The following is a 129,539-nucleotide window of genomic DNA, read 5'->3' as shown; positions in this document are numbered from 1 at the left end:
AATAATCACAGAAAGGAGAAATCGCATCAGCCCATCCAAGCTGAGGCTATTATTAATTTTTTTCCAGTTTTATTGAAATATTAAATAATACAAAATCATAAAAATAAGCCTTTTATGAAAAATAAAAAATTGGTTACCAACACACAAATCATTCCCAATTGCTAAATTAGGCTAAAATAGAAGTCCAAGTGATACTAAATGAAGAGCCATTGGGAGCCGTAAGAGCCTGCTCTTCTAAGGGAGCCGAGCCAAAAGAGCCGAATATTTGAAAAGAGCCGGACTTCCCATTACTACCCAAGTGGGCAACATGCATAAGACCCATCTCGGTCCCAGCTTGGGTTGAAAATCGACGAAGTTTGATAAGTCTGATAACCACACTGAAAATCAGTTGCATTCTGAATTTTTGTACAGATGTGTTTCAAATGTTATGAAAGTCTGGATGCTTTAAGAACTTTCCAAATGGTTTGGTAAAGAGGAATATATGACTTCAAATAGATTTTGACAGCAGAGAGATAAATTGAAGAGATTAATGATGAAATCCTGTACTGCACACAAGCTTAAAAAGTTGGACTTTACAGGTCCAACAGGGATTAACATACATAATCCATATTCTTTTTACCCCTTTGAAAATCTTGCAATTAAAATGACAAAATCAGCAGAGATGGAAAGTGGGTATCACTTGTGCCACATAGGGTGAATTCAGGTAGAGTGGGGGACATCAGGTTGAGTGGGACACTTTTGGGTACTGTAAATGGTTAATTTTGTAAGCCAATCACAACAATTGTTACTGTGTTGTAGCTGAATGTCTATTGGATATGAAATAAAGGTTGTGATTGGTTTGACATCACAGATGTGGTCCGGTTGTTATTTTTCAAATTGCTTGACTCCTGGGACCTCACGGTAAGCCACCCGGCAAGTGTAAATCTATTTTAGAATAATAAGGTTGATAATTCTGTCACTTATGATGTAGGCCTAACAATAAAACTTTTGCTTTTACATACATTTATACTGTCTGTGTATTAGAGATTAATAACAATGAGCAATCTAACTGTATAAAATATTTGTGAAAATTAGATTCACAGCACTGTCCCACTCAACCTGACAGTGTTAGGTTGAGTGGGACAGTGCATTTCAGGTTGAGTGGGACAGTGCTGTGAACCTAATTTTCACAAATATTTTATACAGTTAGATGCTCATTGTGATTAATCTCTAATACACAGACAGTATAAATGTATGTAAAAGCAAAAGTTTTATTGTTACATCATAAGTGACAGAATTATCAACCTTATTATCCTGAATTACCCTGAATTCAGCCCCCCATGCCTCCACCCTCACAACTGGGCCAGCCCCCCATGCCTCCACCCTCACAACTAGGCCAGCCCCCCATGCCTCCATCACCCTCACAACTGGGCCAGCCCCCCATGCCTCCACCCTCACAACTGGGCCAGCCCCCCATGCCTCCACCCTCACTTATGGATGACGATGACTTCATCTGTCTTGGATGTGTTCACTGAAGTTGTTAAAAGGTGGTAAAAGGATGTAGGCTTAATGAAAGTTCCATTCATTGAATGTAGAGTGAAGTTTACAATGTTACAATTTTTGCATTAGTTCCAGAAATGCATTTTAAAAAAATCCTTCCAAGTATTAATTAATTGAAGGTCTCCGTTGTTGTATTTTGCGCTTCATAATGCGCCACACATTTTCAATGCATGTATTCTGGTTTTATTTATGTTTTACAAAATGTCCCAACTTCATTGGATTTGGGGTTGTATTTCTCATGTTCATTTTAACCATAAAATAGTGTCCCACTTTCTAAAGAACATTGCATGTCAAGTGAATAATAAATAACGTTACATTTTACTACAGGTTTGTGTGTGTGTGTGTGTGTGTGTGTGTGTGTGTGTGTGTGTGTGTGTGTGTGTGTGTGTGTGTGTGTGTGTGTGTGTGTGTGTGTGTGTGTGTGTGAAAATAAAAAGCACAGTTAATTTACACAGTTATCATAATTCTATTTTTCCAACAGCATGAAAATACATTTTGCTGGACTTTACTTAGCCTATATCACAGATGTTTAAACGGTTATGAGAACAGAACATTATTTGATCCTCTAAAAGAGTTATTTCAAACAGAAAAAAACACCCTAGCCAAATACATGACGTATTTCAGAGGAATTCAATAAAATTAAAGTTGTTTAGAACAGAGGACATAAAACAATTTCATGAAAACTTGCAATACATGGTAGTGTCCACTAGGTGGTGACCTTAAAACACCAATGAGCAAATATAACTGTGTCTTATGCCTCAAAATATTAAAACTGCTGATAAATATAAGTAATCACAAAATATTTAAATAAATGAACATTAAAAAAAGTATATGTAGAAATATACACACACAGAAAAAAAGATAAAACAGAGATCCATATTTCCCATGACAACACAATAAAAGTTAGATCATGCTGCTGTGTTCCCACAGGCTGATATTGTATATCAGAAAGATTGATTGACACAGTGATGATGATCGTACAGGTGAGGGCAGACCTAAAGGAGAAAGCTGTCATGTAGATTGAGCTGGCAAGAGGAGATAGGGTCGATTTAGGTGGACAGGAGGCCAGACAAATCCAGTTTTCACCTCGGTGCACATGACATATGAACTGGAAGAGCAAAATCAACAGGCAAAAAGTTGAATCCATGCGAGATAGATGGATAGACAGACAGACAGACAGACTGATAGATAGATAGATAGATAGATAGATAGATAGATAGATAGATAGATAGATAGATAGATAGATTTTAATAAAACATTATTAAATTAATTAAACAACACCTCTACACAAAAGATTCAAAAAGGATTTTACAACCTTGATTTGATAGGAGAACCTTTTTAATTTCCTATGATGCTGAGAGCTCCATTAAGTTTCTCAAACTACAAAAATAACATTGTATCGCACATTGATCCTTTGATTCAATACCTTAATAAGTTGTTCGTTCAGTCAAGCTTAGAAGCCTCTTTATCATGCAAGTCTGAATGAAGACACCACACCTCACTTGGCAGCCCAAGACTGTCGATATGTTCTGCCAGTAGTGTGTATTTCCTTCTCCAGGGGCCTTCACAGTCTCCTATTAAAAACATAACTGAATTGTCTGACAACTGCAGCTGCAGAGAAGAGCTATCATACATATCATAACTCTAATATCTCTTACATAATTCTTATACCTTAAAATAAAACCCTTCTGCCTAAAAATGACACATTATGATGTTATCAGCCTATAGGCTAGGCAAAACGGACTGCATTTTTTAATAATTTTTTTGTAGCATTATTTTATAGAAAAGTGGAAAGTAAGGGTGAGAAAGAGAGCAAGGGATCTATTGGGATGCGAATATGGTCCACATGCCAGTAGTTTTTTTTTCTGCGCGTGAGCACTGCACCAAAGCTCTGATATGGACCTTGTTTCAAAAAGGATATAATATTTCAAATAGCTTTTTACAGTATTCCAAGTAAATTGTGCTTTCTTATTGCGAAAGATGGCAATCGATTACACTAACATGCTAATTGTAAATGACAATGCTACACTTATACTGGCAACTTGGCTTTAAGTGTATTTTCCAAGCGAGTGCACCATATCACACACACACACACACACACACACACACAAAAGACAGCTGGCAAATGAAGCTGCCTAAGAGTAAAAGAGAAATGGCACATCACTTATGTCAACAATTCTGAAATATACAATAATAAACCACAGTTATGTCTACTCTATCATACACACTACTCGCGTTTCCATGACAAAAGGAGTTAATCAGGAAATGGCTTATTTCAGTAATGCTGAGCTGCTTCTTTGTTGGCTGATGAAAATATATCACGCTTTCCTTCTCTATATCCAATGTATAAATGAAAGGATCAACAGATGAGTCTTACAATTGTTTTATGCAAGTTACTTAATTAATATCAATTTCATAAAAATGTGTTGACAATTGTTTTGTTTTTTAATGGAATATTGCAGTATTATAAATTTATCCATGCACATCATTTTTAAAAATATATGTGCCCTCAAAATCTTTTTTATCTAAATAACTTCTCTGATGATGTGTTTACTGGTGTGAGGGCGGGACAAACTGTCACTCACATGACATCACAGCAATAGCAAACCACAACGATCCAATCAAATCCTGATGGAAACAAATCCCGCCCTACATTATTTTCTTGTTTGAGAAGCCGTTTCTCTTGGATATACTTCACAATAGGGAAGAAAAGGCTATCACAACTTCCATTTTATGTCGACGTAAAGAATATTGGTTCTAAACAGGTAAGTTTGTAACAACAGAAGAACCAAATCCGAAAAGGATGCTGAATAGATTACTAAATTTCCATAAAGAACCTTTGAAAGTGCTAGAGAGAACCTTAATGGTGTTATGAAGAACCTTTTTTAAACACACACACACACACACACACACACACACACACACACACACACAGTATATATATTTGGCATTAAATGTGAAATAAAACACAAAATAGAAACACTAAACAGATGTAATGAAGACCAAGTTCCTGTGAAATATCTTCATGATCCTCTATGCCTATACTGTACGTCCATCATTATGAGTGTATTGTGATGTAATTGAGTGTCAGTTTCTCTCTGTAGACGATGAGGTTGTGAGGTGTGACAGGATCTGTCTGGCTAGAAATAGACAAGTTTACAGTTACATTTTGTCCACTTGTTTATGAAGGTAGCCATTGTGAATGGACAGTATGTGAGCTCTTCAAAATGTAACAAGGAAAAAGTAATGTCATGGGATAGCTTTAATGTTTTTGTGACTGGACGTGTTTATGCATAAACCCAAATAATAATTGAAAACTATAACAAAATGGATCGGAAATGTAATTTCTCTTTTACTTGCTAAACGGAGACTGACCAGAGCTGGTCACAATTACATGTTCTGTTTAAAAACTAAAAAGAAAAAAAGGACAGTGTGATTAGGAAACCATGTTACAAAGTTGAAATTTATAAACAATTTAAGAAGGATATCTAGTACATGTTAAAAGTATGTTGACCCTCTGTGTGGATGGATGGTTGAGCTCCAGAAAATCAATAAAGAAGTGGCTTTGAATTTTTTGACACTTACAGATTTAAACAACAAAAGGGCGGGAATTAAGAACCCTAAACTCTAACACAAACCATTCTATCATAAAAGGGTTATTTAGTGTGATATTGTTCTAAATAGAACTAAAAGGAACCTTTAAAGAACCATCTTTTTCAACGTTGTTCATTTTTATTTTTACCAAAGTAAAAAAAAAAAGAAATCTTATATTTGAGTTCCTGATACATTCACTTCAATTGCAGTTATGTCATATTATGGAGTCAGGCTTATTTTCTGAAGATAATGGGTCACATTATGTCAGAGGTGGCTGTGAACAATCCCTGTGGGGCAGTGCACAAAATGCAGATGAAAAGCTTGATGAGAAGGTGAAAGGCTTGTGCTCTTCTGAATGTATTGAGTTATCAGCAGCTTCTCTGTGTGTAAGTGTGCTAAGAATGGATTGCTCTCTCACGAAGGGCTTAAAGCAGCGGGAGGACAGTACTTCAGTATGATGATGCTTTTTTTATGAGAGCAGTAAAGCTAATGACAAGATCCTGCCTGAATGACTTCACGAGGCCTACGGCATGACTTCCCAGACAGCAACACAGCGTCGGCCCAGATCCGGCCCACATCTGGTACGCGTGGAATCCACATGTACCAGATGTGGCCCGGATCTGGGCCGACACTGTGTTGCTGTCTGGGTTAGCATCTCACGATCGCTTGCTTATTTAATGACTGAGAGAAAGCCTTGTTAGCTCATCAGGCGAATCCTCATTTGCTTTGAGCAGAGATTATTGGGAGAATAAAAGCATCAAAACTTGTTTGTTTATCAGGAAAATGATCATTAATCATTTTTTCCCCCAAGAAATCCATGATATATTGCATTTTTATACTGCGTTGAGGTGCAGGAATTACAAAAGGTCATTTGAGTACTTATGGTTGTTAATGTCATACTTATGGGTTAATTAAAAAATGTATAATTGTATTAGGAAATCATGTGTTAGAAAATCATATTACTCTTGATATAACATTACATTTAATACACAATATATACATAAAGTATTCATTATACAATATACACATATGAGGTGTAAAGCGGTGAAGAGCGTGAATTAAATAAAAAGTAAAGGCTAATAAAATGGATTTATTTACTTACACACGCATTTACCTAGCCATCTAAATGAGATAACAGAGATAACATATTGGTTTTAAAAAAACAAATTAAAATTAAGTTGCTAAAAGGTTTTGGGGGGTTTTTTGCCACAAAAGAACAATTTTTGGTTCTCCAAAGAACGTTTCAGTGAAACATTTTTTTTCTTAGAGTGAAGGACATTTTAAAAATCTGTAGTGTAGGCAAAAGGGAGAAAAAAGTACATACAAACAGTAAAAAAACTTAAATTTGATATGTTGATGATGGTATGATGGTTATGAATGCCTATGATTTCCATAGTATCAAAAGTAAGAAAGAAGTCTGATGCTTATCATCATTCAGGTAGATTAGTGCAAAAGACACGAACTAATGAATAACATGCTGCAACAACAAGCAACAGCTGGTTCTGGACTTCATCCTTGTGTTGACACGATAAAGCAGCTGTCAGTCTGCCGTTCAGCAGCACTCTGCTTACGGCCTTGTGTGATCCAAGTAGACATTCACTGATGGGCAGCAAGGCATGTTGAGGGAGTCCCTGTCAGCCTGATGTTCTTTTAACCGCACACATAAACTCCCCCTGACAGCAGCACCCAGCGAACTTGCCTAGGCTTCATCGTAGGGGGTCTGTTACGCTCCAGGACTGAGCTGCCCTTTTAACCTGATCTCAGCTCCCTGTTCCTACATTTTACCCTTAGTAATCACAGTAGAAACATCTAAACTATTCCTGAAACATATGAAAGGTTGAGTGTTATGTCACATTTGACATCAAAGCATGTGTGAATATATTGTGAATATATCAGCTTATGCTTGGCAAGAATCAACCTTGACTGTAAGAAGTATCAGGGTCAGTTCAGGTTCTGATGATCCATAATACTTTAAATCATCGCTTTGATGTTCCTCTAACACAGCAGCAAGAGATCAATTCATATATTAAACATGACTTCATCTGAATGACTTTGGAGTAAGTACTTATATATTGACTATGAATAAATCTTAGCAAACTGGCAAGCCACCCTAAAGGTTCTGGTTTATTTTTGCTATGGGAGATGTAGTTTGCACTGTAAAAGCCCCTGTACAGTGCCAAAATAACTTCCTATTACATTGGCCTAATGCACTTAGCTACCTTTTAGCAGATACTTTTTACCCAAAGCAGCTTCAATCACGCAATCCATTACTTGTAGAATGCAGCTTTCAGGTATTGTTTCATTTTGAACATGACCCAATAAGAACTCAAATGATCCATGCTTGGTTTATAAGTCATGTTTATCCATTACACAACTAGGCCAAGACCTACAATGAATAAACTCAATCGGTTGAAAAATCTTGCATGTATAGGTTGCAGATATGTGCCTTGTGTAAATAATATATAAAAAGGAGTGGTCTTGGTTTAAGGAGGGGCATCAGTACCGGGCAATGACATATAAGGCTTTAAATAGCAAAGCAAGGATGAAAATAATGCCATTGTCGGATTTTGTTACAGAACTGCAGACAAATAGGGTCTTTTTTTCCAATGACAAGTTCAAGTTACAGTTAAATAACCTCTCAGGTGTGAGAAGATATTTAATTGTCAAAGATTACAGGAAATGGTTTCAAACTAGTTCCTGTATAAGAATTATTCTAGAACTAAAAGCTGTAGTTAATTGTGAGTTTGCTTTCATATTAGGTGGTAATGGTGTCTTAATGTAAATTTAAATTATATAAATATAAAAATGACTGGGTGATTGTATTTCATCCCTCTTATTACACAGCTACTCAACATTTTAAACTTCCTCTAATAAAAAATAGTCGGTTACAATGTACAAAACAATGTGCAAGATGAACACAGCTGCAGTATTACAGTAATAATACTGTAGTCGACATTTGAAGTGGATCAAAACCTTTCATCAAAGTTATACATGAATTTTGAACAATACCCGTTCTTGTCTTAGGACAACTTTGATGAACTTTTCTGATCCACTTCACATGTTGACTACTGTACATTAATACTGAAGTCGCCTGAGGTCATTTTCACTACAAACTGAGACGCAAGATTAAAAACCTATACAGACATGATTATTTCTCCTGCAAGTGTACATTTTTTAAATCAAGTGATTCCTCCATATTTGCAGGATGGCTGTGTTACAGAGGCGAACCAAGGGGAATGCCGAACCACTTATATCCCAGAAATCAACATGTGCCTACAATAATGCATCACTACATTTAAAGTAGGTATTAATTATTTTCTGCTGTTACAACTTATGAAGCTGCAATTAATTGCAGTATATTTGCAATATATATGTTATATATTACCATTAATATATGGTAGTCAGAATGAATAGCAATAAATGTGCATATGCAGTCGCACATGTCTTATGAATCTATGTGGACTTCGTCTTTTTCACTTGATCCAAGCCTCATGGAGGCTTCAATTTTGAGAGTCTAACTTTATTTGCTGCACTCTCTGGCCACTGGCCTACACGATTACTGCAGTCTCTATATTTAGTTAGGATTTTTTTCGATTAGCCCGTGCTAAAAGCTGTGGATTTGATTTCAAACTCTTTTTATTAGGTTTACCTAACGAGGACAGTTAGACCACAGAGCAGATACACTCTCCTGGATCTCCTGTAAATAATATTACATATGTCTGCTCAGGAAGCCAGAGAAACTCAAAATGTTATTCACACTGCTCTGCTGTCAAAATAACATGGGTCTGAAGCATTACAATCCATTCTTCATCCAATACAGTGGCCTAATGCAAGGTACCGGTATACGATAGGTGAAGACAATAAACAACTTGAGTAAACAAAAACAATCTCCAGTTTTTAACACTAAAAAACACCCTGAAATTAGAATATCATATATTTTTTTACTTTGCTTGTCAGGCACCTGATTTCGATTAAAGTAACAATCTACCAAGTATCACTTGTTAGATTAAAAAAATATATATATTTTTACTTTAAACTGAAAAAAACTACCCGCTATGTAAAGGAGACTTATTTCCCAAATATTAATGTCTATTTCCCATACATAAATGTGTATTATTGATTGTACTGTGGGTGCTTTAATTAGGCTTTATTTTATTTTATTTTATTTGTTCCTAGCCCTTTTGGTTATTGTCATTTATATGCCGCATGTAATTTTATTTTGTGACTGTTTGATTCTGTAACCAAATCATGACACAGGTTCAGTCAAAATTAATAAACAGAATAAAGGTTCTGTTGGAAAATTCATCTTTGTTTAACTTTCTAATAATTTCTGTCAATTGTACTTGATAAGTTATTATAGTTTTCTTCATCAGTAATTAAATTAAAACTTAAATGCAGGCTATTTACAGTGCATACTAGCTGGTTTCTGACTAATATTGTAATCATTAACTGGTTTTAGATGGTAAAAATCTATCTGGTTGAGCACATCTACTATGATCATCTTTATAATCTTAAGTACAGTACCTGGTTTTTTAGAGACCTATCAGCTTTAATTCCAGCAGGGGTCATTGCAGTTTTTCTCAGTCACTTTGGTGCATTTCTCACATCACTATTTACATTTGCACAACAGTTAATGCAGTTCTCAAAACAATTAGTACAAACTGCAAAACCTAGTTGATAACCTGCAAAAGCGTGTCACTTGCTCAAAATGGATAGCTCATTCCTCAAAAGCAAGTATTCATGCTGTCAATGAAAGTGTCAGTGTCATCAAGATGAAAAGTCCTGACACCATTGTTTGATGTCAAGATAGTCAAATGGCTTTGTCATGTTTTCATTATGACAGTTTACTCTGTAAATGTTTTCCAATGCAAAAAAGTCAGATCTTGGTGACACTACCTGAAAATGCTCAAGACAGCACTATTTGCACAGCCATTTGAAAAATACAGTAAAGTTACACATTACTGTATTTAGTGAGGTAACTGAGTACAAGACACTGAATATGTATGTTTCACATTTTTACTGCATATGCTCTTTGCAATTCTAATTTGTTCACAGCATTGTGCAAAAGAAAAAATACACCCTTATTAACAAACATAAACTCCCTTTGGGTAGAGCTGTGCACAACTGTAAACAATATTGCAGTACATATTGGAACTGAACATATAACATAGTACTGTAATCATTCATGCACATCCAGACGTTCCTCATCAGTGAAAGCTGAGATTCACCTGAGAGAAAAAAGATTTTAAAAATGTGTAAAATTTGCTTGACAGATTTTGACAACTAGTTCAACATTTTTGTATGTAATGACTCAAGCAATGAAATGAGGACTATTAGTTTTATATGGAATGACTATTCAGCATTCACAAGTATAGTTAATTTTGACTGACATGACATAAGCAAATGATAATGTTATAAAACAGCAGAGAGTTGTATGAAAGCAATTGATGCATGCATGTCCAAAAGCATTTGCAATTCGTTGGAAGGAATGAGAAACTGCTACTATGATGTGCACAAATGACTAAATGTTGTGGAGGTTGAACTAACTGTTGTGCAAATGTAAATAGTGATGTGAGAAATGCACCAAAGCAACTGAGAAAAACTGTAAGAAAGTATTAGGCTAAATTAATTCATTTATAAAACATAAATGGTATTTCCATTAAAATTACACAGTGGCCATACTTTTATTTCATCTTCTTCATAATATTGTCATTATTACGTTGACAAATAGAGCAATATTTGTTTATAATATTTGTTGAGGACTCAAGCGCGCTCTTGGAAAAGTCCACTTGAATGATATCAGTGCTGTGCGCGCGGGATGTCAGGGGTGAGTGATGGTGTCGCGCGCAGCTCCCGTGTGTAATCTCATTCGATCACAGCTCTCGCGCTCAGGTGGGGACTCTTGGTTAATCCTGAAGCTCTTACTCCCACCAGCAGGGAAATCAACCACAGCAGCATGCTGCGGTCCCCCGCACACACTCTTTTGACCGCACGTCGAGCATAATAATAAAAAAACACTATTCTTACTACTTTTTACCTTTGGAAAAACTCGCAAAAGCCATTTCTTACTTAGTCTATTAGTACTTCTGCAGTTTGCCAAGTCACCGGATCACCGAAGATGCCGCACCAAGAGCAAGTAATCGCTCACGGGAACCTCTGCGCCCCGGGTCCTCCAAACAACGCCGGGTACAACAGCAACCCGGTGCCCGTTATCATTCAGACAGAATCCCGCGATAAATGGAGCAAAAAAATGGATTTTCTTTTATCGGTAATTGGGTTTGCGGTAGACCTCGGAAATGTTTGGAGATTTCCATATATCTGTTATCAAAACGGCGGAGGTAAGGTTTTTACTTTTATGAAAAGTTTGTATTTATACTTTAATTAAATGTCAGTTACATTATGCAGTAGGCTACTAATCAGTCACAAAAACATTAAATTGTGTCTTATGACAAGTAAAATATTGATTAAGTGCAGGTGTCAGTCTTATTGGGCGAGTGAACTGTCCACGGTGCTGAAATAGATTTTTTTTTGTGTTCATTTTAAGCATTTTACAAAACCTCTTAGCTTCCAAATAAGCAACATAAACTGTTTTCTGAACATTTATTACACTAAACATTTTCAGCCTACTAAAATTGCAAAGTTAGGTGTCTAAAATTTAAGCAAAATCAAAGTGATGCCAACGCCACAACCTGCAGCCACAGCCTCTCATTCACTTTGAAAACCCCCCTCATTAAAATCGAGTAGAAATTAAATTTGTTAAAAGTGTTGTTTCCACCCATCATCATCATGACATTTATTTTACAGTGTAGGGGAAAACAAACCCAATATTTTTATAAGCTATCTGAAATCAAGATATAATATTTGATCTAATAGCCTTTATGTGTAATAAAAATTATGTAACAAAAAGTAGAAAGTTACTAAAATCTGTGGGGTAATGTTATTGTTTTTTATTCACACATGGTTTCCAAACCCTGTTTCTACCAGATATCCATTCATACAGACTGACCAGATTCAATAAAGATGTTTTTTTAGTTTCTATTCTCAATATATGAAGCAGTGCTTATTATAATTCTGTTTATTTAAACTTCTACCTCAGTACACCTGTGAAGCAGATATACTGCCAGCTGCAGTCATCAATCATGCAAAAGTTATTCATGATTTAATCTGTGCAGAAACTGAGATCAATAAGTGTCAGACCACAAATGTACCGGTATAAACATATATTTCCTCTACCCATTTTTCTTTTTAAAAGTAGCCTATTATATGAAATGGAACAGGCTTTATCGACATACAGATCAACATTTAGTTAAAGGAATGTTTTAAGTATACTTGTTTTTAATACGCTTATTTAAAGTCTGCAAATTCCCCCTTGTTGATCTCACTTATTGTTGTGAAGGAAAAAAGACCTGTTCTAATTCTGTTCTTCAGGTGCATTTCTCATTCCTTATGTCCTGATGGCTATATTCGGTGGGGTGCCACTTTTCTACATGGAGTTAGCTCTGGGACAGTTCCACAGAACAGGTGCCATATCCATATGGAAACATATTTGCCCTATTTTTAAAGGTAAGATAAATATCTTATACGATATTGCAATTTTTTGCAAGTCTGGATGGATATGAAATTAAATGGCGAATGGAAAGAGGCAAAAAACGAGTATATGAGACTGAGAGATTTCATTAACAAAACACTAAGATCATTTCCCCTTCCTTGTCAGGTATTGGTTTCGCCATCTGCATCATTGCACTGTATGTGTCCTTCTACTATAACACCATCATCGCCTGGGCTCTGTTCTACTTCTACTCCTCCTTCAGCAGCACTCTGCCCTGGACCAGCTGTGATAATGAATGGAACACAGAAAACTGCACTAACTACTTTGGAAAAGACAATGTGACCTGGACAAACTATTCACGCTCACCTGCCGAGGAGTTTTACACGTAAGTGCACGTAAGTGTCTGCACTGAAAGGGAGCAAAAATGACAGAGAAAGAAAAACAGAAGCAGGAGAGGGAAAGAAAATGAGGGATAGATATAGCAAAAAGAAATGACAAAGGGGGGGGGGGGGGAGAACAGCATTATAGATGAATGTTGCAAATGTGGACTACTACATACAAATCATAGTTTAAAAGGTGGAACAGCATATATATATATATATATAAAGAGTTAAGATGCAAAAGCCTAGAATTATCATTTTTATCAAGCTCGTATATTTAAGTTCAGTAATTTCACGTAAATGGCAATGAAAATTACCTATGAATTGTCATTTAAGTGAAATTACTGAACTTAAATATACAAGCTTGATAAAAATGATCATTCTAGAAGAAAAATTCAGATGGCACTTAGAGGCTTTTGCATCTGAACTCTTCACACACACACACACACACACACACACACACACACACACACACACACACACACACACACACACACACACACACACACAGTGCTGAGTAGATTACTTACAAATCGAAGCCCATTACTGAATACAAATTACATGATGAAAATTGAAGTTAGTAACGTAATCTACTACATTACACATTTTAGGTAATATAATCGGACTTTGATTACTTTTAGATTACTTTCGGCCTTAACTTGTTTATTACATAGATTTTGATTGGATCATCTTGTACTATAGTGATATAAAATACAAAGAGAACAAAAAAGTATGTTGAACATTGTCATCAACAAAAGTGCATTAAACATTACATTATGTCATGGTTTCCCAAACTAGGGTTTGTGAAAGAACTGTAGGGGGGTTGCAAGTTGCTGAAAAGGTAATCATTAATTAAACCATAAAAATGTAAACTTTAAAGATAAAAACAATCAAAATAAAACACAAAAAGATTAAATATTGTATTTGTTATGCTGTGTGGACTGCCTGAATATACATCCAGATTACATATTATCAGTTACTACCCAGCACTGTCACTAGAGTGAATCTCATAAGAGTTTTGCAACATTTTTTTCATCTTTTCCTCATTTGGTTTAACATGTCCGCTGCTCTGCAAACATAGAGTCGAGTGTATAAGGGTTGATTTAGCATAATGAACTCAGTTAAATCTTTACAGTTTAAGTGCCACAAAAAAACAAACCTACAAAAATAATTGTATTTGTGGAGAACTGCTTTCATGTTTTATATTGTGCCAACATTTCTTTCTTATATTTCAGAACCTTTTTTATAGTGCAGTGTATATTTTAGTAAACTTGTGTACACTGAAGTATTGTATGTGTCTGCTTTGTGGTCCAGGTCACTGAGAGCATAATAATGAATATTTTCAGACTGCACCTTTGTAAATCCATCTTAAAACAGGAGGAATGTCCTGGCAGTTCATGAATCATCTGGGATTGGGAATGTGGGATACATTCGCTGGCAGCTCATGCTCTGCCTCTTCCTCATCTTCACCATTGTCTACTTCAGCCTGTGGAAAGGAGTCAAGACTTCAGGAAAGGTCCTTCCGGAGTCCTTAAAAATTAAATGAATCGTGTTTTATTGCACATTCCACATCCTCTCATCCATGTCTCTCTCAGGTTGTATGGGTGACTGCCACCCTCCCGTATGTAGTGCTGTTGATTCTTATGATCCGTGGTGCCACTTTGCCCGGAGCGTGGAAAGGAGTGGTGTTCTACCTCAATCCCAAATGGGAGAAACTGCAGGAGACCAGCGTGAGTGCTTTCTCTCTTTTCCCTTTGTGTCTAACACTGATTTATTGTTATATTCGTTTGTGTTGTTTCTAGACATCCTTCACTTATATGTTCCCTTTTAAATCTGCTGCTATAATCTTTTGAAGGCAAAATTGATGTTTTTATGTAATGCAGTAATAAAAAAGGACCTCAGGCATTTGGTCATGAAACTCATGAATCACTAGCAGCTGAGCTGACTTCATAAAGGGCATATTTCTTCATAAATTTCATAAAGTCAATAAATAAAATAAATGATAGATAAATTAATATTTTATATATACATAAAGTGTCAATGGAGGAAATATGTAAACTGCATCTCCATATTTCTATCCCTGTGATGTTTGCTGTATAAGCCCAGTACTCTTTGCAAGGTGATGCAGCGCTGCAGAGAACCGTGATGAGAAGCAAAAATAAAGCACTAGGGGCTAATGAGATGCGTAATTGGTTTAGAATTTTTTTCCATCATGAAAGGCTCTCATACTCATTGAGACACGTTCATGCACACACACACATTTCTCTTCACACAAATCTTCAGATGTGAGCAAGCACCGCCTATTCCCTATATACTGTTATGTCAATGTCCTAAATTGCATCCTAAATTGAAACATAGGGAATTTTCTAAATTATTAGTATAAGATGATTCAAATTTTTACTCACATACTGTGATCAATTTATTGAGCTGTTTTCTTGTTTTTGTTTCTACGGTAGCCACACTTCATTTACAGTATCTAATGTTTTGTAGGTATGGGTGGATGCAGCTGCGCAGATCTTCTTCTCTCTTGGTCCTGGTTTTGGCGTGCTGCTTGCCCTGTCCAGCTACAATCCCTTCAACAATAACTGCTACAGGTACAGACAAAACCTTCATTCTCATTACGTTGATCTACTGGAATTTTCAACCTCTTCTATTCATCAGCATTTGCAACGAGTTCTTAATGTTTGTTTTCAAGATATTACGAATAATATCTACTCTTTGTTTGAGTTAATACATGAATCGTGAATTAATTCTTTGTAATTCTTAAAACACACACTGTCGTTCTCAAGTGTGGTGAGATTTCTTTTATGTTTTTGAAAGAATGATGCTAATTGCTCACCAAGACTGTTTATTTGATCAAAAATACTGTTTACAAAAGTGATTATTACATTTTAAATGAACTTTTGTTTATATTTTAATATATTTTAAAATGTCATTTATTTCTGTGATGGCAAAGCTACATTTTCAGCACTCCATCAGAGTCACATGATCTTTCAGAAATCATTCTAATATGCTGATTCGGTGCATTTCTTCTTATTATTATCAATGTTGAAAACATTTGTGCAGCTTAATATTTTGGGGAAACAGTGATACTTTTTTTCAAAGTTATTTGATGAATAGAAAGTTCAAAAGAACAGCATTAATTTGAAACAGAAATCTTTTGTAACATTATAAATCTTTACTGTCACTTTTGATCAGTTTAATGCATCATTGATGAATAAAAGTATAAATTTCTTTAAAAACATTGGCAGCCTGTCCTTGTTACACATGTTACATGTTACTGTAGTAATAACTATAAATTATGCATAATTTCATGCAACTAACCCTAAACCAAACCCCAATCATAACCCTAGTAAGTAGTAAGTACAGTGTAAGTAATGTAAGTTAATAGTAAGTACATGTAGTTAAATATTATTACACAGTACTTAAATGCATAATACAAAAAAATTGTACTGACCCCAGACATTTGGTTCAGTGATACAGTTGTGTATTAGTAACAAAACAGACCTGCCAATTCTGGCCAATGTGATTCCCACTCACTCTTAATTCTGATTCTATCTATAGCTTAACCATTCATTTGCATTTGGCTCTGTGTCCACTAACTGAGGAGAAATGCCATCAAAATGAACTGGGCTCTGATGAATCACATGATGAACTGAAACAAATACCTTGCCTCATGGCTAAATGATATAAAAACAAGATTAGACCTGAGAATTAAGGCCAGTTTGAAGAGATGAATGGGCAGCATAGTTGAGTCAGGGGAAATTGAATTGTGTACTACTGTAAGACTATGAGGAGGCAGGTGGGCAATCTAAAGGGACCAAGTCATATAACGACAAGAATATCACGTAGACTTGGGCCAATAAGCAACCACCCAGAGCAACTGCATAGCAACTCCATAGAAACCACCCATAATGAGTTTTGCACAGTCAAGCAAGAAAATGTAAAAATCTAGTTTGTAAGTTATTTTTTGTATGTGTTTTGTACAGAGATGCTATTGTAACCAGTCTGGTGAACTGCCTGACAAGTTTTGTGTCAGGATTTGTTATTTTCACTGTCCTGGGATATATGGCTGAACAGAGAAATGTAAACGTTGAGGACGTAGCCAGGGACAAAGGTGAGCTTCCCCTTTGGCTTATCATAATAGTGTAGTTAAATTATTGTGGCTTTCAAATATGTAAGTGGCTTTCAGCCCTACAAATAAAGCTTCTCTACTTTTACTTCAAATCTATCTTTCGAATTTCTCCACCTCCTCTAGGACCGAGTCTCCTCTTCATTACATATCCAGAAGCCATTGCAAACATGGTTGGATCGACTTTCTTTGCCATCATCTTCTTTGTGATGATGATTACTCTTGGATTAGACAGCACTGTATGTATATACACCTATACCTGTAAATGTGCACAAAATATGCATGTGCAGTCAGCAGAAGTATATAATTGATAAATTATATAGATAAATATAGATATAAAAAAAAGAAATACAGACAGAAATACCAGTGCTTCCGAGGTCGCAACAGAATAGCGTTAAAGTTTTAGGTAAAACGCTCAATTTAATATGCAATTACTACATTAGCCGCGTCCCTATTCAGAGGCTGCATCCTTCGAAGGCCGATTGCGTCACACGAAGGCTGTCCCAATTCAAAGGCTCCTTCACACGCGGCCTCCAAATGCGGCCATCGTTTCCCATGAAATGAAGGATAAAACAGATGGATCCTTCGCAGCCTTGCCTACACCAGAATTCATTGTGCGCCAGTGACGACAAGATTTTTATTTTAATTTCTTTAACTTCAACTTACTCAACTTACTCAAATACAGAATGATACAAATGTAAAAATAAATAAAAAGCGGTTCAAATGTTGACTTTTATCTTACTAATATGAGATTATATATAGTTTATACTATTTATTATATACAGAAATGGACCATGGTGTACATATTTAGACAGTTTGTGAACCCTGTCCAGTCCAGTACAAACGTTACTGTTCCTCATCAACGGCAGCTGTCACAGTTGACTACAAGAACAGTCCTCCATTGGCTAGACCGTCCCATTTCACAACACCTGGTCCGACCTTTGAAGGCTGCAGCCTCTGAATTTGGACACAACTAGTGACATCATTGCTGATGTAAGCCAGTGTGAGAATTTCAATTTGTATAGTTTTTATAAAACAATAGTAAATGGCACATCAAAGTCTGAAATGATCTACAAAACTGTTTGAATGGTGTCTGTACAACAATTCCAGCTGAACTGAACATTGTGAAGAAGTAGAATAAAAATTCCGCCTTGTAAGCTGTAAACATAAATGTAAATATATGGTTGTGTTTTTGTTTTTTCTTCTTCTGTCTATTTATGTATTCTACCTCAGTTTGGTGGGCTAGAGGCCATAATCACAGCTGTAATGGATGAGTACCCAGATGTCCTGTCCAATCGGAGAGAGCTGTTTGTTCTTGGACTGGTGGTTGTTTGCTTTCTGGGCTCACTCAGCACCCTTACTAAAGTGAGTTTCAATGAACCTCTGGATTTCGGTTTGCCTACGTTCAGTGAAGTTTACCAATACAATAAGTATATTTCAGCATCTTAACACAAAATGATAATAATAGAGTATAGAATATATCATTTGATTACATAGCTTGCAGGACAGATGAGATTTAATAAACATCTATATGTTTTCACCAAAAAAATATACTTAAAAATTGCTCCTTGTGATTTCTAATTGGGGTGTGCTGAGTTTGAATCAGCAATATACAGTATTTATTAATTTATTATGTAACTTTTTTTTTTCTTGCAAGGGTGGTGCATATGTGGTAAAGTTACTGGAAGAATTTGGAGTTGGTTCTTCAATTATAGCTGTAGTTTTTCTGGAGGCCACGGCAGTATCCTGGTTTTATGGTAAGATTTATTATTTTAAAAACTCTCTTTTAAATAAATGCTGTTCTTTTGAATTTTCTATTCATCAAAGAAAAGTATGTTAGTTTCCTAAAAAATATTACATTAAGCTGCTTTCAAACAAATTACATTTTAAAACTGTAATAATTTTTTACAATGTGTATATATACCTAGCTAACAAAAAATATGTTCTGAGAAACTTTTGCTAACATTCCTATTATGTTCTAAAAGTTCTCTGTACGTTCAAAACATCCATTTTTTTAAATGTTATAAAAATGTTTTTTCTTGGTTATGCGAATGTTAAGGCAACAATCTATTTTGGAAACATTATGGGAACATTCTGTAAAAATATTCTTTGAAAAAAGTAGTAACATTTAAAAAAATGTAAGATATGTATGTAGAAATGTACCAAAGAAGAAATGTACCAAAATGTTTCTGAGAAACTTTCCATGAATGACATATAGATAATGTTTTTGTGCTAAAGTTTTAAGAACATTATTAAAGACCAGATAACTCTGAACGAACGTCATATTAACATTACGTTTGTTCATAACTTTGAAAGAACCTTGCCAGAATGTTAGGAAAGTTCTGAGAATGTTTAATGTTAGCTGGGTATATAAACATCATGTCTAAGTGTGCATGAACAAAATGTTCAATATATAAAATAAACAAACTCATTTATTTAATTTTCTCCAGGTATTAACAGATTCAGCAATGATATCAAGTCAATGTTGGGATATACTCCAGGATTGTTCTGGAAAGTATGTTGGGTTGCCATCAGCCCAGCATTTCTTGCTGTAAGTTTAAACAAAGATGTTCTGATTTATCATTCAGTACAGTATGTGCAAAGTGTCACCGCTGTTTAGAGTGCGACGACCGGTGAAATGTTAAAGTCATCTTTCATGCGCTCAAAACTATTTAAGCACCCACAACCTCCTTTCCACCCTTATTACCTTTATAATCTCATCCTCTCACCTGTCCACACGCTCACAATTCCCAGTCTGCAAATGTCAGACTGCATGCACTCTTACAGCCTAGTATTCTTTAGATACTTCTGCATGCATTATAGCTAATCCCAACAGGCCTGAGCTGGCACACACGGCTGACATTTCCACAATCGTAGTTTTCCTGTTTTGCTTTTTTCATTCTTTAAAAAAAACATGATAAACGGCTGCCTGTCTCATCTTCTGAGACATTATTTGAAATGCTGGAGAGAAGACATTTGTCTCTGTTCCTGCAAGACACAAAGGCCACCACTCTACAATTTTCTAGTCTCCATAGACCACATAGGAATGTGTATAATATGGACCTTTTGAAAATAAAATAATCAGATTAGAGCCTTCTCAAACATATCAATCCACCTGAACTCACACAGAGACTGCAGTGACCTATAGAGTATTCTGAATTCTGAATTCATTGTTAAAGACTCTTAAAATAATATATGACATATTTCGAAGAAACACTTTAAAATACTTTAAAGTCAGCGTGAAATAGAAGCAGCGATAGTCTTTTCTTCTCTATTGTGAACTACAGTCAAACCAAAATGTATTCAGACACCTTCAAAATTTCTCACATTATCACAGTTTATTCGCTATAGTTTAGAAAATGGTAATACAATATGACAGGAACTCCGAGTTATAAAATCAGTTGGTATTTCACTGGTTTTGGCCATCCTTCTGTTAGACTGTCTCACAAATTAATTGGGTTGAATAGCCGTCAGCTGTTAAATTAAAGTACACAATTAGATAATAGCTATTTAGGTCAACCAATTACCAAGCAATGCTTAATTTTGTTCAGTCAAAATGTCTGAATCATTTTTGGTCCCAAAGTTTTATACATTTTACTGGTAGTCCACTGTATGAAAATGTTTTGGGTATAAAATGTCACAGTTTACTTAATTTTGCTATCCTCACTTACATAAATTAACTATAGTGTCCTGCACCCACTAGCAAAAAAATATAAAAAATGATATATGGTGTCTGAATAATTTTTGGTTTGACTGTATATCCGAGGGAAACAGCTTCACAGACAAGAAAAAATGTAGGGACTTGATTTTTTCCGTCAGGAATTGATTGGATCGTTGTGGTTTGGTATTGATGTGATGTCATGTGAGTGACAGGTTGTCCAGCCCTCACGCCAGTAAACACATCATCAGAGAAGAGATGTCGCTGCAAGAGGAAGGGGAAATTATTTTAATTAAAGATTATGAGGGCAAAAACATAATGGTGTGCATGGATAAATAATTTATAACCAATACTGCAATATTCCATAAAAATAAGAATTGTCCATTTTGATTTCATGGTGACTTTTTCCTGTTCATTTCTTCAGTACATTATTATCAGCTCACTGCTGAACCCTCAACCCCTCACGCTATTCGACTACAAGTTCCCAGACTGGAGCATCACGGTTGGTTTTGTCATCGGAGCTTCCTCCTTCATATGGATCCCCGTATACATGGTGTACAAGCTCGTGTGGACCCCGGGCTCTCTTAAACAGGTGAGACATGGATTACACCCACTCCACTTGAAAAACATTCTTATAGATCTCAGGAGGAGTCTATTTAATTGATAAAATGGATAAAAGTTGTTCACGTGTTGTTTTCAATCCAATTTCAGCGCCTTGCTGTATGTCTGCGACCGGAGAGAACCCTGCCAGATATCCATGCTGACAGTATGGGGTTGAGTCCGGTACGTTAGACCACTGAGAGAAAAACACAACTCACATAAAAAGGCCTCATATATTGGGTGACGTGTCCACAGCAAACTAAGAATTTATTATAAGGGTAAAGAGCAACTTTTGCATAGTTTCAGGGATTTGTCCATTTGAAATTACCATCAAAGATGATCTATTTGAAAGTGATGTACAATTCGATTTAATACGGAAAATGAAAACTGACGTTCAATTTAAAGTCCCTCATTTTAACATGCTGTGCAATTTATAAAGGTTGATGTTTTGTCTTTAATTTAAGGATTACCTATAAAATGAAGAGTTCAGTTTTTTTACATTGTAAGTCATACACGTACGTTTTCTGAGATACATGCAAGTGAGATTACCTCATTGCTAGAAATTCAGCCAATGAGAAAATGAGAACAGAAAACTTCATACACATTTTTTTTTCCAGAAATAACTGTTGTCAAGATTTAATCATTATGGTGTTTTCTGCCTTAACTCTGCCTAAATATTGTAGCTACTTCATGTCAAAACTTTGTTAAACCTGTATTGATATTGTGCCTCACCAAGAAAAGGAAAAATGACAAAAATAAGGGTTTCTTCTGTTCCTCATCTGGAACTAAGACTACATGACTGTTTGAAATTTTCATTCTCTAACAGAACTTGAGCCCAAATCCTAGCTATGTGTAACGTGTTCATTTTCTTCCCACGTTTTTTTCCAAATAAAGAACTGAGGATGTTACTGAACTCTGGATGTGACCAAATACTAAATTGCTATGAATGTCTTATTATGGATAGTTGAAAATGTGGTTCATATACTATGTCTGCACTGTAGGTTGTGGCAGAGAGTTTTGCTTATATGTCTGGAAAATTAATAAAGCTGTACTGAATATTCGTATCTATCCATCCATCCATCCATCCATCCATCCAGTGCTATGGATTTGTATGTGATTCCCACCTTCGTTCTCTTAGTGTGAACAGCCTTGCACTGTTGCGCCTTAATTAACATGTTGATTTGCATTGAGCTGCAGTATCCAGCATCTGCAAACACACAAGGGGTAAGAGAACAGCATTGTGTCAGGCATTTAAATGAGATGTTTTATTAAAGACTAGATCTTCAATCGCCACCAATCGCAGCTCTGGGAAACGCGGCTCAGTTGTGCCAGTTTCAGGTATGGGGTGAGAGAATAGAGAAAAGATAATGCTATTCCACATTCAGCCACTTCTAGCAGAGGCCGCAGAATGGATCAAAGGCTTCAGTGCAGGCGACTGGAGTAGAGGTGGACCTCAGATTCAACTACAGAGGAACCTAACAAAAGGCCTGCAGGCTCTGTGCTCTTCTGTTAATTACCCAAATGAAAGACCAAGAGTTGCATGGAAAAGGCTAGTGAGTGACAAACTGTATGTGACCTGCAATAACAGCGTTTCATGAGGTGAAGTTGAGGTGATATCTAAAGCAGGATTTATCAAACTAAAGTTCATGAACAGTTGTTGAAAAGGTAAAAAAAAAAAAAAAAAAAAATGTATAGCCTATAGGCCTACACTCACTGGCCACTTTATTAGGTACGCCTGTTCAACTGCTCTTTGACATATGGCTATTTGCAAATATCTAATCAGCCAATGCATTTATGTGCTGAAGTTTAAACTGAGCATCAGAATGGGGAAGAAAGCTGATTTAAGTGACTTAAATCACTTAACCAAACGGGCTGGTCTGAGTATTTCAGAAACTGCTGATGTACTGGGATTTTCACACACAACCCTCACTATAGTGTTCACTGAGAATGGCCCAAAAAAGAGAAAATATCCAGTGAGGGCAGTTCTGTGGGAGAAAATATCTTGTTGGTGCCTGGTGCATGGATCCATCCTGCCAGGGTGCTGCTGGTGGTGTAATGGTGTGGGGAGTATTTTCTTGGCACACTTAGTACCAATTGAGCATCATTTAAACAATACAGCCTACCTGAGTATTGTTGCTGACCAAGTCCATCTGTAGATGACCACTAGCAGTGTTTTATTATGACTATTCTGTTTCATACTTTTATTTCATGTGACTTTTATTTTGACATCATGCTATCTGCAGGGGGGACTAATTTCTCCACGCTCACGCTCACGCTCGTTCAATAAAAACACAAGAAGTCACGAGAAGGCACGTTACAAGACGATGCATGTTTAGAGTCAGAGATTGGAAAATATTACTGTAACCTTCAACTAAAGTGTTCTTTGAAGTGTTATACTACTCTGTGCTTGATTTGTTTGGCAGTAATAATTTGAGAATAATTTATGAAGTTGAAGGGCTGCTACAGTGAAAACTCGTCGCTCGATGTGGAGTGAAACTCAACTCGACGTTAGGACTGCCATCCGCCATTCTGTGTACAAGACTGCCACCTTCTGTTCAAACGCCCTCACTTCAACCGGCACCCAGGCAAGATCGGTCTATTTCGTTTATGCTGATTGCTGCATAAAATCACAGGGACTCTGATTGCGAACAGTGATATTTATGTAATGGACTGAAGTCACCTTTATAAACAGTATACTGTACATGTTTGATGCTCTGATTTAATCATACATTTGAAAGGTGAATTTAAAGATACAGAAGGGTAATTTAATAATAAAAAATAAAAAAAACGAAAAAAAAAAAAAACTATTGAACTAATTGAACCTGTTAAATGTAAATTCATTCATGGGTAGATCCATATGATAGCGTTCATTGCTAAGCTGTTTGTGTGTTAGCCTACATTTTTTGTTGATGATAATCGCCCAGTGCATGTTGATATTAAGTATTTGTTGAGTTATTAAGCTATATTTCAGTAATTAAACTATAGTTCAGTAGTTCAATATAACCCAACAGCAACACAACTTCAACAAAATGTCACTTAATGGAGAAGAAGTAGCTAGCACACACGACCCACCCATGAAAACAGATAACCCACAGCCAGTCAGGTCTAGTTCACGCGAAAGAACATTTACAGAAAAGGGATTAGAGATGCACAAACAGGAAGCCATTAAACACAAGAAAGAATTCATGAGAGCTTATGGCTCTTGGAAAGAAGTGGCAGGAAAGGTTAGGACCGCACTAAAATCATTCTGTTCTCAAGATGAACTAAATAAAATCAGAGAAGAAATCCAAATTCGACACAGTGCAGTAAGTGAATGTTATGAGCCCATTCAACGCAACCACAATGCCACCCCAGACATTGTTCCGAAAATGGATGCTTGTATAGCACTCACTGCAGAGATCAGCGAAATAATAGAGATGCGGCTAGAAACTGTAGATGAGGTCTTCAATCCAGAACTTGAGAAACTACGAGTGAGGATGGCACTTAAGAAGGATGAGTATGGATCTATCTTCGGACACACAAGGACAGATACTGTACTCTCTCTAGCAGAAAATTCAACCCACTCTCAGGGCTCAAGCAAACATGTAGATGCGGGAGCAGAACTCGCAGCTCAACAAGAAAAGGTTAAGGCAGTATATCAAATACAAGCTCAAGAAGAAGTTCTTAGCAAGTTAGAAGAAGAGAAGCAGCTAGTTCTTAAAAGGTTGGAAGAAGAAAAGCAAGTAGCTCTTAAAAGGATAGAGGCAAACATGCGTCAGGAAAAGAAAAGACTACAGCAAATTCAAGCAGAGTCAGACGTAAGAATAGCAGAGGCGAGAGTAAACGCATACGAGAGCCTTGAACATGACTCCAGAGACTGGCTAAAAGAGACTAATCTCACAGTTGAATTCAAAGGCCAGCTTAATCCAAAGGCCGAAGCATACCAGCCTCCACAAGCACACGCCAATGCGCTAGCATCTCCTGAGAAAGATGGCCTTACCCAAGCACTCATTAACTCACTCAGTATGAATCGCCTGCCTGCTCCTGAGCCACCAAAGTTCTCTGGCGAAGCCCTAAAGTATGTAGACTGGAAGATGTCCTTCATGGCCCTCATAGACCACCAGCCTCTCCCAGCTCATGAAAAAATGTTCTATTTAAAAAACTATCTGAGTGGAGAAGCACGTAAAGCTGTAGAGGGATTCTTCTATAGAAACTCAGAAGAAGCATATCAAGGGGCCTTAAGGGTCCTGGAAGAAAGGTACGGAAACCACTTCATTCTGCAAAAGGCCTTTAGAGACAAGCTCATGAAATGGCCCAAGGTTGGTACCAGTGATCCTGCTGCACTTCGAGAGTTTGCTGACTTCCTGCAAGGATGCGTTGAAGCGATGCCTCATGTGAAAGGATTGGCCATCTTGGACGACTGTGAAGAGAACCACAAGTTGCTGAAGAAATTACCAGACTGGATCACACGAAGATGGTGCAGAGTCGTCACAGAAAGGTTGGACGAATCCGGGGATTACCCGAGCTTTTCCTGTTTCACAAGGTTCATCCAGAAGGAGGCTCGGATAGCCTGTAACCCTGTCGCCTCTCCACTTCTGATCAAGGCCACAGATGACAGGCAGCCCAAGAGAGCTAGAGCACTTCACACAAACACTAAAAGGAACAATCCCACGGAAAAGGTAGAGAAAGTGTTCAGCACCAAGTCAAAGCCACCTTGTCCTATCTGCAAAGATGAGATGCACGGCGTCGTAAAGTGCCCTACCTTTGCAGCAAAATCTCTGGAAGATAAGAAGGCCTTCATAAGGGAAAACAATTTGTGCTACGGATGTTTGAGAAAGGGACATAACAGTAAGGATTGCAAAACGCGACACTCTTGTGGCATATGCAGCAGACGTCACCCCACCTGTCTACATGAAGAGAGAGAGAACCGATCTGTGGAAGCAAAAGAGAAACAGTCCACTTCCACAGACAAAGGCACTAGTCAGGAGGAGATCAAAGTGACGTCCCATGCAGTGACGCGGCACGTCTTTGCCACATCAAGCATCGTCCCTGTTTTCATGTCATCTGCAAATGAACCACAGAAAGAAGTTATAACATATGCTCTTCTGGATACGCAGAGTGATTCGACATTCGTCTTGGAAGACCTACTCGAAGAGCTGAACGTGGAGACTAAACCAGTACAGCTCAAACTGAGCACCATGACATCTGTTGACACACCCATAGCAAGCAAAAGTGTCTACGGTCTACAAGTTCGAGGACTACAGTCTCAAAAACAGATTCAGCTACGCCAAGCCTACACTCGTGGTTTCATCCCGGTCGACAAGTCCTACATCCCGACTTCCAAAACAGCGCTGCTCTGGCCTCATTTAAAGCATCTAGCAAACAAACTTCCGCTGCTGAAGGACTGTGAGGTGGGACTGCTAATTGGAAGTGATTGCCCGTTGGCGTTAGCCCCCCAGGAAGTCGTCACAGGAGGCGAAAATGATCCATTTGCCCAGAGAACGGAACTCGGCTGGAGCATCGTAGGCTCATCCAATCCACATCTGGATCGCCAGGGAAACCAGAGGTTCGTCCATCGAGTGACAGTGAAGGAAATACCAGCGCCATCAACCACTGACGTGCTGAAGGTCTTGGAATCAGACTTCAATGAAAGGAAGTATGCAGACAAAGACAAGTATGTGTCACAAGACGATGTTCGCTTCATTCAGCTCCTGAGTGACAACATAACTCAAAGGAAAGATGGACACTATGAAATGCCCCTCCCGTTCAAGAACACAGAGCCTCCTCTGCTACCAGACAACAAGAAGCTGGCAACAGTTCGACTGCAGCACCTAAAGAAAAGATTGAAAAATAACGAGCGGTATAAAGAACAGTACAAGGCCTTCATGAAAGATATGATAAAGAAAGGTGACGCAGAGCCAGCCTCTCCTGTGACAGGACAGCAGACTACGTGGTACATACCACACCATGGGGTGTTCCACCCCAAGAAGCCAGAGAAGCTAAGGGTCGTCTTTGACTGTTCAGCGAAGTTCCGTGGTGTCTCACTAAATGATACACTGCTAACAGGTCCTGACCTGATCAACTCTCTCCTTGGAGTGCTCTGTCGTTTCAGGAAAGAGGCTGTAGCCATCATATGCGACATCGAGAAAATGTTCCATCAGTTTTACGTTTCTCCTGAACTACGGAACTACTTACGGTTTCTCTGGTGGGAGGATGGAGACCTCGAAGCAGAGCCTCAAGAGTATCAAATGGCTGTCCATCTATTCGGCGCCGCCTCGTCACCGGGATGTGCCAACTTTGGTCTGAAGTACTTGGCACGTCAACACAAGGAAGAGTATCCATCAGCGTCAGCCTTTGTTGAAAAGAACTTCTACGTCGATGATGGGCTTATCAGCGTCCCCTCCGTAGAAGAAGCAAAGAAGTTGATCGCTGAAGCACGAGAGTTGTGCAAGAGAGGAGGTTTGCGTCTACACAAGTTCAATTCAAACGAAAGGTCAGTTCTGGACTCTGTGGACCCAACTGAGAGAGCAGTCACATCTGAACCCCTCAATCTGGACCTAAATGCAGCTCCAGCAGAACGTGCTCTCGGTATCCAGTGGTCCCTTGAACATGACACCTTCAGCTTCAATGTAAACCCACAGACCAGGCCCTCTACACGTCGCGGCATCCTATCCATCATTGCTTCTTTGTACGATCCAGTCGGATTCGTGGCTCCATTTATCTTAACTGGAAAGTGCATCCTCCAGGAGCTGTGCCGTCGAGGCATTGGATGGGATGACCCACTTCCCGAAGACTTAAGTCCACGGTGGGAGAGATGGAAGAGCGACCTACAAAGGCTGAAGGAAGTCTCAATACCGAGATGCTACCAACCACAAGGCTTCTGCAAAACTGTCATGAGGGAACTACACCACTTCTCGGATGCCAGCAATATAGGATATGGCTCGTGTTCCTATCTGAGAAGCAAGAATGAAGATGGTGAAGTTCACTGCAGCCTCGTGATGGCAAAGGCTAGAGTTGCGCCTACAAAACTCACAAGCATTCCAAGATTGGAACTTTCAGCAGCAGTGGTCGCTGCAAGATCAAGTGTCATGCTGAGAAACGAGCTTGAAATGCCGATCCATGCAGAATTTTTCTGGACTGACTCCCAAGTTGTCCTGGCTTATATTAACAATGAAGCAAGAAGGTTCCATGTCTTCGTTGCCAATCGTGTGCAAATGATCAGAGAACACACCAGCCCCAGCCAGTGGCACTACATAGACACAACAGAAAACCCTGCTGACCATGCGTCGAGAGGTCTCAATGCAGTAGACATCTCCTCAACAAACTGGCTACCAGGACCCAAATTCCTGTGGGAACAAGAAATACATCCAGAGTCTCACCTCACTCCTGATTTGCTTGTTGGTGATCCTGAGGTCAGGTCAATGCAGGCGTTTACAACTAAAGTTGAACCTTCCAAGTCAGACTTTCTTACCCGTCTAAATCGGTTCTCCTCCTGGTCAAAACTCCTGAAAGTCATCGCAAGAATCAAGAGGCTGAATTCAAAGCAAACCCATCCTGGCAAACCTGTGAGTGTGGAAGAACGCGAGAGAGCTGCCGAATCAGTAATGAGGCTTGCACAAGAAGAAGCATTCCCCCAAGAGATGAAGATACTTCAAAAGGGAAAAAGTCTTCAAAACTCCAGCCCTCTGTTTCGCTTGGATCCCATCTTAGAAGGAGGAGCACTTCGTGTCGGTGGGAGACTAGATCAGTCATCCTTAAGCCTAGAAGTCAAACACCCTTTGATTCTACCCAAAGGAGGACATATTACCAAGCTGATCATGACCCACTGCCACGAGAGGATCTGTCACCAAGGCCGGAATCAAACTCTAACAGAACTTCGAGCCAATGGGTTTTGGGTCATCGGTGGAAGTAAGTCAGTTGCTAAGCTGATACACAGATGTGTGAAGTGCAGAAGACTCAGACGGCCTGCAGAAGAACAACGCATGGCAGAGCTTCCTAAGGAGCGTGTAGAAGTCTCTGCTCCCTTCACATACTGCGGCATCGATTGCTTCGGCCCATTCATCACTAAGAAAGCCCGCAAAGAGCAAAAGCGCTATGGCTTAATCTTCACTTGCCTTGCCTCTCGATCTGTTCACATTGAGATGCTTGAGGACTTATCCACAGATGCATTTATCAATGCCTTAAGATGCTTCATCAGTCTCAGAGGAGCCGTTCGTCAACTCCATTGCGATCAAGGAACCAATTTTGTGGGAGCTAAAAATGAGTTCAAAGAAGCACTGAAGCAATGTGACACTAAAACAATCGAGAGCTTCCTCGCAGAAAGGCAATGTGAGTTCATCTTCAATGCTCCTTCAGCAAGTCACGCTGGCGGCGTCTGGGAGCGCCAGATTCGGACTGTCCGTAATGTCCTAAATGCCACACTCTGTCAATACTCAGGCAGACTCGACGACTCTTCCCTTCGAACTCTGTTCTATGAAGCAATGGCCATTGTGAACAGCCGTCCATTAACCGTAAACGGGGTAAATGATCCTACCTCGCTCGAGCCATTAACTCCAAACCATCTCATACTGATGAAGTCCAAGATTGCCCTTCCACCGCCTGGCAAATTTGAGAAGGAAGATGTCTATGCAACTAAAAGGTGGCGAAGAGTCCAGTACCTCGTCGAACAGTTCTGGTGCCGGTGGAAGAGAGAATATCTCATGAACATCTCCACACGCCAAAAGTGGCATACGACTCGACGCAACCTTAAGGTAGATGACTTAGTCATTATAAAGGAAGACACCCCTAGAAATCAGTGGCACCTGGGCCGAGTGGTTGAAACCACAAAGGAGAGCGATGGACTAGTGCGTCGCGTCAAGGTGTTAGTAGGAGAAAGGACGTCAGTTAAACGAGATCGCCCCACCAAACCTTTGATTATAGAAAGGCCCATTCAGAAACTAGTTCTTCTCCTCGAGAGTGAGTGATCAGTCTAGTTGTCTACACCTTTATCCCCTTATGACATAGGCTACTCTCTCTCAGTTATTAAGTAGTACTCACCTGCACATATCTAGAAACACTGATACAGACATAGGACTCAAGTATGAGCCGTTCAGCCAGGTTGATCCTTGTCTTCACTCTTCATAACATGAGTGGTGGGAGTGTAGATGACCACTAGCAGTGTTTTATTATGACTATTCTGTTTCATACTTTTATTTCATGTGACTTTTATTTTGACATCATGCTATCTGCAGGGGGGACTAATTTCTCCACGCTCACGCTCACGCTCGTTCAATAAAAACACAAGAAGTCACGAGAAGGCACGTTACAAGACGATGCATGTTTAGAGTCAGAGATTGGAAAATATTACTGTAACCTTCAACTAAAGTGTTCTTTGAAGTGTTATACTACTCTGTGCTTGATTTGTTTGGCAGTAATAATTTGAGAATAATTTATGAAGTTGAAGGGCTGCTACACCATCCCTTCATGACCCGTCTTCTGATGGCTACTTCCAGCAGGATAATATGCCATGTTACAAATCATGGTTTCTTGAACATGACAATGAGTTGACTGTACTCAGATTGCTTCCACAGTCACCAGGTCTCAATCCAATAGAGTTTGGGATGTGATGGAATTGGAGATCTGCATCATGGATGTGCAGCCGACAAATCTACAGCAACTGCTATCATGTCAATATGGACCAAAATCTCTGAGGAATGTTTGCAGCACCTTGTTGAATCTATGCCATGAAGAATTAAGGCAGTTCTGAAGGCAAAAGGGGGTCCAATCTAGTACTAGCAAGGTGTACCTAATAAAGTGGCCAGTGAGTGTGTGCACAGTATATAATGGAAATATTTTATTTGTTTTTTCCCCTGCATGTCTGTGATTATTAACCGACATCAGCTAACCGTGAAAATGCAAATACGTTATTAAATGATTTCAATATTTACTTAAATTTCTAAAGGGGTAGGCTACTTCAAATAAATAATTTAGGTCAAAAGGTTTTTGCTGACAAAAAAAATTGGGGAATCTCTGTTCTAAAGCATGGAGCATTTCACTATGGGTCTATCATTCATAATTTGTTTTATTATTTAACAAATATACAGATTTAACATGAATGTAATTCTAAAAGTAAACTATTTCTATGGTAAAAAAAATAATAACCATGTATACAATGCCTCTTGCAAAACAATCTTTGCACACTTACAGAAAAAAAAGAAGAAAAGTTTGGACTTGGTTAAGGGATTAATTTTGTGATTAAGGCCACACTCTACGATAGCAGAGTAATATGACAGACATAGTAGCACCAGCATGTTGCAACAAGGAAAGTTAATTATATAAAAATACTGACTAAACAGAATCAAGCATTGCAGAGTGACCTGCATTGGGTGCAAAAAAATATTCTCCTGAGCATCATCATTCGGATTTATAGTAAAAATGTAAAAAGTCTGCCTCAAAAACATATATGGACAAGTTTTTTAAATGCATAGAATATCAGTTGAAACCAAAGGGCCTCCACTGGGATGTTGATGTTGGTTTAAACTTTAAACCCGACGGCGTTAGGACCTTACAGCAGCGTCGAGCTGAGTGGATTGGGTTCGGTTGCATCCTTCACACTGTTTCGCGATAATGTCAGCACGCCTGGTCTCTCTCATCGCTTGCTGCGTAACGTTTTTCCAATCTGGAAATGCTCAACTGGGAGAGTCTAAAGTAAATGACAGACCTTACGAAGTTCTGCTGAGGCAAAATTTGGGTAAGACAAGAATACACACGCGACTGAACCTGTGTCAGGCCTTTCACATTCACAATGAGTGAACCTGTCAGTGTCATTATACATTATACATGACATCACAATTCATCACTGATTCAGTTTTAAAATGCTGACGTTTGTACATTGCTAAATTGGACTCTCGGTTAAAAGCTTAAAATCATGTGGATTTCACCATAGTATTTTGCACTAGATATCAGCAGATTTATTTGTTTATTTTATCTTTTCCTGCAGTTCTTCTTTTAAGTGTTCTGTCCACACTGTTGGTGATCATGATTGGAATGGCAGTTTGTGTCTACAAACCTCTGCGACGCAGGTGACAATCCCTGAGGATGAAAGAGAAAGACGCCATGAACTGAACACTACTATGGCGATGGCTTGCTTCTGAATATTAATTAGCCAATTCTTCGCCATTGGCCAAGAACACCGCAACGTCAGCACTAACGAACTTAGTATGACCAAATTAATTTGGATGAAACCTTTTGCGTCTTCCCTAAAAACTTTATGTCAGTGTAATCGAGGTTAAATCTCCATGTGGATTGTATAAGAAAAAATGTAAGCTGTTAAAATTGACAACCACATATGTTTTCCTCAATGTGCACAGTTTGTAAGCTGCTGAATTGTTTACTGTCTGGATTTATACGTATTTATTTTTTTATTTAATATTTATTTTGGTGTATTTATTATAATATGTTCATTTGACAGCTTTGGCATGTCAGACCTCTTTACATAGGCCTTCTGAAATGAAATAAATTTCAAAACCTGAATCTGTATGAATGTGTTCAAAATAAAGAACTGAATGCAACAATGCCTAATCAACTTGTTAAAATGTTATAGTTTAAATTATGTTTAACTACACTTCTGTAAAGTTAATTAGCATTTAAAAGTACTATGGTTGTTTTTGGTATCAGATCGTAATACCATGATACTGAATATTTAGCATATTTACATCGCATTTGCTCTAAACATTGCAATATTTCTCTCTCTATCTTGTCTGCTTAAGTGTTGTCTCCTCAATCCCACCAGCCACTGTGTGAATTTCTTCTCATTAGGGAATAGAGAGCTCATCCTCCTAATCCTGGCGCATGCATCAAGATCAGCAGGTTATCTCTCCCTTGCACAGGTTAAATGACAGATGGATTCTTATGTATATATTTGCATAATGGTTTTTCATCACATTTTTAGCAGGTGGTCCACAAGCCAAACACCTGCTGAGCTGAAGTCACGAAGAAAGTTGCTTCGGGTAATTTGCCATCATAGCACAAGACACTTGAGATGATTAAGTCAAACAATCCAAATGAGTGAAGAAAACAATTTCCTGTGAAAATAATTAAAGGCTTTTAAAGTCAAAAATGAATACAAGCTGTAGCATTCAGGATCCTTCTTTTGCATCACGTAGCACAAGATTTATCTATATAGTAAACAGGACTGATATGAATTCTGACTTGATGCATAAAAAATTATTTTAGCAGTTAGACTGAAATTGTTACAATAGGTTTGGGAAGTAAACAAGTCGATCAACTTGCACCTACACTGGAGGACAATTAGCCTATCATTTATATAAAATTACATGAATGCCAACCAAGCTGCTGGTCTACATTCACTTTGTACTAAATCAATCCCACTTTCCATATTTAAAGGGATAGTTCACCCAAAAATTAAAATTCTGTCATCATTTACTCACCCTCAAGTTGTTCCAAACCTGTATGAGTTTCTTTCTTCTGCTGAACACAAAAGAAGATATTTAGAAGAATATGGGTAACCAAACAGGCCAAGGCCCCAATGACTACCATATGAAAAAAAATTACTATGGAAGTCAATGGGGCCCATCAATTCTTTATTTATATAGTGCTTTTTAATACAGATTGTTTCAAAGCAGCTTTACAACGATGAAAATAATGCAACAAAGTTTGTTTCGGCTGCACAGCAGATCTAGAAGAAAATAGTGTCATAGTCCAGCTTAAGTAAGTTCTGTGATGGTTCATTTAATTTATCTATACAGCCGCTCTGGAGAAAAACAGTGATGTCATCGTCCAGCTCAGTTCAGTTCTCATATGATGGTGTCAATGCAGGCAGATCAGTAATATTGTTGAATATTAAGTGTCCCCAACTAAGAAAGCCAAAAGCCAAAGGCAACAGTGGCAAGGAACCAAAAGACCGTCAGGTGACAGAATGGAGAAACAATCTCCATTATTCTCCATTCACATGGTTACCCATATTCATCTAAATATCTTCTTTTGTGTTCAGCAGAAGAAAGAAATTCATACAGGTTTGGAACAACTTGAGGGTGAGTAAATGATGACAGTCCTTTAAGAAAATATGTGCTGTGTCCATAACTGTACAAAAAACGTTTATATATCATTATGTAAAACCCTATCATCTATCAGTAATCAGCCTTAATGTAAAGTTGGATGCATTTGACACTCCATAAAATTCCTCCAAGGCAGCTTCTTTAAAACGGCTTCCTTCACTTTCACATGTGATCTCAATGAAATCATGATTTCATTCCCAGAGACTGCACACTGCCTCAAACCACTGCTGACATACAGCTTTCCTCTGCCAACACATGGCACTCGAAGCTCTGTTGAGATGAGGTGCCAAGACAACCGTTCACATCTAACGCACAGACCTATTCAGAAAATGTCATATTACACAATTTCTCACAAAACCTGAGTGATGTAGGGGAGAGCAGGGCACAACCTAACGCTTTTTGACTTTCTCAGTTTGTGTAAATCTACTTATTTTTTTCCCACATTAATTTCACACGTCTACAATGTGGTTTTGTTTTTTTAATACAGTGTATAATGTTTTCTTGACATTACCCGAAAGAATGGAAGTGAAATGTGACAACATCCCCCATAGGTGGGGTACACTGTAACATGTGAGGGGCACATTGTATGACAGCTTAAAATGCTATCTGATCTAATAAAAAAAATATATATATACAAGACAAACTAAAATATTTTCTCAATAAAATACAATTATTAACTTTTCCATATAAAATAATGGCATTTTTTTATAATTAAAAATGAAATAGTTTTTGAGTTTGAAAACGAACATACCGGAAAACACAGCTATACAAACAGGGATGGGCAGTATTTCAGATACATGTATTTAAAATACGTATTTGAAATACAAAATACTATTTTGTATTTTAAAGCCTTTGGAAAAAATCAAATGTAATTTGTATTTAAATACATTTAAGATGAGTATTTTTGTATTTTCAAAATACTTTTTGCCAGTCAACCTCTTTATCAGGGTACTGATTTTGTGCATCAACTAGTTCAGACATTCACTAGCTCAACGTTGGATCAGCGATTTTATCTTTTCTTTTTTTCTTTTCTTTTTTTATAAGGTGAGAATGTCATGATCAATTCTACTTGTTGATTAAAGTTAAAATAGTGCATTATTCACTTCAGTTAACATGAAAGAATAAAAGAAAGAATAGTTGATTTTTATCAACTTGTCAAATGTGTTTAAAGCATTACTGCATGTTAGGGCTGGGTGATATGACACTACATATCATAGCGATGATATAAAGTTTGAATTGATGGAACTTTTTCTAAATCGTTTGCATATGGGCCTATTTGTGGGGTAAGCAAATATCCGTGCAGCTTTTAGTGGACAGGAATTATTGGAACATTGGAGTGGAAAAAGAAGCACTGATGAATGATACTCCACAAAAATCTTCAGCTTTTAGTTTTATTGTACATAAAAAAATAATAATCAAAAAGGGGTAAATAGTGTCAAATGAATCTAAATTAATTCTAATTTTAAATTTTAGATACACTTTCTAATTTTAATAAACTTATGGAAACAAATAAACTTTACATAAAATAAACATAAAATTACTTAAAAAGCATTGGACTACCTGCAAAAAAAAAACAAAAAAAACTCAAAAGAGTTTGAAATTCAGTTTATGCTGTGGAATCAAAACTGATATTGAGAATTGTGAAACCATGATATTGTTACTGTGAAGTAAAATTGAGATTTTGGTCATATCGCCCATCCATATTCTTTGCTAGATAGCAGAAAAGGTTCCCACAGTTTTACATACAGCATGATTTTTAATAGTGTTCACCACAAGTAAAAGACTACATTGTAACCAGAAATAAGTATATAAATGGCTGCTATTTTGCATAAATGTATTTGTAATTGCCAGAAAGAAAGAAAGAAAGAAAGAAAGAAAGAAAGAAAGAAAGAAAGAAAGAAAGAAAGAAAGAAAGAAAGAAAGAAAGAAAGAGATGTGGTTAGGAATGAAAAGTCAGTAGGCTTATGTAGTTTCTTCATTCACTGTGACCTATACCTGCACTGGATGGCCAATTTCACATGTATTTTGTGTATTTTCAAAATACAAAATACTGTATTTGTATTTAAATACATTTTTTTTTCACACAGTATTTTGTATTTGTATTTAAATACATTTTTTCACACAGTATTTTGTATTGCATATAATACATGTAACAGAGCTCATGCTGCTCTGATTGACTTACTGATATCAAGTGTTGTTTACATTTAAATGATCCTAAACATCAATGTCAGTCCAGTAGATTGTGTTGATTTTTGAAATCAACACAACTGTTTCTGAAGCCTTGAAGCCTGAACGCACTTGCTGCAAGCTCTTCAAAACTCTACAATTTGGTAAGTCTTAGTGATTTGTCCAGTCTTTGTAGTTCTTCTTGATTCATTATCATGGAGCAGCGTCGGTCACGAAGAACCAGGGCTCTTCCCACACGCCTGAGGGGACTCTTGGTGGAGGGCGTCTCTTCCAGTCCGGACCCCAGTGAGCTTCCACAGCTGGCAGCTGTAACGTTGGTCAGGTTAGATCACACTTACAGTTGCATCTCTGGCAAAGCTCGAAGACCCACAGGTTTGGAAGAACGCTACTTGAAGAACGCTGCTGTCCTTCCTGACATCCGTCCAACAGTCTCAGTCTCTTCAGTGGACGTGCGTCAGCAGGATGAGCCTGTCTCCATCCATGGCTACAGCGCAGAGGCCTACCAGGACATCTACCGCTCTGTGGTGGAGCCCATGCTGAAGACGCCCAGTGGTCGGCAGCGTCCCATACAGCCTTAAACTAGGACTGAAGATCAAGCAGCGACTGTGGGAGGCTCTCAACCGCCCTTCACTGGAGGAGACGGAGCATCCTGATGGACGTGTCCGGATCACTGAGAGCTTCTCCACAACCAGCAGAGGCTTCGCTCCTCGAATCCACGTGGACATCAGTGAAGAGCCCCTGCCTGAGGAACCCCGAAGAAAGAAGCCCAGACACTGAGTCATCACAGTGTCACATGGAGCCCGGAGCATCACACAGCGGGGCCTGTATGTAAATACTGTATATAGTTACAGAGTAAGTTTATAGTTTTATGAGTAAGTTTTATTTTGTAGAGTAAGTTTAGAGTTTTATGAGTAACGTTAAGTTTTATTTTCTAGAGGTGTTTTGCACATTGTTGTGAGGTTGTCAGGATGTTTTTGGTGATTGTCAAAGCATTGATATGCTGTGCATAGGTTGTTCTAAGTGGTTTTTAGCGTTTTGCTACACGGTTGTTGGGATGTTTTGGATGGTTTCCTGTGTGTTGACATGCGTTTGCCAAGTTTTTTTGCGCGGTTGTTAGCGTGTTGCTTTGCGGTTGCTGGACTCTTCTGAGTGGTTTTTCATGCATTGGGTTTGTGGTTGTCAGGATGTTTAGAGTAGCTTAGTTGGTTGATATGCGGTTGCTTTTAAGCAGTTACTGCAGGTTAGGAAAGGTTAGGGTCCCTCACACGGTTTGCAGCTTGACGTGCTGTGAGGGCTTGTGTGCATCAGTGATGCTGAGAGCTACGCCACTGGTACTTCACAACTACTGCTAGGGTCACCCATAGTGGACAGGTCTCAGCTGAGATGCCAGACGAAGACAAACCACCTGATTCTGGACAGCAGAAGATTGACCTGATGTTCCTGGCAGAAGATCACTGTCTTGTTACAACGACAACAACATCAGAGGTACCTGAATGGAAGAAAATTCATGATTCAAGAAAAACTGATTATTTGTGGAAGTCATCAATGGAAGCAACCGATCGAACAGAACAAGGTAAAACAGTTTAATATTAGCAAAGGCTGCATTCGGCCAATTAAATCAGAGGAATGCCAATATTATACTTTCTTACATTCTTGTATATGTATGATAAATATGAAATAATTCTCTTCTAAATTCAGGCACACGATCATGTAAATACAGGCAAGCAGAGAAAATGATTAAAATACAACAATTACTATTCACAGGTAAACACTATCACAGTAATCTGAACTTCATAAACAGACACTGTTCTTCTTCTACTGTTCTTCTGTTTTGTCCTTGAAATTTTTTTTGTCATGCCTTAAAATAGCTTGAATGTAACTCTACACCCTTGCCTCATTTAGTATACCGGTTCTATATGCAAATTAACCAGCTCAGAGATCCACTCATTGACAATCACATGTTGATCTGATTGGTTACAAGGTAGTTTGTGACATCATAAACACCAGCGATTTCAAACCGCGTCTTTGGTTCACTGCAGTTCACTGCAGGGGGGGTCACACAGAGATATGCTTTCACCAGCACTGCCACTTGACTGGAGGAACTGGGACGGACTCAGCAGAACAGGCTGTGGAGGTGCAGGGCTGGACAGCTCTGGGGCTTCTGGTGGTGGTGGGGGTGTAGGTTGGGCAGTGTCTTCAACTGGACACAAGGCAGGCTGTATCTGGATGGCCTGTCAGACAAGAGGAGAGCACTCTTAAAGGATAAGTTTGCCAACCAGCTTTGTCCCAGGCAACAGGGAACATTCTCACAAATGAAGCCAGGCAAGTTTTTTTATGAACAAACATTCTTCCATTAACGTTAATAGAACATTTGTTCAAAGTTATATGTTTTTAAATAATGTTCTCAAAACTTTAGCACAAGTTTTTTCTGAAATATTTCAGTTGGATGTTTATCTAACATTTTTTTAAATGTTACAACTTGTTTCAGAATGTTCAGAGAACATTCAAAAGTAACCTTCACATAATGTTTGCAAAACTATAAAATTGAATGTTCCCTTAACGTTCACAACAAAAGTTTTTAAAATGTTTAAAACTAGAGGTTTTGAAAGCCATGAAATAATGTTTTCATAAGTTAATGGGAACATTAACAAAAAGTTCAAAACAAAAATGTATAAAAAATTATTACATAATCAGGTTTTCAAGCATTTAATTTTAATGGGTTTTTTGTTTCTTCAATTATACTATCAGAACAGTTGATCACCCTGAAACTTTTTACATTTATTCAGAAATTAAAAACTTAAAAAAAATAATGCATTAATTTAATAAATGAATAGATCCATATAAAAAAATGATTATTTCAGGACAGGGTCACCTGGAGATGTGCAAAGATCTTGGGCTTCAGTGAGGTGAGAGAGCTGAAGAGCTGCACAGCCTCTGGAGGAAGAGTGTCACTCTCTTCCAAGAGTCCTTCCTTCTGAGAGGACACTGTCAATATAACAGCAGTACACTAGATTCTGTGGCAGGGTAAACAATGCTTATACTTGGACTACAGGTATGTGCTTTCTTTTTGAGGCAGGACCTTTCCTCTACTCTCTAAATTGTATTGAATTATTCCAAGATTATTGTTTTAATAATGTATGTCGGATTTCAAACAATATTTCAACAGTATTTTACCATCCACACAGTAGCAGGAGTCAGGGTCAAAGTCTCTGGAAGCAGGTTATTAGCCTCTGCTTTCCACTGCAACAACAACAAAAACAGAAAAATAAATGCTTACTACAGAAAATGGTTGGCATATTTGTGCTCACCAATCTAATGCTTTACAAACATGTTTTCTGTTCACACCTCTGTATCTGAGGTAGCCAGTGGTCCCGCTGTCAGCTGAAGAGCTTTCTGAGCCTCATGAATGTGGTTCTTGATGTCACTGACAGTGGGAAAGTAACACAGACTGTGTCTCTCAGGCACTCCCTCTGACTTGAACATCTCATGTTCCACAAACCTCTTGCCAGGGCGTTCACAAAGCAACGGTAAATATTTTTCCAGCAAATAAAACAAAGGAGATTTGAAACCATCTGAGTCATACCTGAGCTGCTTGCGGACAGTGTAAACTTGGTTATGACCTTGTGCTACCAACTCACAGATCTTCTCTGCCACGAGCGGGTGTAGTCGAGAGGGTAGGCTGACTTTTTTTCTCAGAACTGTGTGATATAAACTCGCAGTTGCAAAATATAATGTCAGAAATGTAAAATAAAAGTTTTCTCAGAATCCCCCCCATTTTCTACTGGACAAACCTCACACCCACGCAGTCTTAGAGCCCAGTTTGGTGCCCATGATGGTAATGGCTTCACTGGGGGCTCAAATACATCAAGAGAACTGAAAGAAATGAGAAGACATTTCAATAAAACTGTCAATAATTTAAGGTACACTTAAACTCCAGGAATAGGGCATGGCCTGAAGCAGTTTTCTCGTTGTTCAAGCAAGGGATAAACTGAGCCAGAACAGGAGTTTAATTGGGTAGTTTGTTTGTCAATGCAGTAACCCTCACCACACCAGCGCTTACAGCTAGTATTTCAGTTATGTGCAGTTTTCTCTAATAGGTGAACAATCTGCCACATGTGGAAATCTGCTGGATTGCTCTCATCATTTCAGATGTCATATGACTTATATCAGCACTTTTGAATTGCGCCTGCTCAAACTGGATTTTTCTTAATTTCTGTCTGAAAATGTAGTCCTAGCCCTATGCATACCCCTAAACATAACCCTGCCCATAATTATCCCTAAAATCAGAGGGAATTGATAACGTTAGGTGAATAACATGTAGAAGCACCTAACCCTGGTTGTAAGCTTACACTTCAATCCTTTTGGTTGATGGGAATGTTGTTCCAGGATCCAGGAACATGTTGCACTTGGTGAAATCAGTCATAGAAGGAAGTAGTTGTAGAAGTTGAGAGAGCCACTGGCATTGAGTGAGCAGCGCCCTCTACTGTTTGTCTATGATATTAGTGGATGCAGACAATGAATATGTATTGATTTGCAAGTTAGCAAACATAACACAGTAAACAAAGCATATACTTGCACGCCTTAAAATAAATCAAAATTATTCGTTCATTTTCTTTTGTTATAGGAGAAAAGTCAAATGGCAGTAAAGATTGACGATCACTACATAAATCTTAGTGTAACCTACAATGCGTCTTTGCTTTCTTCTTTTCAGCTGCTCGATGTTTCTAGAAAGAAACTTTAAGTTTCTTTTCACCCTTGGTGTCTGCAATTACAAAATCAAGACACAGGTTAAAAACAGAATTAATTTTATAATTTGAGCAGATATTTAGTTTTATTTGGTCAGCTACTGGACATTTACCAGACTAGGAAAAGCAAAAATAAGACACTTTAGTGAACAAAAGAAATGAGTCAATGCAAGAATGGTATGTTCACTTTAAAAATGAATTTCAACACACAGATTCATTCATGAACCCAGTTCCTAACAGTGATGCTGGCCTTAACAAACACCACTACATACACACAAAGATGAGTAATATATATATATATATATATATATATATATATATATATATATATATATATACACATACATGTGTATATATACATACACAGGGATGGGCAGTATTTCAGATACATGTATTTAAAATACGTATTTGAAATACAAAATACTATTTTGTATTTTAAAGCCTTTGGAAAAAATCAAATGTAATTTGTATTTAAATACATTTAAGATGAGTATTTTTGTATTTTCAAAATACTTTTTGCCAGTCAACCTCTTTATCAGGGTATTGATTTTGTGCATCAACTAGTTCAGACATTCACTAGCTCAACGTTGGATCAGTGATTTTTTCTTTTTTTTATAAGATGAGAATGTCATGATCAATTCTACTTGTTGATTAAAGTTAAAATAGTGCATTATTCACTTCAGTTAACATGAAAGAATAAAAGAAAGAATAGTTGGTTTTTATCAACTTGTCAAATGTGTTTAAAGCATTACTGCATGTTAGGGCTGGGTGATATGACACTACATATCATAGCGATGATATAAAGTTTGAATTGATGGAACTTTTTCTAAATCGTTTGCATATGGGCCTATTTGTGGGGTAAGCAAATATCCGTGCAGCTTTTAGTGGACAGGAATTATTGGAACATTGGAGTGGAAAAAGAAGCACTGATGAACAGAGGTGTAAAGTCCAGGTTCAGAAAGTAAAAGTCCTCCTCAGATTTTGTTCCAGTCACCTGAATTAGCCTAATTACACCACCTAATTAGCAGTTTTTCAGCCAGTAGGTAGAACAAATTAGTGAAATCAGGTTCATAAGTGGAATAAACATATGGCAGGACTTTTACTTTCTGACCCCTGGACTATACACCTCTGCTGATGAATGATACTCCACAAAAATCTTCAGCTTTTAGTTTTATTGTACATAAAAATTAATAATCAAAAATGGTAAATAGTGTCAAATGAATCTAAATTAATTCTAAATTTTAGATACACTTTCTAATTTTAATAAACTTATAGAAACAAATAAACTTTACATAAAATAAACATAAAATTACTTAAAAAGCATTGGACTACCTGCAAAAAAAAAAAAAAAAAAAAAATTGGTCATATCGCCCATCCATCTTTGCTAGATAGCAGAAAAGGTTCCCACAGTTTTACATACAGCATGATTTTTTTAATAGTGTTCACCACAAGTAATAGCCTACATTGTAACCAGAAATAAGTAGCCTATATAAATGGCTGCTATTTTGCATAAATGTATTTGTAATTGCCAGAAAGAAAGAAAGAAAGAAAGAAAGAAAGAAAGAAAGAAAGAAAGAAAGAAAGAAAGAAAGAGATGTGGTTAGGAATGAAAAGTCAGTAGGCCTATAGTTTCTTCATTCACTGTGACCTATACCTGCAATGGATGGCCAATTTCACATGTATTTTGTGTATTTTCAAAATACAAAATACTGTATTTGTATTTAAATACTTTTTTTTCACACAGTATTTTGTATTTGTATTTTAAATACATTTCCATGTATTTATGCCCATCTCTGTATACAACATAGTTCAAAACATAATAATAATTAATAATTTCTGAACATTGACTCTCAGTCTTTATTCACCTTTTACTTATGTTTTCTCAATAGAATTAATAAAAGTATAGAATAGAATAGCATAATTCTAATAGGAACACATTGTAACGCAGTGTTACACAACATGCCTCACCTGCACAACTGGGATTTACACCCATACTGTCTTCTGCTAGTTAGCGAAGCATTGAATAACCATATCAACTGTTAAATAACATATTGGAGATTAAAATAATATCAAATGTCTAATTTAAAATAAACACCAAACATAAAAATTAACAAAAGTAAATAAATGTTCAGTGATATCTTCAAAAGATTTCTGAATTTTGGCGCAGTTTTTTCTCTGTATACACTGTAAAAAAAAAAAAACGTAAAAAACCCGGCAATTTTCTGGCAGCAGGGGCGCCAGAAAATTTCTGTTAAAAAACGGAAAAATACTGTAAAAAAAAAATGGTAATTTAAAAAAACTGTATATTTAACATTGGATTTCAGTAATATGATATAATGTTAATTTACCGTCCTATTGAAATATTAATATCTGTTTTGTATACTGATAACCACCAATCACAGCAGTGATGAGAGTCACATGATCAATCAAAGCTCAACACAAGCAGTTCTTCCACAAGAAAGTTAATACTAATATATATAGAAGCTGCACAGTGTCATTCACACAAACATTAAACACCATCATGGTAACACATGAAATTTTAAAAATGCAATAAACATTAATTTAACAACATTAAATGTAACATAAACCCCTAATGTACATAACTGATTAGAAAAAACGAAGAAAACTATGAAGAAACAAACATAGTTATTTCAACAAAAATACATCAAATGTGAAGTGTCACAGGGAATTGTGGGAATGTCAATTTACGGTTTTTCACTGTAAATTATACAATGAGTTGTTTTTTCACTTTCAAAAACTGTAAATTTAACGGTATGTTACAGTAAAATTACATTAAATGTACCGTTAGATCTATCACAGTTATTTACCGTAAATAGTACGGAAACTTTCTGTTAACCAATTAACAGTTTTTCACTGTAGCATTTTTACAGTCTTTTACCGTTAAAATTACGATCATTTTTTACAGTGTAGTGTTGATATGGCAACTAGTAAATACACAAAGTTTCGTCATGCTACCATGTGTGAAAATATTTAAAACGTGTGTTACAACTGTCCCCGCGTTAGGTTGTGGCCCGCTCTCCCCTACCCTCGTGTATGAGGCTAATAAACCTCACTGTGCAACAAGGAGAATGCTCTTTTTAGAATAATGTTACTGTAATTGTCACAGATCTAATTGGTTGACTGTGGGAAGGAAAACAGAACCAGAAATACCATTAACTTTCCCTTTAAGAATATTCGTGATGGATAACAATTTTCAAAAAAGATATTAAAAAGCATTCAAGAAAAAAAAAGACAGTTTGTTACACATCAGAACAGTGCCATTTGTTGGTTTGTTTAATAAAATTCATGAGGCACAGGAGATAGATTTTCCTGAAATAAGTGTTAAATAAATTGATAGATTTGAAATGATCGTATTAAAAAACAGAGCAGCATGAATCTTAAGACAAACGTGTCAATAAATAAAGTATAAAAAAGAACCATTTCATTCATTTCACCATTTCATTCGTGCTACACCACGCCTATCAAGTAAGGGTACTGTTGGCAGTGGAAACGCAAGCCGATTCATGGTTTGCCGACCCGAACCGTACCATACCACTCAGTGGAAACGAGCCATATATGTTGCCATCAAAACTATACGTTCAAAGTTTGACATTTTTCACTCATAACCAAAGTAAAAATTACTTAGTAAAAAATAAGTAAAAAAACACTTGGTTTTTATGAAAATGTATTAAAATGGATCTGATCAACTTAATAGCTTTTATGCCTTTATTATTTGATTTTCCATGTCCATGCAGCTGTCATAGTTAATGAAGCGCCATAAAGTCAATAAAGTGCTTTTATTAAAGTAAAAACAATTTTTTTTGTGTGTGTCAAACATACATCACAGTTTACAAATGCCTTCAGGATTTCTTCAACATGCTCAAACAGGATACTTTAAACTTGCATTTTGCAGCAATGACAATTAACCGAGAATCAAACCAACACTAACCCTGATCTGGTAAAGACCATTAAACATTTTGGCAATTAGTTAGTTAAGACTTATACCCAAATACCAAAAGTTAAATTAGGTTTTAAATAAAGAATGAAAATAGATTCTGTCGAGGAATAACGATGTGTGGATAATCGTAGCCAGAACATTTGATTTATTCTAGGCTGTTGTTAATATAGAATAAGAATATAATCAGGAAACTAAAATCAATGTCTTGTTATTACAACATCCCTATTATAAATGCAAGATTGTGGCCTCAGATCCTTGTTTGCTACAGGAAGAATAAAGCAATATAAATGTAAAAAAAAAAAAATGAGGAGGTGACAGATATAGTTAAAATCGGTTCAAACACACTGGTTCATACAAAAAGTAGTGAGAGAGATACTGCAAGCTGTAAGTCAATGTCTTTCGAGCCTCACAAGGCTTTAAAAACACTTACAGGAAGGAGTCAACAAAAGAACAATAAAGACATAAAAAAAAAAAAAAAAAATGCAACAAAATAAATAGCACTGTCAGCTACAAGAGGAAGGAACAGCATGAGATTCCCTAAAGATTCCCAAACAGAGCAGGGCAGGTTCTTCCACGTTTATCAATCATCACATTTCTCAGAACCTCAGTCAGCAAACAATGCTGTCCAACCGCACACATTTCCACGTCACCTTCCGAAACAAAAACAGCTGGTTTTCTCGTCACACATTCCCCTAGTCCTTTAGTCCTTTAGTGTAGCATGAGGTTTGGTTGGTGCCAGAAAAAGTGACCCAGGACTGCCACATTCATGCTTTGCATTACAACATACGTTTGGCGATCCAAGCGGTTTTATTGTATCGTATTACAAATTAGGCAGACTAAAAGCTTGAGGCGTATTGGCTTACATCGGACAGCCCCTTTCGGGAATATTCCGGTCTGTATGAGTGCCTCTTACTCCAGCGAGGCACAGTGGTGTGGATTTATTGCCTTTACAGTACAGATGCTTCAGTCAGAAGTGGTCTAATGACAAAAGCACACGGGGGGGGGTTAAGAATGGTACTGTCCTACTGCTTTGTGTAAAACATTCATTTCTTTCACTTTCCTTGGCTGTGTATAAAATGGTTTTAAAGGAACCAATGACTGGTGATCAGTTTAACCCTGAGATATAGTATTAATATAAACCTAAATCTAATGTTAATGCAAAAAAAACCTTCCTTTCTATCAAAACAAACACAAAACGTATCTAGTCATTACTGTCAAGATGTACAAACTCACATAGGTTCATATTTGGACTGTCAAGGACATCACAACCTTTCTACCACATAATATTAAAAAAAGCAGCACTGATTTCTTATAAAATACATGCGTGATCGCCTCTTTAAACGAGGGAAAGAAAGCGGAAAGCATGAAAAAAATTTGCGTATTTTTTGGCTAAGGAAGCAGAACCTTAAGGATGTCGGCTCCAAACTGAATAACTAAGTGTAGTCGTATGTCAGTGGCAACAGAGAGCTGCGTGAATCTGAAGAAAGGTATAAATAAAAAGGTTTTAATGGTTATGGCAATAACAGGGACTCCCTTTGTCTTTCCTTCCCTCATCTTACTCCGTCACTTTTCCATTAAGGAGAGTTGTAAAATCCTCTCTAATTCCTCTTCTTCTTCTTTCCTTCTCCTTTCTTCCTCCTCCTGTGCCCGGGCCGAAAGCTCCATGGCCAATCGCAGGTCAGTGTCGGGGCTGGAGGTGGAGACAGAGCTGGAGGTTGTGGTATCACTGAGGTCTACTAAGACTCCCTCAGACTCAGACCTGTGGTTATGTAACAGAACATAACAACACAATTTAATAAAATGTACACAGGAATGAAAAAATAAATAAAATAAATCACCCTACCTATACTTTTCTTCTGCTAACTAGACTACTGATCAAAAGGCTGGGGTCAAAGAGATTCTTTACAGTTAAACAGCTATATTGTGAAATATTATTACAATTTAAAATAACTGTTTTCTACTTTAATATATTTTAAAATGCAATTTATTCCTGTGATGGCAAAGCTGAGTTTTCAGCATCATTACTCCAGTCTTCAGAGTCACATGATCATTTAGAAAGCATTCTAATATGATGATTTGGTGCTCAAGAAACATTACTTATTATCAATGTTGAAAACAGTTGTGCCGCTTAATGTTATTGTGGAAAGTGTGACGTTTCATGATGTTTTGATGAATTGAAAATTCAAAAGAACAGCATTTTTTTTTTAGATAGAAAATATTTGTAACATCATAAAAGTATTGATTTATGCATTTCTTAAAAAATACCCACCAACCTCTAAACTCTTGATCAGGGGTGCGTTTCCCGTACAACGACGTAACTCGCTGCTTGACTACCATAGTACAAAGCATCGTTGAAGAAATCAACTAAGTAGTCACGACTCACGACTGTTTCCTGAAACCGTATTGTAGCAAATTGGTCGTTCAACCACGCTGGTTTATGATGTCACGCAGGTGTAGGAGTTGAACTACTTTTAATGAATATGTTTAATATCGAATTAATGCTAGATATTTTGCTATAAATTACGGACATGACACCTGAGGACTATTTCTCATATTTCTCAGTTATTTTGCTTTATTTCCAGATTCAATCATAGGCTCGTTCTTAAGTACTAGTGCACATACACACTCTTCAAAAACGGTGCTTTAAATCTCTTGACAAACTAAAACACATAGGCTAAATTACATTTGTATGTATTCTAAATAAAAGAATAATAGATTGTACTGAATGTTAGCTTGCTTATTTTGCTCAAGATAAGGATTTATTGAGTCCACATGTCATGCAAACAAGAAACTATGCTTCTAACCTCAGGTCAAGAGCTGTCGTTCCAACCACACAACTTTGCGATGCTGTTTGTGAATGTTCGTTGGAACCATGGTTTCGAGAAACACAGACTCGTTGAACTATGCCGATAACGGCAGAACTTGCGACCATATTTGGCTAACGCACCCCAGAATGTGTAACCGTATTTGCCCCAGAACAAAAGACTGGACATATAATGTAGAAATTACCCATCACTCAACCGGTTCATCATGGATTGTGTCGCCTGTCCATCAGAATCACTCAAAGTTTCCTACAAAAAAGACCCACCAGACTGCATATTAGAGACAGACAACATCAAGAATTGCACAAAATACAGTCACAGGAAGCTTCCTGACCTGTGAATTAAGTGCACTGGACTCAAGCAGGCTCTGGTGAATGGCGTACTGGAGCAGCTCTTCATCATGGTGCACTGGGTTGTAATGGCGTGTGTTGGTGTGGCGGTAGCCTCCTCGGTGGTGATAGTGTGAAGGTGCCATGAACACAGACGGACACACCTCGAATTGAGCAGGTTCTGCAAGAGCAACTAAACAACATTTAGTGAAAAATACAACATGTTAGAACATGTTATTTCCCTGCTGGATCAATCCAGATAACTCATTCTTAATATGAGGTGAAGTGCTTGAGATGGTTTGTGATTGGTACAGTTTAAGGGATAGTTCACCCAAAAAATGTAAATTCCATCATCATTTACTCACCCTCAAGTTCTTCCAAACCTGAATGAATTTCATTCTTTTGTTGAACACAAAAGATGATAAGAATGTCAGTGACCAAACAGCTGATGTACCCCATTGACTTCCATAGTCATTTTTTCATAGTCAATGGGGCCCATCAACTGTTAGGCTAAACATATTCTTCAAAATATCTTCTTTTGTGTTCAGCAGAAGAAAGAAATTCATATAGGTTTGGAACAACTTGAGGGTGAGTAAATGATGACTGAATGTTTGGTTGAACTATCCCTTTAAAAGTTATTCAAACAGACGAGGAATAAATCAATCTATTTCCAAACCTGAAGCCTGGTTGTCACACTTCTCTTCTGTAGGTGTGGGTGTAGAAGCTGATTGGTTGGTGTCCAGAGGCTCATCTGTACTGCACTTGTTGACGTTTCCAAATGTGATGCGGGCATTCAACACATGGAACAGTGGGATTTCTGTAGGAAAACAATAGAAATAGATTTGCCATTCACACAAGCAATATACAAAATTGATATCTGTATTCTCTGTCTGACTACCAAAGTTTAGGCAGAAATGTTTTACAAAATTTTCTTTAAAGACAACACCTACGTTCAGGCTTGAAACGTTAAAGCAGTCTTGAAAAACAGTTAGATTAGTTAATACTAAACCATCTTCCATACATAATTTGCAAACGTTTAGTTGACTTTAAGTGTACTTGCAGTTTTGTTGCAAGTTAGATAAGTTAATATTCAAGCTGAAGCATAACATTACAAATGCAAATTTTATGCTGGACAGGGTTTAATTTCAGAACTGAGGAGTAGGGCTTTGTTCCTCTTTTCATTCTTCCACTCACCGATCTTCACAGGAAAGCCAGGGGGAAACCTGAGGTTGATGAAGTCCTTGAGTCGGGCAAAGTGAGTGCTGGTGCGAGCCATCAGGTCAATGATGGGAGTGACCTGCTCCACCAGAGACAGAGGATGCTCCTCGCTCATCCACAGGGTGCCTTTAAACCTGAGAAGGGGTCACAAAAACTCAAACCATTGCTTCAATTCTTCAACACACACACACAAACTCAAAAGATTGAGGTCAGCAAAACTGTAATTTCACAATGTAACTTTTTCCATCAAATAAATGCAGCCTTGGTGAGCATTAGAGACTTTTTCTAAAATCATACAGCAGAGTGTACATATATAATTTATTTATTTTGTGTGTCAGCATACGTGCTAAATAAATAAATATGCTTAAGAGTCAATAATTGGATCATAATTGCAGTGATTACCATGTTTCTAGCATGTTATATGTTTGGTAACAGTTCTTCTAACCCTGATTGATGGAGTGTACAGAGTGCTGGACTCTTGCATTGTCATTACAAGATCTTGACCAAAAATAGATGCACCTGGATCGTTATTTCAGTGATTATTATGATTCTAGCATGTTTTATGTTTGGCAACAGTTCTTCTAACCCTAATTGATGGTGTGTGTAGCTTTTCATTTCTTAAAGAGGTACATCGAATTTTGGTCAAGATCTTGTATTGACAATGCAAGAGTCCAGCACTCTGTAAAGACTCCTCCAGAACATCCCAAAGACTTTCAATGAAATTAAGGTCTGGATTGGTGCCAATTCATGTGTGAAAATGTCTTGTTTAAGAAATGAAAAGCTACACACTCCATCAATTAGGGTCAGAAGAACTGTTGCCTAGAATCATAATAATCACTGAAATAACAATCCAATCATTGACTCTTAAGCATTTGCCTATTTAAATCCAAACCGCAACCTTATATTTGGCTGGGCAGAGTATATGTATGTATATACATTTACATACACACACATTTTATTTATTTGAATTTTTTGTGAGGTTGAGTGAATGTCTTCTCTTACTTCTGTGTTCTGATGGTGAGCTCAAAGGGTCGACCAATATCTCTACCCTGCAGGTCGAAGTTGGGGTTAAAGTACTCCTCTGGAGTAATAGCTGTGGGGTTTGTGGCAGTGGCAAACTCCATAGTCATGTCCTGTAATCATACATGGAAATATAAAATACAGAATCCTTCCAGCTTTGTAAAATACAGTGGTCGCAAAAAACACTGGGAGATGCTTAAAGTCACCATGAAATCAAAACTGACAATTCTTATTTCTTAATGAAATATTGCAGTATTTATTATCAATGTTTTCAAATGCACATCCTGTGTCCCCATCATCTTTAATCAAAATAACTCCTCTCTTGCAGCAATATCTCTTCTCTGATGCCACGTTTAATGTCGCGAGGGTGGGATAACCTGTCACTCACATGAGATCTTAGCAATAGCAAACCACAACCATCCAATCAATTTCCGATTGACAAAATCAAGTCTCGCTCTACATTTCGTCGTAACCATGTTGTTTACTCGGACATACATCACAAAAGGGAAGAAAAGACTATCGGACCTTCTGTTTCATGTTGACTTTAAGCCACATGGAAATATGAATGTCACTGAATTAGAAAAAGTATCAAACCAAGATATATTTTTTAAAAGAAAGATGGCACAAGCACACATTGGGCCCTATCTTGCACCCAGCGCAACTGACTTTGTACACCGACGCATGTATCATTCCTATTTTGCACCCGACGCACAGCGGACTTTTCCCTCCACAGACGCACATCAGTAAATTAGGGAATGAACTTGCGCTCCCGGCTCCCAGCTATAATGTAGCCTGGCAAATCCGCCGTTATAATAGCAACCCGCCATGGAACAGGCGCGCCTGCTTTTAAAGGGAATGTGAGATGACGCTGACTGGTTTATTTCACGTTACGCCCAAACCACACCTATGAGTAATGTAGCTACTTCAGACCAACCCATTTTAGATTTGAGATCCACCCACAAAGTTACTTGCGTTTCGCGTTTGATACTTGCGTTTCAGATTGTTAAAATAGGGCCCATTAAGCATTACAATCCACAAAAGGAAGTTTGTTAGGTTTCAAATTACAAATCAATAGATACTGATCAAAATATACAAAAAGTATTTGGAACATGTTCATAGTTAATGTGATGAACTAGAGAAGATTCATAGACCCACTAAAAATCACCTTGAGACCTGTTGGTTAAAACTCAGTTATTTCGGAGAAAATGCCGCTTGGTTTGATATTCTGCATCCAATTTAATGACAGACATACATTCTTAAGTGTGGCTGAAGAGTCCAAACAGTTAAAGGTAGGGTAGGTAGGAATTTTATAAAAAACTTTTTTCCAAATTTGTTTAAACTTTCTATATATATCAATACATAATTAAAATGTAAGTACTCTGAAAAAAAAGAGTATAAAAATCGAGTGACTCTAGACCGTTTAATCTGCATTAAACCAGCTCATTATTTCCATTCGGGACGAAACAAAGGATTGGCTTAGGCGACTGTCACTCTCTCGCAACCATGGCAACCACCCTTTTGCCACACAGGATCTGCCCATATGCGCGCGCACCCGTTTGATTTGAGGAATTCAAGAGGCACGGAACCTAGGAATAGCAAAACAATGGCAGAGAAAGAGCAATCAAAAATTCACATTACCGGCATATGCAGTTAGCGAAGGCAAACAAGGCAAAAAAGGAAGACAGTACTAGAAAAGGTAATGAACAAAAAGTCTTTGAATAAAACGCGTGTCAATATCCTCGGACCCTAGTTGCACGGCCTCTTGCACGACCTCCTCTGCTTCGCCCTCGACCCCGGACCTGTCCTCGAGCTGACGATGCGGTACTTGTCTCTGGAGTGTAGTCCTCATCAGAGTCAACAATGCTTTCATCATGGAAACTCTTACATGCAGAACACCGTATATGTTATGAATCTTACATGAAATTCATCTTCATCACAGTGTAACTGATGGTAATGGAAAAACGTGTATGCAATGCAACCTGTTTTTAGCTTTGCCTTATAGATATAACTAGCTCGTTAGCGAATCAAAAAATATATATTTTAAACTTTACCAATATCAATATGCTAGCTTGATAGTGAGTACTAAAATACATCTTATTTGTTTATATTCATAATGATAAAGTTAGATTTTTTTTATTACATGTGATTCTGACATGATGTCACTACATGCACTGTGCTCCTTCCTCTCCGCTCGTCTCAGGTAAATAATGCGTCTTCCAGTTCAGCGGTCGGAGTCGCGCGTTCATGTGTTTTGGGGGCGTGGCTTTGGAAGGAGCCCAGAAGGGAGGGGGTGGAGTGAATGGAAATAATGAGCTGTCTTTAAAACAGTCGTGAGAGGTCTACAGACACTCGATTTTTATACTTTCTTTTTCAGAGTACTTACATTTTAATTATGTATTGATATATAAATAAAGTTTAAACAAATTTGGAAAATAAGTTTTTTAGACAATTCCTACCTACCCTGCCTTTAAGAAGAAAATAAATTCAGTGTCTGTTTCGTGTGCTCGTCTTACCCCTTGAGCACCGATCTGTTGTTCTACGGTGCCGAGCAAAGATTCCAGAACATTCCTTTCACCTGTAGAGATCAAAAGCATCAGAAATTGATATTAATCAGTTAACATAACAGAGAACTGCAGGGAACAGCCTATTGACTCTTTACCACCGACAGGGTGCTGGATCCCAATGTGGAACAATTCCATGTGCTTTCATTGGCGGAAAAGCAATTACGGGCTTCAAACTGATCCCTACAACCTGAAACTGATAATGTCAGAGGCCAGGGGACTACATCACATTAGACTGCTCCTCAAATCTGTTTACAGCGGAAACACAAATGCGGTGATAGTCGCATGTTCAAATGACAGACATTTTGTTAAATGTTTGTCACTCCGCACAGCTGCTCCACTTAATTTTCTCTGTCCATCTATTCAATATGTGTAAATTGATTGTTAAAACTTCAGCCCATTCCATCAAAAGCAGCTTGTGATTGCATAAACACGCTGAATCAAAATACTTTGTTACACTGGTTAAACAAAGACTGTGGTGTGCTAGATTGTTTGTGTGCTGGTTATGTACTGTAATAACATCATTAAGTCACAGTTCATCCCTCAAGTAAATGGAAACATAGGTCGGTTTTGAGAGAGATTAGCAGTTTCCCAGTCGAGCATCAACACCATTTTGGTGGAAAAGGGGTATGATATATATAGTGTAAATCTTAAAGTGGGTTAATTACTTTTTATCCTGGCCTTCTCCTCGTCTGTGAGGTGCTCCGTCCTGGTGCGAATCACAACGTTCACATTGTTCACTGAAAAAACCTGCCAAAAGCAGCATCATCACCCACAGGACAAAGACTGCCTTATTCTTAAACTCACTACTCTAAAAAGAGAGTCTGATGTTTCTGAAGATTAACACTTTGGAGTATCTGTAATTCTAAAAGAGCAAATTTTCTCCTTCCAATGATTCTTAATGGTATTATAGTTCAAAAACAGCTGGTTGATGGCTCACCTTGGCTTCAAATCCATTTACTACTTCTGTTCTGTCTGACCTCCAACCCCAGATACCGGATTTAGACCTGAGCACAGAATGAACGTTTTAATAGCATCTTTGATTTAAACTTCAGCAACAAAAATGGTGTTAAGAGTTAAATTTCAATTAAGTCAGTTTGAGTCAATGTTCAAAAATATTCAATCCATATATTTTCATATACACTATTGTTCAAAAGTTTGGGGTCGGTAAGATTTTTATTGAATTAATTTTTTCCAGCAAGGATGCATTAAACTGATAAATAATGACAGTAAAGACACTAACAATGTTACAAGAAAATGATATTTCAAATATAAGCTGTTCTTCTGAACATCTGATTCATCAAATAATCGTGAAAAACATTAACCAGGGGTTCCACAAAAATATTAAGCAGCACAACTGTTTTCAACATTGATATTAATAAAGAAATGTTTCCTGAGCACTAAATCAGCATATTAGATTGATTTCTGAAGGATCATGTGACACTAAAGACTTGAGTATTCAGCTTTGCCTTCACAGGAAAGTAGAAAACAGTTACATAAAAAATAGAGAGCAGTTATTTTACAATGTAATAATATTTCACAATATTACTTTTTTCTTACTGTATTTCAAATAAATGCAGCCTTGGTGAGCAGAAGAGACTTCTTTCAAAAACATTAAAAAGTCTAACTAACCCTAATCTTTTGAACAGTAGTATATTTATTAAAAGTAAATAGTATATACGTGGCCATACCTCTCAAATGCAATGTCCCTTGTGTCCAGATATGTGTTAACAATAGGTGTTGTCAGCCTCTTGGCAACTTCCTGTTCAGCGGGCTGCATGGAGTCCAGAGTGACATCCTCGATCTCGCGGGAGAGATCAAAGCGCTCGGTGTCCACCACCTCGTCCTCGTGATTAACTTCCATCAGCTCAGTGCAGTTGTCTGTGAGAACACACGTTACTGATCAATCACAAATAAACATCAGGCATATTATTCATCCTCATGCAAAGTGCACTGGTGAACATACAAATGTGAACTTAGTGTAGGCTTCAGATGAATTCACAGCACATTTGCTAGAGCCCCACCACCAAATGAATGTGTAAACTACAGATGGGTGAACTAGACTAGACAGTCAGAGAGAATAACTAACTCTCTTCTCTGAAGATATAGCTTCTTCTTCCTCTGATCCAGGTCATGTTGTCAAAGCCCAGCAGGGTGGTGTCCACTCTCAGACAGGCCCCACTCTTCCAGATTCTGCACACGTCGCTGGGACACACGCGGGATACCAGAGGAACTGGAGTGAGAAAGAAGCACAAGTTGAGGATCATTCAACGTCCTAGAAAAAAAGTCATAAGGATTCATGAGAGGAGAAAAAAAAAATAGAAAAGAACACTTACTCCAGCTTGTAAACTCCCACTTCATCTCCATGTAGAAATCTGGAGACTGGGATAAAAAGAGGTTCATTACACTTCAGGCCCTTTCACATGACTTGCATCAGGGCTTTTTTAAATTTACTAAATTTAGGACTAAATTTAGGTAGGGCGGATTCTGGGTCTTAGCTCTAGTTTATGATAGACATTTTGTAAGATTTATATTCTCATTGCCGAACATGCATAACACTCTTGGCAGAGGCGTTATTCAGCCTTAGGGTGGAGCTCTAATGTTGATTGACAAGCTTCAAGTACACGTGACACACGTATAGAATGCTATCTTAGTATTGACTCAACGTATATTTATTGCCTCGGAATGTTGTTTTAGAATATTACAAATGGAGGAATTCCAGTGAGGAAAACAAAGTCATGTCTATTCTCAGAACAAACCTTAAACAAACACAGCATGTTTAAACTAAAGGATTTATACTTTCATTAATTTGACATGCTACTCCACATAGGACGAACAGAAAAGCCAACTAGTTACTGACCTGATGCAGACTAATATACATATAGCTAAAGCTGATTGATGTCGTCTTGGTCTGGAGCGAGGTTACGTAAGGGGCCGCCAATGGCTCTCTATTAGAGCACACCACAGTTCCATTTTTCAGCACAGATTTACATTGGAAAATTGTGGGGCGCTGTAGAGCTGTGCAGAGGTCAGGCACTCTCTGCCCAGCTTAGTATCATAATACATTACTGCTGAAGCTATACGTTCAAATTTAATACATCCTGCTCACTTTATGACTAAAAATAGTCTTGAAAATCCCAAAAATATTTGTTGCAGAATGCAAAACATATTTACAATTTATTATTGAGTCAGTTTCTATGTCCTTACAGACGAGCCGCGGCTGGCTTCAACACAAGCGTCATGTGTCACTGCCATATAAAAAGTGTTGCAAATAGCACCACAGAAGGGGAATTTATGAGGTTGTTCGGTAGCATGAAAGCATATGCAGTGCACAGTGAAAAGTGAAAGCAAAAGCTACAATATTTGAGCTTAGGAAATGCCTGTGCCAAATGAAAAAAGTCTGATTGCTGAAAGAATAAAACAATATGCCTTTGATGTTAACACACAGAAAGGGTTTTGTAATGGCCATGTAGCTAAATCAATGGCAAAAGCATAATATCATTTACACACTACCATTCAAAAACTTGGGGTCAGAGTCAGTAAGATTTGTTTTAGAAAAATTGCATTAAATTGATAAAACTTGACCGCTTATATTAAAGGGATGGTTCGGAGTAAAATCAACCTAGGGTCCTTTGCACCATGACCTCGAGCCAAACACCCCCCCAGAAGCCTTGGTCGAACATTATTAAAGTTAGAGCTTATTTAGAGATATCAGCCGGATGGCTTAGTGCAGGCGCTAATGGATCCTATGATGTATCTCGTAAATTGCCCCACTAATAATGCCCAGAATGGAACCAAACTTCTACAGTAGTACAAATGGGTTCTGTACTCATAAAACGAGGCACTGGAAAGTTAAGTACATCAGGAGTTTATTTAAAAAACACTTGCCTGACGGCTCATGCTACTGCTAACCCGGACGTCGACGAAAAGTCCTGGCAGAAAGCGATGCATAAGGATGTAGTGTAACGACGCCCAGTTCCAGAAATGCACTAATATTTTGTTGGTAGTACCAGTTTGCAACAATTATTAGTTAACACTAAGTTGTTAACACTTCGGAAAAAATAATAATTCGTCGTTACACTACATCCTTATGCATCGCTTTCTAATTCATTAAATTCACAAAAATAATAAACAGGATCAAATGACAGACGCACCTCTCGGATCTTGCACAGTAGCTCTGGAACGCCACCCAGCGCAGTGGAGGCTTTGACATAATCTCGCCGCTGGAGCACCAGCTGCACCATCTCAGGATCTCCTGTGCTAACCGCTTCCTGCAGCACTGTACAGACAACAAGATAGATGACCTATTTATGCTTACCCAAGGATATAGACTTATAATGGAAAGGTAAACATACTAGTCTAGCACTACTATACAGTGCACTATAAATCACATATGACAAAAATGACTAATGACCAGTAAGGAGGGGATTATTAGAGTATATCTAATGCTCGCAGCATCTCGGAAAAGCTGAAACAGAGGTACTAAACACTTTCACTGGCTGGAAAAACCACTGATGACACAAGCCGAGGAAGTGGTGGTGGTAATAGTTCTAATGGCATTCTTGTGAGAGCCAATGCTGTTTTTCTTTGAAGACTGCTATGTCTTCATTCCCACCTGTCCAATGTTTGGCGTTTTCTTTGGAAACATCTGCGCCGTGTCTGAGCAGCACTCTCACGGACTCCAAGTGCCCAAGTGAGACGGCCAGGTGCAGAGGGGTCCGGCCCCGGGGATCCACCTCTTCAATGTAACTCTGAAAGGAGTGTAAACACAGACGGTTCATATCTTATGGAGGAGACTGAAAAGGGGCAAAAATAATAAGCATTGCTGCATGGCTTGTGGGTGGGGAGAACGCAACTGTAATTAACCAGAATATTAGACCCTCTTCCTGTGAAACGATGTCATGATGTCGGATTTATCTGTCACCTATTTTCAATCTTTTAGATGCCACATACAGTGGGGAAAATAATTATTTGATCCCCTGCTGATTTTGTGCGTTTGCCCACTTACAAAGAAATGAAGGGTCTATAATTTTTATGGTAGGTTTATTTTAACAGATAGAGACAGAATATCAAACAAAAAATCCAGAAAAAACACATTATATAAAGGTCTACAATCTGGTCCCTGACGTTTGACAGCTCTTTGGTCTCGCCCATGGTGGTGGAGGAGAGGTTGGAATTGAAGATACAGATTCTGTGGACAGGTGTCCACTGACATTAGGACATTAGGGGTACTTTCTTAAAGTGACACTGTGACAGGGCTAATCTGTGTTCCACATGGGCACATAACCAATCTGTGGGAGGCAGGATTCTTGCTGGTTGGTAGGGGACAAAATACTTATTTCACTCGATCAAATGCTAATCAACCTTTATATAATGTGTTTTTCTGGATTTTTTGGTTGATATTCTGTCTCTATCTGTTAAAATAAACCTACAATAAAAATTATAGACCCTTCATTTCTTTGTAAGTGGGTAAACTTACAAAATCAGCAGGGGATCAAATAATTATTTTCCCCACTGTACCCACAAATATGATCATCCTCACGTGAGGTATCACCCATCCTAAAATGTAAAAGGCATCTATGTATTTAAATGTATAAAGACCCCATTTATACTGTGAAAAATTAATGTTATAAATATGTGTAAAATATTATTTAATTTCGTTTACGTTTTTTTCTACCAACTGCAGTACTGTTGGAGTTATTATTTATTATCATATTGTATTTATTTTTTTACATTGAATTTCTCTAAAGTTTTCCACGGAACTCAATTTAAAAAGCACAACTATAGGATGGTGCAGTGAAATGAATCTCTACTGTTATTAAGATGAGCTCACCAGTGCAATGCAAAACAGCAGGGCTGTGGCTAACAAGTGGATTGCAAGCTGATGAAGCATTTTGCAGTAAGATCCAATAATGCACCAAGTCCAATTTCATTAGATTATTAAATACATGACAAGTATGTCATGACATCCACAGGAGGAAGAAATCTCTCAGCGGTCAAATCATTGATTCATTTTACCATTAGCTTCGTAGAGTGTACAGACATCAGCAGCATTTACGGATATCTCACACATACCGTCTGTAGCTCTTTTTCCAGCTTCCTGTAATCATTCTCCCACACCAGGATATGCAGTGGAAACCTGAGGCTGAAATCCTCGACGCTGGCAGCGGTGGCGGATAACATTCTGGCTCGAACAAACTCTCCGTGTCTCAGCCTCCGAAATCAAGAGCCAGCCTTCGAGCTAGCTACTGTCATGAACCATCAAATCTCTTCATGCGTTTAATCCATTTATGATAAATATACAGAGACTCTGGTTATTAAACAGATGAAGACGCCTAAGCAAAGGAGACGCCGAAACGCAACCAACTTTTTTCAAAATAAACTTTTGAAAAACAAGGAAGTGGCAGGTTGGAACTATTTGGGTAGGGGTGTATCCAGTCATTTGAAAAACTGTTCCCCCAAACCTTTTTGCATTTAGTTGTATTTATAAATAATATTCTCAACATAAAATGGTCGATAAGAGCCTAATTAGCTATATATACTCTATCACAAAATCGTAAAGGATAAATTATTATTTTTTCTAAATAAAATTGACAAGCCCAACGCCAGACTAAACCATTCCATATGAAGGAGGGGTGGTCGTGTTATAAAATATGGCTAAATTCTGTTAAGTCAGTGAGTGAACTTTGCGTAATCTTAGTTCGATTAAATAAGGTAAAACAAAAATGTTTTCAAAAGAAACATCAGTAAATAATCGTAATAATTAATCTCACTGGTACTGTCTGAAATTCGTTCGCCTGTGAGGGTAAGCGCGACGCCGCCTCTGAGTTTTAAATGATCTTTAGCTCATCAGGAGCGGCTCGCGACCTCAACCGCTCCTGCGCATGCGCGGAAACGAACGCAGTATGTTATGAAGATCGCGTCCTAGATGCCTTACATTTCATTTTCCGACACTGTTTGGCTCATTTGTGTTTGTAGGTATATTCCAAACATAAAGAGGATTTATTTGTTTTCAGACTTACTTACTCAATATAATCGTCTCACGGCCTGTAAATAAATGGATAAATGAATAAAATATCTCACGCGTTGCAGTGACGCGACTGTCCACTGTGTGTCAGGCCAGGCAGCGCTAGAAAGCTGATTTATCGTCACTATAAACTCTAATGTGTGGTCTGGTCTGGAAGGGCAGATGGCACTCTACTGCGGTCTGATGGGTTAACGTACTGGCAAGCATTTCCGTAGTGTAGTTTTTAATGTATAATGACAGAGGCTCCACTGCCTGACTCGTCTGTCCTAATTTCAAGCTAGACAGTACGACATATTATTTCACATAAAGCGTTCGCACCGATTCGCACCCATCTATCTCCTCCGTATGCGCGTCCTCTTCTTCGGGTATGAGATCCTCTTTCAGTGATACAATACTTTTAAACGGATCCCGTCATTATGTCAAAGCGGTGCATGCTTTAAATTTATCCGTAGACGATTCTAAGTCGATAATAGATGGTAATACCCGCGTTACCGGAGACAAGGATGTCGAAACGGCTGCGAAATAGCGAAGTTTGTGCGGACTGCAGCAGTTCGGGTGAGTATATTCTGCTACTATAGAATTTTTAGTAAAAGACTCAACTTGCACTGGACAACCAGGTGATATTACCGAATTAAGTGACCGAATGATAACATTTAGCTATACAAATATATGATTTAGATCATAAATCAACCTTCTGTACAACCAGATTCAGATTTGGAAATGAACGGATGGTAAATGTGTGCTTTTTGGAGCATGATGATGTATTGCCATTGGCCGTGGCTCAAAACCTAGTGAGGTGTCTACCTAGACAGCATTTTAGGCTTCATTTGCGCGTGCCCAAAGATTCTGCTCTTTTCCAGCTAACGTTAGTGGGTTTTGTGACCGAGACATCGCATGCAGTGTTGACTAAATTTTACGGGTTTTTCTTCAGCTTCCTATGATGCTATGAAGGCTTGTGATCAATCATTGTATTTCACTTCACTTCACTTCACTGTCTGTGGAGAAATGGGTAAACATACTTGACCCTCAAGGGGAATTCCAAGTGAAAACATCTACAACATCCAAGTTTGCTCGATGTGGCCTTATTCATTACTAACAACTGACCCTAACCAACACATGCTGACTTTTGAGAGATAGAAAAAATAAATAAAATGTCACATAGCATTGTTTTCGTAACTACACCGTGTTCATGTGTAATAATTTGTCTTTGTGATAAATGCATTGACCACGAATAACTACAATTCATGAGAAATCTGACCTCCTAAGACTATAAATGACATGAACAACATTAATTTTATTTGATAAATGTGTAGAGAACAGTTTCATTGGCTTTCATTTATGTAGTGTATTGTATTTAGGATAGACCCATTTTAGTGTTAAAACTATAAAATATGAACTTTCTGTCCTGTGATTTGTTTGGTTCTGTTCTGTGGTTCTGTTTTCTCCTCATTCCCCATATTGATTCGTTACGCCTCAGACACCAGCTGGCCTGGGCTGCCCCAACATGTCAGGAGGGATCATTGGGCAGTTGTTGTTAGGGTGCATATTTTTAGTCATTCAGCACTGGGTTTTATTTTAGCCGCTGCAGCACTTGATGGGGAAGAGATCAGCCCTTGGCTCGGAGAGGGAGGGAGAATGAGGGTGAGAGAGGAATGATGCTTGATTCTGGCCCTTGGCCTCTTTGCAGCTGTTGTTTGATATTTCCTGTGCATGAAGGGAAGTGACTTTTGCTCTCTGCTTATCAGTGGATCGGTTTTTGATTTAGATAACTCATGTTTCTATTAGACTGATGCGATTGGGGTATCATATATCCCATGAAACCCAAATTGGTCACTAACTTCATAAGTGTCAGAGACTTTAATGACCTGCTCCCTTGACGAAGTAAAAGCATGCATTTTAGTCCAGATTTAGGCCCTAACACTTGTAAGACAATAAGCGTAATTTTTTTATTATTATTAAAAAGAATGTACTATATTTTGTTTCAATAATATTTATTCCTTAACATTTTGTATTTTTAGGGTATTTCATGGTGCTAGACAATATTCACCTCTAAATGAATGATGCACCATTTATTTCTATATAAAATAATACAAATAATTGAAAATAATACTGGATATATAGGAATCCCTAGTTCCTTATGAGTGTATTATCAGGCTTAAAAAATTGCTCTGTATTTTCACATTTCGTATTTCCCATTCATTTTCTTGTGCCTGTCGTTTTTGACCACAAAGTTCTAGTGTAACTATTATTTAAGACCATTTAGCCTTTTGTGTTCATATAACAGGTGTTACAAACGTTACCTAGTTTTGTACCTTTGTAGTACCTTAATTTTAATAAAGTACAAAAATTGCAAAATTTGTAACGTATATTTGTTTCAGTCTAAAATGATTAAAGACCCCAACAGGGTTAAAAAAAAAAAAGGCTGGTGATTTATATATCCGTTCAAATTTGAATCTTCCGTATAAGAATGAAAAAAAATTATAATTAATTAATATTTGCAGAAATGAAAAGAAATGTTTGCCTGTTATCAAGTTGAAAATAAAATCCTCAAAACTCTGTTCTTGGGGAATTCTGACACTCTCAAGCGTTGACTCAAATCGTTGTTTCTGAAGGAAGTGAAATCACAAGTTGGCCTGAATCTGTCATTGGGAAAAGTTGAGGGGGGTGGAGGGACTGCTCAGACACATTAGTCATGGGTCCAGTCTGATTGACCCCACTTTCACTTATTTGGCATCATGACTCAGTGAAGGAGGGAGACTATGTATGACATTCTATTAAAAACTGCCTTGGTATGTGACAAGTGTTGAGTGACAAGTGTTGATTCTGTCTCAGTCTAGGTCGCTGAGTTTGTGATATAGGTCTCAGCTGGTGGGTCGTGACCCAAAAATGGTTTAAAGGGACGTATAATACTTTCCATATCTTCTGTTGCTAAATCACTCTTCTGCTGTTGGTTATGCTTTTACAAATACTACAAAAAATCCTGTTCAGCCTATTATATTTTATGTAAAATAAAATTGTATTTATGTAGTTCATTTGATATTTTTTTTAATACTGTATGATTTTGAGACATCTCTGTTTACTTTTTTTTTGTAGGATAAACAAATTTGTTTGTGTATTCGGTTGCCACTTTATGCTCAGTGTCTGAATCTGAAGTGAAACCAGTTTAGAATCACGCTGCATGTAGACGGCCCTTTTGAGAAGCCACAGTGTTTCCCAGTTCACCTGCTCATACCCTGGAAGTAAAGCTCAGCTGCTCAGCATTTGTTGTGGTTTGAGGGCGGCATGTGTATGTAAGAGGAAGTTAGCGCGTTTACAGCCATACATGAAAGGATGACATTTACCCTTTGCTACTGTGGCCTTATAAGGAAGAACTGAGCACCATTTAGTTGTCGTCATATTTTACATCACATGCATATCAAAGCTACATTTTAGACATCTGTGCTACTAGTAATGGTTTATCAGACTTTTATAGTGGAACATAAGCAAATTAATACACATGCTATGTATACACCAAATGCATTTTTAAAGTAAAATGTTTGTTTGTAGTGTAAATAATACATTTTAAAGGCAAAAAGAAATCAATTATTCTTAATTCTCATTTGTGATGATACTAGGGCTGTGAAAAGATTAATCGCGATTAATCGCATCCAAAATAAAAGTTTGTGTTTAAATAAATATGCGTGTGTACTGTGTATAATTAAATTTGTATATAAATACACACACATGCATGTATATATTTAAGAAAAATGTGTTATTTATATATAAAAAAATATATATTTATATATAATATAAATTATATATAAATATATACAGTATATGTATGCAAATATTTCTTAAATATATACATGCATGTGTGTGTATTTATATATACAAATTTAATTATACACAGTACACACACATATTTATTTAAACACAAACTTTTATTTTGGATGCGATTAATCGCGATTAATCTTTTCACAGCCCTAGATGATACGATTCCTTTGTGCATATTAAGTTCATTTTCTTAAGTGCATTCTACTAAGAAGCATCTCTCATACATCAGCCTTTTAAAAGTGTTGGGTTTCTGTTTCCATTCTCACGCACCAACCAAAAAGCTCCATTAGCGTTTTCATGTATTGATCAATGATCAACACACTGCTGACTCTGAGACACGCTGTTGTTTACTTCCTGTGAATCTGTTGATTTTCTTGGGGTCCCTTAGATCCTCGCTGGGCGTCTGTGAACAGAGGAGTTCTGATATGTGACGAGTGCTGCGGCGTTCACCGCAGCCTGGGCCGCCACAACTCGCAAGTGCGGCATTTGTCAAACACCTCCTGGCCGCCCACCCAGCTACAGGTGAGCCCACTCAGACAAATGCCACCCTATAGGGTTCCTTTTGATACTTCTTGTTTTTAACTGATCAACCTGCTTCATCTGAGACCTTTTGACATTATTGTAATCATCTTTAGTCTGAGGCATATTTAAAAGTAGCCTAGTGGTTGACTGAGATGGGTTTTTGTTTAATAGCCAATGTTGATATATAGATTTCTGAGTTTATGGTCAAATATTTGAAAGATGGAAATGTGAATAATCCACTCACAAGATTGTTGATAGATTCTAGATAAGCACTAACTAACGTGAGATCGCTCTGGCGCAGCTCAGCTCAAGAGAAGCATCAGCGCGGAACGCACATGATCTTCTCTTCCGCAATACCAGTTACAGCGTGAAATAAACATGAATGAGCATCTGAAAGTGTGTTAAAAGATAGAGTACAACTTATCGAAATCCGTATCATGTCACATGGAATCGCTCAATCAGTGTTTCAACCGTGGAAAGACGTCAGTAAAACAGCTTGTTGTAAACAATGTCATGTAACGTCACATTTACCTCAGAAAAACCAGTGACCATAAACTCGTTAGTCAGCTAAAATATAATTTTCAAAAATACAGTTTGTGCAATGATTTGACATTTTTCATTATCACAAGGCAAGACATTGACAAGAAAAAATACATATACAAATATATTTGTAATGCTAATGCAATAGTAGTAAAAAAATTCAAATATTTTTTTAAAATTCTGATTTAATTACTTTCTCTTGTAATTTTTAAAGTCAATCTCAATGTAAATTCCATAGAAAGAGATAACAATAGCCATTGTTTTAGTCTGTTGTTCTAAAACGACCCCATCTTCTTTTAATTTGAACACGAGGAACAGTCACAGACTCATAAATGTGCTCTTCTTGTACAGCCTGCAGCATCTTCTCTCTCGAGTTCCTGTTCTCTTCGACTGATTGCTTTGATCCCATAATGTCTCTTTTCATTTAATGTGTCCTTGTTGTGTAGTACATTTTTCCACATTCTTATTTACAGATCTGTGTTTTTTAATCCATCAAAACAGTCTTTTGAATGGTTCTAAGAAAACGGTTTATTGGCGTGCGCCCTCACTGGAGGCCCTTCCAACAGAGACTGTGACTCACAAAGCATATTTAAAGAAGCATGTTGTCATAATGGATTTTTGTCTTGTGATGTATGCCCTCAATTTCTTTCTCATTCACAGATGGTTCAGACATTATACAACAATGGTGCTAATGCAATATGGGAGCACACTCTGCTGGACCCGTCATCCATCATGAGCGGGAAACGCAAAGCCAATCCTCAGGATAAAATCCAGTGAGTATTTTGTTTTCAAACATTTTCTAACATAGCAGAATGATGTATGTTTGCTATACACTATCATTCAAAAGTTTTTTTATTCAACAATGATGCATTAAATTGATTAAAAGTGACAGTAAAGCCATGTATAATGTTAAAACGATTTCTATTTCAAACTAAAATTTAACTTTCTATTCATTAAAGAATCCTGGGGACAAAATTGCACAAAAATATTAAGCTGTTTTCAATGTTAATAATGATAATAATGTTTTTTGAGCACCAAATCAGCATATTAGAATGGTTTCTGAAGGAACATGTGACACTGAAGACAGTGAAGAATCACAGGAATAAATTAAATTAATAATAATATCATTTTTTAAATATATTAAAATAGAAAACAGTTATTTTAAACATTTAATAATATTTTACAATGTATTTTGTATCAAATAAATGCAGCCTTGGTGAGCATGAGACTTCTTTCAAAAACATTAAAACCTTACCAACCCCAAAAGTTTGAACTGTTTTATATAAAAAAGATAGTAAGTGAGATAAAGCAACTCCCCCAACTGTTGACTGGCTCTAATACCTCCATTGTTTCTCTCACCCAAAAAGCCCCAACAAGACAGAGTTTATAAAAGCAAAGTATCAAATGCTGGCTTACGTCCATCGTTTACCCTGTCGAGATGACGACAGTACAGCAGCCGCTGATCTAAGCAAGGTAAGGAAAGAGTTTCGAAATTCAAATATGTGATGCATCCATTATGAGACATTTTTTCAGGTTTGACTTAAATTATTTTTGAATTATAAATTGAAATGTTTCCTCTTGCACATCTAAGGCGCATCAGGTTTTTGTCTGCGTGCTTATCAGGCTTGTTGAACTGTCTATTGATGCGCATTGTTTTTGATTCTTTAGCAACTTCACTCCAGCGTTAGAACCGGCAATCTTGAGACTTGTTTGCGGTTACTGTCACTTGGGGCTCAAGCCAACTACTTCCACCCGGTAAAAACCTCTGTTCTCGCCTTAATTTATCATATTCAGTTACATACAAAATGCATTTTTAACTTTTCTGCTCTGGTTTAAACAGGAGAAAGGGAACACCCCGCTGCACATAGCAGCTAAAGCGGGGCAAGTGTGTCAGGCTGAGCTTCTCTGTGTTTATGGGGCAGACCCTGGGGCTCCAGACTCCAACGGCAAAACGCCCATCAACTATGCAAGGTAATCAATAGCTACTGCATTGATGGCCTGCGCCACTGGGCATATAACTCTGCATTTATAGATTACACACTATATTTTATTTATCAGTTGCCTTCACTAACAATTATCCATGTTAAGTCCATGGTAGTGTTATTTTAGTATTGTTTAGACACTATTATTTACAGATGCTTTTATCCAAAGTTACTTGCGTTGCATTTCAAGGTACACATTTACATTCTTATCAGTTCTTGCTTTCCCTGGGAATCGAACCCATGACCTTTGCGTTGCAAGCGCCAGCGTTCTACTGCGAGCTACAGGAAAGCTATTATAGTTTAAAATTTTCTTATGTGCTTTTGTCATTTTTGATGTGATGAGGTGTCTTTTTTTTTTTTTCTTCAGTAGAACAGTAAAGATTTTTTGCGGAAACCGTGGTCCTTGGTGATTCATATAATGCAAGTCAATAGTTACCGTCGATTTGAGAGTTAAAAAACATAAAATCTTCATTTTAGGGTGAACTATCCCTTTAAATCCACTTTCAAAGGTCTTAAAAATACAACCAAACTGACACAGCAGTAGAGAGATAGATTTTTTTCACACTTTGCTTTTTGAAATCGTAAAATCGGTCTAATTAAAACAAAAATGTATTATTACAATTAGTTACCAATGGAACATTTCAAAAAAAAAATTCAAATTCAAAGTTTTTCAGCTTTTTTGGTAATTGAAATAAAGCTGATATACAGCATGATGAAAAACTTAAAAATTCGATATGTTCCCTTGGTAACTAATAAAGCAAATCAATTATATTTCTATTTCTATTTCATTAATAACAACACTGGTCCATGGGTGTGTATGCTGTCCCATTTGTTATTTTATGATTCAGAGGGCCTGCTGTGCGCTCTATTACTGGTGCAGATTTCATAGAAGGTCTGAGGGCAGCATTTGGCACAGGACCTAAAAGTTCAAAAATAAAAAGCCATGTGTCATAACGTCATTGTGTTGTTTGTATTCAGGCAGGCTGGCCATCAGGACCTGGCAGACAGACTGGTGGAAGTACAGTATGAGCTCACAGACAGGCTGGCCTTCTATCTCTGTGGGCGGAAGCCTGGTGAGTCAGTGTGTTATCATGATGAGAACTGATGTTTTCATATCCAGCTGTTTATGCTAATGAAGCCATTTTACAGCATGCTTTTACTTTAGTCAGATCGGGTGATGGGTTATAGTCTTCAAAGCGCCAGATGCCTCAATAAAATATCACAGTGATGTTACAGTGAGCTTGATGTGTTTATGCTTTAGTGTGCATCTTTGTCAGTGGATTGTCAGTTAGTTGTAAATGAATACTGTGAGTCATTACTGTCATCATTCTGTGTTTCAGATCACAAGAGTGGACAGCATTTCATTATACCACAGATGGCGGACAGGTAGTAATAATCTGATATATTCTGATGTTCCCCTGTTAATGATACTGGTGCCACCCTTATAGAAGTTTCTTCTATAGTAGAGGAGTATTCGGGGATGTGCTTGGTCATACTTTGAATCTTTTGATTGCATCCCAGAATACTTCCCTGAAAAGCTGAGATAGTGATCCGAGCAAGGTTTTAAAGTTGACTCTATTTTATTTTAATATCTTGCCATTTCTTTCTTTTTTTTTTTTTGCTGTCTTTGATGAAAAAGAAATGTGTAAGTATTTTACATGGCAGTTATGTAAATATCACCTTAGCTTTTACCATCACAGATTTGATGATAAAGCTATTTTAATAAAAACAACAACTAATATTTGTACTATTTAATTCTTTTTATAGCAGTCTGGAGTTATCAGAGTTTGCAAAAGCTGCAAAAAGAAAACTGCAGTCTGTGAGTCCTCTATTTTATTTGTATTTATTTTTTACTTTAAGCAATGTATCAGCATAGCCTCCAAACAGAAGTAACTAAGCACTAATGTTGGGGAGTGACTAACTAAAAGTAAAATGCTGCTAATCTAACTACGGTACATATTTCAGTAGGATTACAGTAGTTCAATAGTGAATCAGAACGTTTGGACAGTTAGTGTAAATCAACAAAACAATTTAATGGTTTGTTTTATTCACACATTAACAGAAGTCCCTCCAAATTCTTTTTTAATCATGTTTTATAGCAAAATACTGAGCTAAATTCTGCTTTATGAATTTAAGTTGGTATATTAAGCGAAATATTCAATTAAAGGGTCATCACTTTGTTTTTGATTAGTTTTATTTAGTATCAGTTTCTGTTCAAATGATGTCAACCGTAATTGAATACAATCTACTAGCAAAACGCAAATCCACATCCTCATTGTTTTGTAATAGATAAATGCTACTGTGATTGCAGAGATAAATTATACCATTTGTAGCTACACCCTTTACATTTTGCAAGTAGACTGTGGTAGCTTAACTGAAGTTTAACTATTGTAGCTTGTTACTTGGAAAGCTCTTTTTAAAGTAGCTTCCCCAACACTACCGAGCACAGAGTAAATCATTGGGCTTTTCTGAAGCAGATGGCCGTTAACCTGTCTCTAAACATGCTTTTATGACAAGCACAGATGACTTATGTAACTAATATAATTGCAGCTCAGCGATCATTTGTTCGAGGAATTAGCAATGGATGTGTACGATGAAGTGGATCGAAGAGAGACAGATGCAGGTGAGATAATCAGCAAGTGATGAACAATGGAAAGAAAAGGCTCATGAAATGTACATCATACAAGTGCAAAGCGTGACACGCGCTGTCTTTGTATTTGTGTAGTTTGGCTGGCCACGCAGAACCACAGCACTTTGGTAACAGAGACAACAGTTGTGCCTTTCCTTCCTGTAAACCCAGAGTACTCTTCAACACGAAACCAGGCAAGTACTGCACCGAAAGTTTTGCCGCTTTTACTAAAGTCATCTTAGCAGGAAATAAAGATATTGCACTTTGACGAGTGAACTTGTTATAGCACCTTTTATGCAGTGTTTGCAGCTAAAAGTGCACCATGTGCCAGACGAACATGCAAACAGAGATGCCACAAAATGAATGAAAAAGGAAATGGCATCAAAACTGCTATGCACCAACAGTTTGCTTAGACAACCCAAACCACAAAGATGCATTTTATGAGAAGTTGTGCTCATCCTTCCCTCTGGTCATTTTGACGTGAAAATAATTTTTAATTAAAAAAAAAAAAAATTGAGTGTTCATCAGAGTAGTCCAAGACTTCAGAAGGAGAAAGAATTGACTGGATTTGAGGAGTTTATGTGGTTGAAATTAAAAAAAGTAACAAATCCTTCCATCAGGGGTCAATTTGACTCCCTTAGGAATGAATGGAATATCAATAATGTTTCATTATACATAGAAAAACATAAAAAATACTCAAAATGAACACTAACTTTACCAAAAAAATGATTTCATAATGTCTACGTGTGTGTATCTGAATCTGAATGCATTCTGAAGAGAAAATTCGAGAACTGACTTTAGGACCCAGCGGAACAGCTCATTTGATAGAGTAGTGTTTCTCAACGGGGGCGTTTAGAGAACAACTGAACATCGGAAGCGAGATTTTTGAAAGGGGGGCGTTCAAGTGTTCTTGGGGGCGTTCACGAGTTTACACCAAAGATCCAGGCAAGACAAGATTAAACATGAAAAACCTGCAAAAGAACTTTGAAATCTGCCAGTTTAATGCGACATGTAAGCTATGTATCGTTTCTTTTTGCAACGACTCTATTATTTTTCCAGTCATAGACCAGCGCCCAAGCGCTGACTAAAATCCAGTGGTGGCTAGAATCAGCATTCACGTGCACAAAAATGTGTTTCGCGCTGACAACAATCCGGTGGTGGCTAGAATCCAGCGCTGAATAGAATCATGCAGCGGAGGAATGGAAAGTTGACAAGCCATTAAAAAAGTATTGACTTAAGAACCACTTATATATTTTCAAATATTTTCAATAAATCATGTTCCCATTCACTCCGGTGACTAGTTTAAAATTAACAATTCATTTTGTGATTCTATAAATTATGTTCTGTATTGCAGAGTGGTATGTTCTTCAATAAAACAGTTTTTGAGGGGAAAATGAAAAGAAATATCATTTTAATATGAAGCATTTTGATTTAAAGTTAGATTATGTTAATATATTAATAATCATTTATTAATTTAAATACTTTTGTGTCATTCTGAGTCCCCCTAGTTGGCCCTGGCCCCCTGGTTGAGCTGTTTTTAAATACAAGAATGTGTCCTGAAAAGAAGCACGCCTAATTGGGCTCTAATTATACAGGGCTTCCGCAAGACCAGCTGTTTGTTCAGATGGTGAATATGCAATAAAATCATGATTTAACTTCTTTTCCAGGGAAGACAAAAGCTGGCAAGGTTCAACGCTCATGAATTTGCCACACTTGTGATTGATATTCTAAGTGATGCAAAGCGACGCCAGCTGGGGAATTCAGTCTCAAGTCCTAAAGGTACAGCCTGCATTCAGACACACCAGTCTTTGGTTTTCTTTTATAGATTTTGTTGATGTTTCATAGTTGTTGTCTACTTCTTCATAGACAATGTTGACGTGTTCTTCAAAAGTGGGGGTAGTCGTCATGGAAGTGAAAGTCAGGAACTCGACCAGCCAGACTATGACAGCGTGGCATCCGACGAGGACACAGACACTGATTTGCGAATAGGCAAAGCAGACAGAGCGAAGGTGAACTATCCCTTTTAAGAAGTGACAGTTTCAGGTTATAATAGAAGATGGTGATTAGTGTCCTAACATAATGGAAGGTTTGTTTATGATCCAAAACTACTTTGTCCTCTCATAAAAGAATGTGTAATTAGTTTTGTTGTGTTTAAATTCTTGCTTAAAATGTATGATGATTTGAAAGTGGTGAATTATTTGTATTTAAATTCCCACACAAAAGTTGTGTATTATGTTTTTCAGATACTTTTATAAATGTTCATGATTAGAATAATTAGACCACTGTGACATTTGTGTGATAAAACAGATACTGATTTACGAATAGGCAAAGCAGACAGAGCTAAGGTAAGCCGGTGGAGCTTTAGGAATTTTGTTTTGAGCCGTTCTTGCCATCCCAGCGTACATGTGTACATGTTGGCCATCTTTCCATCTTTCTTCTTTTTCCCCTCAGAGCCTGGACTCTGATCTGTCCGATGGACCGATTTCAGTGCAGGAGTTCCTGGAGGTGAAAAACGCACTTTCCGCTTCCGAGGCCAAAATTCAGGAACTGATGAAAGCCAACAGTAATCTGAGTGAAGAGCTGAGATTGATGCAGAAAAAGGTACCAGAGATTCAGCAGTGAGCGCTGAACGCCCTGGTCAGAGCAGCGTTTCTGCTCCTAAACAAAGCAAGACTGTCTAACCCCTACACTTGCACCTCTTCTCGCACGTGAGGGGGCAAAATTGCAGGTGACCTAAAAGTCCCGTCTGACTGAACCATTACGATTCTTAAAAGCCTCTGGAATGCTGATGTCAAAATAATCCCGTAATATCTGCCGTAGTGTTCAAATAACCAGCATGACCTTAACTTCTAAATCCCTCGAAAAGATGCTCTATCAATGACATAAACCCAAAACATACTGACTTTTTGGCATTTGATTGCAGATGAGATAAGTTGGCATGCTATTGCTAACCTCCCTAACTGCAAACCTGATTCAGCAGTTGGCTCTTGCATCAGCATGACTCGTTTTAATTGTCTGTTTCTATATGTGTGTACATTAGACAAGCGTTTCCAGAATATAAATCAGATACAATTACAGACTGAATATAAAATAATAATTCTGAATTGAATTTGGAGCCTTTCAAGCCTTTACTGTCATATGAACATAGTTAGAAATATAGCCTATATTTTTTTTCTCTTTCACATAGACATTGAACCCCATTCAAGGAATATTCTCTAAAGACAATAAATTATAAAGTAGTTATAGAGAGGAGAGAAGTGAATTTGCTCACACTCACTGAAGTGTGTTTAATATAGTATTGAATAAATCAAACAGTATTTTTAGTGATATTTTCTCAGTGATAAAATAAGAGCAGTCCCTCAACGGCCCAACTTTTAAAGGGATAGTTCACCTAAAAATATGGAAAACAATACTATGGAAGTCAATGGCTATCGTCCACTGTTTGGTTACCCACGTTCTTCAAAATATCTTCTTCTGTGTTCAGCAGAGGAAAGAAGTTCATACATGTTTGGAATGCCTTGAGGGTGAGAAAATTATAACATAACTTTCATTTTTGGGTGAACTATCCCTTTAAGGAAGTTACCATTTCAGCCTGTTTCCTGTTACACTTCTCAATGATTAAAATAGAATATGGTGATTAGTGTACTAAAAATGTAGGCCTAACAGAAAGTTTTCACTGTTTATGACCAAAACTACTCTGTCCTCTCGTAAAAGAACATGTAACTAGTTTTGTTGTGTTGCTAAAGGTCTGAGTTCTTGCTTAAAATGTATGATGATTTGAAAGTGGTTGTGAATTATGTATTTCCCACACAAAAGTTGTGTATTATGTTTTTCAGATACTTTTATAACTGTAATGATTAGAATAATTATACCATTGTGACATTTGTGTGATAAAACTGTGTGGCTTTGCATTGGATGGAAATCTGAAAATATGGCCCAAATCATGTTATCATGAGTGAAGTCCTTAGGCTCTTTTGTTGCGCTCTGCATTTCCTTTCTGATCCTGGCCAATGCGTCTGGCTCGAGCTATTTGGCTTCTCTCTGAACTGCAGAGTGAATCTGTAGATTCTTAAACACGCTTGTTCTGTGAACATGTCTAGACATTGCATATACCCATGCCTGCATGCTAACTTGGATTTATTGAGCAACTCCATTTAACGCTTTTCTATCCCTTTTTTCCTTATTCATTTAAAGTTCCCCTAAGATTTTAACTTAATTTAAAATAAATTTTCCTCATAATTTATCTCAAATAATTACTACTGTTGGTTTTTATAAGATCTAAATAAATGTCCTATTTTATAGAATGGCTTCATTTTGTTTCAATGTAAAAAAAAAAAAATATATATATATATATATATATATATATATATATATATATATATATATATATATATATATATATATTATTATAAATTATTTTAATTTATCATTAGCTTAGAAATCCTCTAAAAAGTTGGATATAATTCTATTTAATATTCATAATATTGGCAATTTAAATGCCATCTTTTAAAGCCATTTCAACCAACTAAATTGTAGAAAAAAGTTTTTTTCTTTTTTTTTTTTTTGTAATTTTGTTTTGATACTAATTTTTTAGATGGAAAAGGCAAAGGGTTAGTTTAATCCTTTTTGTAGGTAATGTAAAAATTCAGCAGGCCTGAAACGGGCAACACTGAACATTGTTATTCATCTATTGATGGACAGCTTTTCCTGTACGCTCAGCTTTGCTACAGTTTCTGCTTTTCTATGCGTTTCTCTCGCTTACTCGTGTTTCTCTTCAGCTGCAGTCTCTGCAAAGCGAGAACAGCTCTCTCAGGCGGCAGGTCTCCGCTCAACAACCCTATCAGGCCCCCGGCGGCCTTGACCACCCCAATCCCTCCAGTCCCTCCTCCTCTTCTTCCTCCTCCTCTGCCCTGAAACGCCAGCTGTCTGCACGGGCGAGCCGCCCCATGTCTATGTATGAAACCGGCTCTGGTCTGAAGCCCTTTCTCCCCAAGGGAGAGACCCCTTACCCCGAGGAGACCTTCCCCACCCTGCAACCCTTCCCAACCTATGTAAGTAAAGACCTGCCTCTCGCCTTCTTTTCCTTCTTCACCTTCCTTCTCTAATGTTGTGGCATGCTAGTATGCTGATGGTATGTTTCCAATTCTCAGCGCTTCATGAGAGTTTCCAAAATAAACATTTGTGAACATTTTTGGTTCGCTCAACGTATTGCTTCACTTTGTATCCTGTTGGCTCACATACTGTAGCAGCTATTTCATCATATTTCTGTTTCGTGTTTTAATTTCATGTGTCATTCGGGACTCACAAAGCATGTCTTTATTGCCAACTCAATGCACAAGTCACACAGTCATTGCTTTATGTAACTGTACATATAATTTCAGATCACAGGTTTAGGTGCACTGCACCTAGCAATTTCTGTTTCGCTGGCTAATACGATGTTGTACCACTGTTTAATAATTAGAGTTTTCTTAGATAAATGAGTAGTATTTGGCTTTAAATGTGTAAATCTCAGCATGACTGACATACTCAAGTCAGTGTACATAACTTTAAACCTTTTTTTTTTCTCAAAAGTATTAAGCAGTTATTTAGGGGTACTTCTTCTTCACAGTGGAAACATTTTTAAATGTTGATATTGTTTTAAAAAACAAATATTTTTTTGTACTTGTCAGTTACTCTGGCTCACAAGTTTCAGTATCATCAATATCATCTTGATGTAAAATGCCCAGTATTTTATTTTCAGTTGTCTTTTATACAATGTAAGTTCCTGTTCCATTTCCTTTTTCATTATTTACTGACCTTTCGAGTGTCTATATTAAAAAAATGTTTTAACTCTATGGTTTTTCATCGCTTTTACTGCATATTAATGCTACTGATTATTTTCAAATGCATGCAAATGTTAGAGCTGTTCAAACTTCGTTCAAACCATTCATCAGTCGTTATTTAACACTTGTGCCGGGTTCTATCATTTTTCACAAGGTTATGTTTGCTGCAATTGCATTTATTAATCTAGGTTAATGTTCATTTCAAAACCTAATACTGTTCATTGTGAATTTGTTTGTTCGTAATACATTAACTAATATTAATTTATACAACTAACTTGAAATGTTAGGAATGTATTGGTATGCACTACCATTCAAAAGTTTGGGGTAAGTACAATTTTTTTTTTTCTTTGAAAGAAATTAATGCTTTTAGAAAAAGTGATTGAAAACGACTATTAATGTTACAGATATTTATATTTCAAACAAACTGTTATTTTGAATGTTATATTTATCAAAGAATCCTGGAAACAAACGTATCATGGTTTCCACAATATATTACTGTTTTCAACATTGATCATAAGAAATGTTTCTTAAGCATCGAAACGGCATATTAGAATGATTTCTCAAGGATCATGTGACACTGAAGCTTTCTGATGATAATAAATTATATTTAAAAAAAATAATACAATTGAAAAAAAAAAAAAGTTGTAATAATATGAAATTGTAATAATATGTCACAATATTACCATTTTTCTGTATTTCAGTATTTTTGATTTCGAGTCCCAAACTTTTAAACGGTAGTATTTTGTCAAAAAAAGTTTCTATTGACAACATCATGCAGTTTTACAAAAGTCAAAGTTACTATATCAACTTGTTCTTTATTCCAAGCTCTTTATCGTGGGGGGGAGGGTGGGTATATCTTTCATTCTGTCTTAAGTCTTATTTGCACCCCTTTTTTAGACCGGAAAGGGTGTGTTTGTGGCCTCCTCCTCATCTCTCCCCTCCTCCTCATCCTCCCCGTCCTGTTTGCTGTATGAGAGTGCACAAAGGGTTAAGTACATCCTGACAAGCTCCGTTCCTCGTGGGACCGGCCGAAAGCTCCCAGAACCCCTTACCTCCTCTCCACCATCCTTCACAAACTCATCTTCTGCCTCCTCTACTCCCATCCATCCCTTTTCCTCCTACTCCTGTTGTGCTCCACGCATCAGCATGCACGAGCGGTCCCTCCAACAACCCTCCAGGGGCTGCTGTTTTCAACTGATACGTATTTCTGCCTTCATCATCCTCATAAATAGCACATATATTTCATGGCTTGTGTCTTCATTCCCAGGGCGCACTGCTCAGGGCTGCTCACGCATCTGTTCAGGATGCCTTGGAATGCTATACTGCTCTGGGCTGCAATGTGAAGATGAGCTGGATTAGCTTGTTTATTTTTGTGTGTGCAGATTACAGCCATATTTAGATCCATGTTTCTAATGTCACAGAGACTGTATTGTGGGTCTTGTTCATGGCTGTTTAGCACTTGGAAAGCAATGTTTTGGCTGTATATATTTGGTCTGACCATTTTAATTTTAATTTTAAAAGTATCGATCTGACAATAGAATTCAATTAATCAAAAAAAAAAAAAAAAAAACTTTACCCAAAAAAACTCTTTTTTTTATGTCAAAAAAATGTTTTTTATGGTCACCAAGACTGCGGTGAGCAAAAACTGTTTTCTATTTTAATATATTTTAAAATAATAATATTATTAATTTAATTTATTCCTGTGATGAGAGAGCTGAATTTTCAGCATCATTACTCTGGTCTTCAGTGTCACATGATCCTTCAGAAATCATTCTAATATGCTGATTTAGTGCTCAAGAAACGGTTGTTTTTATCATCAATGTTAAAAACAGTTGTGCTGTTTCATATTTTACACCCCTATGTACAGTACAAGGAGATGTGTGTAGAGAAAAAGAGTAAAAAAGTGATTGTTTGTTCAACGGAACATTAGTTTGATTATTCAGACATCATGTGGCGGTTCTCCAAGCGTCATGTTGCCCTGATACGGAATTGTTATAATATTCTGTTACACTAATTTAGTAATGTCCCAACTCGGAGTGCTGCTGGCGTCTGACCCCATTACCTCATATCCGTGAGCACAGTAAATCATGCTCCAGTGAGACTGTCAAACAGCTTTACTGTAAATGCTTTATGGCTCTGTGAAGGAATACTCTAATCAGGACCATGAACTAGATTCAATTGTAGCAATTTCATAGCTAGCTTTCGCATCCGCTGGCCTGCACTTGGACTTATAAGTGCATTCAAGATACTTTACCATTAAAATGTCTGGGGTCGGTAAGATTTTTAAAAAATAAAATAAAATAAAAGAAGTCTCAGTAATATTAACAGTAAAAAATGTTATTGTTCATTATTATTACAATTTAATATAAAATTTCTATTTATTCCTGTGATGGCAAGGCTGAATTTTCAGCATCATTACTTCAGTCTTCATTGTCACATGATCCTCCAGAAATCATTCTAATATGCTGATTTAGTGCTCAAGAAACATTTCTTATTATTATCAATGTTGAAAACAGTCATGCTGCTTAATATTTTTGTGGAAACCGTGATACACAATTCTTTGACGAATGGAAACTTCAAAAGAACAGCATTTATTTGAAATGGAAATGTTTTTTAACAATGTAATAGTCTTTGCTGTCTGTCACGTAAGATCAATTTAATGCATTCTTGCTAAACAAAACGTATGGAGACTGGCACTCAGTTAAATGTGGTAGATTTGAGCTTGGCTAGAAGTGCATTATTGATTAACATTATTGATCTTAGACCGCTCTCGTAACCACATTTAAAGGTCCCATATTGTACACCTTTCTGAAGTTTTATTTTAGGTTTTGATGTCTTAAAGAATATATATTTGCGGTATAAGTACCAAAAACCATCTTAATATATTTTTACAGTACCTTTCTCAGGAGCTCTGCCAAGAACAGGTCGATTTTGGCCTGTCTACTTTATATTCATGAGCCTTTCTTCTGATTGGCCTGTTGTTTTCTGAGTGACCCACCATTGGTGGGGGTGGTGACTGAAGGCGGTGACTAGGTAGTTCTGACATCACATTTATACGGAAGTCACAACGGCTTGTGAAAAGGCACAGCTACTTTATGCAGGCTGTGTGCATTTGTCTGTGGATTGACTGTTTTGAAACTTATATGGTAGTTACATTGCCCCTAGACCTCTGTTATTATGAAAAAAACCAGGAAATTTCAGTTTTGACAATATGGGACCTTTAAGGACTCTACTAACCCGTTTGCTCACCTCACACCTTGTAATGCTTTTCTACGGAGCCCCTAAAGGAACATGCTGGTGGAAAAAAAATGATTTTTTTAATGTTTTTCTTTTTTTCCACCACCATGTCCCTTTAGTACGGAGCTCCTAAATGGGACATGGTGGTGGAAAAAAACAATAAGTCAATGCTTTTGCGTTCTCCTTCAAATGTTTTGCGTTCCCCCGAGAAACTTTGCGTTCGCTTGCAAAACTTTTGTGTTCTTTGCGAGTGAATGCAAAGTTTTTCAGGGGAACGCAAAACAGTTGAGAAAGAACACAATAGCATTGCCAAATAATTTTTCCATCCATCTCCTTTTTTTTCTTCACCATGTCCCTTTAGGGGCTCCATACTTGTCAGAGTTTAGTGCTTGAAAGATCTAATGAATCTAATGCTAAACACTTGCTTCTACCCCTATTGACCATTCCATTAATGCAGATAGTTGAATTTAATTATTTTTATTTCATATGAACTAGCAAACATGCTGAAATGGCCAATTCCATCACTGCAGTTTCATTGCTTGCCACCTTTGGCATTTAGTGACGTCACATGTTTTTCTTGCCGTGTCCTTTCCTGTTTCTTTAGGCCTCCAAATTTGACAAGCAGAGCAGTGTGTCTGATGGTGACTATGATAACACGGTCAACGAGTCTGATCTGGACGACTCTGGGTATGTGTCCGCTTTCTTTCATTTGACCTGAAATAACTCAGGTCTCACTCCTATTGGCAAACAAAACCATTTTTTCTCTGAAAATAAGAACGGCCTGTCCTCGACTTTAAGCCAAGCAAAGCGAGAAAACAAACTATTGATTCTGTAACCATGCATCAAGCATTACTCATTGGTTCCATTTACTGTACATGACTTCCTCCGCCCCTGCAGCTTCGGTCGTAGATGTCGTCTGCGCAGCAGTGGCTGGATGGGAGAGAGCGGGTCGATACCAGAGCTGGATGATCACGAATCTGAGCCTGACCCCAGTCTGCCCAGCACAGAAGACGTCATCCGTAAAACTGAGCAGATCACCAAGAACATCCAGGAGCTGCTGAGGGCTGCACAGGAGAACAAGCACGAGAGGTGAGAGGACATCCCATGTCAACATCTCTCTTCTCCGATTTCTTCCTTCATCATATATGGCAGCAAAAAAATCTGAGGTCACTTCCTTTTGGTAACTTCTGCCACATATTAAAGAATTTCACATGTACATTTTTGGGGCTTGGGTACAAATTGTTTCCCCATGACTTAGTTTAAGGGGTAGTTCACCCAAGTAATGAAAAGTGTGTCATTATTTACTCACCCTCACGTCGTTACCAAACTGTGTGACTTTCTTTATGCGGAACATAAAAATATATATTTTGAAGATTATTAGTGACCAAAAAGTTTTCTCTTTAAAGCATTAGAGACACAAATCAATGTTTTTAGTTGTGAGAACTTTTAGAAATATCACCTAAATTAATACACATGCATGAAAAGTGGATTATTTAAATGTTTTGGCCTGTCCAACATTTACTTTCTCAACGGTAACCAGCAATTAACATCGAACCACAATTACATCATTTTGACAATAAGTTGAATTAATATCTTATTCATTTTAGTAAAAAAATGAGGGATAAATAAATACTCATAGCATTATCAATTTTTTTTTTTACACAAATTTGCCTTAAGTTGAAAGAGATGCAAGAGCAAATGATCAAACAAATACATTAATTTTTGGGAAATGTAAGCCACTATATCCAGCATTTAGTCTCAAACTGGGTAGTCTGTACTGAGTGATAGTTTAAATTAGTCTAAACTTGCCATCGTTAGTTATTTACAGATTTATAATCATTTATTATTTATGAGTTCCTTGATGAATAAAAAGCATTTATTTGAAATAGAAATCTTTTGTTACATTACACAAATTTGTAATTTTTAAAAATTTGTAAATTTGATAAAATTATTATCAATTTTGATCAATTTAATGTGTCCTTAATGAATACAAGTATTCATTTATTAAAAAAAAAAAAAAACCTTACTATACCCAAACTTTTGAATGATAGTGTATATATTTAATATTTATTTATTTAATATTTATTTCTGGAAAAAAATAAATAAATCACAAATCAAAGTAAAGTAACTGTTGCAAAAATGGCAAACCGCATTTAAAACGAATAGAAAATGAATTAAGTTTGATCTCCAGAGGTTGACATTGAACACTTTCTTAAGGTTATGCACTACCCTTTTTTATATAGACCTTTTAAAAAATAAAAGAATGCATATTGTACCCCATTCATGGAAAGTGCCTGTTTTCGTAATTCACTTGTTTCCCAACCAATGAATCATTTTCTCCATTCATACCTTTTCCATTTTCCATCTGTTCTCAATTGTCTGTGTTCATCATTTGGGGTCTGTCCCATCGGGGGCCACGCTCTGTTTGGGTCCCGATCTGTCTCTTTCCCAACCAGTGGACCATGTGAGCAGAGGGAGAGTGTCCGCAGACTTAGACACAGTCTGGGTTGTTTCAGCACACTGGTGCCTTGGGCAGACAAGCCCCCGTCTCCCATGCAGTCCCTCGGCCTCAGAGCTCCCCACCCAGCCAACCCCAACAACCCCAACAACCCTGCCTCCTGGTACTCTGGCCTCTGTCCCTGCCTCACAGGCACAGTGTCTACCTCTATCTCTCTCTTCAGAACTCACCCACTAATCTGAACATGAATGCAATACGCATGATTACTAGTATGTCTACGGTAATGCCAAAGGCCTGTATCAGTTTGCATTGTCTTCTAAACTTCCCCTTTATTTGCAGGAACTCATGTCAGTGCACTTGGTTCTCTTTGTACTGACATCCATCTAACTTTTGATCTTTCTGTTTTGCACTGGTTTGAATTTTATTGCAAAATAAGCTGTGTGATATTTCTCAAGTTGCTGAAGAAAGCCAAACCCAGTTATTTTGAACAAGTAGTTAAAAATAAAAAAAAATTGTAATGTAACTACATTATATTGAAAATGTCTGCATCTTGTCTGCTGCACAACTAAAAAAAAATGCATGATTTTCTTTTTGATGGATTAATGCACAGAAATTTTGACTTGTAAATGCACTTATAAATAAATTAAAGCCAAATATATTCCATATATTTTCTAAATATATCTCTAAATAACTGTAATATGTCAGTTATTCAACAAAAGCTATTAAAAGACAAAAAAAAATAAAAATCTGTAAACCACACAATATTTTGTATTTTTCATGTCAGTATAAAAGCTTTATCCACCGATTGCTCTGTGGTTAGCTTGATTTTTTTTTTTTTTTTTTTTTTTTTTTTTTTTTCACTCTCCAACCTCTGATGGTTTTTAATTTGAGATTTTAATACAGTATCTATCATTTTCTCCTCCAATAGCTTTATACCCTGCGCAGAAAGAATACATGTGGCTGTGAATGAGATGGCTGCCCTCTTCCCCAAGGTGTGCAGTTTCTCCCCACACTTCATAAATGCAATAAAAAAAGCTATAGACAGTCAAGTAAAAATGTATATGTACAGTGCTTTTCACAATATATATAGCTTCAAAGGAGCTTTACAGATAATCATGATGCTAATGTTTATAATGTGATTATAGTATTCATTGTTTATAATGTTTATATATAAATAAATAATTATTTAATTATGTTTATGTTAATTATATATATTATTCACTAAAATATTTGTATATATTTAAGTATCTTCATGCCTTATAGTTGCATTCAGCAAATTAGAGCTGGGTGATAATATAGTTAATATAATTTTGTGACAAAACAAGCAATCAAGAAGTTGAGATTTGAGTGAACACGGGTGAATCTGACTGCAGTAGATGTGAAAGATATGAATAAAAATGAAGTTAATTCGGCCAGCGCCATAGACAGTATATAAACGGCCAGCGCTCATACCTGTATTTATTTCCTGTTTTCGGTCGAAGTCCATAGTAGTCGATTGTCGAGTTCACGCGCGTGATCATAGGTAACTAAGCAACAGTGGAGAACTCGACAATCGACTACTGTGGACTTCGACCGAAAACAGGAAATAAATACAGGTATGAGCGCTGGCCGAATTAACTTCATTTTTATTCATATCTTTCACATCTACTGCAGTCAGATTCACCATGTTAACTCTGAAGGAATCACTCACATTGGCTGGGCACTTGTAATGACACATCAAGGATGTTAAGAGGCTAAAAGCAGGTTTAAAACTTGCCCCATTGAAGTCAACAGGGTGCAAATTTTAAAAAGAGGATAACACGGTGTAGGCAACACCGATTTTTGTCGTTGTTCTCTGTACTGACAGCACTCCAAATTTACAAAAAAATGAGCTCAATGTTAAAATTGACCGGAGTTCTCCTTTAATATGTGTGCGTCGGATAGATTCAACTAGAAAAATAGTAGAAATCCATTTCCAAATTTACAAATCCAACTAATTACTTTTTTATTTTATATTATGCAGTTTTTTCCCCCAGTTATATATTATTCATTAAAATATTTGTATACATTTAAATGTCTTAAGTGTCCAAATGCTTTCTTGAGAACATCTGGACATATTTAGTAGTTAGCCAAGTCTTGAACCACTAAAAAATAGTCTGTATTTTATGCGTATTTATTTCTGTATTTTCGCCTCTGTCCACAGAGACCACGCTCTGAGACAGCAAGGAGCTCTTTGCGCTTATTAACGTCCAGCGCAAACCGACTGCAGAACGAGTGTAAGAAAGCGTCTCCTCTGGACAGCAGCGCCGCAGTGGACATGCAGTTGGTCACCCAGCAGGTCATCCAGTGCGCTTATGACATCGCCAAGGCCGCTAAGCAACTTGTTACCATAACCACCAAAGAGAACAACAACTGATCCTGCTTCCGCCTGTGTTATTTTATTAGTCATTTTTAGGTATGTCAGTTGACTTTTTTTTTTTTTTTTTTTTTGTAATCTAAACTGTATTTGCATGTTTTTATTTTCTAATTTAAAGTGTCTGTTTGGCTTGAAGCCATAAGATAAAGCCTGAAATGCTCTCAAGGGTTGTGTATGGACATACATGTTAAACCGTGAAATTGTATTTGACTAGATGTTGTGAGCAGAAATGAGAAGCCAGTCACTAAATATTCAGTAAATGCCTGACTCTTTGCACTATACTGAAAACTTAAGTTTCTTTTACCTTTTTATAATCAAACATTTGGTCCATAATTTGTGGATGTCTTTGTTGTTTTTGAATTGTGTTCAAATTAAGTAATGATAATCTCAGTGAAATCTATAATATATATATATATATTAAAAAAAAATTGTAGTAATCTATCTGTACAAAACATTCAGGTAGTGTAGTCAGGTAGGCCAAGTTTAGGTACACAATCAACTTGAAAGTATAAAGATGTCATGTTAAAGATCATATTGAATGGACTTTTTGGATATGCCAGGTGGCTATAATTAAAACATATTTTCCATGACAGTATAAATGTCCAGCTTTAAAGCTTTATCCACCTATTGCCCTGTGGTTAGCTTTATTTTTCACTCTCCAAACTCCGATATACGCCAGGTAGCTATAACTCAGATTTATAGGGTGTATTGAAGAAAAATATATTATGAAAAGTTATTTAACCCTAGTTTAATCAACGATTTGGAGGTTACGGCACAGTGTTTAATTACAAATTATTGTTTTCAATACATTCACAGCAGATGAGTATATGAGGATAAAATAATCTCCAGCAGATTGATGCTGTTTTTGTGATACTTTAGATGCGTTTCAGTTTTTTCGATAGTTCTCCATATCATACATTCACTTCGGTGTTTAGGCAGCTCTTATCTTTGCAGATCTTTTTTATTTCCTCTACTAAGTATTTTGATCTAACCTGATCAGGTTAGACTTAGCAAACCGTTGTACAGTGGACTGATTGCTCAGTGTTATTAGAGCTAAGAGTCAGTGACTTACAGCTCAGTGTTAAAGTCCCCTTGTTTGAGTGTTTGTAGTTATTCGGATGAACTGGTCTTCAACTCATTAATTAATATTATTGTTATGCCTGTGGTTAAAAAGAAAAATGAGTTCTTTATTTTTTAAATAAACTTAATTTATAATTTTGAGCTTTAATTGTTGCTCCAGAGTTTTTGTTCATATCTGAAAGTGAGCCATTTTTAAGCCTTTTTAAAGGAACGACGCAATATTGTAACATTTCTTTTAAACGCTGATCCCCAACACTGATTATAATAGAAGCAATCTACTCATCATAACTATTTTTTGCAGTGATGACTGGGTGTTACTTTTTGCATATTTTTAAAATGACTTCTTGCACACATTGCTATCCAGTTAAAAGTCTTCAAAATATATGAATGCGGTAGACAACGGATAACATTTTCTTTATTGAAAACATTGAAGTTCATCTATACAAAACAATCTACATATAAAAACAGCCCTACATGCAAACCTCAGGACTAGTGCAATTGAAATTTTACATTGAGAACTTGCCTAAATAACTATTGATGGAAGCCATAATCTAAATTATGAACAATTGATGGGCCATATATTAAAATAATCTCTGAGGGGAAAACTGGCTCTCATTAATGCACAAAGTGGCCGAGATCAGCATGGACATAGATATCCCCAAAAAATGCATCCTAGCATCTGATAGGGGATGTGGCACAAAAATTCTTCCAGTAAAATCGCTCTCATGTCCATGCTGACCGGGGTCTGCCGTGAATCTGCCACGATGAAAAAATTGAATCAGTTAGTACATTTCAAAGCACTTGTTATATAAACACTGGGTGAAATACTTGAATCTTCACTCACTCTCTGCTGGTAGCCCTGTCTATTCATTCTCTCCGTCTCAAGACGAAGCTCCTCCTCCTGCAGCCTAAGCTCCTCCCTCTCTTGTACTTCTTCCTGTTCTTGTCTTTGCTGCTCCTCCCACTGTTCCTTGCGCCTCTGCGCCACCTGTTGGACGAACACATCTATTGAAGACATCTATAACTCATATACTAGAGTAAGTGTAGTGCTTTATTCAATACACACACCTGTGCATTGATCTCCTGCATGCGAGATGTGCGGGATCCCTCCTTCTGCTCCCTCTCCTGGCGTAGAGTGAATCTCTCTTGCTCCAGCTGTTGGATGAGCTCCTCTCTCCTCTTCAGAGACTCCTCCCTGGCCAGCCTGTTCTCCTGCATTCGTTCATCCAACTGCTGCTGACGTCCTATCAGGACCTACCAAACATAGTTTAAAAATATATAACATCCAACACACACTAACTGTCAGCTATTTAACTACAGTTCTTAAAAATGAACTACATTATTATTATAAAACTGTAGAATTCTACTTCAAAATACAATTTAAAGGTCAAGTGAGTCATTTTAGTGCCACTGCAAAAATAATTATTGTATTCATTCAAACAGACAGTAGCCCATAAGTTGTGATTTCAAGAAAATAAATAAATAAACAGACCATTCACCTTTAAAGTGGCAATCACACATTTCATAACATTTATTTATTAGAATATCAAACATGATTTTATTTTTCACCCTAAGGTACACTTATAATAGTAATAATTAGTAATACTAACTTTTTTTGAACGGTAGTATACAGCATATTAGAATGATTTCTGAAGGATCATGTGACACTGAAGACCGGAATAATGGTCATCACAGGAAAAAAATTGCAATTTAAAAATATTAAAATAGAAAACAGTTATTTTAAATTGTAATAATATTTCACAATATTACAGTTTTTACTATATTTTGGATCAAATTAATGCAGCCTTGGTGAGCATGAAACATAAAACATTAAAGTCTTACTGACTTTTGAAAGTAATATGTTTATTATTAAGTTTTTCACCAAATTTGATGTTCCATGACTATGTTCCACCCTCTCCAACTTTTACTATTTTTTTTGCTGCTGTTCCTTTAAGATATCTATATAAACATCCTCTTTGCATATGAAATGAGATCCAACACTTACTTACTAACTTAGGGTTTAAAAAGTCATATATTAATGCATTAATCTATTATATGATGTTGGCAAATTCAGAATTAATCTGGAGAAGATGTTTCTCAAAGTTACTATTTCTATATTTCTTTTACATCTAAAAAGATTGAGGACTGTTTAATTCCTCATTATATGACCCATTTAGAAAAAAAAAAGAAAAAAAAACTTTACACAAAAAAACACAAAATTATTCACATGAAGTATGTGAGCAAAGAGCACTGTTTAAGGGGGTTTCATAAAAGAAAACCAACGTTCGAGCATGTGACTGCTAATCTATTGGCCGTCAGCCTCGTCTCACCTCCCGCATCAGTCTCTCTCTAGCTCTCCTCTCTTTCTCCCACTCTGCCTCTCTCTTCTCCCAAACACGCTGAGCTTCTTCCCTGCAGGCAGCAAACAAAAACAGAGCATGAGTCTGACTTACAGGTACAAACGCATCTTTAAGTTCTTAAAAAAACATCCTGACTGAGCTTACCGATATAAAATATCAAACTCTGCCTCCCTCTCCCTCTCCAGCTGGAGCTGCTCCTCTATGACTCTCTTCATCCAGGCGGCGTCAGCGACAGCTCTCTCTTTCCTGGCTTCCTCCAGTCTCTGGTCCTCCACCTCTCCCTCCAGCAGTGCTGCCAGGATCTTGCGGTCTGCCTCCTGGTGGACAGGAAAGTTATTGGAGTTACTCAGTCAGGACAAACTATGTTGAGTTCTGAGGCAAAAAGTGGTAAAAACATCAGTTTCTGCTGTAACATACCAGTTCCTCCTGCACCTGCTGTGCTCTCCTTTTCAGCTGAGCACGATACTGACGAGTCAGGAAATGCCTGTGGAAGCAGAGAACTACTAATTTAGTATTATCTATATACTATAGAGTGCAACAATCGGGTTCCAGAAGTAAAACCTCCATTCATTTTCTTCATAGGGAACAACTTATATAGCTTTAAAGGCAGACTTACTGTGAGCTACAAAGTTGTTAATGAATGCTACTTGCTTCTGCAGAAGCCATCAGCCCGCATTATTTCAGCTTATTTTTTTAAATAATCGTGTTTAACAGCGGAATTCCTGATGAAAAACTACATTTCCCATGATGCTGTACAGACAATTACAGCAATGAGAGAGTCGAAAAAAGCAACACATGCCATAATAGCTCTTTAGCTCCGCCCACTCCTATGAAGCACTGCATATGACGTAATCGAGTCGATACCTCTACGCTCTCAAAATACTTAAATGTTTGTATGTACATGCATTTTTTTGTAATTAACTTCAAATGATATAATGTTGTGATTTACCTCATAGCTGATTGGCTTGGTTTATGGCTTATACAGTAATTCTTTAAAATATACTTTTTTAAAGTCCCCCTGTGGTGTAAATCAAGCTTTTAATGTTGTGTATATGTCTATATGGTGTTTTTAATATGCTTTAAGACAAACCATGTATAAATTCATAAGTCAACACCATTGCTGAGTATTTTCTCAAAAACAAGGTTTGAAATCGCTGATGTTTCTGACGTAACAAACTACCTTGTAACCAATCACGTCAACGAGTGAATCTCTGAGCTGGTGTGAGTGAGTGGAGGCGGGGCTAATTTGCCTATTCCTTGATCCACGTATATTAAATGAAGCAAGGGTGTGAAGTTACATTCAAGCTATATTAAAGCATGAAGATTTATTTTTTTCCAAGGAAAAGATGAGTTTTCAGGAATACAATTAATGACTACAGGAAGACTTTAAAATCCCAATGGGAAAAATTATTGGAAAAAATACTTCCAGAACCAACGCTGCTTAGAAAGGGAGTTGGCACTGTTGCATTCTATTACAGTTTTTATTAATATTTTGAATTAGCTTTTATATATTCATTTTTCATTTTAATTTTAGTTTTGAGCTAAAAAGCTACCTTTGTATTTTTGTATTTATATATATATAAAACATTTTGGTTTTGGTTTTATTTCAGTTAGTAATTTTAGTGCTTCAACTTATTCAGTTAGTTGTTAAAGCAACATTACTCATTTTTGTTTGGTTAATCTTTTTCATCTAATATTTAATTATTTATTCATTTTATTTAATTTCATATTTATTTCATTTAACAAAAAATGGTTTTAATAGTTTTATATTTAGTTTACAATAACAGCAGTTGCAGAAGAAATCCCTCAACATGTTTAAATATTTTACCCGAATTCAGTTTTCCTCCTGCTTTCCTCCATCCTCTTCCTCTCATCATCTAGCTTCTCAAGCTCCCAGCGTTGAGACATCAGAGCTTCCTGTTCCTGCTTAAGACGCTCAGCCTGGAACAAATAAAAGAAATGGAATGTATAAAAACTCAAATACACTTTAGCGCCACTAACTAAACCTTAAATACATGGCATCTATCGGCTTTTATTTATTTAGGAAATGTTTTTTTTATCGAAAATGAAAAAAAGTCAAATTTCTTAACATTAGTTAACTACATTTGTTAACATGAACTAACAATGAAAAATACTTCTAAAATCCTGTTTATGGCTAGAACGATAACTATAAAGATAAGTATAACAATAATGGTAACACTTTATTTTATAGTCCTTTTCACATGTACATGCTATGTACAATAACTGGGTTATAACTACTAACCCTGAACCTACCCCTAAATGTAACTTTAACCCATGTAGTTACCTTATATTACCAGTAGTTTCTTGGGTAAGTACACTGTTAGAACACTATAAGTACACATACTGTAAAATAAAGTGCAACCACGAGAACTATACCAGCAGACAATATTGTTCTGTTTATTTAGTCTGCCGCTTTAAATGCTCAACCTCTTTAAAGCAGGATGGATTCTGATTGGCTGTCAATGTTGGTATCAATCATCAGCTGGACAAAAATGCAAAAAGTGATTCCAATGATATTGTTTCTCTGTGCTGTTATCATTATAGTTGTGGTGTGGACTCCTTTTATATTTAGAACTATTTTTAGAACAATATCTTTATCGTTATAGATATCGTCCTTGGTGTGAACAGGCCTTAAAGCATTTATTAATCTCAGTTAATGTTCATTTCAAAATTTGGCAATACATTTTTTAAATCAAAAGTTGTCTTCTAATGGATTTAATGAACAGTTTTTTAACATTAACAAAGATTAATAAACTCTGTAACAAATGTATTGCTCATTGTTAGTAAATGTTAATGTATTAAATAACTTTTAGTAATGGGACCTTATTGTAAACAAACAAATAATAATAAAAAAATGAATATAATGAATTTACTTGATCTTTATGGCCTTTGTTTTATGTCACATGGTTGTTGTTGTGACTTAACAATGCATTACACGTATCAGTCTATTCTACAGTAAATCCGTACTTCCTGGTCTCGTAGTTTGAGCTCCTCCATCTGTTTGCGGAGGTCTTCAGCTCGCTTCTTTTCCTCCCGTCTTCTCTTCTCCTCTTCTTCCTTCATTCTTTCCAGAGCCTCCCGTCTGGTTCTCTCATACTCGTTCTCAAAACGCTGTTTCTCCACCTGAGTTCTCTCATCAGCCTGAGTGTTACAGAACAGAGTTACATTTTAATGTTAAAACAAAAAAGTCATTTTCTTAGAACCATCAACTAATATTATTTGTACACGTACTCAAGATGGTTAATGTTACGTGATGCTCAACTGATCAGCACTCATGCATGAGCCGACATGGCACTGGCATTTAACACTTCCTGTGAACGTCTTACCTGTTTTTTCTCCTGCTGTTGAAACTGCCACTGGCTCACAACGTGATCTTTGTGCAATCCTGACTCCACCTGTACGCACAAACATTTGAGACACGGAGATGTCTGATTAAATAATGCTCCAAAAGTGGTTGCGTGTGTTTGGATTCTGAGCCAAAACCCGAGCTCAGAGTTACAGATCAGTCATGGAAGAAACATACTGTATCACATGCCCTACTAACTTACAGCCATGTCTGGTTCTTGATGAGTTTAATTCCTGGCAGAAATGTTCATCGGCTCTACTGATGGCATACATTTGATTCCACAGAAAAATTATTTAACTCATCTCTTTTGAATTTTATTAACAGTAAGGAACTTTCAGTAGATGTAAACAGCCAGATAATGTACTTTGAGCGTTTAAAAGCAGGAAAAACATTTCTTTCAGCACTTTTCGAAAGTTTGGGGTCTGTAAGATTTTTTAATGGTTTTGAAAGAAGACTCTAAAGCTCAGCAAGGCTGCATTTATTTGATCAAAAATACATTCAAATGGTAATGCTTTGAAATATCATTACAATTAAAAATAACTGTTTTATATTTGAATATATTTCAAAATGTAATTTACTCCTGTATGGCAAAGCTGAATTTTCAGCATCATTACTCCAGTCTTCAGTGTCACATGATACTTTAGAAATCATTTGAATATGCTGATTTTCTGCTCAAGAAGCATTTCTTATTATTATCAATGTTGAAAACAGTTGTGCTGCTTAATATTTTGTGGTAAACTTTGATAAATATAAAGTTCAAAAGAACAGCATTTATCAGAAACATAAATCTATAGCATTATAAATGTCTTTACTGTCACTTCAATTTAATGCATCCTTGCTGATTAAAATTGTTTAAATTCTTTTACTGACCCCAAACTTACAGTAGTGTATATAAATTCTTACTTTAAAAAAGTGTTTCCTTACAAATGACCTCATAGTAATACTCATAACTAACTTTCTTCATAAACATTACTGACATATGACTGACCTTCCGCAGATCTGAGTTGTTTTGCTTCCAGTGTTCCCTCAGCAGCTCCTGTGCGAGCTGAAGAAAATAAAAATCACCAAATCAGATCAGACACTTTTCAAACGTGTAGCATAACATCATTTTGTGACAAAACAATTAGCGTCCATACATTTTTCCTCCTCTCTTCCCTGGCGGACCGGAGATCATCTGTTTTTTCCACTAGCTGTCTAGTCAGTGTGGCTCTGTCTGGCACAACATTTCTGAGCTCTGCCTCCAACTGGTCTCTCTCCTGCTGGAGCATCGTCCTCAGTCGCTCCCTGCGTTCCTCTAGCTTCCGCTGCTTCTCCTCCTTCATGCGATCCCGCTGAAATGCTGACATACTAAAAGGCCAAGAAAAGAAGTTTGTAACTTTGCTATAGAAACATAAATCGTTACCGTGGATGCAAAAAACAGTAAAATAGTACTAAAAATAGTAAAAAAAAATTATCCACAAATAGAGGTGCATAAGCTCAGATCAGTGAGGCCTATGATCAATCAGTTCCAAAAAGAAATACAAAACCTGTCCTAACATAAAGAAAACTCATTTTTGATTGGTGTAACAAGGTAGGGAAAAAAGTCCCCAAAAAAAGCACAAAAAATATCCAAAAAATGTTTTGGGGTAACTTTATTTTGGTGGGTCCTTTTGAACATTCTGTTGACTATAAGTTACTTTGCAACTACATGTCAACTAACTGTCATTAGAGTATTAGTGGACTGTTTGCTTAATATCTGCTAACTCTTTATTGTGATGCTCCTTCAACAGACATTCTACTGACTATAAGTAACTTTGCAAGTACATGTCATCTTATTCCAACCCTTCTTCCAACCATTCCAACCCTTCTTCAGGGCTTCTCCCTAGAATATTAGTCTACTAATACTAACTCTACTAACACTCTTATGAGAGTTAGTAGACATGTAGGTAACGTTAGGTGCAACGCAGATTCGCATAAGTCTGCAACATAACAAAATGTGAAAAAAATTAAGGGGTACGAAAAGGCACTGTATAGTATTTTGAATTTGTACATTGTTCTATTATCTACTGCATATTTATGTATAATGTTATTGTATGGTACTTATATGATTATTAGGCTACATCTTCTTAGTCACACTTTATATTAGGTGTGTACCACTATGTACTTACATTAAAAAAATTATTGTTAGGTATAATCTGTACTTATTGTTACTGTTACTTATTATAACTCAAAACTGACCGATCCCAGAACCAACCATGATGTGTGCTGAAGTGTTTTCTCAAATATAAACTAAAGGAAGGCATAATGAAAGTAATTCACCATCAGTACCTGCGCTGGAAGGACTGCCGTGAGCTCCACTGCGACTGTTTGCTGCTCCGGACCTCCTGCTCTCTGAAGTACTGCGAGTGCACCTCCCACTGCTGCCTCCAGCGAGCCTCCTGCTCCCGCTGCCGCACCAGCTGCCTCTCCAGAGCCCGCACTCGACCCGGCCAGTGCGCGGAAAGCGTCGGTAAAGCCATGGATCATCTGATGCTCAACCGAGTTTCCTTCTCAAGCTTTATTTATAACCCGACCTTTATGATAGACCTTGACCTACAATCATTCTGGTGCTCTCCTAATTTAAATGAATAACGTTAATATGAAAACAAAGATGTAGTAAAAAGGAAAGCCGTTAACGACAGCGGACGTGTAAACAAATAACCAGAGGGGAAGCGTTCTATGGTTACTGCGCTACTTCCTGGTTACCTACGGCGAGTAGCGAGGCACAAACCAGGTTGACAGAGCGAAGCGATTTTGTTGTGGATTTTTTATAGTACTTTAATTTATAGCTAGCAGATAGATATGATATGGGAATATGATATCAAGTTTACAGTAACAGTAACTCTTTCATAAAATAGTATAAATTAAATATTTTTCTTGATGAATCTGAAAAAATAAGCTTAAAAGGAAATGCAGGCATGTTCACTCTTTTTACATGGTCTTTGCAGAAAAAGAATGTCAGTGTGATTAATTTACATAATTGTAAAATTGCTAATATAGGCTATATATAGTTGCCAAATGTAAATCTTATAAACAATTTTATCTCTGCTAGGCTGGTTTAATCCAAAATAGCTATTGAATGATACTAAATGTTTGTATCCTTACAATTGAATCACCCATTGGCCATTTTAAAATGCGTCAAAAAGAATAAAAAATTATTAAAAGACTTATTGAGTGTAACAGTGCCCGCCCACTTTTTCAGCGGCGTTGGTTCTGAAGTATTTTTTCCATTCATTTCTCCCATATAGGGTCTTCGTTAACATGTTATAAGCCATGAACCAAGTCATCCAGCTACGAGGTGAATCATAACATTACAAACTTTGATTTGAAGCAAAAAAAGTATTTAAAGATTGGACAAAAATACAAAGGGACAAGACTGTGTACTTAACGGCATAACAGCATAAAAACGATGTAGAAATATAAAACTATATATCAAAATCTAGATTTTATATATACTGTATATATATATACAAATTATTGCGAAATATGCATATATCATATTTGTATATATCAACTCGATAGGACATTCGCAGTGCTTCATGGGAGTGGGTGGGGCTAAATAGACATTTTGGTGCGTTTTGTTTGTTTCGACTCTCTGATTGGTGGATTCTCTGTACAGCATCACGGTTAATGTAGTTTTTCACCACCAATTCTGCTGTTAAACACGATTATTTTAAAACTAAGTTGACGACTTCAACAGCAGCAAATGCTATCGATTAACAACTTCGCAGCTCACAGTAAGGCTGTCTTTAAACTGATTTATAAGTTATCGTTAATAATCAATTTCCATATGGAGAACATGAATGGATTTTTTACTTTTGGAACCTGACTGTTGCACTCTATATAGGCCCTTTAATACTATTCAGAAGTCTTATTTTATTTGATCTCCAGGGATATTTCAAGTGTGATCAAGACCTGCAGTGAAGGTGACAGCAGTGTCTTAATACTCTATAGAAGATTAAATATTGATTAAAAATGAGCAGTCAACTGAGGTGTGAGATAAAGCTGCAAATTTGATGCCAGTATTAATAAAGAGACAATGACATGACTTTCTGGGTCATTGTAGGTTAGGCCTACTAGTGCATGAATTAAACATTACATTGAATGTTTAATGGTGATCAGATAATCGTATCTAATTGTCGTCAGAAAGACTCCCCGCTTAAACCTCTAATGTCAGCAACAGGGTAAAGGACATTTTAATTATTAACTATAGGAGGCCCCTAAACTCTCAGCAAAGATTCTAACCTGAGCTGCTCTTTGATTATTTTATATCCTTTAAATAATCCACAAATAAGCAATAGTGAAATTAAGGTACATATTCATTTTCTTTGAGGAGAAAATGGCCAGCCAAAACAGAATCTGCCTAAAGCTAAGCCTCAATAAGGGAAATAACATTTACAAAAAGTAACATTTTTAGTTTTTACTTCTCTTTAGAACTCTTATTATTTTGTAATATTTTATCTGATGAATCTGTTAACTGGTGTGAGTAAAAATAAAAAAGTGTTATATTTCACAATAACATCAGATAGAAGGAAAAGTGTGAACATTGAATATTACATATTTCCGTAACAGAAAAAAAATATTTTTCATGACTACATTGTAAAGTGTGGGCACTGTGGAGAATACACTTTGACAGTTTTGCCCCCGCCCCCGTGATATGATTGGTTCCTTCGCAGAGTCCCCGCCCACATGTTGAACGTTTCCGCGATGTCTCTGCATATATTTGCATAAAGGGGCGGTGCAGGGGGGCCGGCCAGCTGTGCAGTGCAGCTTTAGCAGAAGAACTGGAATAGTAAAACGCTGTGTCTGTCTGTCCGACGGTAGTTCCGGGTTCTGCCTTCATTTCTACTCTGTTGTCCTCGTCTTATGTTGTAGGCAAAAAAAAGTCACTTTCGCCCACTTTAGGCAATCATGGCTCTTCTTATGGAGCACCAGTTCCGGCAACTTCCAGCCGACAAACAAGTGGAAACCCGACCGTTTCTCGAGGCGGTGTCTCACCTTCCTCCTTTCTTCGGTAGGTTCTTCCGTCATCTCTTATTTGAGCTCAGATTTGAGCATGAACTCTGTGCTGTCATGAAACGGCCTGATGAGTTGGGTTTTAAAATTATATTTAGAACAATATTTTTGGATTTGAAAGTTTTCAGTTTTCTATGTAACTTGTTCAGGTCGTCAAAAAGTTATTTTAAAGTAGCAATTTCAATATATTACGCAAAAAATAGCTTTTACAAAAATGTCTAATGTTTGTTTCGACATTCATCTCTTTCTCAGTCATCGCTTCAGAATGGAATCAAAGTAACAATTAAATGCATGCATTTTGCTATATAGTGTCTTTACAGAATGAGAGTTTAAAAAAAAATCTATTACATAATTATACACGTGTTGTTACAAAAATCAGTAGTCTGATGTCATCTGATTTTGTGGATATTCCAGATCCTTGATCAGGGGTGAGATTTTCCACTCCTGATCAAGATATGTGTTCTTCAGAAGTTGTTAGTAAAGTCAGACAAAGCCTAGCTGTCAAGCAGAAGCCATTGTTTGCTGTTGAGGACTAATCTTTTTTTGGCTCAAATTTCTTTTCACAAAGAAGGCAACAAACCTAATGCATGCATAATTTAATCTGCTGCCCTCGATTTTGGAAGTTGAAAAAATTGATTAGAATGGTGTTGAGTTGCCCTGCTCTATTCATTGGTGGAACTAAACAGCAGAACATCTTTGTTCAAAGCCTCATTTGGTATTAATATGAAAAATGCATTTGAAATGAATTTGCCACTTGAAACGCCAAGCCTGAAGTGTTCACATCAGTGCTCAATGTACTCTTCTATTTTTTTTAAGCCATCACTAAAAGGGTAATTTTCTTGATGTAGTTGTGAAAAAAACTGGGTATGACGGCAAGAGAATAAACTAAAATTTCCAGTGACAGCAAAGAGCTCCAAAAGTCTGATTTAAAATCTAATTTAAAATGAAAAATAAACTATTTTAGGATTTTGAAAAGAAAAAAAATTAAACATGTCCATCTTTTCTAGGTCACTAATCAAATTCACCATGTGCAAAAAAAGAAGAAAAAAAAGTTAAGGTTTTGCACAAACTTGTGGTGTCCATTATGCTAAATGCCATATTTTATTTAAAACAAACTCTTTCATTCAAATGATAATTTTTATTAAATTAGAGAATACTAAATAGAAGTATTTTATATGTTTTATGTTTGTTATTCAAGAAGCTCCTGGTGGAGTCCACTGGTATATTGATCTGTGAACTAAATGAAAGAATAATAAAGACACTTAACCTCAGTAGATGGGCTTTGTATAGCAGGCTGTGATTCGAGATCATATTTATGATCATGTGATGTCATAATGAGACAATGGTTGTTGTGATTGTTGCTAATTCCCACAGAAAGATAATTAAGCTTCCCAGCTCTTGTTTAGAGTTCACACTTTATCACAAAAAGCCCTTGTGTGGAGTACAAACATAGAAAGAACAGGAGGGAGGGCTGGCATTGTTAGACCTGTGAGTGAATGTGTTTGTGTTTTTTCTCTGTAATTAGAAGGCAGTCATTCACAGTGAAAAAGCTGAAGTGTAAGCAGTGTTTGAGCTTGTTTGTTGAGTTCTCTGTAACCAGAGATGCTCCTTTTGCTATCAGTACAAAATGCTGATGTTGACTCCGGACTTTCCAATGGGCTAAGTATGTTGATTTGAACCCTACACTGTTGAACATATCACTACTATCTTGGGAGATACTATTCAGGTGGTACTCTCACTCAGCAGGGGTATCCGTGGCCCCGGTGCAGGTTGTTGCCGTGGCTTTGTCCACTGTGAAATCCCCAGTTGAAATCGTGTTCTGGGGCCAGGGAGAGGCTTATGGGGTGGGTCCCCCTCTGTTGAAATTGCGGGGCCATCCTAAGGCCGGGGGCCCCTAGAATCGTCCCCACTTTTCACCCCGATAGCGATGGCCTTGCTCTCACTTCAGGAACACATGCTGTATATCACTTTCTAAGGTTCTGGCATTTTGATTGTATTGGGCTTCGATCGTTGGCCTGTCATACATCTGTTTTCATGATGGGGCACCAGTTGCAGTCCTGGCTTTCTTGATGCCATTTTTCATTTATCGCTATCGGTCAATAGTGTAATATGTATATTGACCGATATTAGATATTTAATTTTGTTTACCTTTGTCGTCATTTAATTCTTACTAAAAGTTCATCTTTAAAAATTCGAATCATTTAATAACACTGTTAAGTGTAATCTTTAGCTGTAGTGTTTTTAAAGTTGTTATGTTGCACTGTCTAAATGCATTTTTAGCATTTAAACTGACTGATTTTAGTTTTTGTGTTTTATTTTTAATTGGTTTAGGGAAAATAGTAAAGAATATATATATATATATATATATATATATATATATATATATATATATACATTAGTACTAGTACTGTCAAATCAATTAATTACGATTAATCATATCTAACATAAAAGTTTTTGTTCTTATAATATTTGTGTGTATTATGTATATTTATATATACACACACACACACACACACACACATATATATATATATATATATATATATATATAATGATAGATATATGCACATATATTATGTAAACAAAAACTTTTATGTTGTATGCGATCGCAATTAATTTATTTGACAACACTGACATTAGTGGACTAATGGACTATATATATAGCACATTTATTGGTTATCAGCCATAATAACATGAATTACATGAAAATAATTATCAGCTTATCCAGTATCAGCCAAATTTTAATATCGATGCATCCCTAGTTGAAGACTAGTAGTAATCAGGTTTAACCTAACCTAACTAGCTTTTTTTTCCCCGGAAGTTCAAAATGTACTTTACTTATTTTGAATAGGCATGACACTTTTGTTGGTTTGTGTAGCCCAGCTGAAGAGCTGTAAATTTGAGGGGTATGTAATGTTATGTTTGCAGAATTAAGCAGTGCTTGCATGCAAACAACCCAGTAAATCATAATCAAGCATTAATTTTAAACAATACAACATTTATCTAATCAAATACAGTATTCATTGGTTGCAGTAATGGAAACATCAGTGATTCAGTGTGTTTCCATTTCCACAGGTATTTATTTCAATACCAGTCTTGCAAAGCATTTGGTCTCGATGTGATAATGGGTGGTACTGAAACTTTAATGAACCGCATGGGTGCTTTCAGAAATCTGTCATGCTCTCTAAGCACGGTTAATTATTCAGTGCTCTTTTTTTAAGGTGGTAATGTCAGAGTTCACTCTGAGTTCTTGGGATCAGAAGCGGCAATACTTTTACTGTGCATCTGCCACTTTCCTGTAAAAACTCTAGTATGTAAAAAAAAATCTCACAGCTCTGTGAAAGAATGTTGCGTTCAATGCATTCAAATACATGAAAATTGCCTAAGTGTTAATAAAGTTTGTACTGTATGTATGCAAATATTATTTGCCTGTTCTCTTTATCTTCTATTAGATTGCCTCGGCTCTGCTGTTTTTTCCCCCATAAAGGCTGATATTGCGGGTAACATCACTGTAAGTTTATCACGTGACACACACGGTTGATAAGCATTGAACAATATAACTTTCACAACCTGAACTCCACTCACCCCTCTGCTTTTTCTCACAGAAAATCAAGGCTGTGTATGACAGCAACCCCACCAAGTTTAAAACCCTGCAGCACATTTTGGAAGCAGAGAAAGAGATGCATGGATCCGAGTGGCCAAAAGTAGGAGCAACACTTGCCCTCATGTGGCTGAAAAGGCAAGGCTGGGCCTGAAACGCTTCTTTCGTTTTATTTTAGAGAAGTGAATCTGAAAAACAGTGTTTGATTTTGCATAATATAAAAAAAGGACTTTTAAACTTCCTATTTCTTCTTTTAAAGTTGGCATGAAACAGAAGTCGCAATAGTTGAACGAAGAAAATGGCTTTTCTATAGATAGATCTTCTCAAACAGGAAAAAAAATGTAGGGTGGGACTTGATTTTGTCCATGTTGAATTAATTGGATGGTTGTGGTTTGCTATTGCTGCTATCTAATGTGAGTGACAGGTTGTCTCGCTCTCGTGCCAGTAAACACGTCATCTGAGAAGAGGAGATGTAAGAGGGAGAGGAAGTCATTTTGATGAAAGATTAAATGATTAAATGAATTTAAAATGTTACTTCCAAGGAAGTAACTAATGTTTCTCTCTCTTTACTTCCACCTGACTTTAATGATTGGCTTCTTTCTCAACCCAGAAGCTTAAGTTGGATTTGGTCATTGGGGTTGAGAACTGAAACTTGCTGCATCCACAAATCACACCATTTAATTCTGTTACACACCCCTCCATCCCTAGACTAAAATGTTGACGTAACAATAATAAATACGGCAATATTCCATAATTTATTTATTTATTTTTAAATCAATTTTATTTCATGGTGACTTTAAAGGAATTGTAAATCCAAAAATTGTAATTGTCATAATTTACTCGCTCTATAATGTTGTTCCAAGCTACTTTTATGATTTATGACATTTCTGGTGCTTGACAAAGTTTGTCACCATTCAGTTTCATTCTGTTAAAAAAAAGAGCACCCGGAACGTTTTATTAAACTTGTCCTTTTGTGTTCCACAAAGGGGGCTACGCTTTATCCAGGTTCTTCTCCAGAGTCTAGTGGATGGGGATAAGGATGAAAACAACCCCAATCTCATCAAAGTCAACATCACCAAAGCTTATGAGATGGCCCTGAAGAAGTATCATGGCTGGTTTGTCCAGAAGCTCTTCAGAGTAAGCGTCTTTAAAAATAATGAAATAAACAAAGGACACATTTGGAAGTTGAATTTATGTAAATAAATAAATATATTATAGTAAAAATTGCTTTCCATTTTCTGAAGAGTTAAGTGTAGACATTTCTGTTGTGATGCCTGTAAATGCTTAGACAAGCCTTTTGAGATTCCATCGTCTTCATTCTTTCAGGCAGCCCTGTATGCCGCTCCATACCGATCCGATTTTCTCAAAGCTCTTTCTAAAGGGCGAGAGGTCAAGGACGAAGAATGCTTGGACAAAGTGCGGCAGTTTCTAGTCAACTTCACAGTTACTATTGATGCCATCTATGAAATGTACACAAGGATGAATGCAGAGCTGGACTACACTGTGTGATCTCTCATTCACAAGCTTCAGACCTCAACTTCCTCCCTCCCAGTGGTTGACTGTTGCCTCCCATTAGACGTCTCCTCATTGGACCGTTCCTCTCTCCTGCCGGATCCCGCATCTCTGCAGTGTACGGTTTTGTTTTCTCTTGAGGGACAATTAGGGTCCAAGCTGCTGAAGACTCTGGCGGCTTCAGAAGGGAGGATGTCTGCTATTGTTTGTTCTGCTCATGTTGACGGTTTAAATGCTTTGGCTTTTCTTTAGAAAAGTAGCATAAAAAAAAAAAAACGTGTTTTATAACTTTACTAATTATTTCTTCATACACTTTAAGTATGGAATGGTTTCTTTAAGCAAACAACAATAGATGGCAAATGAGGGTTTTAAATATACTTAATCATACCAAAACAAGAGTCTTCAGACTCTTCAGATTTTTTTGACCTTGGATTCTGTTTGCTTAAAAAAAATACTTGAATATGACATAAAATATAAAGAAACTACTTCTTCACAGGTGACTGTAAAGCCACTCTATTGAGCGGTTAAACGTATTCAGTAATTCTTAGATTCTTAAATTCTATTATGACATTCTATTATGATATGGATGACTGATCTTCGTAGTCTCAATTGGTCTGCTGTTTTATTATGTAATATAATGGATTAAGTATTGTTGGTTTGTAGTTTTCAACTTGTCATTCCCAACTATCAAATGTTAAATTCAATCAGGTTGCTTTTTAGATGTAAATGTTAATTTATTTAAATGATTTGCTTTTTATGCCAGTTGCCTTGTGATTTACTTTCTGACATTACAGACGTTCTTTCCACTTTGGCTTGATTTTAACCAATGGACTTTTTCTGTTCTTGTTGTCGTCAGCTGACTTGACGTCAATAAAAGCTAATTTATTTAAAGCAAATTATTTTTGAAATAAATATCTCACTGGCATAGAGGACAGACAAAACTGAAGCAGTACATAATGATGACCCCAATGTGATTGATGCATTCTGGTGCTGTTTTACTCTTCCACTGTAATTTATTAACTTAGTGTCTTACATCGATCATAGTTATGTATAGTCTCTTTAAAAATCTCATTAAAACCATGACCTTGCATAAGTTGTTTCGTGGTGTACTTTACTTTTGGCTGCACTTGACCTTGCTTTATATTTTGTTTTATTTTATTTATTCTAGTATAATCATACCCCCCCCCCCTGCACACACACACCTGCCTGATGCTGGTTTCTGACATCAACCCGATTTTCATTTTCAACCACAATACAACGTCTGTCCAACGTTGGAGATTAACGTCAGTCTGACATTGGATTCTGACATCAACCTAATTTTCATTTTCAACATTTGGTTTGATCTTCTAAATGCAAATGTTGTCATTGTTTTGGAGCACACTAGCTTACAGATAACAGTAAGGCTAACAAATTCATACTAAAAGCCAAAAAACTTTAAATGGGGCACTATTTGAGGGAACAGCCATTTAGGTGGACATTATTGAGTGCACTTATTCAATCTCACATTCAATCCCACACTACTGGAACTGTGTTAGAAATAAATTTGATTTTGATATGAGGGTAGGCAGGCATATATAGAGGCATAAGGTACTGTAAGTATTACATACAACAATGCAACAATAATAAAACAATTAATGCATTGACTTTTACTTTAGATACTAAAGTACTTTTAAAAACGAGTAATTTACTTAAGTAAAAATCGGTCTTTACAACTTTTGCTTGTCATGGAGTAATATTTGACCAGTAGTATCTGTACCAGGAAGTTGTGTAGCCTACTCTGTCCACCTCTGGTAAAATCATGTTAAATCATGATTGGGCAGGAGCATTGTCTTGTTGAAAAATAACATCTGATCATTCCTCTATAGATAACAACTTTTCATTTGTGAAGCAAGCCATTCTGCAATATTCTCCTGAACTCCAAAGCATTAAATGACTTTTCACAGTGAAGCATCATCAATACCAGCAGCTAAAAAGGCTTCCAACACAATAGCCCCTTTCACACAGAGATTCCGGAAAATACAGGGATAAAGTGACCCGGGTTCGTTTGATTTTGGTTCATTCACACTGCCAGTGATTAACAGGTGTGTATCATCGCACTGAGTGAAAGGGGCGACACTCTTCCTCCATACTTCAGTTCACGGTTGAGATGCATTTATTATTATATTTCTCAGATGCTTTCTTTGGAAGACACCGCTCGAGAGCATCACCAAGCAACTCGTGTTTCATTGTGATTCATCACTCCACACACAACTTCCCATATTCTGCCAAAAACTTCATTCTGTGTTTGATGTTTTTCTGACACATGGCTTAAAGTAGGCCTAGTGCATTTGCTTAAATTTAGCTAACTTCCTGACCAATAATTCGTGGTTAAGAAAATTAAAAAGCTTAGTGTTTAGCCATTTTGGGTATGGCCCATTTATTTATTTATTTTGGCCAGGAGTGTAATATATATTACAATCTCCTGTGCGCTGTTGCTTTAGGAGAACACCAGAGGGCGCCGTTCCCAACATTTTACATGTAGACGCCCGACAACAAAAAGCTTAGCGGTGCCAAACCAACCGGTCATACCAGTTTATGAATGACCTTATTCTTCACAGTATATGCATGTGTTCTTTGCGGGTTTGCCGGAGTATATTTAAAAAGTTTTTAACATAATAAACTATATGAGAGCACAACATTTCAATTATTCCTCCACTTTACAATCATGCACACAAACAGATAAAACAAACAGATAAAAAACACAATTAGACAACCTTAAGTTAGACGCGTTCTGAATAGCAAAATATGCAAATTAGACATCTTTTGTTATAAGAGGAATGACCTATTTAGTATAGGCTACTTTCAAGGCTTTAAAATAATAATAAAAAAAACTTTCTGCTAATATTGAGGGTTAGAATGTGAAATTTGTGAATAGTATCTGTTTACGGTTTTAGACGCCAGAAATAACTTCTTAGTGAAGTTAGACTTATTTCCTCTACCTACGAGACTATAAAGGTAAAATAGCTCGAGTTCATAAGTTAGACGGTGAATGTTTTGTTTTAGCTTCAGAACTTAGTAAAAAATGATCCCAGTTTCTACGTCTGAATAAGATGGTTCGTCCACACCCCTACGCTCATTACAGGTTTCTATTCAGTGGGCGGTGGGGAATCAAAACACTGCTTCTCCAGTCCGTTTGAAACACTTGTGCGGAATTCTAAAGTTTCCGACAAAGGGATACGGATACCTGAGGAATGAATGTACGAATCTGACCTCATAAACGGAATAACTACTGATTGTACATGTAAGAAGAAACGTCTAGCAGTAGGCTACTTCTGTACGGGTGAGCAACTTTTTTTTCTTCTATGACTTCTGGTCCAGTGTTCTAAAAGTGTTGTACGAAGGGGTGAGAGATTTCAGATCAATTTAGAACAAGTTAAAGCAATTTATAACCATTCAGATGAAAAAGTAATGTTAAAAATGTCCAGAACTTCCTCTCCCCACTGCCTGATTATCTCCAAATCAGTGTCAATTTATATCCACACATAGACACATAGATGTGTGTGTTTGACATGCACATATCTGTTGATCAAGGTTATTATTTTGCTTTTAAAAGTTAAAAGTTTTACAGTCATTTCATGCGCTCAACTATGGTTGGACTGTCAGCAAAACCAGCCCTGGACGCTCTTTGAATCATGTAAATTTTTCCCACAACCTCATCCTCATCTCTAGTTAGATAATAGGCACAGCTGTTTGGCTCTTTGGAGACCTTGTGACATGGAAAAGGAAGTCTAGATCTTCCTCTGAGGCCATGGAGATGGATTCTGTCATTTCCAGCTGTTATCTAATGCTATGTAGATAGGCTTGACTTTTTCTCCATCTGTTGCAGCATTTCTTATTAGGTCTTTGATGCACCACCAGCGCTTCCTCCAATTCCCAAAACACAGTAAAATGACTTAGGCCATCATGCTCCCATGTTATCAGAGCTTATCAAAACCTTTCCACTGTTCTGCTTTCACTCTTTGTGGTGATAATGGACTGTATTGGACTCGGGTCAGAGTAGAGGTACTGCTGTAGACAGTATTTGGATAGCGCTTGCCAGGCCAGAGGCAGTAACTGTGGGGGTTTGTGTTAGATTTTCCATCATCCGCTTAAGCAAACATGAGGGGCAGATGAAAACTTAGCTTGGGGAACAGCTCGGTGGTGTACTACACTACACGACTTTTAAAATCTGAACAGATTGTAAAACACTTGGCGACTGAGGATCACACTCTACCAGACTTTAAATGAATTCCAAACACAACAATATCACTCAGAAACATGCAGCTTGTTGCGAAGAGACTCATGACAAATGAAAACCATGGCTGCGTCCGAAATCGCATACTCTCTTGAGTAGGTACTTATTTTAAATAAGTTATTACTTCACAAACGCTAAAAAAGTACATTTTATATAGTATGAATGTGTGTAGTATGAATATTATCTGGACGTACTACATTAGCCATATTGTCATTATCATGTGACCTAACAGTGGCAGGTGTGTTGCTTCACTGCAATTCACAAATCCTCTTCCGTGGCCTCATGGGATAGTAAAGTGTCCATTGTATGCACACTTCAGAATCTCTCCAGAAATAGTAGCTCATCAGGGTACTTTATGCCTACTCTTTTATGAGTACTGTGAATTTAGACATACTTATTTTGTCACATACTGTTTTTCACCTTCAGTATAGTAGGGAAGTTTCAGACAGTCAATGGCTGCATCCGAAAATTGATAAATGCTGCCTTCGGAGGACGCATTTCAAGGTTGGAAGGCATCAAGGCACGTCCGAATGCAATGTTAGTTTCACTTCCTTCTCCTGAGATACCTTCATCTGATCGATTTTTGAAGGCAGCATAGATGTATCCTTTGCTGCCTTTGATATCCCACAATCCTGTGCTTTTCATTCTGTGACAGTTGAGCTAGAAAAATAAAGATGGCGTCTGAAAGTTGCGTCTGGTAGTCAGTTTGTGTGTAAATGTAAATTTTTGATCAATGTTTTTCACTTATGATGTCATTTCTAACGAGAAGTTACTATTGTAGTCATTAAATATTCACTTAGTTTTCACCAAAGCTCGCTCTATTTTGCTGTAAATCATTTAACCGTTACGCTGCCTCAGAAGTCTGTCCGAAATGTTCGCGAGGAACCTTTGTGTGTAGACGCTTCCTGCAAAGTCGTTGCCTGATAGGGCAGCGAGGCAACAAGTCACTGCCTACGTTTTCGGATCCAGCCTGCGTGTTCTTAAAGGGTTAGTTCACCCAAAAATGAAAATTCTGTCAGTAATTACTCACCCTCATGTTGTTCCAACCATGTAAGACCTTCATTCATCTTCGGATCACAAATGAAGATATTTTTGATGAAATCTGACAGCTTTCTCACTCCTCCATAGGCTTTCAGAGGGACCCAAACTCGCCGGCCCAGAATAGTTATTAAAAACATCGTTAAAATAGTCCAAGTGACTACAGTGGCTCTACATTATGTTTATCATGCGACGACGATACTTTTTGTGCGGAAAAACAACAAAAATAACGACTTTATCCAACTATTAGTGTTCTTCAATGTGGGCCTCTGACGAGAGTTCACGGGAGCGCCAGGACGCATGCGCGAGAACTGAGATTACGGCGTTCTTCTTCTACTCCTACTTGTTACTGGCTGCTCACTCCTATTACCGCCATCTACTGTACAAGATGACGTCCCAACATCATGTTCATCGAGACGTAAATCACAATAAGTGTCGAATTCAATAGCTTACATACAGCGCGCGTCTTCCTCTGCTTATAAACAGAGCGTTTTGCGCTTCCGGCAATGTCGGGGCGTCATCTTGTACAGTAGATGGCGGTAATAGGAGTGAGCAGCCAGTAACAAGTAGGAGTAGAAGAAGAACGCCGTAATCTCAGTTCTCGCCATAGACAGTAAAAGAAATGGACACAGCGACCCCATTGGAACTCAATTGAGACAAGTGAAGCACATTTTCAGCGATTTCTTAGCACTTCCTTTCCTGACGCGCAGACTCAAACCGAGCAAAGCGTTACACGGACCACGTGAGCAACCCGTCTGTCTTCTAGTAGCTGTGCCAAGAGAAATCTGAATCATTCCCTTCCGAATCTTGCAGAGACGGAGAGTGTGAGTAGGAGCTGTCCATAAGCTTTGAGCAGGAGAAACTTTTGCTAGGTATTCTGATTAATTATATTGTCATTTTGCCTCCACGTCCCCCCGATTGCCTGCGAGCTTCTCCTCCCGTCTATACGGTAATCTCTCTAGTGTGCGACAGAGAGTCGCGTGGTTATGACGCAATCGTTAGCCTACTTTTACAAAAACTGCTTCTACGGGTCCATAACATAAGCTACAAGGTAATGGAGCATTTTATACATTGTCGTGTATCTTTAGAAATAAATAATGGACAAATGGAGTCTTTAAACGCCTCAGATGTAAAGTTATTCGCTGTCAAAGTGACGCCAAAATGAATGGGAGTCAATGGGATGCTAACGCAAGTGAAGTTCTGCTACAAGATGTCGGCACCCGGCCGACTTCAACTTCCGGTAGACTTCCTTCCCGCCTGGTTCTCGCGCATGCGTCCTGGCGCTCCCGTGAACTCTCGTCGGAGGCCCACATTGAAGAACACTAATAGTTGGATAAAGTCGTTATTTTTGTTGTTTTTCCGCACAAAAAGTATCGTCGTCGCATGATAAACATAATGTAGAGCCACTGTAGTCACTTGGACTATTTTAACGATGTTTTTAATAACTATTCTGGGCCGGCGAGTTTGGGTCCCTCTGAAAGCCTATGGAGGAGTGAGAAAGCTGTCAGATTTCATCAAAAATATCTTAATTTGTGATCCGAAGATGAACGAAAGACTTACATGGTTGGAACAACATGAGGGAGAGTAATTACTGACAGAATTTTCATTTTTGTGTGAACTAACCCTTTAAATCGCCTCGAAATATCATACATGTTTGATACCCTCCCACTGGGTGTAATCATAAAATTAAGCTAAAAAAAAGTGTCCATCATACACTCTAACTCTGACTGCTCAAAGTAATTGTTACATGTAGACTTTTGTAAATACTCTTAAACGTCCTCAGACTGCCTTCTCAGAGCAGTTGTGGAGCGTCTCAGACATGCCTGAACAGGACCAGTGGTTGTTCTTGTGGTGATGAGCTCACAGATAATCAGAAAAACGGAAACCTGTAAGCTGACACTGTCTCAGATTGCCAAAATATGAGCTGTGGGCTTGTGTATAAAATATTATAAATTAAAAATCGCCGTCTCTGCCATAGCTCTTATAACTTATTCATTCTTCTGCATGTTTAAACTTTGCAATCACACTTGGTCACGGCGTTTAGTCATGGCCATCAAACCTGGAACAATGTGTCTTCATGAGTAAAAAATTGATTGCTTGACATTTTTAATTTTCTTAAAATTATTTTTAATTATTGTTTTTATCTTTATTTACCTTTATCTATCAGTACTGCAACACCACCAGGTTTTTTTTTCTTGGTTTAACCACAACAAATGTTGGTGCATGACAGCCCCTTGTTACTTTATACTTTGAATGGGAAAGAGCAGTTTGAATGTTCTGTAAAATTTCTTCTTTTGTATTCCAAGAAAGCAAGAAACTCAGTTTTGAAAAACTATGACTAAGAAAACGATGACTGACTTTTGGATGAACTGTTCGTTTAAACAGCACTGGAATTAAATGCAACGTCAGCAACAGTGGTTCATTGACTTAATTTGATGCAATAGTAGACTTCCCTCTTGAACTGGGAATAGAATAGGACAGAGGGAGTGTGAGTCATGCCTGTTCTGGGAAATGAGAGAATCAGTTTAGGACTGAGATGAATCCCACAATAGATTGTGACATGCGGACAAAGGTTTTGGAGTGGGAGTGGAGTGTGTATGTGTGTATGGAGGAAAAAAAAAGATGAATGGGGCATCATTTCCCCCAGCTGTGAGAAAGTGTCTTGGATTAAAACATTATGACATCGGCACCAAAATGTATCACATTTGTGCCTAAATGTTAATATGAAATGTTAACTACCGTTCAAAAGCAAGTCAGTCAGATTCGTTTTTTAAAGAAATTAGTACTTTTATTCATCAAGGATACATTCAATTTGTCATGACAACAAAGACTTCAAATTCTATTTTAAATAAATGCTGTTGCTTTTCAGCACAATAGTTTTCAACATTGATGATAATAAATGTTTCGTGAGCACCAAATCAACGTCATATTATTTATTTAAAATGTTAATTCATTTTTGCCACCAAAGGAATATATTACATTTTAAAATATATTTTATTATTTTAAAGTGTAATAATATTCCACAATATTTTTCTGTATTTGTTCTCTCTCTCTCTCACTTCAGAACACATGCAACAAAATCACAAACTGCAAGAGGGTGGGGCAGAAAACCAAGATGGACAAAACCACAGTAGACAAATTAACTCCCAGAACTGCATGTGGGCTTGGCAAGATTTCATAATGTGTATATGTGCTAACTGAGTATTTATACATAAGCAAGAAATATGAGCCAGGTGTAAATGATTGAGTGGTTTCAGAAGCCTTGGGAATATTGTGGGGATGTGGGACAGTAGACGGCAGCATGTTTCTTGTCGAGCTTCAGTTTGACTGTTGTGTTCTGACATTTTTTTTTCAGCTTTGTTTGGGCCCCTGCAGACGCCCTGACACTTTCCAGCTCCCCCTTGGAGTACGGAAGACATTGACATTTGGGAAGTACACATAGTATACAAGCAATGACTGAAGTAAGTAGCATGTATTTCTATGTAGTTATGTCTATAGATTCAGAGTATTGAAGCTACTGGACACTTCCAGTACCAGTGAGGTATTCTGAAGTATATTCATGTTGTTTTTCTTGTCGAAAGAATGGTATGATTGATATGTCATTGTTAAAGAAACAAAGAATATAATGTATAAATAAATGGTTTATAAAACAAGTCTGACTAAAAGCTTTATTTAAGCCATCTTTACTCTGCAAAAGTGTCTTGCTAAATTGTTTAAGGCTTTCGTAAGAAATGCTTTTGATTAACAGCCCAAAGTTACGGCAGATGTTTGGTAAGAGATCTCAACACTGATGCCAACTCTTGCGTACAAAAACCGTAAGAGTCTGAAAACGGTTCATTTGAAGATTCAGTCTCTCTAAACCCCTCCTTTCTACAAGCCTACTCTGCTCTGATTGGTCAGATGGCCCATTCTTTTGGGATTGGTCTACCACTTACAGCATACCTGAAACAAAACACCTATTACCATATCTGAATTTCAGCTGCGGAGGCTTCTTCACCACTTGAACACAGAGTGATACGAACAGTAACGATGGTGTCGTTTATTCCATCTCAGTTTGTGCCTGAGACGGAGTCCTCATCCTTTTGAAGGGCACACAAAGTGGAAAAGTGAGCAGCCATGACTCAGCTCGAGAGGTGAACCTACCTGGGAGAGATCTCTTCAGAAACAAAAGAATCACACCTTGTTGAACTAATTAAATAATTACTTTCTCTGCTAACATCCCACACTGTTAGGAGAGAGGGAGAGAGGAAGGCCAGGCTCATAAGGTGTTCTGGTAGTACCAACAGGGTCAAATTATTCCAGGAGCCTTATTTCTGGAATGCATGTTCATATTTCTTGTGCATTCAGGAATAAAATATTTCCTTGATTTCACAGTCCAGTGCAGATTTATTCCAGGAATGTTTTTCTTTCTTTCTTGAATGCATCTCTTCTGCAATGTTTTCAGTATTGGGTTCTGTTCGTGCTGAAGTGGATTTGCTCAAGGTGAACTGAGAGACCTAAGCTGTATCCCATCTCCTTACGTTCAGAGTTCTCTAACACTGGTTATAACCAACATTTAATGGAAGCAGCAATGCCTTTTCGTACCATACATGCTGAATAATATGATTAAACCAGGACAACAAATGATCAAGTTTCAAGTAGGCTATACTAATTGACCTGCAGTTGGTGAAATTAACTTTGACCACTATAAGTAATAGTATAATTTTAGATTGTTTCCAAAGCTCTAGACAAATTCCATTAAGTAAGCAATTATTAAATTATGACATACTGGTTGAGATAGTTGCCTAACAGCTATTTTAATTATTTTCCATTTAAATGATCAACTTACAGAGGTTCTGATGTAGAGATCAAGTAATTGCTTTGTCTTGTGTTTAAAGTCCACTCTCTCCATTTTTGACTTTACAGCAGGGTTTCTCCGCTTCCACTCTACTAAATCGCTATCTTCTGGCCATGCCCGAGTCAAACTCTGTCTCCTCACCGTCCGGGACTGCTGCTCAGGACTCGTCAGAGGGTAAGGACATTTTGGCGGACGGGGATTCCAACTTCCCTATGTCTTCACTGGCAGAACTACTGGACAATGATGATGGATCACAGCCAACCCAAGACTCGCCCCAGGATTCAACTCGACGTGGACAACAGACTGACAACAAGCAGAACACGCGGATTAGGTTCCCAGGGGCCTTTAAAAAGGGAGTTCCTAACCCCATGGACCTTCTTGAGTCCACCATGTCTGAATATCCAGGGGCACCGGGGCCTAAGAAAGCACCTATGGACTCCCTGTTTGACTACGGCACATGTAGGGAGATCAACAACCACAAAAAACGCAGGAAGAAGCTTCCACGGGGGTGAGAGACAGTAGCTTTTACCTATTTTTGTTTTATTTTTGCCACTTTTATTGATACAATAATGCAAAGGGTACAGGAAATTATTAGAAGATAGGGGAAAAGAGATGAGAAAGATGTTGGAATCAATCTCTTATTAACCAAGCACATGCACTAACCGAACCACAGCGAAAATGCTTCTTGGATAATATACAATCTCTTGCCCTTTCAGATTTTTATCTTTTTACATTTTAAATCAGTCATTCACATGTGCAAACTTCAGTCGTCTGTCTGATTAAGTAGCAGCTTCTGCAGATCATTTGCATTCTACTCATTAAAAGTTGCTGTTTCCCTTACAATAAATGCATGGTGAGTTCAGTTTAGTGTTTTAAAAAACAAATTAAAACCAAATGACTATATAATATATAATATAATATAATAATACAGTAACACTACATTCATAAATAACTAAACTGTGAAGTAAAGTGTTTATTCTTTGTACATGTTCCTTGTGCATGTGCAAGTGAGCAGGACTGCAACTGCCATAAACAGAGTGGACACATTGTTTACTGGGTGACAGAGTGCAGACTGAGGATTGAGTAGTGCTTAATATGAAATAACAACTCTTTGCAGTGTGTTCAATCTTAAATTAAGAAAAGCCAGAGAGGGATCATCTTCTTGCTTTGTAATTGAGATGAGACTATGATCAGATCTGAATGGTTTACGGATTGTGTAGTGTCACTTTTGGACAGTCTACTCATGGTTTTACACTCTTGATCATGCACAGTGGGGCAACTGAATGTCTGTTGGTGTTTCCATCAATCCTTATGGAGTAATGTTTATGTTGAGGTCGGTTAGGCAGTCAGTTTTTCCTGAGTACAGAGACTTATTTATGGAAGTTTTTTCTTAGTCCACTGTGACTTAAGAAGTAGTGTGAAGTTCAAGCCAGGTAGGGTGGTACTGAGAGTTTTTGTGAATGCACATGTGCTATTTTATATTTGCAATATACATTGTGCACTAAGTAATGTTTCTGCTAAAAAAGCATAATAATGCTTTATACAGATGTGTAAAATGATCACACACTCGCTTCACAGATGAAGACTAGTCAGTTGCCTAAAAAAACAAGTCACCCCCTCATTAAGGAAGCCATATTACATCATGACCAGCCATGTCTTGCAATTCAATAAATGTCAGATTGACGGTTTAGGATACAAATAAGAGACTTAACATACTTTTGATTGGAGCACGTTTAACTGGAGTCATAATTTTAAAAGAGCATATTTCCCCCTGCAGGAAGGCCGAGATTGAGATGTCATGTGACGAGGGATCCCCAGAGCCCCCTGTTTTTAAAGTCTTCAACCGCTGGCTGTTGTTTGAAGCTGTATCTCGAGCAGATCCAAGAGCTCTGGATGGTCTCCTGCAGTATCTTCAGTCAAGTGAAAAGAGGCTGACAGATGAGGAGTTCAAAGGTGCATTCTGGGAATGGATTAGTCTATAGCCCCTTTCACACAGAGCGATGATCACAGAAAATGGTCAGAATTGTGTTAAATAAATAATTATGGATAATCTTCTTTATTGAATCAAAGACACAGAGAGTGACACTGATCAGGGACCAAGAATGACGCAGACACAGAAGTGTAGTTCACTCAAGACAAATCTTCATTGTAAATGAACCACAACCTTGATATAGATGAAGTGTGTCAAAAACAATTATACTGAAGAGACTCCATATTTGGTGTATCATGCGATGCACTCACGCACAGTGGAAAAACACAGAGTACAATAAGTGCAAACACTTCTTTTAACAATGGCCACTTTAAGTCATTTATGACTTACCAGGTGTTTGCATCACGTTTGCATTTTAATGCTAAGGCTCTTTTTTACAGGTGTAGGACCTGGACATATAATGCAAGCAAATTTAATGTCAAACATTTCATTCTAATTTACTGCTGTGTATCGTCTTGTTGCTCCAACGGTGGTCTTCACAGCCTGTTGGACTGCTGACATGACACATGGCCAAAGGCAAAGCAAAATGAATGCAAACAAAACAATCACTATTACCATGATCACGTAATGTTCTACCTTCGCAAACATTCCGGTCATCCCTTCCCACCAGCCTTCTTCACCTACTTCCCTACTTTCTAATCTCTTCATTATTCTGATGATATTGTAGGTGCAGGTGGTTCCAACTATTGTACAGACTCCTCCCTGCGCTGCAGTCAGTTGGTCAAATGCAAGTCTATTCTGCAAAGTAGTCAAGCTAAGTTCTCAATGTTCTTCCTTGATTCCTTCAAAAGTTTGGCTTGTTGAATTCACGAAATTAAGTAGTTCATACCTTGTTACTTCTACTTCCTCCATTACGTCTAATACACCTATGGGAGATAGTAAGGCTTCTAAGAATCTCTGTGCCCCCATCATTGGATTTGTGAAGCTATTGGGTGTGCACAAATTATATATATTTATTATGAGGACCTAGTAACATTGCTGGGATCAGTCCTGGAACTTGCCCTGTGTGAACAAAAGGCAGGACCAATGCCATAAGGGTTGTGTCATAGATGTGTCACATAGTGTGTCGTCGCAATGACGTAGTTATCGTGCAACTATTTGACCGGGGTTTTTAAATCCCAGATCAACGTTCACGTTGCACATTAACAAAGATGAAAGTTTGTGTTCATCAAGGAACAAAGGAAGGACAAAAAAATGTCTGCAAACATGTCACATCCTGATTCACACTGGCAGTGTGAATGAACCAAAATCACACGATCCCGGGTCACATTATCAGTTTATTCTCCAAAATCTCTGTGTGAAAGGGGCTTATGAGTGAAGAGCAATAGGTGTATTGTTTAGGTTTGCTGTCTAGAATACAAACTGAAAAATTATTAAACACTTGTACACTGTTCTTGACTGTTTTATGTGAGTAATAATCTATTATTAGGACTTGCTTTAATAATGATCTCACTTTTTTATTAAAAAGACAAAGCCATGATTTATTATACATGAAAAATCAACAGGGTTGTCTCTAGATATCGAATGTTGTCGCAACCCTTTTCCCTCATGGTTCAATTGTTAGGCTTTTGTTCTTGGACCTTTTTAATGTAGTAAAGGAAATTCTATTATATAAGCTGAGGTGAACCCTGCAAGGTGGGGTCCTCTGTTTACTTCGTGGCAAGCAAACTCAACAGAGAGTAGTGAAAAATCACAGCAAACTGTCACTAATGGAATGAAGGATTCTGTTTGAGGGGATCAAAAAGACAACTCTGACTAAATTTAAACTGACCCATGAGTGAAGCAAATCAGGTTTTGGAAACTAGAGGAAAATTTGATGCCTTGATGAAAGAAAGGAAAACATTGACATTACTTTCATGTCTTGGATTAGCAATTAGAACAAACCCCTAATGTTAATTATTAAATCCTGACGTGCAAATTGTCCCCTACTACGTACTTTTCTAAGGGACCAGTCCTAAAATGTGCACTTTCTGGATGATACCTTAGGGACACTGAGCCAGAATATCATACAGACTTGGTGCAAACTCAGATTTTCTAAATAAAATGTAAAACTCTGGTGTTCTTCTCTTTACTTTCTCTAGAACCTTCTACAGGGAAGACGTGTCTACCAAAAGCACTTCTAAACCTGCACAATGGTCACAATGACACAATCCCTGTGTTGTTGGACATTGCTGAACAGACAGGAAGCCTCCGAGAGTTCATCAACACACCCTTTAGAGATGTGTATTATAGGGGTGAGTCCTCCAGCCACTAAAAACTGACCAGATTCAACACTCATACAAATAAAAATCAGCCGTTAGGACCAGTTTCAAGCATAATTTGTCTTAAAAGTTTCCAAAATCTTTAGTGTGGCATGAGCTAACATTTACTCTGAGCAGCTTCCAGCACCACCCTGAGCAGGTTAATGAAATATGAGCACAACGGTGGAGTTTCACATGCGCTTCTGACTGAGCTCAATGTTAGAGAAGTTACCCCAGAGTTGACGATGGGTTTCCTGCAGCCTCCACCCTGTTCAGTACAAAGAGTCCTCACAAACACTGCTGAATTTAACGTTGTCAGCCTGTCTAGGTTTAGGGCATTTGAAGTTGCCAGTGCCACACCCGACAGTACATAAACTTTCCTTTCCCTCTGATACAAAAAAGATTAATGTTTACATTTTCAGCACTGTGGTCTAGCAGCTGAGATACGTTGAACTTGTGTTCATGCGGGTGACAGTCCAGTTCATGTCATTTTTTTCCCTTCTATATCAATTAAAGTGACAAAAGATATTTATTTAAAAATATTTATATATTATACATTTATAGAAATTAATTATTTTATTCAGCAAGGACACATTAAATTGATTACAAGTGATTCAAATGGATTTAATGACTTTTGCATTGTTACAAATATATTTCTATTTCAAGTGCTGTTCTTTTAAACTTACTGTTCATCAAAGAATCCTTAAAAAATGTATCATGGTTTCCACAAAAAAATAAGGTGCACAATTGTTTTCAACATTGATAATAATACATTTTAGCAGCAAATTAGCATATTAGAATGATTTCTGAAGGATCATGTGACACTGAAAATGTAATGATGCTACAAATTCAGCTTTGTCATCACAGGAATAAATTACATTTGAAAATAATATAAAATAGAAAATACTATTTGTAATACTATTTCACAATATTACTAGTTTTAGTGTATTTTGATCAAATAAATGCAGTCTTTGTGAGCAGAAGAGACTTCTTTTAAAACATAAAACATTTTCAACCTTTTGAATGCTAGTGTATTATAAAATCATTTCATTTTTATTTATATGTTCTGGCTGTAGACTTCTATTTAACCCTAATTTTCATTCTTATTTAATTTTAATTCTTCAAATGCTGTAAATGGCAGGTTTGTGATGGCAGCATTATTAATACCGGGAAGTTGCACTTCTCAAAATACACAGTAATGTTAAAGCAGACATTGTTTAGTCTGCCTCTCATTTCCTCAGGATACAATCACTCACACGTTGGTTCAGTTTGTTTGCCAGATTTAATTCCAGTCCTCGAGGAGGTGTCAGATAGCCTAATTCTGTATGTCAACAGATTTTCTTTTGTAGACCCACTGCCAAAACCCATAGATGCACTGAACTACTAAAATCTATGAATTACTAAAAAAAGTTATTTAAGGTTATTCCTTTCTTAGTTTAGCCAAGTGTATGATAAAATACTTCCTTAAACTTAGACTTTAAGTCAGGAAATCTTTATTAGTTGATTAAATCTGAGGACTATAAAAAATAAATATAGTTAACTCTAGTCTCCATTGGAAACAGTTTTTCTTATGTCATTTAGAGCTCTCACACAAACACTCAATACAAAACTACAGGCTCTGCACATAACATAGGCTGTATTATCTTATTTTCATATTACAGTACTTCCTCTTGTGTAAAATAAGTTGACAGTATCTAATAATATCATGTTGCTTCCTGTTGCTCTGTCTGATAAGGTGTATCATAGATATCGGTTTTCCTGTAATGTCACAGAGTGCTTTGGTTTCGACTTTATGGTCAATTCATTATCATATGATGAACTTCTGATTATTTACAATAAAAATATGGCGTGTCTGTAGGTCAGATGGCGCTGCATATCGCCATAGAGCGACGATGCAAACAGTATGTGGAGCTTCTGGTGGAGAAGGGGGCTGATGTTCATGCCCAGGCCAGGGGCCGATTCTTCCAGCCCAGAGAGGAGGGTGGATACTTCTACTTTGGTGAGTTTGTTGATTCTGATTTTGTTCTGTAGCTTTAAACCGTCTTCAAGGTTTAGTTCACCCAAAAACATGAAAATTCTGTCATTAAAGGGGTCATATAATGCCATTTTTGTACAAGTTATTATGATTCTTTAGGGTCTAAATGAAAAGTTTGTAATACACTTTAATTAAAAATTCTTATTAGTATTGTAAGAAAACACTAATTTTACCTGGTCAAAAACAGCTCTGTTTTCAGCACGCCGTTTAAGTGCATGTGTCTTTAAATGATAATGAGCTTTGCTCACCCCGCCCCTCTGTTCTGTGCATACACAGTTTGTAATAACACAATAACCATAACGCGTTGTTCATTATAAACTTGGGATTATGAATTATATTGAGAACGTTGTACATAGAAAACATGCCGTAATGCCGATTTGCAAAGATTAATATAAAGGTTAATAAAACGTTACACTCACTTCTTCTGGAGGTGCAGCAGGAACACGAATAGTTGGTACCGATCCTTTTTTCAGGAGCAGCTTCTTAGCAAAACCACCTTTATACTGACCCTCATTTATAAAGCAGTCTGGTGTGTGAAATGATTCGCGCAAACATGAAAGCATTGACGTTGATCGTGGGGAATATTCCCTTCGAAAACAAAACTCAGCCACTGCGTCTTCAGCGGTTCGGATTTAGGAACATCAAAATGACTGCTGTGTTCATTATTACACCCAAGAACAGAACACCGCAATCGCTTAGACGCCATTCTACTCATAGACAGTGCTCCAGCGTATCAACAATGGCGGACTATGATGACAGCTCGCTCACGAGCGAGAGCGGGTCTGTGTTGAAACGCTGCTGTCAATTAACAATCGTGGGAGGGACGGGGGAAAACATATAAGGAGATTAAAAAAAGACCACTGGATGGATTTTTATCATTATATGATGGTTGTGTACAGGCACTGCCAACACACATTTCAGTTCAATCAACTTGTAAAAGTGCATGTACCATTATATGACCCCTTTTAATTACTCACTCTCATGTAGTTCTAAACCTGTAAGACTTTTGTTCATCTTCAGAACACAAATGAAGATCTTTTTGATGAAATCTGAGAGCTTCCTGTCCCTCCGTTGACATCTACGGCTATGCAAATACCTCTTTGAGGCTTCAAAAAATTAATAAAGAGATCATAAAACTAATCCATATGAATCAAGCGGTTTAGTCCAAATTTTCTGAAGAGACACAATCGCTTTATATGATGAACAGATTTAATTTAGGCTTTTATTCACAAATTTAATTTAGGCTTTTATTCACATATAAACATTGATCAGCAAACATTAACAGAAGAAGAATCACAGAATTTTCATTTTTGGGTGAACTGAACTTTTAAAAGTGAGAGGTAAGGAATATAGTTTAATATTGTTAAATATATTTGCAATCTGAGTGTATTTTCAGAGTATTGTGCAGGATATATCAAGAGCATATCCAGACCACTCTGCTCTATCATACTGTATATTACATGCTTTTAACGCTCTGTTCTGAAACTGAGATTAAAGCGATTTCCTAGAGGTCTTGACCTGTAATTCTTTTCTATGAGACAGTTAGCATCAGCAGCCTAGCCTTCGTGACTTTGCCGATAAATAAACAATACATTTATAAACCCAATTGTTCCTATAGGAAGATCAGGTGATTTTATTTCCTTTTTCCTAAAATCCTCCCTTTTGTGCTATGTTTGGCAAATGTGAGGAGTATTACACAGTTTATGCATTCATTATTATATCTTAAGAGTCATATTTGTTTGATGAGGCCTTTGCTACTTTGTAAGGACCGTTAGGCTTTGATTTTATGTTTATATTAGTATTATTAGTATTATTTTTTTCATTTTCATTTTTATATTGTATTATTTCTTTCCTTGTTTTTTACAGTGTTTTATCTAATCCGTTTGAAATTGTACAGCACTTTGGTACACACTGTGTTTTTTAAGGTGCTTTATAAATACACTTTGATTTGATTTGAACTTTGATCAAATGTTTAGCTGTGAGTAAGACGGTTTCTGGAGCTTAGAAGAAAACCAACAAGACATTATGTCACAAATAAAACAAGTGCTGGATGTACTAAGGATGTAAGAGAGTGAAAGGAGCCTCTGTGTTTGCAATGGAAAATACAATAAAAGGGTCTTATATTTAGGAGGCCTGATGATGTCCTGAAGTATATAAAAAAAATAGCCTGAACACATTCTGCCTCCTGTTGACCAGAGTGTGTTACTACAGGTCTGTCAAAATTGACCCTATTTACTTTAATTCATGTTCCTGATCTTATTGTGCTTGTCTTTGTAAACTTTGTGATGACTTCCTGAGGTATAAAATCCGATGTCCCGCCGTTTCTTTTGTCATGATAAATATTCTAATCTAAACTATTCTAGTTTATCCTCCCAGGACGTCAGTGGTTACAAAACTGGGATTTTGTAATAAAATCAGGCTGAGAATTTGAATTCCCTTTTCATGAACCTCATTTACATCTCGCAATTTTCAAACCACAAAACAAGACGTCTGCTTTGGAGCTGATTGAAAGGTGCAAAACTATTTTAAAATAATCCAAGGATGACAGAATAGGATTATCTTTTCTGGTGCCCTGCCAGGAGTCTCCATCTCTCTTTTATTCACCTGTAAATTATTTTCATTTGTATTAGACACGGCTGTCAGTGTTTAATCCCCCCTGATCTGAGCACGAAGGGAGTCATTCGCCGCGGAGCTTCCCGGTGACGTGAGCGCCAACCTGAGAGCACTGACAGCTAATGTGATTTAGCAGTCACACTAACCGCTCTCTGAGCGCGTGCAAATCAATGAGAGGGAAGCGTTTCTATAAGAAGTGACATGAAAATAATCTGTCACCCCTGGCAACAGCTCACTCTCAAGTCTCTCGGTTTGGTTTTCCTATTTGAGATGGGTTCTCATGAGACGAGCACTAATTGAGCACTGGATACCAATGGTGACATTTAGATCAAAGCACATTTGTTATGTGAGCCCTGCAAAGGGCTGATTGACTTTAGAGGCTAATTGTATTTCTTCATCGGGGTGTTTAATAAAGGAAAATGATAAATGGAACATCTGGAAGTTGTAGTCTAATAGCTGGGCAGGCGGGAAATATCCCTGGCTCCATAGGACCTTGGTCGACAGTGTTTTTTGTGTTGGGGATGCTTGTCCCCATCAGGCTTTTAACTAGCTTAACCAGCAAGACTTCCTTTTGCAGCCAGATTTATCAGATCCTAATGGTCAACGACCAGGATAACCCATAATTCTAGTCTAAACTGATCTTTTTTTGTTTTTCAGGGAAAATACTAAAATGATGCATTTGATAAGTGTCTACTAAATACAGTAGCATTAAAAAATTTGACGTTTAAAAAAAAAAAAAAAAAAAAAAAAAAAATATATATATATATATATATATATATATATATATATATATATATATATATATATATATATATATATATATATATATATATATATATATAACAGTGTCACATGATCCTTCAGAAATCACTCTTATATGCGGATTTGGTGCTCAAAAAAACATTTCTTCTTATTATTATCAATGTTGAAAGCAGTTATGCTGCTTAATATTATTCTGGAAATCATGAAGCCTTTTTTCAGGATTCTTTGATGAATAGGAAGTTCAAAGGAACATAATTTATTTAAAATATACAGTAAAAGTCCTTTAATCAATTTAATGTGTCCTTGTTGAAGAAAATTAATTATGAATATAAAACAGCATTTATTTAAAATATAACATTATAAATGTCTTTACTTTCACTGTTGATAAATGTAATGTGTCCTTGCTGAAAGACAGTATTATAATCTTACTGACCCCAATTTTTGAAAGGTAGTATATGAAGAGTTCAGATGCAAAAGCCTCTAAGTGCCATCTGAAATTTCCTTCTAGAAAGATAATTTTTATCAAGCTTGTATGTTTATGTTCAGTTATTTCACTTTAACGGCAATGAAGATGACCTATTAATTGTCATTAAAGTGAAATTACTGAACTTAAACATATGAGCTTGAAAAAAATGCTAATTTTAGAAGAAAATTTCAGATGGCACTTAGAGGCTTTTGCATCTGAAGTCTTCATATGTAAAAATGTATTAGGATATAGAAAAATTGACAACTGAAAGTGTTTATGTTGTCTCTTTCTCATTTTACAGGTGAGCTGCCTCTCTCACTCGCAGCTTGTACCAACCAACCAGACATGGTGCGTTACCTGACCGAGAATAGCCACAAGAAGGCAGATATGCGGAGACAGGACTCGAGGGGAAACACAGTTCTGCACGCCCTGGTCCATATTGCTGACAACACTCGGGACAACACACGGTTTGTCACAAAGATGTACGACCTTCTGCTCATTAATTGTGCCAAACTCTACCCAGACTGCAACCTGGAGAATGTGCTCAACAATGATGGCATGTCGCCTCTCATGATGGCCGCCAAGCTGGGCAAAATTGGGGTAGGAGACTGCTTTATACCAGCAATTCAGCGCTAGGGACTTGCATTGGGAAAGCATGGTAGGAAATGGCAAAGCAAACCAAACGTTTTTTCTCCACAGGTGTTCCAGCACATCATCCGGAGAGAGATAAAAGATGAGGAGGCTCGGCATTTCTCCCGGAAATTTAAGGACTGGGCTTATGGACCCGTGTACTCCAACCTGTATGATCTGTCTTCCCTGGATACCTGCGGAGAGGAAGTCTCTGTTCTGGAGATACTCGTCTATAACAGCAAGATTGAGGTGAATATGTGGATAGACAAAAGATGTGGAAGATAGACTGTGTGTGCACTGTATGGTGCTCCATATTTTGTGATCTTATCACGTGTGTGATTTAGAGGCCTTGCAGGTAAACAGCGGAAGTTGGATGATGAGACATAAACTTGTGCAAGTCATAATAAATGTATAGAATAGCATACATGTATAGCATTTATGGAAATTGTATAAAAATACAGACAAATAACAATCATCAAGAAACTGTCCTCCTCCTCCTCATGATGTTGGTGGCCATTTCTGTGTTTATCTTTCTGACATGCTTTATTGGTTGGACCCTCAGAATCGCCATGAGATGTTGGCGGTGGAGCCGATAAATGAGCTGCTGAGGGCCAAGTGGCAGAAGTTTGCTGCTGTGTCCTTCTACATCAGTGTGGTTTCCTACCTTGTCACCATGATCATCTTCACTCTTGTGGCCTATTATCGCCCATCAGTGGGAAAAGTGAGTACAGTCTAAGTCCCTTTAAGACAAGTCCGTTCACTCAGTCAGCGGCCATCATGGCCTTTGCCCCCTAATCTCCAGTCATATTAGTAGTTCATCCGTTTGCTCAATTCGCCAGTCAAATCAGAAAAACAATGGGATTATAAATTCAGCTTCGTTAGCTCAAATAAAGCTAAAAACCAGTGGCTATATTACTCTTTCTTCCATTTATTTTTCTATGAGTAGTCCATCTTCTCCATATATTATCTGTACAGGATGTACACCACTGTTCAAAAGTTGGGTGTTAGTTTGATTTTCTTTTTTTTTCTTAAAAAAATAAATAAATAAAAATTAATACTTTTATTCAGCAAGGATGCATTAAATTGATCAAAAGCGACAGTAAAGACATTTATAACGTTACAAAGTAATTCTATTTCAAATAAATGCTGTTATTTTGTACTTTCTATCGATCAAAGAATCCTGGGAAAAAAACATGGTTTCCACAAAAAATATTAAGCAGCGCAATAATAATATTAAGTGTGTTTGAGTACCAAATCAGCATATTAAAATGATTTCTGAAGGGTAAGGCTTATGTAACACTTTTATTGGTTTCACTTTATTTTAAGGTGTCCGTGTTACAGTGTAATTATATATTTAAATACTGAGAAATAATTAATACCTACATGTACTTATTATAGGGTAAGAATTGGGGTGTGGTTAAGGTTAGTTGCATGAAATTATATTTATAGTAATTACTATAGTAATTGCATGTAATGTGTAACAAGGACACGGTAAAATAAAGTGTTACCATTTTTTGATCAAATAAATGCAGCTTTGGTGACCATGTGGTGGAGATGCATTCTGGGAATGAACAGGTCTGTAGTTGATTCCTAAATCTTATTCCTCCACAGCCCCCTTACACCTACAACACCACTACAGACAAGGTGCGTTTGGCAGGGGAGATCATAACAGTGGCATCTGGAGTCTTTTTCTTCGTAACAAATGTAAGCTTTACATACGCAATAACATACTATTTGTAATACAGTTTTTTCATTTTTAAGATCCATCTCAGCTTGCTGAAAGAACAGCGGTGTGTATGTTTCTTACAGTGTGTTGTGCTACCCAAATTCACTCTTAACGTTCTTTCTGTTTTCTTTTGGTTGCCGTATCTTTCCTCTTTAGCTAGCACTAAATATCTTGAGCAGCATTTCTTGGTTTTCTCTCCTGATTTAGATTAAGGACCTTTTCCTGAAGAAATGCCCGGGGGTGAATTCTTTATTTATTGATGGATCCTTTCAACTTCTCTAGTAAGACACTCGGTCCCGTTCTTTGTGTCTTCCTTTACTCTCAATGTCTTTCCCTAAGGCGATTTTCTCCCTCTTTTTAATTGAGCTGTCTAATTAATTCCAAAAGCCCTTTCTTGGCATGTTTTAATAGTTAATCTCCTTGCATAAAAACAGCACAATCTCAGCAAAGATGACTGCAGTTCAACGATATGTTTATGTTAATTATAATTAATATGTGGCATTGCTAAACCAGTGAGGCATTTTACATTTGAAAAGCAAATCTTACATAATGAAACTCGGCAACAGAGGCAAATAAGGATTCAAAGACGTTCTGTAACCTTCAAAGTAACAAAATACGAAAGCAGCCAGAGGCCACAACATGTTTAGTTATCAGTTTTGAGCTGCTAATTTGTCGCCAGTAAACTCAAAGCAAATGGTAACCTTATTAGTTGAAGTATGTTGATGACAAGTACTGTACATTCCTTGCTGACCAATCCTTTGTGTTTCCTTGTATCAGCTTCATCTACTCCGTGTTGGTGCTGGTGAGCGCAGCGCTGTACCTGTCAGGGATTGAAGCCTACTTGTCTGTGATGGTGTTTGCTCTAGTTCTAGGTTGGATGAACACCCTCTATTTTACCAGAGGTCTTAAACTCACTGGAACTTACAGTATCATGATTCAGAAGGTATGAATTAAGCACCGTATACATTTAATTCAGTGATTGTAAATTGTGTTTCTCAAATTGTAATCAAACATACAGTAAAAACAGTAACATTGTGAAATATTATTACAGTTTAAAATAACTGTTTTCTATTTTAATATACCTTAAAATGTAATTAATCCTGTGGTAACAAAGCTGTCCAGTCTTCAGTCACATGATCCTTCAGAAATCATTCTAATATTCTGATTTGGAGCGCATGAAACATTTCTTATTATTATCAATGTTGAAAACAGTTGTGCTGCTTAATAGTTTAGAGTAAACCATTATACAGTATTCTTTAATGAGCAGAAAGATGAAAATAACAGCATTTATTTGAAATGGATTTTTTGTATGATTATAAATGTCTGTACTATCACTTTTGATCAGTTTGATGCATGTTTGCTGAAAAAAAAATCTAAGAAATTAAATCTAAATCTGTCCCCAAGCTTGTATATACCGTGTGTGTGTGTATATATATATAGAGAGAGAGAGAGAGAATTTTTAATTCTTAGTAAGGTCCAATGAAAATGTCAAAATGACACCATGTAAATATAGTGCAAGTTACCAATAGTGTGCTATACTGATGAAACGTATTCATATGTCTGTATATAGTTAATGTTATATTATCCCCCAACAATCACTTTTTTTTTAGGCTAAGATGTTATTTGTAAATCCTATCTTCTTGAATTAGACAACACTGGCCTGCTTGTTAAGTTCAGCAGCAAGTCTCCATAGTTAAGCATATAAGCTGTTGTTTCCAGTAATGACTACATCACAGCTGGGAACCACATACAACCCTTGGAATAATTAGCATGCTTGCCGGTCTACTGTCCTCTCATATTTTTAGTGTAATTATGCTTACTCATCATGTCTTCAATTTTGATATTATGTTCAGATTCTCATCAAAGATTTGTTCCGGTTCCTGCTGGTCTATGTGCTTTTCATGATTGGCTATGCATCAGGTATTCTAGTAATAACACTTCAATTATTGGTATTTTATGGTATATTCGCTGTAATTAGTGACTGACATTTTCTTTTTGTATTCCGCACCAGCATTAGTTTCACTTCTGACCATCTGCCCTGATGAGGAGACATGCATGGTTAACTGCCCCAAATACCCAGAATGCCGAGATACAAACACCTTCAGCGAATTCCTATTGGACCTGTTTAAGCTGACCATAGGCATTGGAGAACTGGACAACATGTTGAAAGGCGCACAGTATCCCGTTGTCTTCCTCATTCTCCTGGTCACCTACATTATTCTCACCTTCGTCCTGTTACTCAACATGTTAATCGCTTTGATGGGGGAGACAGTGGGACAGGTGTCCAAAGAGAGCAAGAAGATCTGGAAACTGCAGGTGAGAAACTGCGGCAGGCTGTTGTATTGTGGTCATTTGACCCTAAATGGAAATCAATTACTCACCTTCACGTCATTCCAATCCCATATTATTTTAATGCCTCTTTGGAACACAAGAAATTTAAGACAAAATGTCTGAGATTTTAAAGGGCAAAGCACATAGAAGTATCATAAAAGCTCCAAACGACTTTTGTATTTTGTATCCTTTTTGTCAATATGAGTCATCACACTTTAATTACAAATCTCCTTTTGTTTTTTTTTTTGGAAGGAAAAAAAAATGCTAGGTTGGAATGACATGGGAGATAGTGTAAATAATGATAGATTTTGGGTGAACTATTCCTTCAAGTTGTTGTTGCCATGGTTTATTTTGATGCCCATCAGACAGGAAGTCACCTTAAATTTTTTGTTATCTTCAGTCTAAGGACTTTTACCTCAGCATTCAGTGGGTATAAATGCCTTTCATCTCCAACATGTAATTTTCCTTCTGTTTGCGTCAGTGGGCCACTACTATCCTAGATATTGAGCGGTCCTTCCCAGTATGTCTGCGGAGGTCTTTCCGGGTTGGAGAGATGGTGACTGTCGGCAAGGGCTTGGATGGAACGCCGGACAAACGCTGGTGCTTCAGGTACAACTACAAGATATCCACTACTCATTCATTAAATTGCAGCATAACCCTTCAAGTCATTTACCAGAGTTATGGGCCTTCATTTTCCATGCTATAGGGTGGACGAGGTTAAGTGGTCCCATTGGAATCAAAATCTAGGGATCATAAATGAGGATCCGGGCCAGAAAGACTATTACGATCAAACGCAGGGTGGACGGGGCCTTCGACGAGGTCTGTAAATGAGCTGGCAGGATTTTTCACATCCACAATCACATCAGCACATAAACCCTTAGCAAAATGTTATGCTTCTTTAGAATTTTATTTTATGACTTCTGGGCACAATTTGTTCCCAAATTAGTAAAAAAACAATTAAATTTCTCTCCACTGCACCAACAGATCGCTGGTCCACGGTCGTCCCAAGAGTGGTTGACCTGAACAGGAGCTCCAGAGATCACACCGTAGAGATGGAGCCTCTCACTGGCAGACACAGACATAAGTCTGAAAGCTAAAGCTGAACGCTAAGGACTTCAAAGGGCGACAATCCATTGAAACTTTTTTTTACCGGCCAGACAATTATGTATTTTATTAAAGCTGACAATAGTTCTATAGTATTTAATCACTATTGGGAGAACAGCTGTATATATTATGAAGTATGAAAATATCCTCTCTCTTTTTTTGGATGATGATGGTATTTTACATGTATATGTGGACCCATGAGACACTCAGGAACACTTTTGATTTGTAGGTCAATCCATATTGTTGCTAGAGAGATATGTTAGAAAATATAGTCATTAACATTATAGTGTTTTTCATGGTGTGTGCAATAGATTCTCTAAACAGATTTTAACATTTTTATTTTACAAACAAAAAGTTTATATATTGATCCAGAAAAAACGAAAACACTCCACAGGGTCTTGGATGTCTCTGTTGATTTTTGCTGATTTTTTTTTTTGTGTGTGTGTGTGGATTACATGGAAAAGGTTATATTTTAATCAATAAGATTACAACAGTGTTAAATGTGCCTTGTGATAAAGTATGGTCTTTTTAATGAAAAATCTTATTGTTATTCTTTTGTTATATTGCCCAACCATAATGGAAAGACAAAAAATGCTGCTCTGTTTTGGCCTTTGGCTTTGTTTTGTAATAAAGGTCATGCAGAAAACAGATGTGGCACCCACACCAGGAGTGTGCACAATGCCAGACAGCAGCAGTATGCTATTTTCACCTCAGTATGCTGGCAATAGTGTGACTTCATTGGTGTGATACTGGTAATGACTGGTTCAGTATCTTATTCGCTGGTAAACCCATGTCAAGTGACAAAATGGCAAATATTTTTGGCGTATTTTTAATATTGTATATACTGTTTTTTACAGAGAACAAAAGGCATTGTCTATATGCTGTAGTTTATTGCACATGATTGATAAATAATATTTCTTTTTCTTTTTTAAGAAACTGACCATTTCAATGCTTTTAGGTCTTTTTGCATTATTTCTGAAGTCCATGAACTGGAATAGGATTCTGTGTGTTGTTTTTGTTTGATTTCCTGGCCTGATTTCCACACTCTGGTCATTTTAAATATCCTTTATTTATACAGTAGACACTAAGTATAGATTAGGTATCAGAAGAATGTACAGAAATACATGCTAATATATTCTTGATAGCCGGTATTATCTTTTGAGTATGTTAGATGTTTGATGCTGCTGTTCATAAACACATTATTTTATGTCCTAAATTGGATGTGCTAATAATTCCAACCGTCAGATATTTTTGTTCATCAGCAATAAAGAGATTTTGATTCGCCCACTCTTACTCTCTGCAAATAAGACAACGCTGCTCTTTCAGATGATTATTTTAATTTCTAGACTACTTATTGTATATTTAAATCATTTAATTGGTTTCCTTAATAAATTTTTTTCTCTGTTTAAAGAATATATATTTTTTTGCCTTTTATTATGATAGGACATATAGTATCAAGAAAGTTTGACGGACTTGAACGGGTCGCCCACAGCTAAAAAAAAAATATTGTCAGGGTTCTGACCACTAGACTATTGAGGCAAGTAATTTACTGCAATGCGATAAATCTTTGAACCTTATTGTGTAATAAACATAGGGGGAACAGAATCCGACGGCAAATAGTTCAGCTGTCGAAATCTGTTCCCCCTCTCAAATTATGAGAGGGGTTGATGTAATGACTTAAAAAATGCTGATTTTATTTTTGTGTGTGGATGGAGCTTAACTTGCATCAGTTTAAAGAATATATTTTTTGCCTTTTATTATGATAGAACAGTATAGTATCAAGAAAGTTTGATGAACCGGGACTTGAACTCGGGTTGCCCAAAGCTAAAAAAAAAAAAAAATTGTCAGGGCTCTGACCACTAGGCTATTGAGGCAAGTAATTTGCTGCAATGTGATAAATCTTAGAACCTTATTGTGTAATAAACATAGGGGGAACAGAATCCGACGGCAAATAGTTCAGCTGTAGAAATCTGTTCCCCCTCTCAAATTATGAGAGGGGTTGATGTAGTGGCTTAAAAAATGCTGATTTTATTTTTGTGTGTGGATGGAGCTTAACTTGCATCAGTTTAAAGAATATATTTTTTGCCTTTTATTATGATAGAACAGTATAGTATCAAGAAAGTTTGATGAACCGGGACTTGAACTTGGGTCGCCCAAAGCTAAAAAAAAAAACATTGTCAGGGTTCTGACCACTAGGCTATTGAGGCAAGTAATTTACTGCAATGTGATAAATCTTACAACCTTATTGTGTAATAAACATAGGGGGAACAGAATCCGACGGCAAATAGTTCAGCTGTCGGAATCTGTTCCCCCTCTCAAATTATGAGAGGGGTTGATGTAATGACTTAAAAAATGCTGATTTTATTTTTGTGTGTGGATGGAGCTTAACTTGCATCAGTTTAAAGAATATATTTTTTTGCCTTTTATTATGATAGAACATAGTATCAAGAAAGTTTGACGAACTGGGACTTGAACTCGGGTCGCCCAAAGCTAAAAAAAAAAACATTGTCAGGGTTCTGACCACTAGGCTATTGAGGCAAATGATTTACTGCAATGTGATAAATCTTAGAACCTTATTGTGTAATGAACATAGGGGGAACAGAATCCGACGGCAAATAGTTCAGCTGTCGAAATCCGTTCCCCCACCCCAATGATGAGAGGGGTTGATGTAGTGGCTTAAAAAATGCTGAATCTGTTTTGTGTGTGGATGGAGCTTAACTTGCATCAGTTTAAAGAATTTATTTTTTTGTCTTTTATTATGATAGAACATAGTATCAAGAAAGTTTGAC

The 129,539-nt window shown here is 37.1% G+C and overlaps 7 protein-coding genes and 2 long non-coding RNA genes across 15 annotated transcripts; 5 read left to right on the top strand and 4 right to left on the bottom strand.

Annotated features, from left to right (window-relative positions):
• Positions 1-11,251: 11,251 nt before the first annotated feature.
• Positions 11,252-22,512, top strand: slc6a4b (solute carrier family 6 member 4b; the record flags this gene model as incomplete). Its single annotated transcript, XM_084114742.1, has 13 exons — positions 11,252-11,471; positions 12,562-12,696; positions 12,848-13,067; positions 14,440-14,578; positions 14,658-14,792; positions 15,553-15,656; positions 17,052-17,179; positions 17,321-17,433; positions 18,428-18,559; positions 18,852-18,951; positions 19,645-19,745; positions 21,277-21,444; positions 21,564-22,512. The coding sequence occupies 13 exons, from the start codon at positions 11,252-11,254 to the stop codon at positions 21,642-21,644; spliced, it is 1,776 nt and encodes a 591-aa protein (XP_083970868.1). The 3' UTR covers positions 21,645-22,512.
• A 9,482-nt stretch (positions 22,513-31,994) lies between these two features.
• Positions 31,995-32,983, top strand: LOC311083385. Its single transcript, XR_014606280.1, has 2 exons — positions 31,995-32,160; positions 32,410-32,983. It is a non-coding gene; the product is annotated as an uncharacterized lncRNA (long non-coding RNA).
• A 5,250-nt stretch (positions 32,984-38,233) lies between these two features.
• On the bottom strand, positions 38,234-40,168 carry LOC311083825 (calcium-responsive transcription factor-like). Its single transcript, XM_084115561.1, has 4 exons — positions 40,019-40,168; positions 39,848-39,913; positions 39,546-39,658; positions 38,234-38,904 (listed from the first exon to the last, which is right to left on the bottom strand). The coding sequence occupies exons 1-3, from the start codon at positions 40,154-40,156 to the stop codon at positions 39,572-39,574; spliced, it is 291 nt and encodes a 96-aa protein (XP_083971687.1). The 5' UTR covers positions 40,157-40,168; the 3' UTR covers positions 38,234-38,904; positions 39,546-39,571.
• A 5,028-nt stretch (positions 40,169-45,196) lies between these two features.
• ankrd13a (ankyrin repeat domain 13A) lies at positions 45,197-60,151 on the bottom strand. Of its 2 annotated transcripts, none has more exons than XM_084115647.1 (15): positions 59,402-60,151; positions 57,942-58,077; positions 57,481-57,605; positions 55,663-55,708; positions 55,416-55,559; positions 55,018-55,207; positions 54,267-54,333; positions 53,995-54,076; positions 53,279-53,340; positions 50,748-50,878; positions 49,722-49,879; positions 49,204-49,344; positions 48,533-48,720; positions 48,386-48,447; positions 45,197-47,135 (listed from the first exon to the last, which is right to left on the bottom strand). In XM_084115647.1, the coding sequence occupies exons 1-15, from the start codon at positions 59,507-59,509 to the stop codon at positions 46,940-46,942; spliced, it is 1,836 nt and encodes a 611-aa protein (XP_083971773.1). In that variant the 5' UTR covers positions 59,510-60,151; the 3' UTR covers positions 45,197-46,939. The 2 variants fall into 2 exon arrangements, with proteins under 2 accessions (XP_083971773.1, XP_083971774.1); XM_084115648.1 differs by having other exon boundaries at positions 48,533-48,708; positions 59,402-59,720.
• Positions 60,152-60,476: 325 nt separating this feature from the next.
• git2a (G protein-coupled receptor kinase interacting ArfGAP 2a) lies at positions 60,477-83,899 on the top strand. Of its 5 annotated transcripts, XM_084115728.1 has the most exons (21): positions 60,477-60,908; positions 64,555-64,688; positions 65,889-66,001; positions 66,596-66,701; positions 66,897-66,983; positions 67,069-67,199; positions 68,189-68,283; positions 68,551-68,596; positions 68,978-69,029; positions 69,761-69,833; positions 69,936-70,033; positions 71,507-71,618; positions 71,706-71,848; positions 72,291-72,440; positions 74,618-74,890; positions 76,559-76,648; positions 79,503-79,585; positions 79,796-79,987; positions 81,355-81,519; positions 82,285-82,348; positions 83,539-83,899. In XM_084115728.1, the coding sequence occupies exons 1-21, from the start codon at positions 60,827-60,829 to the stop codon at positions 83,749-83,751; spliced, it is 2,502 nt and encodes an 833-aa protein (XP_083971854.1). In that variant the 5' UTR covers positions 60,477-60,826; the 3' UTR covers positions 83,752-83,899. The 5 variants fall into 5 exon arrangements, with proteins under 5 accessions (XP_083971854.1, XP_083971853.1, XP_083971855.1 ...); XM_084115727.1 differs by lacking the exon at positions 76,559-76,648; XM_084115729.1 differs by lacking the exons at positions 76,559-76,648; positions 81,355-81,519.
• On the bottom strand, positions 76,412-76,987 carry LOC311083962. Its single transcript, XR_014606401.1, has 2 exons — positions 76,714-76,987; positions 76,412-76,627 (listed from the first exon to the last, which is right to left on the bottom strand). It is a non-coding gene; the product is annotated as an uncharacterized lncRNA (long non-coding RNA).
• A 1,320-nt stretch (positions 83,900-85,219) lies between the features above and the next one.
• On the bottom strand, positions 85,220-93,293 carry tchp (trichoplein, keratin filament binding). Of its 2 annotated transcripts, XM_084115724.1 has the most exons (12): positions 92,866-93,293; positions 91,695-91,905; positions 91,547-91,603; positions 90,539-90,607; positions 90,180-90,353; positions 89,020-89,132; positions 87,609-87,675; positions 87,336-87,508; positions 87,162-87,243; positions 85,900-86,085; positions 85,676-85,819; positions 85,220-85,587 (listed from the first exon to the last, which is right to left on the bottom strand). In XM_084115724.1, exons 1-12 carry the CDS (start codon positions 93,054-93,056, stop codon positions 85,555-85,557), a joined length of 1,500 nt encoding a protein of 499 aa, XP_083971850.1. In that variant the 5' UTR covers positions 93,057-93,293; the 3' UTR covers positions 85,220-85,554. The 2 variants fall into 2 exon arrangements, with proteins under 2 accessions (XP_083971850.1, XP_083971849.1); XM_084115723.1 differs by having other exon boundaries at positions 85,471-85,819.
• A 2,054-nt stretch (positions 93,294-95,347) lies between these two features.
• On the top strand, positions 95,348-101,798 carry gltpa (glycolipid transfer protein a). The gene is made up of 5 exons (XM_084115730.1): positions 95,348-95,590; positions 99,045-99,103; positions 99,198-99,331; positions 100,180-100,330; positions 100,520-101,798. The coding sequence occupies exons 1-5, from the start codon at positions 95,488-95,490 to the stop codon at positions 100,700-100,702; spliced, it is 630 nt and encodes a 209-aa protein (XP_083971856.1). The 5' UTR covers positions 95,348-95,487; the 3' UTR covers positions 100,703-101,798.
• Positions 101,799-103,815: 2,017 nt separating this feature from the next.
• On the top strand, positions 103,816-128,157 carry trpv4 (transient receptor potential cation channel, subfamily V, member 4). The gene is made up of 17 exons (XM_084115721.1): positions 103,816-104,024; positions 109,372-109,477; positions 110,922-111,361; positions 112,631-112,806; positions 114,925-115,077; positions 116,942-117,082; positions 121,261-121,559; positions 121,659-121,838; positions 122,152-122,310; positions 123,201-123,293; positions 123,523-123,596; positions 124,093-124,258; positions 125,169-125,235; positions 125,327-125,631; positions 126,128-126,255; positions 126,353-126,465; positions 126,631-128,157. Exons 2-17 carry the CDS (start codon positions 109,469-109,471, stop codon positions 126,741-126,743), a joined length of 2,616 nt encoding a protein of 871 aa, XP_083971847.1. The 5' UTR covers positions 103,816-104,024; positions 109,372-109,468; the 3' UTR covers positions 126,744-128,157.
• The last annotated feature ends 1,382 nt before the right edge of the window (positions 128,158-129,539 follow it).

The sequence above is a fragment of the Abramis brama genome (assembly GCF_963993115.1).
Source record: "Abramis brama genome assembly, chromosome: 5".
NCBI lineage: Eukaryota > Metazoa > Chordata > Actinopteri > Cypriniformes > Leuciscidae > Abramis > Abramis brama.
Note: the sequence above shows the minus strand (reverse complement) of the source record. Positions and strands in the feature narration are given on the sequence as shown.

Bases quoted from the DNA above. Each gene is read 5' to 3' on its own strand.
- LOC311083825 (XM_084115561.1), bottom strand. From the start codon at position 40,156: ATGTTCAAGTCAGAGGGAGTGCCTGAGAGACACAGTCTGTGTTACTTT. The intron at 39,914-40,018 runs GTGTGAACAGAA...TTGTTGTTGCAG, and splicing joins TGGCTACCTCAGATACAGAG to TGGAAAGCAGAGGCTAATAA. The intron at 39,659-39,847 runs GTAAAATACTGT...TTATATTGACAG, and splicing joins CTCCTGCTACTGTGTGGATG to TGTCCTCTCAGAAGGAAGGA.
- ankrd13a (XM_084115647.1), bottom strand. From the start codon at position 59,509: ATGTTATCCGCCACCGCTGCCAGCGTCGAGGATTTCAGCCTCAGGTTT. The intron at 55,709-57,480 runs GTGCGTCTGTCA...TTTTTATCCCAG, and splicing joins TACTGTGCAAGATCCGAGAG to TCTCCAGATTTCTACATGGA. The intron at 49,880-50,747 runs GTAAGAGAAGAC...ACCCCTTCTCAG, and splicing joins CTCACCATCAGAACACAGAA to GTTTAAAGGCACCCTGTGGA.
- git2a (XM_084115728.1), top strand. From the start codon at position 60,827: ATGGTAATACCCGCGTTACCGGAGACAAGGATGTCGAAACGGCTGCGA. The intron at 66,984-67,068 runs GTAAAAACCTCT...TGGTTTAAACAG, and splicing joins AAGCCAACTACTTCCACCCG to GAGAAAGGGAACACCCCGCT. The intron at 71,619-71,705 runs GTACAGCCTGCA...ACTTCTTCATAG, and splicing joins TTCAGTCTCAAGTCCTAAAG to ACAATGTTGACGTGTTCTTC.
- tchp (XM_084115723.1), bottom strand. From the start codon at position 93,056: ATGGCTTTACCGACGCTTTCCGCGCACTGGCCGGGTCGAGTGCGGGCT. The intron at 87,509-87,608 runs GTATGTTACAGC...CCTGTCCACCAG, and splicing joins AGCAGGTGCAGGAGGAACTG to GAGGCAGACCGCAAGATCCT. The intron at 85,820-85,899 runs GTGTGTGTATTG...TTCGTCCAACAG, and splicing joins TGCAGGAGATCAATGCACAG to GTGGCGCAGAGGCGCAAGGA.
- gltpa (XM_084115730.1), top strand. From the start codon at position 95,488: ATGGCTCTTCTTATGGAGCACCAGTTCCGGCAACTTCCAGCCGACAAA. The intron at 95,591-99,044 runs GTAGGTTCTTCC...ATCTTCTATTAG, and splicing joins TCACCTTCCTCCTTTCTTCG to ATTGCCTCGGCTCTGCTGTT. The intron at 99,104-99,197 runs GTAAGTTTATCA...TTTTTCTCACAG, and splicing joins ATATTGCGGGTAACATCACT to AAAATCAAGGCTGTGTATGA.
- trpv4 (XM_084115721.1), top strand. The intron at 111,362-112,630 runs GTGAGAGACAGT...TTCCCCCTGCAG, and splicing joins AGGAAGAAGCTTCCACGGGG to GAAGGCCGAGATTGAGATGT. The intron at 121,560-121,658 runs GTAGGAGACTGC...TTTTCTCCACAG, and splicing joins CCAAGCTGGGCAAAATTGGG to GTGTTCCAGCACATCATCCG.